Source organism: Vipera berus (assembly GCF_964194415.1).
Source record: "Vipera berus genome assembly, chromosome: 2".
Classification (NCBI taxonomy): domain Eukaryota; kingdom Metazoa; phylum Chordata; class Lepidosauria; order Squamata; family Viperidae; genus Vipera; species Vipera berus.
In genome coordinates, this window is record NC_138203.1 from 276,938,336 (window position 1) to 277,076,632 (window position 138,297).

The window sequence follows — 138,297 nt, forward strand, 5'->3', positions numbered from 1 at the left end:
AAATAATAACCCCCCCCATCCCCACCCTGATGACAACACACACTCATACTAGCCATTTAATGGGCTCCATCCCACTCTGTGTTCCCAGGCCCACTGGCAGAATCATGTGCATAGCGTCTTCCGAAAGAGTATTAGACTCCCGAACCTGGTTACTGGGTTTCTGATGGCCCTGGGCTGCTTTAACCAAGACTGGATGACCCCTGAGAGGGATGTTCCCCACTCAAAGATGTGCCCACTTGTGTACCGAGTTTGACATTAACCAAAATTGAGGGTGGGGAGCTATTCCCATCCAGAAATTTCCCTTGGCTTTCAAAGATTCTGCTCTATAAACAAGTGGAGATGAGATTTTTATTGAAGTTGGGAGCTGGTGGGTGTGTTGCTGCTCCAACATGATACAGTGTCCAATGCACTTCAGGAGTTTGTGGCACCATGGAATAGTCTCAGGTCAAAGATTAGACCAGGGTTGTGTCTTAGGTTTGTTACGATGTCCAATTCTGATATATGAGGATCAGTAGGTATACATTAAGGGACACGGTGGCTCAGTGGGTTAGGACGCTGAGCTTGTCGATCAGAAGGTTGGCAGTTTGGCGGGTCAAATCCCGAGTGCCACGTAACAGAGTGAGCGCCTGTTACTTGTCCCAGCTTCTGCCAACCTAGCAGTTCGAAAGCACGTTTACCTTTTTACCTTTAGGTATACACTTGGAAATGAGTCTTTGCTATAATGTTAGTTTGGAATCTTCATGTTTGCCAACAAAACAGCCAAAATATATTGATGATTCTCCGGCTAAATTTCAGAAGAAAAGGTTTGGTTGTTCCCTTATTCTTACTATCGTTTTCATTTTTCTTTTTCAAGGCTTTAAGGGGCGAGAGAATAAGAATTTCAAGGAGGAATACCAAGAGATCCATTCAAAAGGGGGAAAAGGGAAATTTGCAGATCAGATGCAACGAAAGAGGGATGAAACAAAGCGATCACAGAGTGGAATTGAAAAAAGTTGGCTTCCTAACCATGCAATCATCAATATGGGAGAAAGACCATATAAATGCATGGAGTGTGGAAAGAGGTTTAATAAATCCGATCATCTCATTTCCCATAAAAAGATACATTCAGAAGAGAAACAATTTACCTGCATGGAATCTGGAAAGGCCTTCTCTAACAATTACTCTCTCATCAAAGGAATCACAAAGGAGAAAGACGTTATAAATGCATGGAGTGCGGAAAGACCTTTACTTGTAGGAGTAGTCTTAACACCCACAGGAGGATCCATACAGGAGAGAAGCCATATCAATGCATGGAATGTGGAAAGATCTTCTGTTATAATCACTCTCTTATAATCCATCAAAGGCGTCATTAAGGAGAAAGACCTTATAAATGCATTGAGTGTAGAAAGACTTTTACTTGTAGCAGAAGTCTTAATACCCACATGTTGATCCACAGAGAAGAGAATCCATATCAATGCATGGAGTGTGGAAAGACCTTCTGTTATTCTCATTCTCTTATAATCCATCAAAGGAATCGCAAAGGAGAAAGACCTTATAAATGCATGAAGTGTGGAAAGACCTTTACTTGTAGCAGTAGTCTCAATTCCCACAAGAGGATCCACACAGGAGAGAAACCATATCAATGCATGGAATCTGGAAAGGGTTTTAGGAACAGTAGTAATCTTGCCTCCCACAATAGGATTCACACAGGAGAGAAGCCGCATCAATGCATGGAGTGTGGAAAGACATTTGTTTCTAGCAGCAATCTTAATTCCCACAAGAGGAGCCACACAGAGAAGCTGTATCAATGTAGTGAGTGTGAGAAGAGTTTTACTAGGAGTCAAAGTCTGGCTGTTCATAAAAAGATTCACACAGGAGAGAAACCATATCATCACAGAGTGTGGAAACAACTTTACCAATAGCAGTTGTCTTAATTCCCATAAGAGGAGCTACATGGAAGGGAAGTCATAGGGCTTTAGAAAGCGTTGTGATTTCAGTTCCCCAAATTTTTTGTTGGTAAGCGAGAGAATTATTGAGTTTTGCCCCATTTTTTGACTTCTTGCCACATTTGTTAAGTGAGTCACTCGTCATTAAGTTAGTAACACTGTTATGAATCTGGCTTTCCCATTGGCTTTGCTTGTGAAAAGCTCACAAAAGATAATCACATGACCCAGAGACATTACAACTGTTATGAATCAGTTGCCAAGCATCTGAAGTTTGATCAAGGGACCTTGGGGATGCTGCAACAGTGTGAAGTTTGTGAAAGTGTGAAAAACTGTCATAAGTCATTTTTTCACTGCTGCTGTAACTTTGAACAGTCACTAAATGAACAAATCGAGGCTACCGCTAGTTGTCCAAAATTTCATGTGAGGACCATTTGAGTAATAATCCAAATAAATGTACTGCTGATTTAAATGGTACCCAGTTTGAATGACTTGAGCTCAAAACATTCCATCAAAAGTACTGGATTCTAGACAATTCAAGGTTTCGGTCTCCCGAAAAGGGTTGTGGATATGTTTTATTTTGAAAAAATATCCAGGATACAAAAGAGAAACATACAAAAAATGTGCAATTTCTTTCTGTGTTTCTTTTCTTATACTAAATTGGTCAAGTGTCCGAATAGCAAACCCAAAAGAAGTAGACACGCTCGGTAGCTTTGAAAGTATAACTTTATTGGATACACCATCTCGGTACTGCAGAAGCAAAACTAGCTCTGGTTTTCCTGCGGAAATGGTCACTTAGTTAAACAACAGGTTCCCTTTCTCCCCACCCCTGGGTGATCACATGTTCCAATGATAAAACTCCCTTTTATTATGGGAACAATCCATGTCTCTGTCTAGCACCTGCGGTAGTGACCTTGGGAAGGTTCAGGCTCTCACAATCCGTAGACAAAAGTTTAGCTTTCCATTTCTCCCCTCCCTCCTCTGCTTGAATAGCAAGTTGAAGCGTGATAGAAGCTTAGAAGAAATAGAGCAATTCAATCCTGGCATGCTGACCCCCTGGAAAAAATGGTAGACCTAGACAAATATCAAATACACATTAACATTACTCAAGAACATTACTCTAGCTCTCAATTTCCTCTTTGGACATTTTGGGTATCTTACATGGAACCTTCTGACTAGTTCACCTGTACAAACATGGGCAACAATCCACCCAGCATCAGCTGAGGGATATTCTTTCCACTGCACTAAGTATTGTTTTAATAAGCTATAGTGGAACACTGGATGAACTCGCCTTATTGCCTTTGGCAAGTGTAATTTTACCATGGCTGGGTTTAAAATCCAAATGACCAGGAAAGGCCCTATATCCATGGTGGCGAACCTATGGCACGGGTGGCATGCAGAGCCGTCTCTGTGGGCACGCGCGCCCTCACCCCAGTTCTAGGCCTTCAGCTGGGTTTTATAAAACCTTTTTGCTTTAGGCCTCTGCCGCCGTGTACAAAAAAAAGAGGTTCAATCAATCAATCAGTTTCAACTTCTTGCGGGAAAAAAAAGATCTCGCAAAGTTGGAATTGATTGAACTTTTTAGTCCCACCCAGTCTGCCGTTACCACTGCAGCCACGCCCACCCAATGGGCCACGCCCACCTGGCACCCAATGATACAGAAGTGGGTTTTGGGTTGTAGTTTGGGCACTCGGTCTCTAAAAGGTTCACCGTCACTGCCCTCTATACTTGGGACCCAGCTTCTTACGTGGTTGCCTCAACTTTTAAGTATTTGGTAGATAAACATACTTTATCCCCAATTTTGAATTCCCTCTGGAGGGCTCTCCTCCGCCTGGTTCTTTTGCATCTCTGGCTTTTGCAACATCTCCCCAAGCGGATATTAGGGTGTCCCATCAGTTCAGCTAGTGTTGATGAAGGAGAGCATCAGTACAAACTCAACTGAGACCAGAATCATCCTTTCTTAGATGAATTCTGTGTTTTGCTGTGGATATAAACTCTAAAACCAGTTTTAATATTAAGAATGATGGAATACAAAGGCAGTAGAGGTCAGTAGCTGGTCCTTTTCTCCCAGGAAACCAGGAGGGTGGGGGTGGGGAGGCAGAGGGGATGGCTTCACACATGTGGCCACCTTTGATACTTGTGAACCTTTGCTTTAGAGGAGTTGAGGATTTGATAAATCTCAGCAAGAGGAGGTAAAGAAATGTATCCAGAAGCTTCAATTGGTTCAAATGCTGTGGCCTGCATGGTTTTGTTTGGGCCAAGGTGGGCACATGTGTCATCTCCTGCTGGAGCTGCATTGGCTGCTTATTTGCTTCTGTGTCCAATATTGCGTACTGGTTGTCACCTTTAGAGCCCTACATGACTTTGGACCAGGTTATTTGAAGGACATTCTTCTCCCAGTTACATCTACCCCACCTACCAGAAAGGGTAGGCAAGGAATTCTGTGGGTCCCCTCTCCTAAGGAGGTACATCTAGTGGGACCAAGAGGAAGGACCTTCTCTGTGGTGTCTCCCTCCCTGTGGAACATCATCACTGCAGAAATATGATGGGACGCCCACTTTTGCACTCTTTCACAAGATCCTGAAGACCTGGTTTTGACAATGAGCCTGGGAAGCCCAGAGTGGGATGGAACTCATCAATTAGCTTATTTGATTAACTGAAATTGTTGGGCGGAGTATTGCTTTTTATTGTTTACTATTTGTTTCCTTCTTGTATTTCTGTAAAGCATTGTGAAGCACTATTAGTGCTATTGCTATTGGTATTGCCATTAACAATGGGCAGTATAATTAGTATAAAAATGGTTGTTGTAAAGAAGCAATTTCTCCTCTTGCAGATGGAAACTTGGGGACAAAGAGTGGTTATCTTCTCCTGCTTAGTCATTTCACCTCTTCCTACTGACCCCTACAGCATGGGAAGTAGGCTTCAAAATGCTATGGACATACCCGTCAGATTTTTTTTTTAGGCAGCCAACATGGTGGCAATCGGAGAGATGTCAATCTCAATTTCTTCAAGAACAATGAAAAGGTCCTTCTCCCTTCCACAGCTGTAGTTAAGAATATTAGCCTCCATGGCCGACAGCAGGTCCAGCACAACATCCCAAGTCTTTCTGGGGTTCAAATAATTGCCATGGAGACTGTAACCCAGATGGATGTTGAGAAGGAGTTGGAGATCCTAGTTGATATATTGGACGGCCAAAAGAAAGCAGATGACTTTCCAATACCAGGTGGAGTCTCTTCTGGAGAAGAGAAAGATGGGGATAAGATGCATGATAGGAACAAAAAAAAATCTAATAAAAATATATGTACAAAAAAAGGAACAACATGCATTCATTCTTCATTTAGTCCATATAACATATTTCATGTTACTCTGTATGGTAATCCTTCAGATTCAAGGAAGACACACTGATCTGAAGTTCATCTATGGATACGGAGGTGGCTCTGCAGTCCCAATCTGTAGGTCCAGACCTTAGCACAATGGGGCACTGAAAGTACATGTTGTAGTAGCTGTGGGTGTTTTTCTGTGACGTGCATAGTTTTCTATCAGTTTTTGTTGCCACCTGCCTTCAAGGCTGGTGGAGGTTCATAGCATAGGGCTTGCCAGACGTTCTGTCAGGAGCTGCAGCTTCCAGTTCTATTAAATTCCTAAATTTAGAATTTAAAAAATGATATTTTTTAAGTGTCTAATGAGTCATAACAGTTTTAGCTGACTGTGTGGGCTCCTGCCTGAGGGAATCTACATTATTTAATTTTTTTTATTTTAATCCCATTTATATCCCGCCCTTCTTCCGAAGACTCAGGGCGGCTTACAATTTAAGCACAAACCAATGTGCTTAGCAATAGCCTTCATTCTATGTATATGCCTGCTTATTAGGGCTTTCACACACAGCCCCAAGCGGCATTATTACAAAGTCAGCTTAATTGCCCCCAACAATCTGGGTCCTCATTTTACCTACCTCGGATGGAAGGCTGAGTCAACTTTGAGCCTGGTGGGACTCGAACCTGCACTAATTGCAGGCAGCTGGTGTTACTTAAGGAGGCATTAGCCCACTGCTCCACCAAGGCTCTTTATGATTGGTTGCTAGGTGTAAAGGGGGAGTTTCTCCTTTTTCCCGCCATTTATTCTTCTGTGTGCTTTGTGTGTTGTTCTGAGATTTACCTGATGATTGTAGTGATGTGCCTAACTTATTTGATGTAAATCTAAATGTTATATTTATTTATATAAAACTACGTTTCAGCGCCTCTGATTTCATTTGCTGAGCAAACTGGCTGAGCAATTCCCTGACAGTAGCACAGCTAGGAAAGGGAGGTTGGCCCAGATACCTGGGCCAATATCAGAACAGAAATATTGAGCAACAGCAAGAGGTATCATATAACCTCTAACAAAATTGTGTTTTTGCCTAAACAATATTGTTGTTAGTTGCAAAGTCATGTCTGACCCATTGCGACCCCATGGACAGCGTTCCTCCAGGCCTTCCTTTCCTCTACCATCTTCTGGAGTCCATTTAGGATTAAGGCAAATTTAAAGATGACTGCAGATGTGTACTTTCGGACTTACACTATTCCATTAATACCTTAACCTATTTGGTCATGTTTCCTATCTGGGTTACCTTGGAGGGCTGACAGAATATTGTTAGGCTGTCTTTTCTGTAAATGATTTCAAGCTGGCGTGAGATTTTAACACCACCATACAAGCCCTTCCAAAAATAATCTGACATTCGCAATTGATATTCAACCCAAAGTTTTTTTTTTGAGAGAGATTTTATTAGTTCTTTCTTCCTTACATACATGGTTCTTTCCTCTAGCCCAGTGTTTTTCAACCACTGTTCCGCGGCACACTAGTGTGCCGCGAGATGTTGCCTGGTGTGCCGTGGGAAAAATTGAAAAGTAATTATAAAATACTTTCTTTGTGTTTATTTGATTCCTATTCAAGAGAATTACTTTATATATAGTCAATATAGGCACAGAGTTAAATTTTTTAACATTTTCTAATGGTGGAGTGCCTCGTGATTTTTTTCATGAAACAAGTGTGCCTTTGCCCAAAAAAGGTTGAAAAACACTGCTCTAGCCATTTGTAGAATGACTCCCAGGTTTGGTTGTATTGTTTCTTCTTTATCTTTTCAATCTCACAGTTAATCTGTCCATCTCTGCACATTCCAGTATTTTTTTAATTATTTCTTCCTTCATTTTTCCAGTATTGCGCAAAGGTGATTCTTGCTGCTGTTGTAACGTGTAGAACCAAATATGAACTTTGTTTATTAATCTTTTCTGGTATTATACCTAATAGAAAAAGTTCAGGATTAAATACTACATGTTCTCCTAACATTCTTTTTAACCGTGTATTTTTTTCCAATAAGCCTTTGCTTTACCACATGTCCACCAGATATGATATTACGTGTCTGAATTATGTTCACATTTCCAACATCTATCTGACATATTTTTAAACATTTGTGCTAATCTTGCTGGTGGCAAGTACCATCTATGTTGTTGTTAGTTGCGAAGTCGTGTCCAACCCATCGCGACCCTATGGACAATGTTCCTCCAGGCCTTCCTGTCCTCTACCATCTGCTGGAGTCCATTTAAGCTCACGCCTACTGCTTCAGTGACTCCATCCAGCCACCTCATTCTCTGTCGTCCCCTTCTTCTCTTGCCCTCAACCTTTCCCAGCATTAGGCTCTTCTCCAGTGAGTCCTTCCTCCTCATTAGGTGGCCAAAGTTTTTGAGTTTTAGCTTCAGGATCTGGCCTTCTAAAGAGCAGTCAGGGTTGATCTCCTCTAGGACTGACCGGTTTGATCGCCTTGCAGGCCAAGGGACTCGCAGGAGTCTTCTCCAGCACCAGAGTTCAAAGGCCTTAATTCTTTGGCGCTCAGCCTTTCTTATGGTCCAGCTTTCACTGCCATACATTGCAACTGGGAAGACCATAGCCTTGACTATACACACTTTTGTTGACAGGGTGATGTCTCTGCTTTTCAGTGTGCTGTCTAGATTTGCCGTGGCTTTCCTCCCCAGAAGCAAGCGTCTTTTAATTTCTTGGCTACAGTCCCCATCTGCAGTGAACTTGGAGCCCAGGAAAATAAAATCTGTCACTACCTCCATTTCTTCCCCATCTATTTGCCAGGAATTGAGAGGGCCAGATGCCATGATCTTGGTTTTCTTAATGTTTAGTTTCAACCCAAGTTTTGCACTCTCCTTCTTCACTCGCAACAAGAGACTATGTTCATCTATAAAACATTTTATATAGATTTTCTTTATACGAAGTTGATATTGTCAATTTATAATTTCTCTCCCATAATTTTTGTCATTTTTCTAGTTCTGTATTGTAACCAAAGTTTTTCGCCCACCTTGTCAGCTTCTTTAGTTTGTTTACTTTCCATCTCCAAAATTAACAAAAAATTATACATTTTCTTAATTAGTTTCTCATCAGAGGTTAACAATATCTGATCAAATACAGTTAGTTCTTTATAAAACCCATACAGTTTCACATCTTTTTCATATCTACAGTATTTTGCATTTGTAGCCGTGCCCACCACAACAGGTTAATACCCTGATTTTCCAGTTCTTGTTTCGATGTTAATGTCCCATCAGTATTTAGAATATCTCTATATATCCAATTTTTTTCAAAGTCTACCAAATTTGGATGTGAGAAAGTTCCATCATTGATAGCCACCCTGGAATTTTTACATATATTTTAGTTTTAATTTTTTCCCATACGGTTCTCAAAGCATTTCTAATAGTGATTTTGGAAATACTTATTTTACTTTTGCCGTACCACAAAAAAGTGTGCCACCCCAATTGTAAGTCATGTCCCTCCAAATATTTATTCCTGAGAGGAATAAAATTTTATCCATTCTTTCAACCATGTTAATACAGATGCTTGATAGTACAAAGCCCACACAGGTAGCCCAAAACCTCCATTTTCCTTAGCATCTTGCAACGTTTTCATCTCTGTTCTAGCTTTCTTTCCTTGCCAAACAAACTTCAAAATTAATGAATTTAAATCTTGGAAGAATTTTTTTTCAGGTTTTATCAGAATTGTTTGAAATAAAAATAAAATCTTCAGCAATATATTCATTTTAACTGTAGCAATTCTATTAATACATAAATCTATCTGGTCATGTTTCCTATCTGGATTACCTTGGAGGGCTGACGGAATATTGTTAGGCTGTCTTTTCTGTAAATGATTTCAAGCTGGTGTAAGCTCTTTTGTAAGGTCTTCCAAAAATAACATGATGTTCGCAACTGGATTATTGCCCAAATGATTCTTGCATGAGATTTTAGATGACTATTGGTAGTCCTCGATTTACAGCAGTTCATTTAGTGACCATTCAAAGTTACAAAAGCAAGTAACTTGTGACAGTTGTTCACACTTAAGACCGTTACAGTAACCCCCATGGTCACATGATCAAAATTCACGTGCAACTGACTCATATTTACAAAGGTCGCAGTGTCCCCTGGGTCATGTCAACACCTTTTGTAACCTTACAATAAGCAAAGTCAATGGGAAAGCCCGATTCAATTAACAACTGGGTTACTAACTTAACAACTGCAATGATTCATTTAACAATTGTGGCAACAAGTCATAAAATGGGCAAAACTCATTTAATAGCTGTATTGCTTAGCAACAGAAATTTTGGGATCAATTGCAGTCATAAGCCGAGGACTACCTGTATTTCTATTGAAGCTCTTCCCACATTTCCTGTATATATGTGGCTCTTTCTAGGACAAGTAAGAGTGTAATTTCTCGCAAAGCTCTTTCCACACGCCATGAATTCATTCCTATGGTTTCTTCCCCATACGGATCCTTTTATGGGAAGAAAGATCACAATCTTTCTTAAAGCCTCTTTCCATATTCCACACATTGAGATAGCTTCTCTCCTGTGTGGATCCTCTTGTGGTAATTAAGAGCACAGCTATCAGTAAAGCCCTTCCCACACTCCACGCACTGATATGGCTTCTGTCTTGTGTGGATCCTCTTGTGGGAATTAAGAGTACCGCTAGAATTAAAGGCCTTTCCACACTCCATGCACTGATATGGCCTCTCTCCTGTGTGGATCCTCTTGTGGGAATTAAGAGTACCGCTAGAATTAAAGGCCTTTCCACACTCCATGCACTGATATGGCTTGTCGCCTGTATGGATCCATTTATGACGAATGAGACCCCAGTTCTGACTAAAGCCCTTTCCACACTCCATGCACTGATATGGCTTCTCTCCTGTGTGGACCCTCTTGTGGGAATTAAGATGACTGGTATATGTAAAGGTCTTTCCACACTCCATGCATTGATATGGCCTCTCTCCTGTGTGGATCCTCTTGTGGGAATTAAGATTACCGCTAAAAGTAAAGGCCTTTCCACACTCCTTGCACTGATATGGCTTGTTGCCTGTATGGGTCCTTTTATGAGAAATGAGACCCCAGTTCTGACTAAAGCCCTTTCCACACTCCATGCACTGATATGGCTTCTCTCCTGTGTGGATCCTCTTGTGGTTATTAAGAGTACTGCTACAAGTAAAGCTCTTTCCACATTCCACACATTGATATGGCTTCTCTCCTGTGTGGATCATGTTGTGGGCATTAAGATTACTGCTATGAGTAAAGGTCTTTCCACACTCCATGCATTGATACGGCTTCTCTCCTGTGTGGATCTTCTTGTGGCTATTAAGAGTACCGCTACAAGTAAAGGTCTTTCCACACTCCAAGCACTGATGTGGTTTCTCTCCTGTGTGCATCATGTTGTGGGAAGTAAGTTTACCACCAGAACTAAAGGTCTTTCCACACTCTTTGCACTGATGTGGTTTCTCTCCTGTGTGGACCCTCTTGTGGGAAGTCAGTTTACTGCCATAATTAAAGGTTTTTCCACACTCCATGCATTTATAAGGCCGTTCTCCTGTGTGATTCCTTTCATGAGTTCTAAGACTGTAATTATCATGGAAGGTCTTTCCACATTCCCTGCAGGCATATCGTTTCTCCTCTGAATGTGTCTTTTTATGGGAAATAAGATTAGCAGATTTATTAAAGCTCTTTCCAGACTCCATGCATTTATAAGGTTCTTCTTCCGTATCGGAGCTTCTAGGGTTAGGAAGCAAACTGACCGGAGAAAAGCCTTCTTCAACTCCATTTTGTGATGGCTTTGTTTCATTACTCTTTGGTTGAACTTGATCTGTAAAGCTGTCTTTTCTCTCTCTCAGATGGATCGCTTGGCATTCCTCCTTGCAATTCTTATTCTCTTGCCCGTTAAAGCCTTGAAAAAGAAAAATGAAAACTTATATAAATTTAATAAAAGATAAAAGATAAAGATAAAAACTGTAGCAAGACTAGGGGAATGACCAAATTTTTTCTTTTGAAATTTAGCAAAATATATTTAGGCGGTTTTGCTGGCAAACATGAAGATTCTAAGCCATGCTGTTACCAAAGACGTATTCCTAAGTGGGAGCCCCCCAATTCTCATATATCAAAACTGAATGAAAGTAAGCAAAACCTTGTCCTAAACTTTGACCAACCATGTGTGTCAGCCTGTTCAATGACCTGGGATAATTCCAAGGGGCCACAAACTCCCCAAGTGCTATTGGACACTGATATAATGCTGGGACAGCAAAATACCCACTAACTCCCCAACTTCAGTGAAAAACCTCATCTCCACCTGTCTGTCAAACAGAATCTTTGAACGTCAATAAAATTTCTGGATGGCAAAAGCTCCCCACCCTCAAAAAAGTGATATTTTCCAATCAAAAATAACATCTAAGCCCCCCAGACATTCCTTCTCTACATTTCTGAGCACAGGTGGGGGTTCTTACCCAGAGAAGCCAGATTCCTGGAATTCTCCAGCATGACTTCCTCATGGAGTGCCTTTTGGTCAGGATCCAGCTGAGACCACTCCTCTTCGGAGAAATACACGGCCACTTCCTCCAAAGACACAACATCCTGGACAGGGAAACAAGTTTCCCAATTAACAGATAATCCCAAGGATAATATGACAGTTTTCTTTCACCAATTAATCAGAGAGATCCTATGAGCAAAACGGGCATCTTTCTGCAGTATTCAGAATGAGATCTCACAGCTTTTGGCTGATGGCACAACTGAAGCACATTGGATCAAGTTGGAAGTATTTGGGTATTTGGCACGCCTTTCAGTGTAGCCAACTAAAACAGTTGTGGTTTTTTTGCTCAATTGGTAGTTTGGTATTAAACCCACAACTTCTCACTGGCTCCAATTCTTCCTAGAGTGGGCAGAAGGAAATACAGGGGAAATCCATCTGATTTTTTGCCTATGGACTGCTTTATCAATTGAGGGAACAAACTCTTCCCCCCAACTCCACACCTTCGTTGGAGTGTTGGGAGAGCTTGTAATGGTATTTGAGAATGACCCTGGGAGATAGAAAAGAAGATCTCTGGTCAAGACAACATGTGGACAATGAAATCTGAGCCTGAAGCAGGAGGGCAGAGAAAATTTATCAGAAGGGACAGTTAAGTTAAGCCAAGTGTGAATTTTTAATGACATGATCTAAAATTTGTCTTGCTTGGAAAGAGCAACATTATACATTAGAAACAGCAACATTACACATTGAATATTATACGGAATAAAATTAAACTCATCCAAGGTTCATGGACCTTTCCGATATTTCTCTTCCTACCTGAGGCAGAGGTTCAGCCACTCTTTCAGCTCCACCACAAAGAGAAGGTGGTTCTAAAAACACTAAGGACATCTTTCTATTATCTGTGAGATAGAAAACAGTGGAAGCAGAGATTTCACTCAAGATGAACAAAACTATCACCTGGATGTCCAAACCTCACATCACATGAAAAGAACTTCGGTTACCTAGTGTGGTGTCCTGACTTTGACCTTTCTGGAAGCTCTCCCTGAATAACAGCTCCTGGGAGGATTTGGATGAATCTTTCCACTTCTGGACAAGACGTGACACGAGAAAGAAGGGAAGAGTACAGAGACAGAAATGAATTATCAGGATTGAACACGCAACCTAGCAGACCCCAATGTCCATAGATTAAGCTGAAAAGTGAGAATCCAAGAATTGCCCCAAATGCATCCTCTGGAAGAAGAATACAACAATGGGTCTTAGGAGTTCATAATCCCAGAAAATTCTACCAGAGACACATTGACAAATTCAGAAAGATTCTCTTTGGAACTGACATAATTACATTCTCACACCTGCAACTCTCCTTGCATCTTCTCAGATTCCTGGCTCAGCAAGAAGCCTTCGGCCAGGGCCACTGCCTGGGAACTGGTTTCCACTCCACACTCTCGCACCCATTTCTCCATCTCTGGGGGAAGGACAGCCAGGAATTGCTCCAGGAGCACCAGGTCCAGCATCTGGGCCTTTGTGTGTCTTTCTGGCTGCAGCCACTGACAGCAAAGGCGGTGAAGATGACTGCAAACATCTCGGGGTCCCCTCCCCTCTTGGAACTGCACTATTCTGAAGTGACAGCCTTGGCCATCTGAACTGTTGGCTTCCTCTTCTTGGCTCTTCTGCCCAGGACTTGCCCCATTCTTCCCACAGCTCCAAGGCAGAGCAGCTGCAGGACCTTTTCCAACTCCTGAATCTGCTGGGCTTTCTCCCTCCATGTAATCCAGCACCAAAATGGCCTGATCTCCCCAGCTCTTCCTAATCACAAGGGGTCTGTCCAAATCTCCTAATGCCATTCAGGCCTCTTCCCTCACAAGAGACTTCAGTGTCCAGCGGAACCAGTTTACGTATCTGAAAAGCAAAACACAGGAGGTTGCAACAGGGTGGCAAATTTGAATACTGGGCATCCTCCTCCATAAATAAACAAATCAACAAAAGAAATTCTTATGAACCCACCAATGTCTGGGAAGACGGGGTGAGAATCTTATTACACAGACTCATTTATGATTGGGGAAAGGTCTTAGCACTCTTCTCTTGCTCAACTTCTATCAAGGAATCAAAATATCAGATCAATACATTTAAAATATGTTTTGGGTTTCTGTTTCTGTTAACAGATTATTTATATCAAATCGTTTTTGTTCCTGCCTAGAAAGTACTACCTTTTGCACAATCCAAATTATAAATGTCTCCAGGCAGAAGAAAATTCACCTGAGTGCCTATCTAAATCGATTTAGCTAGAAGGTTAATCAACATTTGAATTTCTAGTAAAACCTAAGGCAGCAGAACCCCATTAACCTCGTGGCCCAAACCCCTGGGTCAGGGGAAGGCAACCTCGGCTCTTTTATGGCTCATAGCTGGCTCAGGAATTCTGGGAGTTGAAGTCCTTGAGTCCTAAAAGAGCCGAGGTTCCCTTCCCCTGTCCTGGGTGAACTCCAGAAGCCAGAATTAACAAACCACCATCCAATGCACCGGCAGAGCCACCAACGGATAGTGAGCAAAGGAGGGAAACGAGGAAACCGAGTTCCAGTCCTTACAACCCTCGCACTCAACTCTTGACACGTGGAACTGCAGCCTTGCGTACAACCCAACCAGAGGAACTCAATGAAGCTTTGCATACTCCACGCCCGCCTCCAGCATCAGAGGAAAGCCCCCTCCTCCCCCTCCACTCACTCTGAGTCACGTCTGGATCGCCCCCCGTGCGGGGATTCCTCACGGCCTCTTGGCCCGCTGGCTCAGCCTAAGGGCCGCAGCGAAGGGGAGCAGAATCGGACACGGGAGAAAAAGCAGAGGCGCTTCCAGCCTTTTCGGCACCTAAAAATCTGCCTTCTGATGGCGGAAGAGCCAGGCGCATGCTCAGTTCCCTCCGGAAGGCGACTGCCCATCCTTTCCAACCGCTGCCGAGGGAGACCCCTGGTGGACGCTCTGCGCTATGCCAGGGGATCCTGCAAGGGCGCCGAAGGGGGCCAGGGATGATGGGCGTGGGATTGGGTCTCTCTAACCTCTTGCCTTTCTAAATATGATGGTGTCATCTATACAGATTGCAGTTTTAGAGCTTCATCTTCTTAATTTATGGGAACTATGTGTGATTTGTAAACACTGAGGAAATCTTTGTTGAAGCTCAAAAGTCGTTTTCCTCAAGAGCAGCCTTAGTTGCTGTGCATGCACCTCAAATGATCAGGAAAGGCCCTATAGCCATGGTGGCGAGCCTATGGCACAGGTGGCATGCAGGGCCGTCTCTGTGGGCACGCGCGCCCTCACCCCAGTCCTAGGCTTTCAGCTGGGTTTTATAAAACCTTTTTGCTTTAGGCCTCGGCCGACGTGTGCAAAAAAAAAAAGGTTCATTCAATCAATTTCAACTTCTCGCGGGGGAAAAAAGATCTCGCAAAGTTGGAATTGATTGAACTTTTTAGTTCCATCCAGTCTGCTGTTACCACTGCGGCCACGCCCATCCAATGGGCCACGCCCACCTGGTACCCAATGATACAGAAGTGGGTTTTGGGTTGTAGTTTGGGCACTCGGTCTCTAAAAGGTTCACCGTCACTGCCCTCTCTACTTGGGACCCAGCTTCTTACGTGGTTGCCTCAACTTTTAAGTATTTGGTAGATAAACATACTTTATCCCCAATTTTGAATTCCCTCTGGAGGGCTCTCCTCCGCCTGGTTCTTTTCCATCTCTGGCTTTATTCAGTGCTTTTGCAACATCTCCCCAAGCGGATATTAGGGTGTCCATCAGTTCAGCTAGTGTTGCTGAAGGAGAGCATCAGTACAAACTCAGCTGAGACCAGAATCATCCTTTCTTAGATGAATTTTGTTTTGCTGTGGATATAAACTCTTAAAGGATTTTTATTAAGACTGATGGAATACAAAGGCAGTAATAATAAACCTTTATTGTCAAAGTACAACATGTGTACATTGAGATTAGCTGGTAGAGGTCAGCAGTAGCTGGTCCTTTTCTCCCAGGAAACGGGGTGGGGGGTGGGGGTGGGGAGGCAGAGGGGATGGCTTCACACAAGTGGCCACCTTTGATACTTGTGAACCTTTGCTTTAGAGGAGTTGAGGATTTGATGATCTCAGCAAGAGGAGGTAAAGAAATGACTGATGGAAAACTATTTTTTTGCCCTCTACATGGGGTTTCTTTGAAAAGTATCCAGAAGCTTCAATTGGTTCAAATGCTGTGGCCTGCATGGTTTTGTTTGGGCCAAGGTGGGCACATGTGCCGTCTGCTGGAGCTGTATTGGCTGCTTATTTGCTTCTGTGTCCAATATTGCGTACTGGTTGTCACCTTTAGAGCCCTACATGACTTTGGACCAGGTTATTTGAAGGACATTCTTCTCCCAGTTACATCTACCCAACCTACCAGAATGGGTAGGCAAGGAATTCTGTGGGTCCCCTCTCCTAAGGAGGTACATCTAGTGGGACCAAGAGGAAGGACCTTCTCTGTGGTGTCTCCCTCCCTGTGGAACATCATCCCTGCAGAAATATGATGGGGCACCCACTTTTGCACTCTTTCACAAGATCCTGAAGACCTGGTTTTGACAATGAGCTATTGCTATTGGTATTGCCATTAACAATGGGCAGTATAATTAGTATAAAGATGGTGGTGGTTGTAAAGTAGCAAGTGATTTCTCCTCTTGCAGATGGAAACTTGGGGACAAAGAGTGGTTATCTTCTCTTGCTTAGTCATTTCACCTCTTCCTACTGACCCCTACAGCATGGGAAGTAGGCTTCAAAATGCTATGGACATACCCGTCAGATTTTTTTTTTAGGCAGCCAACATCGTGGCAATCGGAGAGATGTCAATCTCAATTTCTTCAAGAACAATGAAAAGGTCCTTCTTCCTTCCACAGCTGTAGTTAGGAATATTAGCCTCCATGGCCGACAGCAGGTCCAGCACAACATCCCAAGTCTTTAATTGCCATGGTAACTGTAACCCAGGTGGATGTTGGGAAGGAGTTGGGAGTTCCTAGTTGATATATTGGACGGCCAAAAGAAAGCAGATGACTTTCCAATGGCAGGTGGAGTCTCTTCTGAAGAAGAGAATGATATGGATAAGATGCATGATAGGAACTGTTGTGTAGTGGGTTCTGGCCAGTAGGAAGGACGCCAGGCCGATGAGTACAGCATAACAACTCTGTATTAGGTGGAAGTGACCATACTGGGGAATAGGGGTTACCTGCACTCCTTATATACCTGGCCAGGTACTCAACCATCCATTCAGATTGAACCTGTTTCCCGCTGAAACTGATTCCCGCCAAAACAGTTACAGTTCAACGCCTCCTGGTGGTGACTCTTATCCAAGTGCTTTAAGGTGTTCCTTTAAGCCTAATACAGAAGAGGAACAACATGCATTCTTTCTTCATTTAGTCCATATAACATATTTCATGTTACTCTGTATGGTAATCCTTCAGGTTCAAGGAAGACACACTGACGTGAAGTTCATCTATGGATACGGAGGTGGCTCTGCAGTCCCAATCTGTAGGTCCAGACCTTAGCACAATGGGGCACTGAAAGTACATGTTGTAGTAGCTGTGGGTGTTTTTCTGTGATGTTGTGCATAGTTTTCTATCAGTTTTTGTTGGCACCTGCCTTCAAGGCTGGTGGAGGTTCATAGCATAGGGCTTGCCAGAAGTTCTGTCAGGAGCTGCAGCTTCCAGTTCTATTAAATTAAATTCCTAAATTTAGAATAAAAAAAGTAATATTTTTTTACGTGTATAATGAGCCATAACAGTTTTAGCTGACTGAAGTGTGTGGGCTCCTGCCTGAGGGAATCTACATTATGATTGGTTGCTAGATGTAAAGGGGGAGTTTCCCTTTTCCCGCCCTTTAATCTTCTGTCTGCTTTGTGTGCTGTTCTGAGATTTACCTGATGATTGTAGTGATGTGCCTAACTTATTTGATGTAAATCTAGATGTTATATTTATTTATATAAAACTACGTTTCAGCGCCTCTGATTTCATTTGCTGAGCAAACTGGCTGAGCAATTCCCTGACAGTAGCACAGCTAGGAAAGGGAGGTTGGCCCAGATACCTGGGCCAATATCAGAACAGAAATATTGAGCGACAGCAAGAGGTATCATATAACCTCTAACAAAATTGTGTTTTTGCCTAAACAATATTGTTGTTAGTTGCAAAGTCATTTTATATAGATTTTCTTTATACGAAGTCGATGTTGTCAATTTATAATTTCTTTGCCATTTTTCTAGTTCTGTATTGTAACCAAAGTTTTTCGCCCACCTTGTCAGTTTCTTTGTTTGCTTTCCATCTCCAAAATTAACAAAAAATTATACATTTTCTTAATTAGTTTCTCATCAGAGGTTAACAATATCTTATCAAATACAGTTAGTTCTTTATAAAACCCATAGTTTCACATCTTTTTCATATCTACAGTATTTTGCATTTGTAGCCGTGCCCACCATGACAGGTTAATACCCTGATTTTCCAGTTCTTGTTTCGATTTTAATGTCCCATCAGTATTTAGAATATCTCTATATGTCCAATTTCTTTTTCAAAGTCTACCAAATTTGGATGTGAGAAAGTTCCATCATTGATAGCCACCCTGGAATTTTCACATATATTTTAGTTTTAATTTTTTCCCATACTGTTCTCAAAGCATTTCTAATATAGTGATTTTGGAAATTTATTTTTGCCGTACCACAAAAAAGCGTGCCACCCCAATTGTAAGTCATGTCCCTCCAAATATTTATTCCTGAGAGGAATAAAACTTTATCCATTCTTTCAACCATGTTAATACAGATGCTTGATAGTACAAAGCCCACACAGGTAGCCCAAAACCTCCATTTTCCTTAGCATCTTGCAACGTTTTCATCTCTATTCTAGCTTTCTTTCCTTGCCAAACAAACTTCAAAATTAATGAATTTAAATCTTGGAAGAATTTTTTTTCAGGTTTTATCAGAATTGTTTGAAATAAAAATAAAATCTTTGGCTATATATTCATTTTAACTGTAGTAATTCTATTAATACATTAATCTGCTCAGCTTGTAAGCCTCCCTGAGTCTTCAGAGAAGGGCGGGATATAAATGGAATTAAAATAAAAAATAAAATAAATCTATGTCGCCTGTATGGGTCCATTTATGACGAATGAGACCCTAGTTCTGACTAAAGCCCTTTCCACACTCCATGCACTGATATGGCCTCTCTCCTGTGTGCATCCTCTTGTGGGAATTAAGAGTACCACTAGAATTAAAGGCCTTTCCACAATCCATGCACTGATATGGGTTGTCACCTGCATGGGTCCATTTATGACGAATGAGACCCGAGTTCTGACTAAAGCCCTTTCCTCACTCCGCCCACTGATATGGCTTCTCTCCTGTGTGGATCCTCTTGTGGGAATTAAGATGACTGGTATAAGTAAAGGTCTTTCCACACTCCATGCACTGATATGGCCTCTCTCCTGTGTGGATCCTCTTGTGGGAATTAAGATTACTGCTAGAATTAAAGGCCTTTCCACACTCCATGCACTGATATGGCTTGTCGCCTGTATGGGTCCATTTATGACGAATGAGACCCCAGTTCTGACTAAAGCTCTTTCCACACTCCGTGCACTGATATGGCTTCTCTCCTGTGTGGATCCTCTTGTGGTTATCAAGATTACCGCTAAAAGCAAAGGCCTTTCCACACTCCATGCACTGATATGGCTTGTCGCCTGTATGGGTCCTTTTATGAGAACTGAGACCCCAGTTCTGACTAAAGCCCTTTCCACACTCCATGCACTGATATGGCTTCTCTACTGTGTGGATCCTCTTGTGGTTATTAAGAGTACTTCTACAAGTAAAGCTCTTTCCACATTCCACACATTTATATGGCTTCTTTCCTGTGTGCATCCACTTGTGGGACTTAAGACTACTGCTATAAGAAAAGCTCTTTCCACACTCCATGCACTGATATGGCTTCTCCCCTGTGTGGATCCTCTTGTGGTTATTAAGAGTGCCGCTATAACTAAAGGACTTTCCACACTCCTTGCACTGATGTGGTTTCTCTCCTGTGTGGACCCTCTTGTGGGATTTAAGTTGACTGACATAACCAAAGGTCTTTCCACACTCCATGCATTTATAAGGCCGTTCTCCTGTGTGATTCCTTTCATGAGTTCTGAGACAGTGATTATCACGGAAGATCATTCCACTTTCCTTGCAGGCATATCGTTTCTCTTCTGAATGTGTCTTTTTATGGGAAATAAGATTAGCAGATTTATTAAAGCTCTTTCCAGACTCCATGCATTTATAAGGTTCTTCTTCCGTATCGGTGCTTGTAGGGTTAGGAAGCAAACTGACCGGAGGAAAGCCTTCTTCAACTCCACTTTGTGATGGCTTTGTTTCATTACTCTTTGGTTGCACTTGATCTGTAAAGTTCTCTTTTCTCTCTCTCAGATGGATCGCTTGACATTCCTCCTTGCAATTCTTATTCTCTTGCCCATTAAAGCCTTGAAAAAGAAAAATTAAAACGGTAGCAAGACTACGTAAATGACCAAATCTTTTTTTTTTAAAATTTAGGAAAATATATTTAGGCAGTTCTGCTGGCAAACATGAAGATTCTAAGCCATGCTGTTACCAAAGACGTATTTCTAAGTGGGATCCCTCCAATTCTCATATATCAAAACTGGATGACCTCAGAATGAAAGTAAGCAAAACCTTGTCCTAAACTTTGACCAACCATGTGTGTCAGCCTGTTTAATGACCTGGGACAATTCCATGGGGCCACAAACTCCCCCAAGTGCTACTGGACACTGTTATAATGCTGGGACAGCAACATACCCACCAACTCCCCAACCTCAGTGAAAAACCTCATCTCCACTTCTCTTTCAGACAGAATCTTTGAAAGTCAATAAAATTTCTGGATGGCAAAAGCTCCCCCACCCTCAACTTGGAATGATGCTAAACTCAGAACACAAGTGGGCACACCTCAGTCAGTTTGGTCCAATGGTTAAGGCACCAGACTAGAAACTGGGTGACTGGGAGTTCTAGTTCTGCCTTAAGCGCAAATGCTGGCTGGGTAACTTTGGGCCAGTCTCTCTCGGCTCAACCCATGACACAGCATTATTGTTTGGGGGAAAATAGGAAGGAGGAGGAGGAGTACTGGGTGTGTCTACTGCCGTGAGCAAAAAATAACAAAGGCGGGATATAAATAAAGTGATATTTTCCAATCAAAAATAACATCTAAGCCCCCCACCCATTCCTTCTGTACATTTCTGAGCACAGGTAGGGGTTCTTACCCGGAGAAACCAGATTCCTGGAATTCTCCAGCATGACTTCCCCATGGAGTGCTTTTTGGTCAGGATCCAGCTGAGACCACTCCTCTTCGGAGAAATACACGGCCATGTCCTCCAAAGACACAACATCCTGGACAAGGAAACAAGTTTCCCAATTAGCAGATAATCCCAAGAATAATCTGAGAGTTTTCTTTCACAAATTAAGCAGAGGAATCCTATGAACACAACGGGCATCTTTCTGCAGAATTCAGAATGAGATCTCACAGCTTTTGGCTGATGGCACAACTGAAGCACATTGGATCAAGTTGGAAGTATTTGGCATGCCTTTCAGTGTAGCCAACTAAAACAGTTTTTTTGGTCACTTGGTAGTTGGGTATTAAACCCACTACTTCTCACTGGCTTCAATTCTTCCTAGAGTGGGCAGAAGAAAATACAGGGGAAATCCATCTGCTTTTTGTCCATAGACTGCTTCATCAACCGAGGGGACAAACTCTTCCCTCCCACTCCACACCTTCGTGGGAGTGTTGGGAGAGCTTGTAATGGTATGTGAGAATGACCCTGGGAGATAGCAAAGAAGCAGGAGGGCAGAGAAAATTTATCAGAAGGGACAGTTAAGTTAAGCCAAGTGTGAATTTTCAATGATATGATCTAAAATTTGTCTTGCTTAGGAAGAGCAACATTATACATTAGAAACAGCAATATTACACAGTGAATATTATACAGAATAAAATGAAACCCATCCAAGGTTCATGGACCTTTCCGATATTTCTCCTCCTACCTGAGGCAGAGGTTCAGCCACTCTTTCAGCTCCACCACAAAGAGAAGGTGGTTCTAAAAACACTAAGAACATCTTTCTATTATCTGTGAGATAGAAAACAGCGGAAGCAGAGAGATTTCACTCAAGATGAACAAAACTATCACCTGGATGTCCAAATCTCACATCACATGAAAAGAACTTCGGTTACCTAGTGTGGTGTCCTGACTTTCACCTTTCTGGAAGCTCTTCCTGAATAACAGCTCCTGGGAGGATTTGGATGAATCTTTCCACTTCTGGACAAGACGTGACACGAGAAAGAAGGGAAGAGTACAGAGACACAAATGAATTATCAGGATTGAACACGCAACCTAACAGACCCCAATGTCCATAGATTAAGCTGAAAAGTGAGAGAGGAAGAATTGCCCCAAATGCATCCTCTGGAAGAAGAATAGAACAATGGGTCTTAGGAGATCATAATCCCAGAAAATTCTACCAGAGACACATTGACAAATTCAGAGAGATTCTCCTTGGAACTGACATAATTACATTCTCACACCTGCAACTCTTGAATTTTTTCTTCTTTCTGACTCAGCAAGAAGCCTTCGGCCAGGGCCACTGCCTGGGAACTGGTTTCCACTCCACACTCCCACACCCATTTCTCCATCTCTGGGGGAAGGACAGCCAGGAACTGCTCCAGGAGCACCAGGTCCAGCATCTGGGCCTTTGTGTGTCGTTCTGGCTGCAGCCACTGACAGCAAAGGCGGTGAAGCTGACTGCAAACATCTCGGGGACCCCTCCCCTCCTGGAACTGCACTTTTCTGAAGTGACAGCATTGGACCTCTGAACTGTTGGCTTCCTCTTCTTGGCTCTTCTGCCCAGGAATTGCCCCATTCTTCCCAAAGCTCCAAGGCAGAGCAGCTGCAGGGCCTTTTCCAACTCCTGAATCTGCTGGGCTTTGTCCCTCCATGTAATCCATCACCAAAATGGCCTGATCTCCCCAGGTCTTCCTAATCACAAGGGGTCTGTCCAAATCTCCTAATGCCATTCAGGCCTCTTCCCTCACAAGACACTTCAGTCTCCAGTGGAACCAGCTTAGGTATCTGAAAGGCAAAACACAGGGGTTTGCAACAAGGTGACAAATTTGAATAGTTAGACACAAAAATAGTCACAAATTGAAATTCACTCTGTTTGTGTTACAAATAGAAAAGAAGTTTATTAGACTTCACAACAAAGTCTAAAAAGTAACGGTTTGCAAAGTGTGGGATTCAGGAAGGCAAACAATGTAGCCAAACACTGAACCACACCCCAAATTCCAAAATCCCATATTATACATCCTATCGCGACGCCCCATTCCCTCCCCCATGGCCCCATTAGCTTAGGCTTTTGAGGTTACAATCTATCAAAAGCGCCTAAACAGAATACATTATCTCTGCCCCTGTTTGCTTACATTATACTAATAAGATCCCTCCCCTACTATCCTGTTTCTAGGGAAGAGATGTCTCCCATGTTCTACACCTGGGGGGGGAGGGGTGGTACCAGGCACCAGAAGGTACTTAAAAACAATTCCTAGATGGTGACTCACACTGGGCCCCATGATAACTCCTGTTCTCCCCCTCCCTCCATCTGAGGCTTGTATTTTCCCCCATATTCTCAAAGCATCTACTCAAGCAATTGATTATAAAATGATTATTATAAAATATAAAATAGGATTACATGATAATACTAAAAGCATATATATTTTTATTTTAAAAGTTCCTCACTACTTCCAGTTATTTTCCACAATACTGAGCATCCTTCTCCATAAATAAACAAATCAACAAAAGAAATTCTTATGAAGCCACCAATGTCTGGGAAGATGTGGGTGGGAGGGGAATCTTACTAGACAGACTCATTTATGTTTGGGAAAAGTTCTTAGCACACTTCTCTTCTTGCTCAACTTCTATCAAGGAATCAAAATACCAAGTAAATACATTTAAAATATGTTTTGGGTTTCTGTTTCTGGAAACAGATTATTTATATCAAATCGTTTCTATTGCTGCCTAGAAAGAACTACCCTTTGCACAATCCAAATTATAAATGTCTCCAGGCAGAAGAAAATTCACGTGAGTGCCTATCTAAATCGATTTAGCAAGGAGGTTAATCAACATTTGAATTTCTAGTAAAACCTAAGGCAGCAGAACCCCATTAACCTCGTGGTCCAAACCCCTGGGTCAGGGGAAGGCAACCTCGGCTCTTTTATGGCTCATAGCTGGCTCAGGAATTCTGGGAGTTGAAGTCCTTGAGTCCTAAAAGAGCCGAGGTTCCCTTCCCCTGTCCTGGGTGAACTCCAGAAGCCAGAATTAACAAACCACCATCCAATGCACCGGCAGAGCCACCAACGGATAGTGAGGCAAGGAGGGAAACGAGGAAACCGAGTTCCAGTCCTTACAACCCTCGCACTCAACTCTTGACACGTGGAACTGCAGCCTTGTGTACAACCCAACAAGAGGAACTCAATGAAGCTTTGCATACTCCACGCCCGCCTCCAGCATCAGAGGAAAGCCCCCTCCTCCCCCTCCACTCACTCTGAGTCACGTCTGGATCGCCCCCCGTGCGGGGATTCCCCACGGCCTCTTGGCCCGCTGGCTCAGCCTAAGGGCCGCAGCGAAGGGGAGCAGAATCGGACACGGCAGAAAAAGCAGAGGCGCTTCCAGCCTTTCCGGCAAGTACGAATCTGCCTTCTGATGGCGGAAGAGCCAGGCGCATGCTCAGTTCCCTCCGGAAGGGGACTGCCCGTCCTTTCCAACCGCTGCCGAGGGAGACCCCTGGTGGACGCTCTGCGCTATGCCAGGGGATCCTGCAAGGGCGCCGAAGGGGGCCGGGGATGATGGGCGTGGAATTGGGTCTCTCTAACCTCTTGCCTTTCTAAATATGATGGTGTCATCTATACAGATTGCAGTTTTAGAGCTTCCTCTTATTAATTTCTGGGAACTGCGTGTGATTTGTGAACACTGAGGAAACCTTTGTTGAAGATCAAAAGTCATTTTCCTCAAGAGTTGCCTCAGAAATTAGCAAAACACTTAGTGCACCTCAGGAGATCTCCTCCTCCTCCTGTGTTTAAGAGGATTCAGGCAGGCCATGAATGGGAAACCCTCCCTTTTCCCTCATGTTTAGAATTCTGGGAGGCGAAACTCAAGTCAGGCTTTATTCTCCACTCACTTGGGATGACCAGCCTTCCTTGATCGGTGGCTTGAAATCAGCCTCCCCTCATTCATTCCCTCCCCAATAAAAGAGAAAATGGTATGGGGTTCTTGCTTGTCTTAGGGATGAAGCCTTTTCCTGCCCTTTCTCTGAGCGAGAAGTGGCTCTGATGCTGAGAAAAAGATGCGTTTCTGCCTGGTTTTGAGCCTTTTGCCTTTGAGGCAAATGTGAAAATCACTAGACCACAAAAAACGATAGGCATTTTAAGGGTAAACAACCTTGGCTCTTTTATGACTTGTGGACTGCCTTTCCCCTCAGCATGGCTGGCTCAGGAATTCTGGGAGTTGAAGCCCACAAGTCATAAAAGAGCCAAGGTTGCCCACCCCTGGGCATGGGCAACTATAAATCAGCATGGCCTTATCGCTTGCTGGGCACCTCAGTCTGGTGATTACAGCATTGTGTTAATGAGATGTTGTTCCTTATTCTTGGTGCCCTTCCAGAGCTCAGCTGGTAGAGTGAAGGATGGGGGAAGCACAATTTCAAACACTCTCAGACTGTTGGTTCAGTCCTGGCTGTTGAGAGGGGTTTTTTGACCAAATATCGCCACTGCAACATGTGGGGGGAGGGGCAAAATATAACGTGTATAACCCAATAAGATGAAACTCTGCTAGGATATATAAACCGGACTGGTACAGGTCCAGATAGTCCGCTTCATCCAGGAATTGAGGGAGTTGATACACCACAACACTCTCGACAACCTTCGCTACAAAGCAAAGGTTGGAGACAGGACAGTAGTTATTCAACAAGGCCGGGTCCAGAGCAGGCTTCTTGAGGAGGGGCCTCACCACCGCCTCTTTTAAGGCAGAGGGGAAGACACCCTCCATCAAAGAAGCATTGACAACTGCCTGGAGCCACATTATAATAATGTGGAGATCTGTAATAATATGTATTTGTTTGAAATGGAAATATTGTAACTCGGATACCACGCTGCTTCTTAAAGATATTATTGTAAATATTGGAAAACTAATAAAATATTATAAAAAAAAACCCATCTGAACATCAACTGGAACAAAGGGACCAGGCCCGTCAGCAATTTCTTCTACATTCCCCCCCCCACTTTTGCTAATTGTTCCTCTAAAATTTGCCTCATGGGGGTATACAATGGCTGTGAAGAAGCAGAAGAATTAACCTCTTCATGAGGAGCTGAAGGTTCAATTAAAAGTAACTTCGGAGGAAAAAAAATTATTTGATCATAATTAGGTGGAGGTTTTGTGGTCAATTGTTGTCCTGCCAAAGCATCAGAGCCAATTTTTTCCACTGCTTGACGGCATTGAAACCATAGATGTAATATCTGAACTGGAGCCCGGGGTTCAAGATGTAAAGTATGCCCTATCTTTACCCAGTCCTGTAAACGGAGTGTCCTGTGCTCCGGATACCAAGGACAGTGTTTCCCTATCTCTCCTACGAGCTTCTTTATCTCTGCCACAGGTGCTTCAAGCCCTGACTTTTGTAGCAGGAAAGTTAGTTCCTCTACATGCTGTTGCTGCTGAGATAGATTGCAACCCATACTTACCTCTGAGGGGTCCCGTAGGAGGAAGGTACCTTTGGGGTCTATTCCAGACGAAGGTAAATATGTTGAAAGTTGCTCCCCTGGAGGGAGGTCCTATTCCAAATCTCTTTTTGTTTGTTTTTAAAGATTTATGGTCCCTGTTCAGGGCACCAAATGTGGGATTCAGAGACCAGTCAACCAAGGGTGTCCCAAATATGTCTGTCTGCCTACGCAGAGTTTATTGTATTCATACAGTTTAACAAGCAGGAAATAACGCACAGCAAAAGCGTTGTTTATTGGTGTACACCCCAGTCAATCTTAGAGAACATCCGAAACATCCAAGCCAGGGCAGAGTCTCTTTTATCTAGCTGGTTCTTTGCAGTCCTTGGCAAGGCTAATTGGAATGACCTCATAGTCATGTGGATAACAAGATACTGAGGCAGGCAATTTTCTGCGCATGGTCGTTTCATATCCTTGACCTCCATCTCTACAGCTTCTCTCCTGTGTGGATGCTGTTGTGGGAATTAAGATGACTGCTACAAGTAAAGGCCTTTCCACACTCCATGCACTGATATGGCTTCTTGCGTGTGTGGATCTTTTTATGAGAGGTGAGATCACAATTCCTCCTAAAGCCCTTTCCACATTCCACACATTTATATGGCATCTCTCCTATGTGGATCCTCTTGTGGGAACTAAGATTACTGCTACGACGAAAGGTCTTTCCACACTCCATGCATTGATATGGCTTCTCTCCTGTGTGGATCCTCTTGTGGGAACTAAGATTACTGCTAGAAGTAAAGGCCTTTCCACACTCCATGCATTGATATGGCTTCTCTCCTGTGTGGATCCTCTTGTGGTTATTAAGAGTACTGCTACAAGTAAAGCTCTTTCCACATTCCACACATTGATATGGCTTCTCTCCTGTGTGGATCATGTTGTGGGTATTAAGATTACTGCTACGATGAAAGGTCTTTCCACACTCCATGCACTGATATGGCTTCTCTCCTGTGTGGAGCCTCATGTGGAAAGTAAAATTACTGTCATAACCAAAGGTCTTTCCACACTCCATGCATTTATAAGGCCGTTCTCCTGTGTGATTCCTTTCATGAGTTCTAAGACAGTAATTATCACGGAAGATCTTTCCACATTCCTTGCAGGCATATCGTTTCTCTTTTGAACGTGTCTTTTTAAGGGAAATAAGATTAGCAGATTTATTAAAGCTCTTTCCAGACTCCATGCATTTAATTTGTGATGGCTTTGTTTCATTACTCTTTGGTTGCACTTGATCTGTAAAGTTCTCTTTTCTCTCTCTCAGATGGATCGCTTGGCATTCCTCCTTGCAATTCTTATTCTCTTGCCCATTAAAGCCTTGAAAAAGAAAAATGAAAACTGTAGCAAGACTAGGGGAATGACCAATTTTTTTTAATTTAGGAAAATATATTTAGGCAGTTCTGCTGGCAGACATGAAGATTCTAAGCCATGCTGTTACCAAAGACGTATTCCTAAGTGGGATCCCCCCAATTCTCATATATCAAAACTGGATGACCTCAGAATGAAAGTAAGCAAAACCTTGTCCTAAACTTTGACCAACCGTGTGTTCAATGACCTGGGACAATTCCAAGGGGCCACAAACTCCCCCAAGTGCTATTGACACTGTTATAATGCTGGGACAGCAATATACCCACCAGCTCCCCAACTTCAGTGAAAAACCTCATCTCCACTTCTCTTTCAGACAGAATCTTTGAAAGTCAATAAAATTTCTGGATGGCAAAAGCTCCCCCACCCTCAACTTGGAATGATGCTAAACTCAGAACACAAGTGGGCACATCTCAGTCAGTTTGGTCCAATGGTTAAGGCACCAGTCTAGAAACTGGGTGACTGGGAGTTCTAGTTCTGCCTTAAGCGCAAATGCTGGCTGGGTAACTTTGGGCCAGTCTCTCTCGGCTCAACCCATGACACAGCATTATTGTTTGGGGAAAAATAGGAAGGAGGAGGAGGAGTACTGGGTGTGTCTACTACCCTGAGCAAAAAGTAACAAAGGCGGTATATATATAAAAAGTGATATTTTCCAATCAAAAATAACATCTAAGCCCCCCAGACATTCCTTCTCTACATTTCTGAGCACAGATGGGGGTTCTTACCCAGAGAAGCCAGATTCCTGGAATTCTCCAGCATGACTTCCCCATGGAGTGCTTTTTGGTCAGGATCCAGCTGAGACCACTCCTCTTCGGAGAAATACACGGCCACGTCCTCCAAAGACACAACATCCTGGACAGGGAAACAAGTTTCCCAATTAGCAGATAATCCCAAGAATAATGTGACAGTTTTCTTTCACCAATTAAGCAGAGAGATCCTATGAACAAAACAGGCATCTTTCTGCAGAATTCAGAATGAGATCTCACAGCTTTTGGCTGACGGCACAACTGAAGCACATTGGATCAAGTTGGAAGTATTTGGAATGCCTTTCAGTGTAGCCAACTAAAACAGGTTTTTTGGTCACTTGGTAGTTGGGTATTAAACCCACTGCTTCTCACTGGCTTCAATTCTTCCTAGAGTGGGCAGAAGAAAATACAGGGGAAATCCATCTGCTTTTTGTCCATAGACTGCTTCATCAACCGAGGGAACAAACTCTTCCCTCCCACTCCACACCTTCGTGGGAGTGTTGGGAGAGCTTGTAATGGTATGTGAGAATGACCCTGGGAGATAGCAAAGAAGCAGGAGGGCAGAGAAAATCTATCAGAAGGGACAGTTAAGTTAAGCCAAGTGTGAATTTTCAATGATATGATCTACAATTTGTCTTGCTTAGGAAGAGCAACATTATACATTAGAAACAGCAATATTACACATTGAATATTATACAGAATAAAATTAAACCCATCCAAGGTTCATGGACCTTTCCGATATTTCTCTTCCTACCTGAGGCAGAGGTTCAGCCACTCTTTCAGCTCCACCACAAAGAGAAGGTGGTTCTAAAAACACTAAGGACATCTTTCTATTATCTGTGAGATAGAAAACAGCGGAAGCAGGGATTTCATTCAAGATGAACAAAACAATCACCTGGATGTCCAAATCTCACATCACATGAAAAGAACTTCGGTTACCTAGTGTGGTGTCTTGACTTTCACCTTTCTGGAAGCTCTTCCTGAATAACAGCTCCTGGGAGGATTTGGATGAATCTTTCCACTCCTGGGGATACTCAGTGATAGCTTGCAAGGATTTCTGGACAAGACGTGACACGAGAAAGAAGGGAAGAGTACAGAGACAGAAATGAATTATCAGGATTGAACACGCAACCTAGCAGACCCCAATGTCCATAGATTAAGCTGAAAAGTGAGAGAGGAAGAATTGCCCCAAATGCATCCTCTGGAAGAAGAATAGAACAATGGGTCTTAGGAGTTCATAATCCCAGAAAATTCTACCAGAGACACATTGACAAATTCAGAGAGATTCTCCTTGGTACTGACATAATTACATTCTCACACCTGCAACTCTTCTTGAATTTTTTCTTCCTTCTGACTCAGCAAGAAGCCTTCGGCCAGGGCCACTGCCTGGGAACTGGTTTCCGCTCCACACTCCCGCACCCATTTCTCCATCTCTGGGGGAAGGAAAGCCAGGAACTGCTCCAGGAGCACCAGGTCCAGCATCTGGGCCTTCGTGTGTATTTCTGGCTGCAGCCACTGACAGCAAAGGCGGTGAAGCTGACTGCAAACATCTCGGGGACCCCTCCCCTCCTGGAACTGCACTTTTCTGAAGTGACAGCATTGGACCTCTGAACTGTTGGCTTCCTCTTCTTGGCTCTTCTGCCCAGGAATTGCCCCATTCTTCCCACAGCTCCAAGGCAGAGCAGCTGCAGGGCCTTTTCCAACTCCTGAATCTGCTGGGCTTTGTCCCTCCATGTAATCCAGCACCAAAATGGCCTGATCTCCCCAGCTCTTTCTAATCACAAGGGGTCTGTCCAAATCTCCTAATGCCATTCAGGCTTCTTCCCTCACAAGACACTTCAGTCTCCAGTGGAACCAGCTTAGGTATCTGAAAGGCAAAACACAGGGGTTTGCAACAAGGTGACAAATTTGAATAGTTAGACACAAAAATAGTCACAAATTGAAATTCACTCTGTTTGTGTTACAAATAGAAAAGAAGTTTATTAGACTTCACAACAAAGTCTAAAAAGTAACGGTTTGCAAAGTGTGGTGGATTCAGGAAGGCAAACAATGTAGCCAAACACTGAACCACACCCCAAATTCCAAAATCCCATATTATACATCCTATCGCGACGCCCCATTCCCTCCCCCATGGCCCCATTAGCTTAGGCTTTTGAGGTTACAATCTATCAAAAGCGCCTAAACAGAATACATTATCTCTGCCCCTGTTTGCTTACATTATACTAATAAGATCCCTCCCCTACTATCCTGTTTCTAGGGAAAAGATGTCTCCCATGTTCTACACCTGGGGGGGGGGGTACCAGGCACCAGAAGGTACTTAAAAACAATTCCTAGATGGTGACTCACACTGGGCCCCATGATAACTCCTGTTCTCCCCCTCCCTCCATCTGAGGCTTGTATTTTCCCCCATATTCTCAAAGCATCTACTCAAGCAATTGATTATAAAATGATTATTATAAAATATAAAATAGGATTACATGATAATACTAAAAGCATATATATTTTTATTTTAAAAGTTCCTCACTACTTCCAGTTATTTTCCACAATACTGAGCATCCTTCTCCATAAATAAACAAATCAACAAAAGAAATTCTTATGAAGCCACCAATGTCTGGGAAGATGTGGGTGGGAGGGGAATCTTACTAGACAGACTCATTTATGTTTGGGAAAAGTTCTTAGCACACTTCTCTTCTTGCTCAACTTCTATCAAGGAATCAAAATACCAAGTAAATACATTTAAAATATGTTTTGGGTTTCTGTTTCTGGAAACAGATTATTTATATCAAATAATTTCTATTGCTGCCTAGAAAGAACTACCCTTTGCACAATCCAAATTATAAATGTCTCCAGGCAGAAGAAAATTCACGTGAGTGCCTATCTAAATCGATTTAGCAAGGAGGTTAATCAACATTTGAATTTCTAGTAAAACCTAAGGCAGCAGAACCCCATTAACCTCGTCGTAGCCCAAACCCCTGGGTCAGTGGAAGGCAACCTCGGCTCTTTTATGGCTCATAGCTGGCTCAGGAATTCTGGGAGTTGAAGTCCTTGAGTCCTAAAAGAGCCGAGGTTCCCTTCCCCTGTCCTGGGTGAACTCCAGAAGCCAGAATTAACAAACCACCATCCAATGCACCGTCGCCGGCAGAGCCACCAACGGATAGTGAGGAAAGGAGGGAAACGAGGAAACCGAGTTCCAGTCCTTACAACCCTCGCACTCAACTCTTTACACGTGGAACTGTAGCCTTGTGTACAACCCAACAAGAGGAACTCAATGAAGCTTTGCATACTCCACGCCCGCCTCCAGCATCAGAGGAAAGCCCCCTCCTCCCCCTCCACTCACTCTGAGTCACGTCTGGATCGCCCCCCGTGCGGGGATTCCCCACGGCCTCTTGGCCCGGTGGCTCAGCCTAAGGGACGCAGCGAAGGGGAGCAGAATCGGACACGGCAGAAAAAGCAGAGGCGCTCCCAGCCTTTCCGGCAAGTACGAATCTCCCTTCTGATGGCGGAAGAGTCAGGCGCATGCTCAGTTCCCTCCGGAAGGCGACTGCCCATCCCTTCCAACCGCTGCCGAGGGAGACCCCTGGTGGACGCTCTGCGCTATGCCAGGGGATCCTGCAAGGGCGCCGAAGGGGGCCAGGGATGATGGGCGTGGGATTGGGTCTCTCTAACGTCTTGCCTTTCTAAATATGATTGCAGGTTTAGAGTTTTCTCTTGTTAATTTCTGGGAACTATGTGTGATTTGTGAACGCTGAGGAAAACTTCGTTTGATGCTCAAAAGTCATTTTCCTCGAGCAGCCTCAGAAATTTTGCAAAACCCTTAGTTGCTCAGCATGCACCTCAGGAGATCTCCTCCTCTTCCCGTGTTTAAGGTGATTCAGGGAGGCCATGGAGGGGAAACCCTCGCTCTTCCCTCATGTTCAGAATTCTGGGAGCTGAAACTCGAGTCAGGCTTTATTCTCCACTTGCTTGGGATGACCAGCCTCTCCTTATTCATTTCCTCTCCAATAAAATAGAAAATGGAATGGGGCTCTTGCTAGTCTTAGGGGTGAAGCCTTTTCCTGCCCTTTCTTTGAGCGAGGAGTGGCTCTGATGCTGAGAAAAAGATGCGTTTCTGCCTGGTTTTGAGCCTTTTGGTTGTGAGGCAAATGTGATAACCACTAGACCACAAAAATGATAGGTGTTGTGTATGCCACCATAACACCAGGTGGCATCGGTCAGGGGCCTGATTGGTCAACCTGTCCGGCGGAAAATATACGACACCGGGTTGGGTGTCACCTGGCCGGCGGGAACACAGAGCAACCGGGTTGGCTGACTGCAGGGGGCATCAGTAACATATAAGGGGCACCAGGGGTGGGGGCAAGCCAGTTCCAGCATGTAATCAATAAAGGCATTACGTATTATGCTGTCTCCTCATTGTCTCCATGCGGTCGCCCACGCTATAACAATAGGCATGGGCAGGGGTAAGCAACCTTGGCTCTTTTCAGACTCGTGGACTTCAACTCCCAGAATTCCTGAACCACCATGGCTCAGCTTGGAAACTCTGCCTTTCCCCTCACCATGGCTGGCTCAAGAATTCTGGGAGTTGAAGTCCACAAGTCAGAGAAGAGCCAAGGTTGCCTACCCCTGGGCATGGGCAACTATAAATCAGCATGGCCCTATCGCTTGCCGGCCGCCTCAGGCTGGTGATTACAGAATTGTAAGAGTTAATGAGATGTTGTTCCTTATGCTTGGTGCCTTTCCAGAGCTCAGCTGGTAGAGTGAAGAACGGGGGAAACACAATTTCAGACACTCTCAGACTGTTGGTTCAGTCCTGGGTTTTGAGAGATTTTCTTTGACCAATTGTTGCCACTGCAACATTTGGTGGGGAGGGGCAAAATATAATGTGTTATGTAACCCAATAAGATGAAACTCTGCTAGGATATATAAATGATCTAAAATAGTGGCCAACAGTGGAATGGGGCCATCCTGAGCTATCACAAAGGTGACCTGGATAAGCAAGATAGCCCAGGACTGGTCCCTGGTGTTTTCCTTTGAAAAAGCCACATGCTCACATTTGCATCCTTACACCTACATCCTCCTGAACAGCTAAACTATTGGGAAGGTGCTGTTCAGAGGGTTGGGTTGGCCATCTTTCAAAAAGTTGCTTCTGCAACGGTTTTTCCCAAAACTGCATTGTGAGACGGTCTGTATTTAGGTTGTGCATACAAGTCATGTAAGTCTGTAAATGGAAAAAAAATCCCTGAAGGGACACCTTTCTTACACAGATTTTTGAAACCTTCCAACAGTTGGAAATGTGACACGGTATATAGTGGATGCCAGATAGCAATCATTTTTGATGATTGATTACATTTGCGGTTTTGAGGGTAAGTCAAAACCCATCCCACACAAGCTGCCAGGAGAGGCATGATGCAGGACCCATCAGCCTGACTATTCTGGTTGGTGAGGTCCAGGAGAAGACCCTCCTCTGTTGTTGTTCCTGCCCTCTGAATCATCTTGCCCACCCCCACCCCCATTTGACATGCACCCCAACCCTCCTGACCTTTTGTTAAGGGCCTAAAGATCTGGCTCTGCCGGTTAGCTTGAGGCCCCAATGGGGGAGCATCACAGTGGAGGTGACTGATCAATCCCATCTCTATCCCACCTTCCCAATATGTATCTATAATTACTTTTATGATGGTAAGCCTCCAAGAGTTACCCTGTGATAAGGTGGGCAGCCAATAATTTTTATAAATAAATCAGTCAGTCAGTCAGTGTGACGTCCAGAAGATGACTGACACTGTGGCATCAACCTTCACAAACACATCCACTTCCTGGGACACCCACTGGAGAAGTTGATGGGAAATAAATTGACCCAGAGAATTCCAAGTAGGGTGTACAGCTCCATGTGTCAGATCCCATCTTGGGACAAAATGCAGCAAAGTGCTTGCTTCAAAGAAGACCAGCAGGTGATGCTCAGAGAAAGAGCAGAAGAAGGAAAAGATTCTATGGAGAGTTAACACATCTGGCCATAATGCAAAGTGGATGCAAAGATTTGCCCCCTGGCAGCATCCTGATTATTATTTTTTTCAAATCCAAATTAATCTGTAAAAGGAATTAAACCACTCTTGACAGGACAACTAGAGATCACTATGGGAGAGAATTAGTGCCATTAGTACCGAGATCTAGCATGGAGCCTCAAGAAAAATAACAATGGATTACATAATAAAAGCAGTGCAATCAAAAATTGCGTGTGCCAGAAGACAGGATTCAGAACCCTGGATAGCTCCCAATGCGGGCTGCTCCTGCTTGGATTAATCGTCTCTAAGAAAAACACAATTCCAGTGCTGCTCTGTGGCCAATAAAATCCTCAAGAAAGGCGATGGCCGTTCGCCCCCATTTTTCATTCCAGAGGGTAAAACTCATTCAGATATTTAAATCCTACTGAGAAAAATCCTTGACAGTATGGGAATCGAAGCCCTCAGATGAAGAACCCAATGCAATAACAATCCATCACCTTCACCTCAGGATCATCTCATCAAGGAGGCCGTCCCTGGGTGGGTTCGAACCACCATCCTTCTGGTTAACAGCCAGATGCACTAACCCCTTGCGCCCCAGAGACTTGGCCCAGGGCTTGGCATCAGCCTCCCTCAGTCCAGAGATTCAGGCCACCGAAGCTTGTGTTTGGTTTCTGTAGTGTGGCTCCTTTTCCCCCCGCTAAAAAACAAAAACTGGGATGAGAATTCAGACGGGTGACACTGCCTGCAGATCCCAGAAGGGTAAAAGTTGAAAAAAAGGCATGCGCCAGGCAGGATTCAAACCCAAGTTACAGGATTGGAGACCATGTACGATGTCGCTATACAACTGGCACAGATGCTAAGATTCTGTCTCAAGACATGTAAAATTTATGTTTGAGGTTTCTCTTTTCCCATCTAATAGCAAGAGAAAAACTCCTCTGAAACCCAATATTCAACCAGCAGCCTGAGAATGGAATGTCAAATTGTAAAAAGATTAAACAAAACAAGAAAAGTTATCCCAAAGACGCTCTTTCGCAAGGTAACTGGACTTTATTGTTTTTCTTTGAAGACATTTTGCTTCTCATCCAAGAAGCTTTTTTTTCAGTTTTGTTTATTTGTGTATCAAGCAAACATTAAGTCAATAGCGGTTTACATCACATTGCGAGGAGGCAATAAGGTTGTCCGGTTACATATAAGAAAGCAACCACAAAGAAAGGAAAAATTATTGCATATAACAAGTAATAAAGTTCAATTAACAGCTCTTTTTGACATCCAATTGTACCACTGACTCCAAGACAAATAGTAATCTGTGTCCCCTTGTCCCCTTAACATCATAGTAAGCCGATCTGATTCCGCACAGTTCAATATTCTCTGAATTACTATATTATTATTATTATTATTATTATTATTATTATTATTATTATTATTATTATTATTATTATTATTATTATTAAAGTTGGAAGGGACCTTGGAGGTCATCTAGTCCAACCCCTTGCTAAGGCAGGAAACCCTATACCATTTCATACAAATGGCTGTCCAGTCTCTTCTTAAAAACTTCCAGTGTTGGAGCATTCACCAGTTCTGGAGGCAGGTTGTTCCACTGGTTAGTTGTTCTAACTGTCAGGAAGTTTCTCCTTAGTTCTAGGTTGCTTCTCTCCTTGACTAGTTTCCATCCATTGCTTCTTATCCTGCTTTCAGGTGCTTTGGAGAATAGCTTGGCTCCCTCTTCTTTGTGGCAGCCCCTGAGATATTGGAACACTGCTATCATGTCACCCCTCACCCTTCTCTTCATTAAACTACACATACCCAATTCCAGCAACCGTTCCCTATATGTTTTAGCCTCCAGTCCCCCAATCATCTTTGTTGCTCTTCTCTGTACTCTTTCTAGAGTACTCTGTACTCTTGGTCAGGTGGGCTAACATCCATCTTCCAATATTGGGCCCACGCCAATCTTGCAGCAGTGGTTATATGTAACAACAAGTACCATGCAGTTTTGTTTATATTTTGTGGTCTTATCCCCAATAAAAATACCTCAGGACACAATTGTATATGGTATCCCAACATCTCACTTAGCCATTTCTGAATATTCTTCCAGAAATTCATAGCCTCTCGACAGGTCCACCATTGGTGGAAATATGTGCCTTCTTTGACACCACATTTCCAACAAGTTGGGGATGTTCCCAGAAACATTTTGGCGAGCCTGGCCGGCGGTAAATGCCAACGATATGCCATTTTATATATATTTTCTTTATATGCTATTGACCGTGTTAACTTAATGTTCTTAACCCAAATTTCGCTCCACCTCTCAATATCTATTGAGCAACCTAAGTCTCTCACCCAGGCATGGACCAAGGCCTTCGCGCCCTCCTCAGCTACTTCCATAGCCATAAAAAATTTATAACACTTAGATAAGATCTTATCATCCACTCCCAACAAAATCCTATCCAGAGTATGGAGCTCTCGACAAATTCCAGGCCTCTGCCCGTCCTTCGTGTATTTACTACTAATTTGCAAATAGGTTCACCAATCTAAATTTAACCCCTGTTCCTGAAGCGATGACTTTGCTTTTAAGTTCCCATTTGAATCTGATATCTCTTTGTAAGTCAACTTTTTCTCAAAATTGTATAGAGTCGGAAAAATCACTGCTTACAGGGGTGAGGTCCAAGGTGGCACTTTATTATAGTATATTTTCCTAATTGTGGCTCAGATCTCAATCAAAACTCACGTAAGTAATGCTTAGTAAAATATTCTGGGGGTCTACCTCTTTCCCACCATAGGTGGGCGTGCCACCCCTGCTGGATTACCAGCAAACGTTTACGTGCCACTATGACCAATTCACAAACCCATTCCAGGATCGCCGAATTATAATAGTATTGCCAATTTGGAACCCCAAATCCACCTTGTTCTTTCGGTTTCTGCATCATTTTTAATCTAATTCGGGGTTTCTTGCCCTGCCAAATAAATCTACTGGTACTCCTATCTAAATTCCTAAAAAAAGTTTTATCTAATCTAACCGGGGCCGTCTGAAAAAGCAATACCAATCTAGGCAAGACCTGGGTTTTAATCAAAGCTATCCGACCCATTAGCAAAAGTTGCAGCTTACCCCATTTCTCTAAGTCTTTCTCCAATTGTCCGACTAATTTTAAATGATTATCCGCTTTTATTGAAGAACATCTATCGGACAGCCATATACCCAAATATTTAATTTTACGAACTATCTGGAATCCCAAAGTATTTTGTAGTTCTAATCTCTGTATTCCTGTCATATTTTTAACTATAATATTCATTTTTTCTTTATTTATTCATAATCCATCTACTTCACCAAATTTCTGTATCCTATGAATAAGTCGGGAGCCAGAAGTTAGTGGCTCTTCTAAGACAAAAGCTAGGTCACGGGTCAGCAACCTGCGGCTCCGGAGCCGCATGCGGCTCTTTGAGCCGTCTCCTGCGGCTCCCAGCCACCCGGTGCACACGCACCTCTTTGAACGGGCAGTGGTGCGCGTGCACCTCTCCAAATGGAGAGTGGCACCGCCCATTTGGAGAGGTGCGCGCGCACCTCCCCGAATGGGCGGAGGTGTGCACGCACCTCCCCAAACCTTTGGAGAGGTGCGCGCGTACCTCCGCGCGAATGGGCAGAGGTGCCGCTCTTTGAGGAAGCTGTCGTGGCCCGTCTCCGAAGCTGCCGCTTTCGGCAGCTTTGCAGACGGGCCGCGGCAGCTTCCTCAAAGAGCAGCACCCCTGCCCATTCTGAGAGGTGCGCGCGCACCTCTTCGAACGACCGGAGGTGCGCACGCACCTCCCCAAACCTTTGGAGAGGTGCGCACGTACCTCCGCGCAAACGGGCAGAGATGCCGCTCTTTGAGGAAGCTGTAGCGGCCCGTCTCCGAAGCTGCCGAAAGCGGCAGCTTCGGAGACGGGCCGCTACAGCTTCCTCAAAGAGCAGCGCCCCTGCCCATTCTGAGAGGTGCGCGTGCACCTCTCCGAATGACCGGAGGTGTGCGCGCACCTCCCCAAACCTTTGGAGAGGTGCGCGCGTACCTCCGCGCAAACGGGCAGGGGCGCTGCTCTTTGAGGAAGCTGTAGCGGCCCGTCTGCAAAGCTGCTGAAAGCGGCAGCTTTGCAGACGGGACGTCGCCGTCGGGCAACCGGGAACCGGTTCCATCTCACTTTTAAAAAAAATGGCAACCGCATGCATCCGCGCATGCGCAAAAAATCGTTTTGTGCATGCGCAAAACTTTTTTTGCGCATGCACGTGCATGGACACACGCACGCGGCTCCCACTTTTTTTAATTTGTGATGGAACCGGTTCCCAGTGGCTCTTTTCCTTTTTTAGGTTGCCGACCCCTGAGCTAGGTCGTCTGCAAACACCTGAACTTTGTATTCTGAATTCTCCTGTTTTCTCTATTTTGGCTGTTCCCCGGTTTGTAGTCCAAATCCCTGTCAATTACTGCGTTAAAATCGCCTAATACAGATACATGGTCATATTGTAGATCAATAAACTTTTGATACACCATTTGATAGAAATCAGATTGTCCATTATTTGGGGCATATATTCCCACCAAGAGGACCTGTAATCGACCTATGCGTACCTCCAACATTAAAATTCTTCCCTCATCATCCTTATAGATTAGTTTTGGTTCCAAGTGATTCCTAACATAAAAAATCACGCCTCTCTGCTTCTCATCTGCTAGCACCACAAATAGCTCACCAAGTTGTGGACAATGCAGAACAGATTCATGTTGTTTTTTGATGTGAACTTCCTGGAGACATATAACATCCATATGCAATTTCAATAAGTTCTTAAAAACCCGCTTCCTCTTCACCTGCAACTGTTAAATAATAGGCTGGACAAGTCACTGAAAGGGCAATTAAATGTCCCTAATCTCCACTGATACTCACTTTTCAGGTCTAACCTACTTAGCCAAAAGCACAACAGGATTTGGGATCCACCTTGTTCTGATTTGTACTAGAAAGGCAAATTATACATGCTACCTAACAAGGTCTAGTATTTATTTGGATTATTGCCCAAATCCTCCTTGTATGTGATTTTAGATGACTACTGGTAGTCCTCGACTTACAGCAGTTCATTTAGTGACCAAAGTTACAACAGCACAAAAGCAAGTAACTTGTGACTGTTTTTCACACTTAAGACCGTCAAGTGGTCAAAATTCACGTGTTTGGCAGTGTCCCCTGGGTCTTGTGGGTTAAGACGCGCTGAGCTTGTCGATCAGAAGGTCGGCAGTTTGGCGGGTCGAATCCTGAGTGCCGCGTAGCAGAGTGAGCGCCTGCTACTCGTCCCAGCTGCTGCCAACCTAGCAGTTCGAAAGCATGTAAAAATGCAAGTAGAAAAATAGGGACCACTACGGTGGGAAGGTAACAGCGTTCCGTGCGCCTTTGGCGTCCAGTCATGCCGGCCACATGACCACAGAGACGTCCTCGGACAAGCGCTGGCTCTTCAGCTTGGAAACGGAGATGAGCATCGGCCCCTAGAGTTGGAAACGACTAGCACGCATGTGCAGGGGAACCTTTACCTTTACCTTTACAATAAGCAGAGCCAATGGGACAGCCCGATTCAATTAACAATTGGGTTGACTAACTTACCAACTGCAATGCTTCATTTAACAAATGTGGCAAGAAGTCATGAAATGGGCAAAACTCATTTAACAGCTGTCTTGTTTAGCAATAGAATGTTTGGGATCAATTGCAGTCATAAGCCGAGGACTAACTGTATTTCTATTGAAGCTCTTCCCACATTTCCTGTATTGACATGGCTTCGCCTATATGTGGATCTTTCCATGGCAAGTAAGAGTGTAATTTCTCGCAAAGCTCTTTCCACACCCCATGCATTCATTCATATGGGTTCTTCCCCATATGGATTCTTTTATGGGAAGAAAGGTTACAATTTTTCTTAAAGCCCTTTCCACATTCCACACATTGATATGGCTTCTCTCGTGTGCATCCTCTTGTGCGAATTAAGATTACTGCTACAAGAAAAGGTCTTTCCACACTCCATGCACTGATATGGCTTCTTGCGTGTGTGGATCTTTTTATGAGAGGTGAGATCACAATTCCACCTAAAGCCCTTTCCACATTCCACACATTTATATGGCATGTCTCCTATGTGGATCCTCTTGTGGGAATTAAGATTATTGCTACTATGAAAGCTCTTTCCACATTCCATGAACTGGTATGGCTTCTCTCCTGTGTGAATCATGTTGTGGGTATTAAGATTACTGCTACGATGAAAGGTCTTTCCACACTCCATGCACTGATATGGCTTCTCTCCTGTGTGGAGCCTCATGTGGAAAGTAAAATTACTGCCATAACTAAAGGTCTTTCCACACTGTATGCATTTATAAGGCCGTTCTCCTGTGTGATTCCTTTCATGAGTTCTAAGACAGTAATTATCACGGAAGATCTTTCCACATTCCTTGCAGGCATATCGTTTCTCTTTTGAATGTGTCTTTTTATGGAACATAAGATTAGCAGATTTATTAAAGCTCTTTCCAGACTCCATGCATTTAATTTGTGATGGCTTTGTTTCATTACTCTTTGGTTGCACTTGATCTGTAAAGCTATCTTTCCTCTCTCAGATGGATCGCTTGGCATTCCTCCTTGCAATTCTTATTCTCTTGCCCATTAAAGCCTTGATAAAGAAAAATGAAAACTGTAGTAAGACTAGGGGAATGACCAAATGTTTTTTTTTAAATTTAGCAAAATATATTTAGGCGGCCGTCCGCAGCTCCGGAGGCAGTTCATTCCAGAGGATCGGTGCGCCACAGAGAAGGCTCTCCCCCTGGGGTTCACCAGGCGGCATTGCCTAGCCGACGGCACCCTGAGGAGGCTGACTCTGTGGGAGAGAACCGGGCAATAGGAGGTTGATAATGGCAGCAGGTGGTCTCGCAGGTACCCCGGGCCTGAGCCATGTAGGGCTTTAAAGGTGATTATCAGCACCTTGAATCGCACCTGGAGGGTAACCGGAAGCCAATGCAGCTTGCGCAGGAGTGGTGTAACTTGGGAGTATCGAGATACTCCCATAAGCACCCACGCGGCTGCATTTTGCACCAGTTGAAGCCTCTGGATGCACTTCAAGGGCAGCCCCATGTAAACAGCATTGCAGTAATCCAGGCGAGAAGTGACAAGGGCATGAGTAACCCTGCATAGGGCATCTCGGTCCAAAAAGGGACGCAACTGGCGCACTAGGCGAACCTGTGCAAAGGCCCCCCTGGTCACAGCCATCAGATAATCTTCCAAATTAAGCCGTGAATCCAGGAGGACACCCAAGTTGCGGGCCCTTTCTGAGGGGGACAGAACCTCCCCCCCATCAAAAGAGATGGAACTTGTTGAACCATACGAGATGCCGGTATCCACAGCCACTCGGTCTTGGAGGGGTTCAGCCTGAGCCTGTTCCTTCCCATCCAGACCCGCACCGCCTCCAGGCACTGGGACATCATGTCAAGGGAATCACTGGGTTGGCTAGGGGTGGAGATGAACAACTGGGTATCATCCGCATATTGGTGATACCTCACCCCAAAGCCACGGATGATCACACCCAGCGGCTTCATATAGATGTTGAACAGGAGGGGGGAGAGAACCAACCCCTGAGGCACCCCACAAGTGAGGGGCCTCGGCGTAGATCTCTGTCCCCCTGCCAATACAAACTGCGAGCGGCCCAAGAGGTAGGAGGAGAACCGCCGTAAAACAGTGCCTCCCACTCCCAACCCCTCGAGCTGTCGCAGCAGGATACCATGGTTGATGGTATCAAAAGCCGCTGAGAGGTCAAGTAGGACCAGGACAGAGGAACAGCCCCTGTCCCGGGCCCGCCAGAGTTCATCCACCAGTGTGACCAATGCCGTTTCCGTGCTGTAGCCGGGTCTGAAACCGGACTGGTACAGGTCCAGATAGTCCGCTTCATCCAGGAATTGAGGGAGTTGATACACCACAACACTCTCGACAACCTTCGCTACAAAGCAAAGGTTGGAGACAGGACAGTAGTTATTCAACAAGGCCGGGTCCAGAACAGGCTTCTTGAGGAGGGGCCTCACCAAATGTGGGATTCAGAGACCAGTCAACGCAGGGTGTCCCAAATATGTCTGTCTGCCTACGCAGAGTTTATTGTATTTATACAGTTTAACAAGCAGGAAATAACGCACAGCAAAAGCATTGTTTATTGGTGTACGCCCCAGTCAATCTTAGAGAACATCCGAAACATCCAAGCCAGGGCAGAGTCTCTTTTATCTAGCTGGTTCTTTGCAGTCCTTGGCAAGGCTAATTGGAATGACCTCATAGTCATGTGGATAACAAGATACTGAGGCAGGCAATTTTCTGCGCATGGTCGTTTCATATCCTTGACCTCCATCTCTACAGCTTCTCTCCTGTGTGGATGCCCTTGTGGGAATTAAGATGACTGCTACAAGTAAAGGCCTTTCCACACTCCATGCACTGATATGGCTTCTCGCGTGTGTGGATCTTTTTATGAGAGGTGAGATCACAATTCCACCTAAAGCCCTTTCCACATTCCACACATTTATATGGCATCTCTCCTATGTGGATCCTCTTGTGGGAACTAAGATTACTGCTAAAATGAAAGGTCTTTCCACACTCCATGCATTGATATGGCTTCTCTCCGGTGTGGATCCTCTTGTGGGAACTAAGATTACTGCTAGAAGTAAAGGCCTTTCCACACTCCATGCATTGATATGGCTTCTCTCCTGTGTGGATCCTCTTGTGGGAACTAAGATGACTGCTACAAGTAAAGGCCTTTCCACACTCCATGCACTGAAATGGCTTCTTGCGTGTGTGGATCTTTTTATGAGAGGTGAGATCACAATTCCACCTAAAGCCCTTTCCACATTCCACACATTGATATGGCTTCTCTCCTGTGTGGATCCTCTTGTGGTTATTAAGAGTACTTCTACAAGTAAAGCTCTTTCCACATTCCACACATTGATATGGCTTCTCTCCTGTGTGGATCCTCTTGTGGGAACTAAGATTACTGCTACAATGAAAGGTCTTTCCACACTCCATGCATTGATATGGCTTCTCCCCGGTGTGGATCCTCTTGTGGGAACTAAGATTACTGCTACAAGTAAAGGCCTTTCCACACTCCATGCATTTATAAGGCCGTTCTCCTGTGTGATTCCTTTCATGAGTTCTAAGACAGTGATTATCACGGAAGATCTTTCCACATTCCTTGCAGGCATATCGTTTCTGTCTTGAACGTGTCTTTTTAAGGGAAATAAGATTAGCAGATTTATTAAAGCTCTTTCCAGACTCCATGCATTTAATTTGTGATGGCTTTGTTTCATTACTCTTTGGTTGCACTTGATCTGTAAAGCTATCTTTCCTCTCTCTCAGATGGATCGCTTGGCATTCCTCCTTGCAATTCTTATTCTCTTGCCCATTAAAGCCTTGAAAAAGAAAAATGAAAACTGTAGCAAGACTAGGGGAATGACCAAATCTTTTCTTTTGAAATTTAGCAAAATATATTTAGGCGGTTTTGCTGGCAGACATGAAGATTCTAAATTATGCTGTTACCAAAGACGTATTCCTAAGTGGGATCCCCCCAATTCTCATATATTAAAACTGGATGACCTCCGAATGAAAGTAAGCAAAACCTTGTCCTAACCTTTGACCAACCGTGTGTGTCAGCCTGTTCAATGACCTGGGACAATTCCAAGGGGCCACAAACTCCCCCAAGTGCTATTGACACTGTTATAATGCTGGGACAGCAATATACCCACCAGCTCCCCAACTTCAGTGAAAAACCTCATCTCCACTTCTCTTTCAGACAGAATCTTTGAAAGTCAATAAAATTTCTGGATGGCAAAAGCTCCCCCACCCTCAACTTGGAATGATGCCAAACTCAGAACACAAGTGGGCACATCTCAGTCAGTTTGGTCCAATGGTTAAGGCACCAGTCTAGAAACTGGGTGACTGGGAGTTCTAGTTCTGCCTTAAGCGCAAATGCTGGCTGGGTAACTTTGGGCCAGTCTCTCTCGGCTCAACCCATGACACAGCATTATTGTTTGGGTAAAAATAGGAAGGAGGAGGAGGAGTACTGGGTGTGTCTACTACCCTGAGCAAAAAGTAACAAAGGCGGTATATATATAAAAAGTGATATTTTCCTATCACAAATAACATCTAAGCCCCCCAGACATTCCTTCTCTACATTTCTGAGCACAGATGGGGGTTCTTACCCAGAGAAACCAGATTCCTGGAATTCTCCAGCATGACTTCCCCATGGAGTGCTTTTTGGTCAGGATCCAGCTGAGACCACTCCTCTTCGGAGAAATACACGGCCACGTCCTCCAAAGACACAACATCCTGGACAGGGAAACAAGTTTCCCAATTAGCAGATAATCCCAAGAATAATGTGACAGTTTTCTTTCACCAATTAAGCAGAGAGATCCTATGAACAAAACAGGCATCTTTCTGCAGAATTCAGAATGAGATCTCACAGCTTTTGACTGACGGCACAACTGAAGCACATTGGATCAAATTGGAAGTATTTGGGTATTTGGCACGCCTTTCAGTGTAGCCAACTAAAACAGTTGTGTTTTTTTTTGCTCAATTGGTAGTTGGGTATTAAACCCACAACTTCTCACTGGCTCCAATTCTTCCTAGAGTGGGCAGAAGGAAATACAGGGGAAATCCATCTGATTTTTTGCCTATGGACTGCTTTATCAACTGAGGGAACAAATTCTTCCCCCCAACTCCACACCTTCGTTGGAGTGTTGGGAGAGCTTGTAATGGTATTTGAGAATGACCCTAGGAGATAGAAAAGAAGATCTCTGGTCAAGACAACATGTGGACAATGAAATCTGAGCCTGAAGCAGGAGGGCAGAGAAAATTTATCAGAAGGGACAGTTAAGTTAAGCCAAGTGTGAATTTTTAATGACATGATCTAAAATTTGTCTTGCTTGGAAAGAGCAACATTATACATTAGAAACAGCAACATTACACATTGAATATTATACAGAATAAAATTAAACCCATCCAAGGTTCATGGACCTTTCTGATATTTCTCTTCCTACCTGAGGCAGAGGTTCAGCCACTCTTTCAGCTCCACCACAAAGAGAAGGTGGTTCTAAAAACACTAAGGACAGCTTTCTATTATCTGTGAGATAGAAAACAGCGGAAGCAGAGAGATTTCACTCAAGATGAACAAAACAATCACCTGGATGTCCAAACCTCACATCACATGAAAAGAACTTCGGTTACCTAGTGTGGTGTCCTGACTTTCACCTTTCTGGAAGCTCTCCTTGAATAACAGCTCCTGGGAGGATTTGGATGAATCTTTCCACTTCTGGACAAGACGTGACACGAGAAAGAAGGGAAGAGTACAGAGACACAAATGAATTATCAGGATTGAACACGCAACCTAGCAGACCCCAATGTCCATAGATTAAGCTGAAAAGTGAGAGAGGAAGAATTGCCCCAAATGCATCCTCTGGAAGAAGAATACAACAATGGGTCTTAGGAGTTCATAATCCCAGAAAATTCTACCAGAGACACATTGACAAATTCAGAAAGATTCTCTTTGGAACTGACATAATTACATTCTCACACCTGCAACTCTCCTTGCATCTTCTCAGATTCCTGGCTCAGCAAGAAGCCTTCGGCCAGGGCCACCGCCTGGGAACTGGTTTCCACTCCACACTCTCGCACCCATTTCTCCATCTCTGGGGGAAGGACAGCCAGGAATTGCTCCAGGAGCACCAGGTCCAGCATCTGGGCCTTTGTGTGTCTTTCTGGCTGCAGCCACTGACAGCAAAGGCAGTGAAGATGACTGCAAACATCTCGGGGTCCCCTCCCCTCTTGGAACTGCACTATTCTGAAGTGACAGCCTTGGCCATCTGAACTGTTGGCTTCCTCTTCTTGGCTCTTCTGCGCAGGACTTGCCCCATTCTTCCCACAGCTCCAAGGCAGAGCAGCTGCAGGACCTTTTCCAACTCCTGAATCTGCTGGGCTTTCTCCCTCCATGTAATCCAGCACCAAAATGGACTGATCTCCCCAGCTCTTCCTAATCACAAGGGGTCTGTCCAAATCTCCTAATGCCATTCAGGCCTCTTCCCTCACAAGAGACTTCAGTGTCCAGCGGAACCAGTTTACGTATCTGAAAAGCAAAACACAGGAGGTTGCAACAGGGTGGCAAATTTGAATACTGGGCATCCTCCTCCATAAATAAACAAATCAACAAAAGAAATTCTTATGAACCCACCAATGTCTGGGAAGACGGGGTGAGAATCTTATTACACAGACTCATTTATGATTGGGGAAAGGTCTTAGCACTCTTCTCTTGCTCAACTTCTATCAAGGAATCAAAATATCAGATCAATACATTTAAAATATGTTTTGGGTTTCCGTTTCTGGAAACAGATTATTTATATCAAATCGTTTTTGTTCCTGCCTAGAAAGTACTACCTTTTGCACAATCCAAATTATAAACGTCTCCAGGCAGAAGAAAATTCATGTGAGTGCCTATCTAAATCGATTTAGCAAGGAGGTTAATCAACATTTGAATTTCTAGTAAAACCTAAGGCAGCAGAACCCCATTAACCTCGTCGTAGCCCAAACCCCTGGGTCAGGGGAAGGCAACCTCGGCTCTTTTATGGCTCATAGCTGGCTCAGGAATTCTGGGAGTTGAAGTCCTTGAGTCCTAAAAGAGCCGAGGTTCCCTTCCCCTGTCCTGGGCGAACTCCAGAAGCCAGAATTAACAAACCACCATCCAATGCACCGGCAGAGCCACCAACGGATAGTGAGGCAAGGAGGGAAACGAGGAAACCGAGTTCCAGTCCTTACACACCTCGCACTCAACTCTTGACACGTGGAACTGTAGCCTTGTGTACAACCCAACAAGAGGAACTCAATGAAGCTTTGCATACTCCACGCCCGCCTCCAGCATCAGAGGAAAGCCCCCTCCTCCCCCTCCACTCACTCTGAGTCACGTCTGGATCGCCCCCCGTGCGGGGATTCCTCACGGCCTCTTGGCCCGCTGGCTCAGCCTAAGGGACGCAGCGAAGGGGAGCAGAACCGGACACGGCAGAAAAAGCAGAGGCGCTCCCAGCCTTTCCGGCAAGTACGAATCTGCCTTCTGATGGCGGAAGAGCCAGGCGCATGCTCAGTTCCCTCCGGAAGGGGACTGCCCGTCCTTTCCAACCGCTGCCGAGGGAGACCCCTGGTGGACTCTCTGCGCTATGCCAGGGGATCCTGCAAGGGCGCCGAAGGGGGCCAGGGATGATGGGCGTGGGATTGGGTCTCTCTAACCTCTTGCCTTTCTAAATATGATAGTGTCATCTGTACAGATTGCAGTTTTAGAGCTTCCTCTTATTAATTTCTGGGAACTGCGTGTGATTTGTGAACACTGAGGAAACCTTTGTTGAAGATCAAAAGTCATTTTCCTCAAGAGTTGCCTCAGAAATTAGCAAAACACTTAGTGCACCTCAGGAGATCTCCTCCTCCTCCTGTGTTTAAGGTGATTCAGGCAGGCCATGAATGGGAAACCCTCCCTTTTCCCTCATGTTCAGAATTCTGGGAGCTGAAACTCGAGTCAGGCTTTATTCTCCACTCACTTGGGATGACCAGCATTCCTTGATCGGTGGCTTGAAATCAGCCTCTCCTCATTCATTCCCTCCCCAATAAAAGAGAAAATGGTATGGGGTTCTTGCTTGTCTTAGGGATGAAGCCTTTTCCTGCACTTTCTTTGAGCGAGAAGTGGCTCTGATGCTGAGAAAAAGATGCGTTTCTGCCTGGTTTTCAGCCTTTTGCCTGTGAGGTAAATGTGAAAACCACTAGACCACAAAAAACTGTAGGCATGGGCAGGGATAGGCAACCTTGGCTCTTTTATGACTCATGGACTTCAACTGCCAGAATTCCTGAGCCAGCATGGCTCAGCTTGGAAATTCTCCCTTTCCCCTCAGCATGGCTGGCTCCCGAATTCTGGGAGTTTATTTATTTTATTTTTATTTTAATCCCATTTATATCCCGCCCTTCTCCGAAGACTCAGGGTGTCTTACAATCTAAGCACAAATCAATGTGCTTAGCAATAGCCTTCATTCTATGTACATGCCTGCTTATTAGGGCTTTCACCCCCCCCAAGAGGCATTATTACAAAGTCAGCTTAATTACCCCCAACAATCTGGGTCTTCATTTGATCTACCTCGGAAGGATGGAAGGCTGAGTCAACCTTGAGCCTGGTTGAAGTCCACGGGTCATAAAAGAGGCAAGGTTGTCCACCCCTGGGCATGGGCAACTATAAATCAGCATGGCCTTATCGCTTGCCGGCCACCTCAGTCTGGAGATTACAGCATTGTGTTAATGAGATGTTGTTCCTTATTCTTGGTGCCCTTCCAGAGCTCAGCTGGTAGAGTGAAGGACGGGGGAAGCACAATTTCAACCACTCTCAGACTGTTGGTTCAGTCCTGGCTGTTGAGAGAGTTTTTTTGACCAAATATCGCCACTGCAACATTTGGTGGGGAGGGGCAAAATATAATGTGTTATGTAACCCAATAAGATGAAACTCTGCTAGGATATATAAATGATCTAAAATAGTGGCCACCCACAGTGGAATGGGGCCATCTTGAGCTATCACAAAGGTGAGCTGGATAAGCAAGATAGCGCAGGACTGGTCCCTGATGTTTTCCTTTGAAAAAGCCACATCCTCACATTTACATCCTCCTGAACAGCTAAACCATTGGGAAGGTCCTAGGTTCAGAGGGTTGGGTTAGCCATCTTTCAAAATGTTGCTTCTGCGATGTTTTCTCCCAAAACTGCATTGTGAGAAAGTCTGTATTTAGGATTAGATTTATTAAATTTATATGCCGCCCTTCTCCCTAAGGACTCACGGTGGCTCACAACAAAAATTTAAGAAACATGAAATACAAAATTTTAAAAAAGAATTAAACAATAAATAGAATAAATACATGACAATTTAACTCAGTAAAAGCCAAATTTAAAAAACATATTCAGTCCAGACCTGCTTGTTGGAATAACCAAGTCTTCAGGTCACGGCGGAAGGACCGAAGGTCAGGGGCCGTCCGCAGCTCCGGAGGCAGTTCATTCCAGAGGATCGGTGCGCCACAGAGAAGGCTCTCCCCCTGGGGTTCACCAGACGGCATTGCCTAGCCGACGGCACCCTGAGGAGGCTGACTCTGTGGGAGAGAACCGGGCGATAGGAGGTTGATAATGGCAGCAGGTGGTCTCGCAGGTACCCCGGGCCTAAGCCATGTAGGGCTTTAAAGGTGATTATCAGCACCTTGAATCGCACCTGGAGGGTAACCGGAAGCCAATGCAGCTTGCGCAGGAGTGGTGTAACATGGGAGTATCGAGATACTCCCATAAGCACCCACGCGGCTGCATTTTGCAGCAGTTGAAGCCTCTGGATGCACTTCAAGGGCAGCCCCATGTAAACAGCATTGCAGTAATCCAGGCGAGAAGTGACGAGGGCATGAGTAACCCTGCATAGGGCATCTCGGTCGAAAAAGGGGCGCAACTGGCACACTAGGCGAACCTGTGCAAAGGCCCCCCTGGTCACAGCCATCAGATAATCTTCCAAATTAAGCCGTGAATCCAGGAGGACACCCAAGTTGCGGGCCCTTTCTGAGGGGGACAGAACCTCCCCCCCCATCAAGAGAGATGGAACCTGTTGGACAGTACGAGATGCCGATATCCACAGCCACTCGGTCTTGGAGGGGTTCAGCCTGAGCCTGTTCCTTCCCATCCAGACCCGCACCGCCTCCAGGCACCGGGACATCACGTCAAGGGAATCACAGGGTTGGCTAAGGGTGGAGATGAACAACTGGGTATCATCCGCATATTGGTGATACCTCACCCCAAAGCCACGGATGATCTCACCCAGCGGCTTCATATAGATGTTGAACAGGAGGGGGGAGAGAACCAACCCCTGAGGCACCCCACAAGTGAGGGGCCTCGGCGTAGATCTCTGTCCCCCTGCCAATACAAACTGCGAGCGGCCCAAGAGGTAGGAGGAGAACCGCCGTAAAACAGTGCCTCCCACTCCCAACCCCTCGAGCTGTCGCAGCAGGATACCATGGTTGATGGTATCAAAAGCCACTGAGAGGTCAAGTAGGACCAGAACAGAGGAACAACCCGTCCCGGGCCCGCCAGAGTTCATCCACCAGTGTGACCAATGCCGTTTCCGTGCTGTAGCCGGGTCTGAAACCGGACTGGTACAGGTCCAGATAGTCCGCTTCATCCAGGAATTGAGGGAGTTGATACACCACAACACTCTCGACAACCTTCGCTACAAAGCAAAGGTTGGAGACAGGACAGTAGTTATTCAACAAGGCCGGGTCCAGAGCAGGCTTCTTGAGGAGGGGCCTCACCAAATGTGGGATTCAGAGACCAGTCAACGCAGGGTGTCCCAAATATGTCTGTCTGCCTAAGCAGAGTTTATTGTATTTATACAGTTTAACAAGCAGGAAATAACGCACAGCAAAAGCGTTGTTTATTGGTGTACACCCCAGTCAATCTTAGAGAACATCCGAAACATCCAAGCCAGGGCAGAGTCTCTTTTATCTAGCTGGTTCTTTGCAGTCCTTGGCAAGGCTAATTGGAATGACCTCATAGTCATGTGGATAACTAGATACTGAGGCAGGCAATTTTCTGCGCATGGTCGTTTCATATCCTTGACCTCCATCTCTACAGCTTCTCTCCTGTGTGGATGCCCTTGTGGGAATTAAGATGACTGCTACAAGTAAAGGCCTTTCCACACTCCATGCACTGATATGGCTTCTCGCGTGTGTGGATCTTTTTATGAGAGGTGAGATCACAATTCCACCTAAAGCCCTTTCCACATTCCACACATTTATATGGCATCTCTCCTATGTGGATCCTCTTGTGGGAACTAAGATTACTGCTAAAATGAAAGGTCTTTCCACACTCCATGCATTGATATGGCTTCTCTCCTGTGTGGATCCTCTTGTGGGAACTAAGATTACCGCTAGAAGTAAAGGCCTTTCCACACTCCATGCATTGATATAGCTTCTCTCCTGTGTGGATCCTCTTGTGGGAACTAAGATGACTGCTACAAGTAAAGGCCTTTCCACACTCCATGCACTGATATGGCTTCTTGCGTGTGTGGATCTTTTTATGAGAGGTGAGATCACAATTCCACCTAAAGCCCTTTCCACATTCCACACATTGATATGGCTTCTCTCCTGTGTGGATCCTCTTGTGGGAACTAAGATTACTGTTACAATGAAAGGTCTTTCCACACTCCATGCATTGATATGGCTTATCTCCTGTGTGGATTCTCTTGTGGTTATTAAGAGTACTTCTACAAGTAAAGCTCTTTCCACATTCCACACATTGATATGGCTTCTCTCCTGTGTGGATCATGTTGTGGGCATTAAGATTACTGCTACTATGAAAGGTCTTTCCACACTTCTCTCCTGTGTGGATCCTCTTGTGGGAACTAAGATTACTGCTAAAATGAAAGGTCTTTCCACACTCCATGCATTGATATGGCTTCTCTCCTGTGTGGATCCTCTTGTGGGAACTAAGATTACTGCTAAAAGTAAAGGCCTTTCCACACTCCATGCATTGATATGGCTTCTCTCCTGTGTGGATCCTCTTGTGGGAACTAAGATGACTGCTACAAGTAAAGGCCTTTCCACACTCCATGCATTGGTATGGCTTCTCTCCTGTGTGGATCCTCTTGTGGTTATTAAGAATACCACTACAAGTAAAGGTCTTTCCACACTCCAAGCACTGATATGGTTTCTCTCCTGTGTGGACCCTCTTGTGGGAATTAAGATGACTGCTATAACCAAAGGTCTTTCCACACTCCATGCATTGATATGGCTTATCTCCTGTGTGGATTCTCTTGTGGTTATTAAGAGTACTTCTACAAGTAAAGCTCTTTCCACATTCCACACATTGATATGGCTTCTCTCCTGTGTGGATCATGTTGTGGGCATTAAGATTACTGCTACTATGAAAGGTCTTTCCACACTCCATGCATTGGTATGGCTTCTCTCCTGTGTGGATCCTCTTGTGGTTATTAAGAATACCACTACAAGTAAAGGTCTTTCCACACTCCATGCATTTATAAGGCCGTTCTCCTGTGTGATTCCTTTCATGAGTTCTAAGACAGTGATTATCACGGAAGATCTTTCCACATTCCTTGCAGGCATATCGTTTCTCTTTTGAACGTGTCTTTTTAAGGGAAATAAGATTAGCAGATTTATTAAAGCTCTTTCCAGACTCCATGCATTTAATTTGTGATGGCTTTGTTTCATTACTCTTTGGTTGCACTTGATCTGTAAAGCTATCTTTCCTCTCTCTCAGATGGATCGCTTGGCATTCCTCCTTGCAATTCTTATTCTCTTGCCCATTAAAGCCTTGAAAAAGAAAAATGAAAACTGTAGCAAGACTAGGGGAATGACCAAATCTTTTCTTTTGAAATTTAGCAAAATATATTTAGGCGGTTTTGCTGGCAGACATGAAGATTCTAAATTATGCTGTTACCAAAGACGTATTCCTAAGTGGGATCCCCCCAATTCTCATATATCAAAACTGGATGACCTCCGAATGAAAGTAAGCAAAACCTTGTCCTAAACTTTGACCAACCGTGTGTGTCAGCCTGTTCAATGACCTGGGACAATTCCAAGGGGCCACAAACTCCCCCAAGTGCTATTGACACTGTTATAATGCTGGGACAGCAATATACCCACCAGCTCCCCAACTTCAGTGAAAAACCTCATCTCCACTTCTCTTTCAGACAGAATCTTTGAAAGTCAATAAAATTTCTGGATGGCAAAAGCTCCCCCACCCTCAACTTGGAATGATGCCAAACTCAGAACACAAGTGGGCACATCTCAGTCAGTTTGGTCCAATGGTTAAGGCACCAGTCTAGAAACTGGGTGACTGGGAGTTCTAGTTCTGCCTTAAGCGCAAATGCTGGCTGGGTAACTTTGGGCCAGTCTCTCTCGGCTCAACCCATGACACAGCATTATTGTTTGGGTAAAAATAGGAAGGAGGAGGAGGAGTACTGGGTGTGTCTACTACCCTGAGCAAAAAGTAACAAAGGCGGTATATATATAAAAAGTGATATTTTCCTATCACAAATAACATCTAAGCCCCCCAGACATTCCTTCTCTACATTTCTGAGCACAGATGGGGGTTCTTACCCAGAGAAACCAGATTCCTGGAATTCTCCAGCATGACTTCCCCATGGAGTGCTTTTTGGTCAGGATCCAGCTGAGACCACTCCTCTTCGGAGAAATACACGGCCACGTCCTCCAAAGACACAACATCCTGGACAGGGAAACAAGTTTCCCAATTAGCAGATAATCCCAAGAATAATGTGACAGTTTTCTTTCACCAATTAAGCAGAGAGATCCTATGAACAAAACAGGCATCTTTCTGCAGAATTCAGAATGAGATCTCACAGCTTTTGACTGACGGCACAACTGAAGCACATTGGATCAAATTGGAAGTATTTGGGTATTTGGCACGCCTTTCAGTGTAGCCAACTAAAACAGTTGTGTTTTTTTTTTGCTCAATTGGTAGTTGGGTATTAAACCCACAACTTCTCACTGGCTCCAATTCTTCCTAGAGTGGGCAGAAGGAAATACAGGGGAAATCCATCTGATTTTTTGCCTATGGACTGCTTTATCAACTGAGGGAACAAATTCTTCCCCCCAACTCCACACCTTCGTTGGAGTGTTGGGAGAGCTTGTAATGGTATTTGAGAATGACCCTGGGAGATAGAAAAGAAGATCTCTGGTCAAGACAACATGTGGACAATGAAATCTGAGCCTGAAGCAGGAGGGCAGAGAAAATTTATCAGAAGGGACAGTTAAGTTAAGCCAAGTGTGAATTTTTAATGACATGATCTAAAAATTGTCTTGCTTGGAAAGAGCAACATTATACATTAGAAACAGCAACATTACACATTGAATATTATACAGAATAAAATTAAACCCATCCAAGGTTCATGGACCTTTCTGATATTTCTCTTCCTACCTGAGGCAGAGGTTCAGCCACTCTTTCAGCTCCACCACAAAGAGAAGGTGGTTCTAAAAACACTAAGGACAGCTTTCTATTATCTGTGAGATAGAAAACAGCGGAAGCAGAGAGATTTCACTCAAGATGAACAAAACAATCACCTGGATGTCCAAACCTCACATCACATGAAAAGAACTTCGGTTACCTAGTGTGGTGTCCTGACTTTGACCTTTCTGGAAGCTCTCCCTGAACAACAGCTCCTGGGAGGATTTGGATGAATCTTTCCACTTCTGGACAAGACGTGACACGAGAAAGAAGGGAAGAGTACAGAGACAGAAATGAATTATCAGGATTGAACACGCAACCTAGCAGACCCCAATGTCCATAGATTAAGCTGAAAAGTGAGAATCCAAGAATTGCCCCAAATGCATCCTCTGGAAGAAGAATACAACAATGGGTCTTAGGAGTTCATAATCCCAGAAAATTCTACCAGAGACACATTGACAAATTCAGAAAGATTCTCTTTGGAACTGACATAATTACATTCTCACACCTGCAACTCTCCTTGCATCTTCTCAGATTCCTGGCTCAGCAAGAAGCCTTCGGCCAGGGCCACCGCCTGGGAACTGGTTTCCACTCCACACTCTCGCACCCATTTCTCCATCTCTGGGGGAAGGACAGCCAGGAATTGCTCCAGGAGCACCAGGTCCAGCATCTGGGCCTTTGTGTGTCTTTCTGGCTGCAGCCACTGACAGCAAAGGCAGTGAAGATGACTGCAAACATCTCGGGGTCCCCTCCCCTCTTGGAACTGCACTATTCTGAAGTGACAGCCTTGGCCATCTGAACTGTTGGCTTCCTCTTCTTGGCTCTTCTGCCCAGGACTTGCCCCATTCTTCCCACAGCTCCAAGGCAGAGCAGCTGCAGGACCTTTTCCAACTCCTGAATCTGCTGGGCTTTCTCCCTCCATGTAATCCAGCACCAAAATGGACTGATCTCCCCAGCTCTTCCTAATCACAAGGGGTCTGTCCAAATCTCCTAATGCCATTCAGGCCTCTTCCCTCACAAGAGACTTCAGTGTCCAGCGGAACCAGTTTACGTATCTGAAAAGCAAAACACAGGAGGTTGCAACAGGGTGGCAAATTTGAATACTGGGCATCCTCCTCCATAAATAAACAAATCAACAAAAGAAATTCTTATGAACCCACCAATGTCTGGGAAGACGGGGTGAGAATCTTATTACACAGACTCATTTATGATTGGGGAAAGGTCTTAGCACTCTTCTCTTGCTCAACTTCTATCAAGGAATCAAAATATCAGATCAATACATTTAAAATATGTTTTGGGTTTCCGTTTCTGTTAACAGATTATTTATATCAAATCGTTTTTGTTCCTGCCTAGAAAGTACTACCTTTTGCACAATCCAAATTATAAACGTCTCCAGGCAGAAGAAAATTCACCTGAGTGCCTATCTAAATCGATTTAGCAAGGAGGTTAATCAACATTTGAATTTCTAGTAAAACATAAGGCAGCAGAACCCCATTAACCTCGTGGCCCAAACCCCTGGGTCAGGGGAAGGCAACCTCGGCTCTTTTATGGCTCATAGCTGGCTCAGGAATTCTGGGAGTTGAAGTCCTTGAGTCCTAAAAGAGCCGAGGTTCCCTTCCCCTGTCCTGGGTGAACTCCAGAAGCCAGAATTAACAAACCACCATCCAATGCACCGACAGAGCCACCAACGGATAGTGAGGAAAGGAGGGAAACGAGGAAACCGAGTTCCAGTCCTTACAACCCTCGCACTCAACTCTTGACACGTGGAACTGCAGCCTTGCGTACAACCCAACCAGAGGAACTCAATGAAGCTTTGCATACTCCACGCCCGCCTCCAGCATCAGAGGAAAGCCCCCTCCTCCCCCTCCACTCACTCTGAGTCACGTCTGGATCGCCCCCCGTGCGGGGATTCCTCACGGCCTCTTGGCCCGCTGGCTCAGCCTAAGGGCCGCAGCGAAGGGGAGCAGAATCGGACACGGGAGAAAAAGCAGAGGCGCTTCCAGCCTTTTCGGCACCTAAAAATCTGCCTTCTGATGGCGGAAGAGTCAGGCGCATGCTCAGTTCCCTCCGGAAGGCGACTGCCCATCCCTTCCAACAGCTGCCGAGGGAGACCCCTAGTGGACGCTCTGCGCTATGCCAGGGGATCCTGCAAGGGCGCCGAAGGGGGCCAGGGATGATGGGCGTGGAATTGGGTCTCTCTAACGTCTTGCCTTTCTGAATATGATGGTGTCATCTATACAGATTGCAGTTTTAGAGCTTCATCTTCTTAATTTATGGGAACTATGTGTGATTTGTAAACACTGAGGAAATCTTTGTTGAAGCTCAAAAGTCGTTTTCCTCAAGAGCAGCCTTAGTTGCTGTGCATGCACCTCAAATGATCAGGAAAGGCCCTATAGCCATGGTGGCGAGCCTATGGCACAGGTGGCATGCAGGGCCATCTCTGTGGGCACGCGCGCCCTCACCCCAGTCCTAGGCTTTCAGCTGGGTTTTATAAAACCTTTTTGCTTTAGGCCTCGGCCGACGTGTGCAAAAAAAAAAAGGTTCATTCAATCAATTTCAACTTCTCGCGGGGGAAAAAAAAGATCTCGCAAAGTTGGAATTGATTGAACTTTTTAGTTCCACCCAGTCTGCTGTTACCACTGCGGCCACGCCCATCCAATGGGCCACGCCCACCTGGTACCCAATGATACAGAAGTGGGTTTTGGGTTGTAGTTTGGGTACTCGGTCTCTAAAAGGTTCACCGTCACTGCCCTCTCTACTTGGGACCCAGCTTCTTACGTGGTTGCCTCAACTTTTAAGTATTTGGTAGATAAACATACTTTATCCCCAATTTTGAATTCCCTCTGGAGGGCTCTCCTCCGCCTGGTTCTTTTCCATCTCTGGCTTTATTCAGTGCTTTTGCAACATCTCCCCAAGCGGATATTAGGGTGTCCATCAGTTCAGCTAGTGTTGCTGAAGGAGAGCATCAGTACAAACAGCTGAGACCAGAATCATCCTTTCTTAGATGAATTTTGTTTTGCTGTGGATATAAACTCTTAAAGGATTTTTATTAAGACTGATGGAATACAAAGGCAGTAATAATAAACCTTTATTGTCAAAGTACAACATGTGTACATTGAGATTAGCTGGTAGAGGTCAGCAGTAGCTGGTCCTTTTCTCCCAGGAAACGGGGTGGGGGGTGGGGGTGGGGAGGCAGAGGGGATGGCTTCACACAAGTGGCCACCTTTGATACTTGTGAACCTTTGCTTTAGAGGAGTTGAGGATTTGATGATCTCAGCAAGAGGAGGTAAAAAAATGACTGATGGAAAACTATTTTTTTGCCCTTTACATGGGGTTTCTTTGAAAAGTATCCAGAAGCTTCAATTGGTTCAAATGCTGTGGCCTGCATGGTTTTGTTTGGGCCAAGGTGGGCACATGTGCCGTCTGCTGGAGCTGTATTGGCTGCTTATTTGCTTCTGTGTCCAATATTGCGTACTGGTTGTCACCTTTAGAGCCCTACATGACTTTGGACCAGGTTATTTGAAGGACATTCTTCTCCCAGTTACATCTACCCCACCTACCAGAAAGGGTAGGCAAGGAATTCTGTGGGTCCCCTCTCCTAAGGAGGTACATCTAGTGGGACCAAGAGGAAGGACCTTCTCTGTGGTGTCTCCCTCCCTGTGGAACATCATCCCTGCAGAAATATGATGGGGCACCCACTTTTGCACTCTTTCACAAGATCCTGAAGACCTGGTTTTGACAATGAGCCTGGGAAGCCCACAGTGGGATGGAACTCATCAATTAGCTTATTTGATTAACTGAAATTGTTGGGCGGGGTATTGCTTTTTATTGTTTACTATTTGTTTCCTTCTTGTCTTGCTGTAAAGCATTGTGAAGCACTATTAGTGCGATTGTTATTGGTATTGCCATTAACAATGGGCAGTATAATTAGTATAAAGATGGTGGTGGTTGTAAAGAAGCAAGTGATTTCTCCTCTTGCAGATGGAACCTTGGGGACAAAGAGTGGTTATCTTCTCCTGCTTAGTCATTTCACCTCTTCCTACTGACCCCTACAGCATGGGAAGTAGGCTTCAAAATGCTATGGACATACCCGTCAGATTTTTTTTTTAGGCAGCCAACATCGTGGCAATCGGAGAGATGTCAATCTCAATTTCTTCAAGAACAATGAAAAGGTCCTTCTCCCTTCCACAGCTGTAGTTAGGAATATTAGCCTCCATGGCCGACAGCAGGTCCAGCACAACATCTCAAGTCTTTAATTGCCATGGTAACTGTAACCCAGGTGGATGTTGGGAAGGAGTTGGAGTTCCTAGTTGATATATTGGACGGCCAAAAGAAAGCAGATGACTTTCCAATAGCAGGTGGAGTCTCTTCTGGAGAAGAGAAAGATATGGATAAGATGCATGATAGGAACTGTTGTGTAGTGGGTTCTGGCCAGCAGGAAGTACGCCAGGCCGATGAGTACAGCATAACAACTCTGTATTAGGTGGAAGTGCCCATACTGGGGAATAGGGGTTACCTGCACTCCTTATATACCTGGCCAGGTACTCAACCATCCAATCAGATTGAACCTCTTTCCCGCCGAAACTGATTCCCGCCAAAACAGTTACAGTTCAACGCCTCCTGGTGGTGACTCTTATCCAAGTGCTTTAAGGTGTTCCTTTAAGCCTAATACAGAAGAGGAACAACATGCATTCTTTCTTCATTTAGTCCATATAACATATTTCATGTTACTCTGTATGGTAATCCTTCAGGTTCAAGGAAGACACACTAACGTGAAGTTCATCTATGGATACGGAGGTGGCTCTGCAGTCCCAATCTGTAGGTCCAGACCTTAGCACAATGGGGCACTGAAAGTACATGTTGTAGTAGCTGTGGGTGTTTTTCTGTGATGTTGTGCATAGTTTTCTATCAGTTTTTGTTGGCACCTGCCTTCAAGGCTGGTGGAGGTTCATAGCATAGGGCTTGCCAGAAGTTCTGTCAGGAGCTGCAGCTTCCAGTTCTATTAAATTAAATTCCTAAATTTAGAATAAAAAAAGTAATATTTTTTTACGTGTATAATGAGCCATAACAGTTTTAGCTGACTGAAGTGTGTGGGCTCCTGCCTGAGGGAATCTACATTATGATTGGTTGCTAGATGTAAAGGGGGAGTTTCCCTTTTCCCGCCCTTTAATCTTCTGTCTGCTTTGTGTGCTGTTCTGAGATTTACCTGATGATTGTAGTGATGTGCCTAACTTATTTGATGTAAATCTAGATGTTATATTTATTTATATAAAACTACGTTTCAGCGCCTCTGATTTCATTTGCTGAGCAAACTGGCTGAGCAATTCCCTGACAGTAGCACAGCTAGGAAAGGGAGGTTGGCCCAGATACCTGGGCCAATATCAGAACAGAAATATTGAGCGACAGCAAGAGGTATCATATAACCTCTAACAAAATTGTGTTTTTGCCTAAACAATATTGTTGTTAGTTGCAAAGTCATTTTATATAGATTTTCTTTATACGAAGTTGATGTTGTCAATTTATAATTTCTTTGCCATTTTTCTAGTTCTGTATTGTAACCAAAGTTTTTCGCCCACCTTGTCAGTTTCTTTGTTTGCTTTCCATCTCCAAAATTAACAAAAAATTATACATTTTCTTAATTAGTTTCTCATCAGAGGTTAACAATATCTTATCAAATACAGTTAGTTCTTTATAAAACCCATAGTTTCACATCTTTTTCATATCTACAGTATTTTGCATTTGTAGCCGTGCCCACCATGACAGGTTAATACCCTGATTTTCCAGTTCTTGTTTCGATTTTAATGTCCCATCAGTATTTAGAATATCTCTATATGTCCAATTTCTTTTTCAAAGTCTACCAAATTTGGATGTGAGAAAGTTCCATCATTGATAGCCACCCTGGAATTTTCACATATATTTTAGTTTTAATTTTTTCCCATACTGTTCTCAAAGCATTTCTAATATAGTGATTTTGGAAATTTATTTTTGCCGTACCACAAAAAAGCGTGCCACCCCAATTGTAAGTCATGTCCCTCCAAATATTTATTCCTGAGAGGAATAAAACTTTATCCATTCTTTCAACCATGTTAATACAGATGCTTGATAGTACAAAGCCCACACAGGTAGCCCAAAACCTCCATTTTCCTTAGCATCTTGCAACGTTTTCATCTCTATTCTAGCTTTCTTTCCTTGCCAAACAAACTTCAAAATTAATGAATTTAAATCTTGGAAGAATTTTTTTTCAAGTTTTATCAGAATTGTTTGAAATAAAAATAAAATCTTTGGCTATATATTCATTTTAACTGTAGTAATTCTATTAATACATTAATCTGCTCAGCTTGTAAGCCTCCCTGAGTCTTCAGAGAAGGGCGGGATATAAATGGAATTAAAATAAAAAATAAAATAAATCTATGTCGCCTGTATGGGTCCATTTATGACGAATGAGACCCTAGTTCTGACTAAAGCCCTTTCCACACTCCATGCACTGATATGGCCTCTCTCCTGTGTGCATCCTCTTGTGGGAATTAAGAGTACCACTAGAATTAAAGGCCTTTCCACAATCCATGCACTGATATGGGTTGTCACCTGCATGGGTCCATTTATGACGAATGAGACCCGAGTTCTGACTAAAGCCCTTTCCTCACTCCGCCCACTGATATGGCTTCTCTCCTGTGTGGATCCTCTTGTGGGAATTAAGATGACTGGTATAAGTAAAGGTCTTTCCACACTCCATGCACTGATATGGCCTCTCTCCTGTGTGGATCCTCTTGTGGGAATTAAGATTACTGCTAGAATTAAAGGCCTTTCCACACTCCATGCACTGATATGGCTTGTCGCCTGTATGGGTCCATTTATGACGAATGAGACCCCAGTTCTGACTAAAGCTCTTTCCACACTCCGTGCACTGATATGGCTTCTCTCCTGTGTGGATCCTCTTGTGGTTATCAAGATTACCGCTAAAAGCAAAGGCCTTTCCACACTCCATGCACTGATATGGCTTGTCGCCTGTATGGGTCCTTTTATGAGAACTGAGACCCCAGTTCTGACTAAAGCCCTTTCCACACTCCATGCACTGATATGGCTTCTCTACTGTGTGGATCCTCTTGTGGTTATTAAGAGTACTTCTACAAGTAAAGCTCTTTCCACATTCCACACATTTATATGGCTTCTTTCCTGTGTGCATCCACTTGTGGGACTTAAGACTACTGCTATAAGAAAAGCTCTTTCCACACTCCATGCACTGATATGGCTTCTCCCCTGTGTGGATCCTCTTGTGGTTATTAAGAGTGCCGCTATAACTAAAGGACTTTCCACACTCCTTGCACTGATGTGGTTTCTCTCCTGTGTGGACCCTCTTGTGGGATTTAAGTTGACTGACATAACCAAAGGTCTTTCCACACTCCATGCATTTATAAGGCCGTTCTCCTGTGTGATTCCTTTCATGAGTTCTGAGACAGTGATTATCACGGAAGATCATTCCACTTTCCTTGCAGGCATATCGTTTCTCTTCTGAATGTGTCTTTTTATGGGAAATAAGATTAGCAGATTTATTAAAGCTCTTTCCAGACTCCATGCATTTATAAGGTTCTTCTTCCGTATCGGTGCTTGTAGGGTTAGGAAGCAAACTGACCGGAGGAAAGCCTTCTTCAACTCCACTTTGTGATGGCTTTGTTTCATTACTCTTTGGTTGCACTTGATCTGTAAAGTTCTCTTTTCTCTCTCTCAGATGGATCGCTTGACATTCCTCCTTGCAATTCTTATTCTCTTGCCCATTAAAGCCTTGAAAAAGAAAAATTAAAACGGTAGCAAGACTACGTAAATGACCAAATCTTTTTTTTTTAAAATTTAGGAAAATATATTTAGGCAGTTCTGCTGGCAAACATGAAGATTCTAAGCCATGCTGTTACCAAAGACGTATTTCTAAGTGGGATCCCTCCAATTCTCATATATCAAAACTGGATGACCTCAGAATGAAAGTAAGCAAAACCTTGTCCTAAACTTTGACCAACCATGTGTGTCAGCCTGTTTAATGACCTGGGACAATTCCATGGGGCCACAAACTCCCCCAAGTGCTACTGGACACTGTTATAATGCTGGGACAGCAACATACCCACCAACTCCCCAACCTCAGTGAAAAACCTCATCTCCACTTCTCTTTCAGACAGAATCTTTGAAAGTCAATAAAATTTCTGGATGGCAAAAGCTCCCCCACCCTCAACTTGGAATGATGCTAAACTCAGAACACAAGTGGGCACACCTCAGTCAGTTTGGTCCAATGGTTAAGGCACCAGACTAGAAACTGGGTGACTGGGAGTTCTAGTTCTGCCTTAAGCGCAAATGCTGGCTGGGTAACTTTGGGCCAGTCTCTCTCGGCTCAACCCATGACACAGCATTATTGTTTGGGGGAAAATAGGAAGGAGGAGGAGGAGTACTGGGTGTGTCTACTGCCGTGAGCAAAAAATAACAAAGGCGGGATATAAATAAAGTGATATTTTCCAATCAAAAATAACATCTAAGCCCCCCACCCATTCCTTCTGTACATTTCTGAGCACAGGTAGGGGTTCTTACCCGGAGAAACCAGATTCCTGGAATTCTCCAGCATGACTTCCCCATGGAGTGCTTTTTGGTCAGGATCCAGCTGAGACCACTCCTCTTCGGAGAAATACACGGCCATGTCCTCCAAAGACACAACATCCTGGACAAGGAAACAAGTTTCCCAATTAGCAGATAATCCCAAGAATAATCTGAGAGTTTTCTTTCACAAATTAAGCAGAGGAATCCTATGAACACAACGGGCATCTTTCTGCAGAATTCAGAATGAGATCTCACAGCTTTTGGCTGATGGCACAACTGAAGCACATTGGATCAAGTTGGAAGTATTTGGCATGCCTTTCAGTGTAGCCAACTAAAACAGTTTTTTTGGTCACTTGGTAGTTGGGTATTAAACCCACTACTTCTCACTGGCTTCAATTCTTCCTAGAGTGGGCAGAAGAAAATACAGGGGAAATCCATCTGCTTTTTGTCCATAGACTGCTTCATCAACCGAGGGGACAAACTCTTCCCTCCCACTCCACACCTTCGTGGGAGTGTTGGGAGAGCTTGTAATGGTATGTGAGAATGACCCTGGGAGATAGCAAAGAAGCAGGAGGGCAGAGAAAATTTATCAGAAGGGACAGTTAAGTTAAGCCAAGTGTGAATTTTCAATGATATGATCTAAAATTTGTCTTGCTTAGGAAGAGCAACATTATACATTAGAAACAGCAATATTACACAGTGAATATTATACAGAATAAAATGAAACCCATCCAAGGTTCATGGACCTTTCCGATATTTCTCCTCCTACCTGAGGCAGAGGTTCAGCCACTCTTTCAGCTCCACCACAAAGAGAAGGTGGTTCTAAAAACACTAAGAACATCTTTCTATTATCTGTGAGATAGAAAACAGCGGAAGCAGAGAGATTTCACTCAAGATGAACAAAACTATCACCTGGATGTCCAAATCTCACATCACATGAAAAGAACTTCGGTTACCTAGTGTGGTGTCCTGACTTTCACCTTTCTGGAAGCTCTTCCTGAATAACAGCTCCTGGGAGGATTTGGATGAATCTTTCCACTTCTGGACAAGACGTGACACGAGAAAGAAGGGAAGAGTACAGAGACACAAATGAATTATCAGGATTGAACACGCAACCTAACAGACCCCAATGTCCATAGATTAAGCTGAAAAGTGAGAGAGGAAGAATTGCCCCAAATGCATCCTCTGGAAGAAGAATAGAACAATGGGTCTTAGGAGATCATAATCCCAGAAAATTCTACCAGAGACACATTGACAAATTCAGAGAGATTCTCCTTGGAACTGACATAATTACATTCTCACACCTGCAACTCTTCTTGAATTTTTTCTTCTTTCTGACTCAGCAAGAAGCCTTCGGCCAGGGCCACTGCCTGGGAACTGGTTTCCACTCCACACTCCCACACCCATTTCTCCATCTCTGGGGGAAGGACAGCCAGGAACTGCTCCAGGAGCACCAGGTCCAGCATCTGGGCCTTTGTGTGTCGTTCTGGCTGCAGCCACTGACAGCAAAGGCGGTGAAGCTGACTGCAAACATCTCGGGGACCCCTCCCCTCCTGGAACTGCACTTTTCTGAAGTGACAGCATTGGACCTCTGAACTGTTGGCTTCCTCTTCTTGGCTCTTCTGCCCAGGAATTGCCCCATTCTTCCCAAAGCTCCAAGGCAGAGCAGCTGCAGGGCCTTTTCCAACTCCTGAATCTGCTGGGCTTTGTCCCTCCATGTAATCCATCACCAAAATGGCCTGATCTCCCCAGGTCTTCCTAATCACAAGGGGTCTGTCCAAATCTCCTAATGCCATTCAGGCCTCTTCCCTCACAAGACACTTCAGTCTCCAGTGGAACCAGCTTAGGTATCTGAAAGGCAAAACACAGGGGTTTGCAACAAGGTGACAAATTTGAATAGTTAGACACAAAAATAGTCACAAATTGAAATTCACTCTGTTTGTGTTACAAATAGAAAAGAAGTTTATTAGACTTCACAACAAAGTCTAAAAAGTAACGGTTTGCAAAGTGTGGGATTCAGGAAGGCAAACAATGTAGCCAAACACTGAACCACACCCCAAATTCCAAAATCCCATATTATACATCCTATCGCGACGCCCCATTCCCTCCCCCATGGCCCCATTAGCTTAGGCTTTTGAGGTTACAATCTATCAAAAGCGCCTAAACAGAATACATTATCTCTGCCCCTGTTTGCTTACATTATACTAATAAGATCCCTCCCCTACTATCCTGTTTCTAGGGAAGAGATGTCTCCCATGTTCTACACCTGGGGGGGGAGGGGTGGTACCAGGCACCAGAAGGTACTTAAAAACAATTCCTAGATGGTGACTCACACTGGGCCCCATGATAACTCCTGTTCTCCCCCTCCCTCCATCTGAGGCTTGTATTTTCCCCCATATTCTCAAAGCATCTACTCAAGCAATTGATTATAAAATGATTATTATAAAATATAAAATAGGATTACATGATAATACTAAAAGCATATATATTTTTATTTTAAAAGTTCCTCACTACTTCCAGTTATTTTCCACAATACTGAGCATCCTTCTCCATAAATAAACAAATCAACAAAAGAAATTCTTATGAAGCCACCAATGTCTGGGAAGAGGTGGGTGGGAGGGGAATCTTACTAGACAGACTCATTTATGTTTGGGAAAAGTTCTTAGCACACTTCTCTTCTTGCTCAACTTCTATCAAGGAATCAAAATACCAAGTAAATACATTTAAAATATGTTTTGGGTTTCTGTTTCTGGAAACAGATTATTTATATCAAATCGTTTCTATTGCTGCCTAGAAAGAACTACCCTTTGCACAATCCAAATTATAAATGTCTCCAGGCAGAAGAAAATTCACGTGAGTGCCTATCTAAATCGATTTAGCAAGGAGGTTAATCAACATTTGAATTTCTAGTAAAACCTAAGGCAGCAGAACCCCATTAACCTCGTGGTCCAAACCCCTGGGTCAGGGGAAGGCAACCTCGGCTCTTTTATGGCTCATAGCTGGCTCAGGAATTCTGGGAGTTGAAGTCCTTGAGTCCTAAAAGAGCCGAGGTTCCCTTCCCCTGTCCTGGGTGAACTCCAGAAGCCAGAATTAACAAACCACCATCCAATGCACCGGCAGAGCCACCAACGGATAGTGAGGCAAGGAGGGAAACGAGGAAACCGAGTTCCAGTCCTTACAACCCTCGCACTCAACTCTTGACACGTGGAACTGCAGCCTTGTGTACAACCCAACAAGAGGAACTCAATGAAGCTTTGCATACTCCACGCCCGCCTCCAGCATCAGAGGAAAGCCCCCTCCTCCCCCTCCACTCACTCTGAGTCACGTCTGGATCGCCCCCCGTGCGGGGATTCCTCACGGCCTCTTGGCCCGCTGGCTCAGCCTAAGGGCCGCAGCGAAGGGGAGCAGAATCGGACACGGCAGAAAAAGCAGAGGCGCTTCCAGCCTTTCCGGCAAGTACGAATCTGCCTTCTGATGGCGGAAGAGCCAGGCGCATGCTCAGTTCCCTCCGGAAGGGGACTGCCCGTCCTTTCCAACCGCTGCCGAGGGAGACCCCTGGTGGACGCTCTGCGCTATGCCAGGGGATCCTGCAAGGGCGCCGAAGGGGGCCGGGGATGATGGGCGTGGAATTGGGTCTCTCTAACCTCTTGCCTTTCTAAATATGATGGTGTCATCTATACAGATTGCAGTTTTAGAGCTTCCTCTTATTAATTTCTGGGAACTGCGTGTGATTTGTGAACACTGAGGAAACCTTTGTTGAAGATCAAAAGTCATTTTCCTCAAGAGTTGCCTCAGAAATTAGCAAAACACTTAGTGCACCTCAGGAGATCTCCTCCTCCTCCTGTGTTTAAGAGGATTCAGGCAGGCCATGAATGGGAAACCCTCCCTTTTCCCTCATGTTTAGAATTCTGGGAGGCGAAACTCAAGTCAGGCTTTATTCTCCACTCACTTGGGATGACCAGCCTTCCTTGATCGGTGGCTTGAAATCAGCCTCCCCTCATTCATTCCCTCCCCAATAAAAGAGAAAATGGTATGGGGTTCTTGCTTGTCTTAGGGATGAAGCCTTTTCCTGCCCTTTCTCTGAGCGAGAAGTGGCTCTGATGCTGAGAAAAAGATGCGTTTCTGCCTGGTTTTGAGCCTTTTGCCTTTGAGGCAAATGTGAAAATCACTAGACCACAAAAAACGATAGGCATTTTAAGGGTAAACAACCTTGGCTCTTTTATGACTTGTGGACTGCCTTTCCCCTCAGCATGGCTGGCTCAGGAATTCTGGGAGTTGAAGCCCACAAGTCATAAAAGAGCCAAGGTTGCCCACCCCTGGGCATGGGCAACTATAAATCAGCATGGCCTTATCGCTTGCTGGGCACCTCAGTCTGGTGATTACAGCATTGTGTTAATGAGATGTTGTTCCTTATTCTTGGTGCCCTTCCAGAGCTCAGCTGGTAGAGTGAAGGATGGGGGAAGCACAATTTCAAACACTCTCAGACTGTTGGTTCAGTCCTGGCTGTTGAGAGGGGTTTTTTGACCAAATATCGCCACTGCAACATGTGGGGGGAGGGGCAAAATATAACGTGTATAACCCAATAAGATGAAACTCTGCTAGGATATATAAACCGGACTGGTACAGGTCCAGATAGTCCGCTTCATCCAGGAATTGAGGGAGTTGATACACCACAACACTCTCGACAACCTTCGCTACAAAGCAAAGGTTGGAGACAGGACAGTAGTTATTCAACAAGGCCGGGTCCAGAGCAGGCTTCTTGAGGAGGGGCCTCACCACCGCCTCTTTTAAGGCAGAGGGGAAGACACCCTCCATCAAAGAAGCATTGACAACTGCCTGGAGCCACATTATAATAATGTGGAGATCTGTAATAATATGTATTTGTTTGAAATGGAAATATTGTAACTCGGATACCACGCTGCTTCTTAAATATATTATTGTAAATATTGGAAAACTAATAAAATATTATAAAAAAAAACCCATCTGAACATCAACTGGAACAAAGGGACCAGGCCCGTCAGCAATTTCTTCTACATTCCCCCCCCCACTTTTGCTAATTGTTCCTCTAAAATTTGCCTCATGGGGGTATACAATGGCTGTGAAGAAGCAGAAGAATTAACCTCTTCATGAGGAGCTGAAGGTTCAATTAAAAGTAACTTCGGAGGAAAAAAAATTATTTGATCATAATTAGGTGGAGGTTTTGTGGTCAATTGTTGTCCTGCCAAAGCATCAGAGCCAATTTTTTCCACTGCTTGACGGCATTGAAACCATAGATGTAATATCTGAACTGGAGCCCGGGGTTCAAGATGTAAAGTATGCCCTATCTTTACCCAGTCCTGTAAACGGAGTGTCCCGTGCTCCGGATACCAAGGACAGTGTTTCCCTATCTCTCCTACGAGCTTCTTTATCTCTGCCACAGGTGCTTCAAGCCCTGACTTTTGTAGCAGGAAAGTTAGTTCCTCTACATGCTGTTGCTGCTGAGATAGATTGCAACCCATACTTACCTCTGAGGGGTCCCGTAGGAGGAAGGTACCTTTGGGGTCTATTCCAGACGAAGGTAAATATGTTGAAAGTTGCTCCCCTGGAGGGAGGTCCTATTCCAAATCTCTTTTTGTTTGTTTTTAAAGATTTATGGTCCCTGTTCAGGGCACCAAATGTGGGATTCAGAGACCAGTCAACCAAGGGTGTCCCAAATATGTCTGTCTGCCTACGCAGAGTTTATTGTATTCATACAGTTTAACAAGCAGGAAATAACGCACAGCAAAAGCGTTGTTTATTGGTGTACACCCCAGTCAATCTTAGAGAACATCCGAAACATCCAAGCCAGGGCAGAGTCTCTTTTATCTAGCTGGTTCTTTGCAGTCCTTGGCAAGGCTAATTGGAATGACCTCATAGTCATGTGGATAACAAGATACTGAGGCAGGCAATTTTCTGCGCATGGTCGTTTCATATCCTTGACCTCCATCTCTACAGCTTCTCTCCTGTGTGGATGCTGTTGTGGGAATTAAGATGACTGCTACAAGTAAAGGCCTTTCCACACTCCATGCACTGATATGGCTTCTTGCGTGTGTGGATCTTTTTATGAGAGGTGAGATCACAATTCCTCCTAAAGCCCTTTCCACATTCCACACATTTATATGGCATCTCTCCTATGTGGATCCTCTTGTGGGAACTAAGATTACTGCTACGACGAAAGGTCTTTCCACACTCCATGCATTGATATGGCTTCTCTCCTGTGTGGATCCTCTTGTGGGAACTAAGATTACTGCTAGAAGTAAAGGCCTTTCCACACTCCATGCATTGATATGGCTTCTCTCCTGTGTGGATCCTCTTGTGGTTATTAAGAGTACTGCTACAAGTAAAGCTCTTTCCACATTCCACACATTGATATGGCTTCTCTCCTGTGTGGATCATGTTGTGGGTATTAAGATTACTGCTACGATGAAAGGTCTTTCCACACTCCATGCACTGATATGGCTTCTCTCCTGTGTGGAGCCTCATGTGGAAAGTAAAATTACTGTCATAACCAAAGGTCTTTCCACACTCCATGCATTTATAAGGCCGTTCTCCTGTGTGATTCCTTTCATGAGTTCTAAGACAGTAATTATCACGGAAGATCTTTCCACATTCCTTGCAGGCATATCGTTTCTCTTTTGAACGTGTCTTTTTAAGGGAAATAAGATTAGCAGATTTATTAAAGCTCTTTCCAGACTCCATGCATTTAATTTGTGATGGCTTTGTTTCATTACTCTTTGGTTGCACTTGATCTGTAAAGTTCTCTTTTCTCTCTCTCAGATGGATCGCTTGGCATTCCTCCTTGCAATTCTTATTCTCTTGCCCATTAAAGCCTTGAAAAAGAAAAATGAAAACTGTAGCAAGACTAGGGGAATGACCAATTTTTTTTAATTTAGGAAAATATATTTAGGCAGTTCTGCTGGCAGACATGAAGATTCTAAGCCATGCTGTTACCAAAGACGTATTCCTAAGTGGGATCCCCCCAATTCTCATATATCAAAACTGGATGACCTCAGAATGAAAGTAAGCAAAACCTTGTCCTAAACTTTGACCAACCGTGTGTTCAATGACCTGGGACAATTCCAAGGGGCCACAAACTCCCCCAAGTGCTATTGACACTGTTATAATGCTGGGACAGCAATATACCCACCAGCTCCCCAACTTCAGTGAAAAACCTCATCTCCACTTCTCTTTCAGACAGAATCTTTGAAAGTCAATAAAATTTCTGGATGGCAAAAGCTCCCCCACCCTCAACTTGGAATGATGCTAAACTCAGAACACAAGTGGGCACATCTCAGTCAGTTTGGTCCAATGGTTAAGGCACCAGTCTAGAAACTGGGTGACTGGGAGTTCTAGTTCTGCCTTAAGCGCAAATGCTGGCTGGGTAACTTTGGGCCAGTCTCTCTCGGCTCAACCCATGACACAGCATTATTGTTTGGGGAAAAATAGGAAGGAGGAGGAGGAGTACTGGGTGTGTCTACTACCCTGAGCAAAAAGTAACAAAGGCGGTATATATATAAAAAGTGATATTTTCCAATCAAAAATAACATCTAAGCCCCCCAGACATTCCTTCTCTACATTTCTGAGCACAGATGGGGGTTCTTACCCAGAGAAGCCAGATTCCTGGAATTCTCCAGCATGACTTCCCCATGGAGTGCTTTTTGGTCAGGATCCAGCTGAGACCACTCCTCTTCGGAGAAATACACGGCCACGTCCTCCAAAGACACAACATCCTGGACAGGGAAACAAGTTTCCCAATTAGCAGATAATCCCAAGAATAATGTGACAGTTTTCTTTCACCAATTAAGCAGAGAGATCCTATGAACAAAACAGGCATCTTTCTGCAGAATTCAGAATGAGATCTCACAGCTTTTGGCTGACGGCACAACTGAAGCACATTGGATCAAGTTGGAAGTATTTGGAATGCCTTTCAGTGTAGCCAACTAAAACAGGTTTTTTGGTCACTTGGTAGTTGGGTATTAAACCCACTGCTTCTCACTGGCTTCAATTCTTCCTAGAGTGGGCAGAAGAAAATACAGGGGAAATCCATCTGCTTTTTGTCCATAGACTGCTTCATCAACCGAGGGAACAAACTCTTCCCTCCCACTCCACACCTTCGTGGGAGTGTTGGGAGAGCTTGTAATGGTATGTGAGAATGACCCTGGGAGATAGCAAAGAAGCAGGAGGGCAGAGAAAATCTATCAGAAGGGACAGTTAAGTTAAGCCAAGTGTGAATTTTCAATGATATGATCTACAATTTGTCTTGCTTAGGAAGAGCAACATTATACATTAGAAACAGCAATATTACACATTGAATATTATACAGAATAAAATTAAACCCATCCAAGGTTCATGGACCTTTCCGATATTTCTCTTCCTACCTGAGGCAGAGGTTCAGCCACTCTTTCAGCTCCACCACAAAGAGAAGGTGGTTCTAAAAACACTAAGGACATCTTTCTATTATCTGTGAGATAGAAAACAGCGGAAGCAGGGATTTCATTCAAGATGAACAAAACAATCACCTGGATGTCCAAATCTCACATCACATGAAAAGAACTTCGGTTACCTAGTGTGGTGTCTTGACTTTCACCTTTCTGGAAGCTCTTCCTGAATAACAGCTCCTGGGAGGATTTGGATGAATCTTTCCACTCCTGGGGATACTCAGTGATAGCTTGCAAGGATTTCTGGACAAGACGTGACACGAGAAAGAAGGGAAGAGTACAGAGACAGAAATGAATTATCAGGATTGAACACGCAACCTAGCAGACCCCAATGTCCATAGATTAAGCTGAAAAGTGAGAGAGGAAGAATTGCCCCAAATGCATCCTCTGGAAGAAGAATAGAACAATGGGTCTTAGGAGTTCATAATCCCAGAAAATTCTACCAGAGACACATTGACAAATTCAGAGAGATTCTCCTTGGTACTGACATAATTACATTCTCACACCTGCAACTCTTCTTGAATTTTTTCTTCCTTCTGACTCAGCAAGAAGCCTTCGGCCAGGGCCACTGCCTGGGAACTGGTTTCCGCTCCACACTCCCGCACCCATTTCTCCATCTCTGGGGGAAGGAAAGCCAGGAACTGCTCCAGGAGCACCAGGTCCAGCATCTGGGCCTTCGTGTGTATTTCTGGCTGCAGCCACTGACAGCAAAGGCGGTGAAGCTGACTGCAAACATCTCGGGGACCCCTCCCCTCCTGGAACTGCACTTTTCTGAAGTGACAGCATTGGACCTCTGAACTGTTGGCTTCCTCTTCTTGGCTCTTCTGCCCAGGAATTGCCCCATTCTTCCCACAGCTCCAAGGCAGAGCAGCTGCAGGAGCCTTTTCCAACTCCTGAATCTGCTGGGCTTTGTCCCTCCATGTAATCCAGCACCAAAATGGCCTGATCTCCCCAGCTCTTTCTAATCACAAGGGGTCTGTCCAAATCTCCTAATGCCATTCAGGCTTCTTCCCTCACAAGACACTTCAGTCTCCAGTGGAACCAGCTTAGGTATCTGAAAGGCAAAACACAGGGGTTTGCAACAAGGTGACAAATTTGAATAGTTAGACACAAAAATAGTCACAAATTGAAATTCACTCTGTTTGTGTTACAAATAGAAAAGAAGTTTATTAGACTTCACAACAAAGTCTAAAAAGTAACGGTTTGCAAAGTGTGGTGGATTCAGGAAGGCAAACAATGTAGCCAAACACTGAACCACACCCCAAATTCCAAAATCCCATATTATACATCCTATCGCGACGCCCCATTCCCTCCCCCATGGCCCCATTAGCTTAGGCTTTTGAGGTTACAATCTATCAAAAGCGCCTAAACAGAATACATTATCTCTGCCCCTGTTTGCTTACATTATACTAATAAGATCCCTCCCCTACTATCCTGTTTCTAGGGAAAAGATGTCTCCCATGTTCTACACCTGGGGGGGGGGGTACCAGGCACCAGAAGGTACTTAAAAACAATTCCTAGATGGTGACTCACACTGGGCCCCATGATAACTCCTGTTCTCCCCCTCCCTCCATCTGAGGCTTGTATTTTCCCCCATATTCTCAAAGCATCTACTCAAGCAATTGATTATAAAATGATTATTATAAAATATAAAATAGGATTACATGATAATACTAAAAGCATATATATTTTTATTTTAAAAGTTCCTCACTACTTCCAGTTATTTTCCACAATACTGAGCATCCTTCTCCATAAATAAACAAATCAACAAAAGAAATTCTTATGAAGCCACCAATGTCTGGGAAGATGTGGGTGGGAGGGGAATCTTACTAGACAGACTCATTTATGTTTGGGAAAAGTTCTTAGCACACTTCTCTTCTTGCTCAACTTCTATCAAGGAATCAAAATACCAAGTAAATACATTTAAAATATGTTTTGGGTTTCTGTTTCTGGAAACAGATTATTTATATCAAATAATTTCTATTGCTGCCTAGAAAGAACTACCCTTTGCACAATCCAAATTATAAATGTCTCCAGGCAGAAGAAAATTCACGTGAGTGCCTATCTAAATCGATTTAGCAAGGAGGTTAATCAACATTTGAATTTCTAGTAAAACCTAAGGCAGCAGAACCCCATTAACCTCGTCGTAGCCCAAACCCCTGGGTCAGTGGAAGGCAACCTCGGCTCTTTTATGGCTCATAGCTGGCTCAGGAATTCTGGGAGTTGAAGTCCTTGAGTCCTAAAAGAGCCGAGGTTCCCTTCCCCTGTCCTGGGTGAACTCCAGAAGCCAGAATTAACAAACCACCATCCAATGCACCGTCGCCGGCAGAGCCACCAACGGATAGTGAGGAAAGGAGGGAAACGAGGAAACCGAGTTCCAGTCCTTACAACCCTCGCACTCAACTCTTTACACGTGGAACTGTAGCCTTGTGTACAACCCAACAAGAGGAACTCAATGAAGCTTTGCATACTCCACGCCCGCCTCCAGCATCAGAGGAAAGCCCCCTCCTCCCCCTCCCCTCACTCTGAGTCACGTCTGGATCGCCCCCCGTGCGGGGATTCCCCACGGCCTCTTGGCCCGGTGGCTCAGCCTAAGGGACGCAGCGAAGGGGAGCAGAATCGGACACGGCAGAAAAAGCAGAGGCGCTTCCAGCCTTTCCGGCAAGTACGAATCTCCCTTCTGATGGCGGAAGAGTCAGGCGCATGCTCAGTTCCCTCCGGAAGGCGACTGCCCATCCCTTCCAACCGCTGCCGAGGGAGACCCCTGGTGGACGCTCTGCGCTATGCCAGGGGATCCTGCAAGGGCGCCGAAGGGGGCCAGGGATGATGGGCGTGGGATTGGGTCTCTCTAACGTCTTGCCTTTCTAAATATGATTGCAGGTTTAGAGTTTTCTCTTGTTAATTTCTGGGAACTATGTGTGATTTGTGAACGCTGAGGAAAACTTCGTTTGATGCTCAAAAGTCATTTTCCTCGAGCAGCCTCAGAAATTTTGCAAAACCCTTAGTTGCTCAGCATGCACCTCAGGAGATCTCCTCCTCTTCCCGTGTTTAAGGTGATTCAGGGAGGCCATGGAGGGGAAACCCTCGCTCTTCCCTCATGTTCAGAATTCTGGGAGCTGAAACTCGAGTCAGGCTTTATTCTCCACTTGCTTGGGATGACCAGCCTCTCCTTATTCATTTCCTCTCCAATAAAATAGAAAATGGAATGGGGCTCTTGCTAGTCTTAGGGGTGAAGCCTTTTCCTGCCCTTTCTTTGAGCGAGGAGTGGCTCTGATGCTGAGAAAAAGATGCGTTTCTGCCTGGTTTTGAGCCTTTTGGTTGTGAGGCAAATGTGATAACCACTAGACCACAAAAATGATAGGTGTTGTGTATGCCACCATAACACCAGGTGGCATCGGTCAGGGGCCTGATTGGTCAACCTGTCCGGCGGAAAATATACGACACCGGGTTGGGTGTCACCTGGCCGGCGGGAACACAGAGCAACCGGGTTGGCTGACTGCAGGGGGCATCAGTAACATATAAGGGGCACCAGGGGTGGGGGCAAGCCAGTTCCAGCATGTAATCAATAAAGGCATTACGTATTATGCTGTCTCCTCATTGTCTCCATGCGGTCGCCCACGCTATAACAATAGGCATGGGCAGGGGTAAGCAACCTTGGCTCTTTTCAGACTCGTGGACTTCAACTCCCAGAATTCCTGAACCACCATGGCTCAGCTTGGAAACTCTGCCTTTCCCCTCACCATGGCTGGCTCAAGAATTCTGGGAGTTGAAGTCCACAAGTCAGAGAAGAGCCAAGGTTGCCTACCCCTGGGCATGGGCAACTATAAATCAGCATGGCCCTATCGCTTGCCGGCCGCCTCAGGCTGGTGATTACAGAATTGTAAGAGTTAATGAGATGTTGTTCCTTATGCTTGGTGCCTTTCCAGAGCTCAGCTGGTAGAGTGAAGAACGGGGGAAACACAATTTCAGACACTCTCAGACTGTTGGTTCAGTCCTGGGTTTTGAGAGATTTTCTTTGACCAATTGTTGCCACTGCAACATTTGGTGGGGAGGGGCAAAATATAATGTGTTATGTAACCCAATAAGATGAAACTCTGCTAGGATATATAAATGATCTAAAATAGTGGCCAACAGTGGAATGGGGCCATCCTGAGTTATCACAAAGGTGACCTGGATAAGCAAGATAGCCCAGGACTGGTCCCTGGTGTTTTCCTTTGAAAAAGCCACATGCTCACATTTGCATCCTTACACCTACATCCTCCTGAACAGCTAAACTATTGGGAAGGTGCTGTTCAGAGGGTTGGGTTGGCCATCTTTCAAAAAGTTGCTTCTGCAACGGTTTTTCCCAAAACTGCATTGTGAGACGGTCTGTATTTAGGTTGTGCATACAAGTCATGTAAGTCTGTAAATGGAAAAAAAATCCCTGAAGGGACACCTTTCTTACACAGATTTTTGAAACCTTCCAACAGTTGGAAATGTGACACGGTATATAGTGGATGCCAGATAGCAATCATTTTTGATGATTGATTACATTTGCGGTTTTGAGGGTAAGTCAAAACCCATCCCACACAAGCTGCCAGGAGAGGCATGATGCAGGACCCATCAGCCTGACTATTCTGGTTGGTGAGGTCCAGGAGAAGACCCTCCTCTGTTGTTGTTCCTGCCCTCTGAATCATCTTGCCCACCCCCACCCCCATTTGACATGCACCCCAACCCTCCTGACCTTTTGTTAAGGGCCTAAAGATCTGGCTCTGCCGGTTAGCTTGAGGCCCCAATGGGGGAGCATCACAGTGGAGGTGACTGATCAATCCCATCTCTATCCCACCTTCCCAATATGTATCTATAATTACTTTTATGATGGTAAGCCTCCAAGAGTTACCCTGTGATAAGGTGGGCAGCCAATAATTTTTATAAATAAATCAGTCAGTCAGTCAGTGTGACGTCCAGAAGATGACTGACACTGTGGCATCAACCTTCACAAACACATCCACTTCCTGGGACACCCACTGGAGAAGTTGATGGGAAATAAATTGACCCAGAGAATTCCAAGTAGGGTGTACAGCTCCATGTGTCAGATCCCATCTTGGGACAAAATGCAGCAAAGTGCTTGCTTCAAAGAAGACCAGCAGGTGATGCTCAGAGAAAGAGCAGAAGAAGGAAAAGATTCTATGGAGAGTTAACACATCTGGCCATAATGCAAAGTGGATGCAAAGATTTGCCCCCTGGCAGCATCCTGATTATTATTTTTTTCAAATCCAAATTAATCTGTAAAAGGAATTAAACCACTCTTGACAGGACAACTAGAGATCACTATGGGAGAGAATTAGTGCCATTAGTACCGAGATCTAGCATGGAGCCTCAAGAAAAATAACAATGGATTACATAATAAAAGCAGTGCAATCAAAAATTGCGTGTGCCAGAAGACAGGATTCAGAACCCTGGATAGCTCCCAATGCGGGCTGCTCCTGCTTGGATTAATCGTCTCTAAGAAAAACACAATTCCAGTGCTGCTCTGTGGCCAATAAAATCCTCAAGAAAGGCGATGGCCGTTCGCCCCCATTTTTCATTCCAGAGGGTAAAACTCATTCAGATATTTAAATCCTACTGAGAAAAATCCTTGACAGTATGGGAATCGAAGCCCTCAGATGAAGAACCCAATGCAATAACAATCCATCACCTTCACCTCAGGATCATCTCATCAAGGAGGCCGTCCCTGGGTGGGTTCGAACCACCATCCTTCTGGTTAACAGCCAGATGCACTAACCCCTTGCGCCCCAGAGACTTGGCCCAGGGCTTGGCATCAGCCTCCCTCAGTCCAGAGATTCAGGCCACCGAAGCTTGTGTTTGGTTTCTGTAGTGTGGCTCCTTTTCCCCCCGCTAAAAAACAAAAACTGGGATGAGAATTCAGACGGGTGACACTGCCTGCAGATCCCAGAAGGGTAAAAGTTGAAAAAAAGGCATGCGCCAGGCAGGATTCAAACCCAAGTTACAGGATTGGAGACCATGTACGATGTCGCTATACAACTGGCACAGATGCTAAGATTCGGTCTCAAGAGATGTAAAATTTATGTTTGAGGTTTCTCTTTTCCCATCTAATAGCAAGAGAAAAACTCCTCTGAAACCCAATATTCAACCAGCAGCCTGAGAATGGAATGTCAAATTGTAAAAAGATTAAACAAAACAAGAAAAGTTATCCCAAAGACGCTCTTTCGCAAGGTAACTGGACTTTATTGTTTTTCTTTGAAGACATTTTGCTTCTCATCCAAGAAGCTTTTTTTTCAGTTTTGTTTATTTGTGTATCAAGCAAACATTAAGTCAATAGCGGTTTACATCACATTGCGAGGAGGCAATAAGGTTGTCCGGTTACATATAAGAAAGCAACCACAAAGAAAGGAAAAATTATTGCATATAACAAGTAATAAAGTTCAATTAACAGCTCTTTTTGACATCCAATTGTACCACTGACTCCAAGACAAATAGTAATCTGTGTCCCCTTGTCCCCTTAACATCATAGTAAGCCGATCTGATTCCGCACAGTTCAATATTCTCTGAATTACTATATTATTATTATTATTATTATTATTATTATTATTATTATTATTATTATTATTAAAGTTGGAAGGGACCTTGGAGGTCATCTAGTCCAACCCCTTGCTAAGGCAGGAAACCCTATACCATTTCATACAAATGGCTGTCCAGTCTCTTCTTAAAAACTTCCAGTGTTGGAGCATTCACCAGTTCTGGAGGCAGGTTGTTCCACTGGTTAGTTGTTCTAACTGTCAGGAAGTTTCTCCTTAGTTCTAGGTTGCTTCTCTCCTTGACTAGTTTCCATCCATTGCTTCTTATCCTGCTTTCAGGTGCTTTGGAGAATAGCTTGGCTCCCTCTTCTTTGTGGCAGCCCCTGAGATATTGGAACACTGCTATCATGTCACCCCTCACCCTTCTCTTCATTAAACTACACATACCCAATTCCAGCAACCGTTCCCTATATGTTTTAGCCTCCAGTCCCCCAATCATCTTTGTTGCTCTTCTCTGTACTCTTTCTAGAGTACTCTGTACTCTTGGTCAGGTGGGCTAACATCCATCTTCCAATATTGGGCCCACGCCAATCTTGCAGCAGTGGTTATATGTAACAACAAGTACCATGCAGTTTTGTTTATATTTTGTGGTCTTATCCCCAATAAAAATACCTCAGGACACAATTGTATATGGTATCCCAACATCTCACTTAGCCATTTCTGAATATTCTTCCAGAAATTCATAGCCTCTCGACAGGTCCACCATTGGTGGAAATATGTGCCTTCTTTGACACCACATTTCCAACAAGTTGGGGATGTTCCCAGAAACATTTTGGCGAGCCTGGCCGGCGGTAAATGCCAACGATATGCCATTTTATATATATTTTCTTTATATGCTATTGACCGTGTTAACTTAATGTTCTTAACCCAAATTTCGCTCCACCTCTCAATATCTATTGAGCAACCTAAGTCTCTCACCCAGGCATGGACCAAGGCCTTCGCGCCCTCCTCAGCTACTTCCATAGCCATAAAAAATTTATAACACTTAGATAAGATCTTATCATCCACTCCCAACAAAATCCTATCCAGAGTATGGAGCTCTCGACAAATTCCAGGCCTCTGCCCGTCCTTCGTGTATTTACTACTAATTTGCAAATAGGTTCACCAATCTAAATTTAACCCCTGTTCCTGAAGCGATGACTTTGCTTTTAAGTTCCCATTTGAATCTGATATCTCTTTGTAAGTCAACTTTTTCTCAAAATTGTATAGAGTCGGAAAAATCACTGCTTACAGGGGTGAGGTCCAAGGTGGCACTTTATTATAGTATATTTTCCTAATTGTGGCTCAGATCTCAATCAAAACTCACGTAAGTAATGCTTAGTAAAATATTCTGGGGGTCTACCTCTTTCCCACCATAGGTGGGCGTGCCACCCCTGCTGGATTACCAGCAAACGTTTACGTGCCACTATGACCAATTCACAAACCCATTCCAGGATCGCCGAATTATAATAGTATTGCCAATTTGGAACCCCAAATCCACCTTGTTCTTTCGGTTTCTGCATCATTTTTAATCTAATTCGGGGTTTCTTGCCCTGCCAAATAAATCTACTGGTACTCCTATCTAAATTCCTAAAAAAAGTTTTATCTAATCTAACCGGGGCCGTCTGAAAAAGCAATACCAATCTAGGCAAGACCTGGGTTTTAATCAAAGCTATCCGACCCATTAGCAAAAGTTGCAGCTTACCCCATTTCTCTAAGTCTTTCTCCAATTGTCCGACTAATTTTAAATGATTATCCGCTTTTATTGAAGAACATCTATCGGACAGCCATATACCCAAATATTTAATTTTACGAACTATCTGGAATCCCAAAGTATTTTGTAGTTCTAATCTCTGTATTCCTGTCATATTTTTAACTATAATATTCATTTTTTCTTTATTTATTCATAATCCATCTACTTCACCAAATTTCTGTATCCTATGAATAAGTCGGGAGCCAGAAGTTAGTGGCTCTTCTAAGACAAAAGCTAGGTCACGGGTCAGCAACCTGCGGCTCCGGAGCCGCATGCGGCTCTTTGAGCCGTCTCCTGCGGCTCCCAGCCACCCGGTGCACACGCACCTCTTTGAACGGGCAGTGGTGCGCGTGCACCTCTCCAAATGGAGAGTGGCACCGCCCATTTGGAGAGGTGCGCGCGCACCTCCCCGAATGGGCGGAGGTGTGCACGCACCTCCCCAAACCTTTGGAGAGGTGCGCGCGTACCTCCGCGCGAATGGGCAGAGGTGCCGCTCTTTGAGGAAGCTGTCGTGGCCCGTCTCCGAAGCTGCCGCTTTCGGCAGCTTTGTAGACGGGCCGCGGCAGCTTCCTCAAAGAGCAGCACCCCTGCCCATTCTGAGAGGTGCGCGCGCACCTCTTCGAACGACCGGAGGTGCGCACGCACCTCCCCAAACCTTTGGAGAGGTGCGCACGTACCTCCGCGCAAACGGGCAGAGATGCCGCTCTTTGAGGAAGCTGTAGCGGCCCGTCTCCGAAGCTGCCGAAAGCGGCAGCTTCGGAGACGGGCCGCTACAGCTTCCTCAAAGAGCAGCGCCCCTGCCCATTCTGAGAGGTGCGCGTGCACCTCTCCGAATGACCGGAGGTGTGCGCGCACCTCCCCAAACCTTTGGAGAGGTGCGCGCGTACCTCCGCGCAAACGGGCAGGGGCGCTGCTCTTTGAGGAAGCTGTAGCGGCCCGTCTGCAAAGCTGCTGAAAGCGGCAGCTTTGCAGACGGGACGTCGCCGTCGGGCAACCGGGAACCGGTTCCATCTCACTTTTAAAAAAAATGGCAACCGCATGCATCCGCGCATGCGCAAAAAATCGTTTTGTGCATGCGCAAAACTTTTTTTGCGCATGCACGTGCATGGACACACGCACGCGGCTCCCACTTTTTTTAATTTGTGATGGAACCGGTTCCCAGTGGCTCTTTTCCTTTTTTAGGTTGCCGACCCCTGAGCTAGGTCGTCTGCAAACACCTGAACTTTGTATTCTGAATTCTCCTGTTTTCTCTATTTTGGCTGTTCCCCGGTTTGTAGTCCAAATCCCTGTCAATTACTGCGTTAAAATCGCCTAATACAGATACATGGTCATATTGTAGATCAATAAACTTTTGATACACCATTTGATAGAAATCAGATTGTCCATTATTTGGGGCATATATTCCCACCAAGAGGACCTGTAATCGACCTATGCGTACCTCCAACATTAAAATTCTTCCCTCATCATCCTTATAGATTAGTTTTGGTTCCAAGTGATTCCTAACATAAAAAATCACGCCTCTCTGCTTCTCATCTGCTAGCACCACAAATAGCTCACCAAGTTGTGGACAATGCAGAACAGATTCATGTTGTTTTTTGATGTGAACTTCCTGGAGACATATAACATCCATATGCAATTTCAATAAGTTCTTAAAAACCCGCTTCCTCTTCACCTGCAACTGTTAAATAATAGGCTGGACAAGTCACTGAAAGGGCAATTAAATGTCCCTAATCTCCACTGATACTCACTTTTCAGGTCTAACCTACTTAGCCAAAAGCACAACAGGATTTGGGATCCACCTTGTTCTGATTTGTACTAGAAAGGCAAATTATACATGCTACCTAACAAGGTCTAGTATTTATTTGGATTATTGCCCAAATCCTCCTTGTATGTGATTTTAGATGACTACTGGTAGTCCTCGACTTACAGCAGTTCATTTAGTGACCAAAGTTACAACAGCACAAAAGCAAGTAACTTGTGACTGTTTTTCACACTTAAGACCGTCAAGTGGTCAAAATTCACGTGTTTGGCAGTGTCCCCTGGGTCTTGTGGGTTAAGACGCGCTGAGCTTGTCGATCAGAAGGTCGGCAGTTTGGCGGGTCGAATCCTGAGTGCCGCGTAGCAGAGTGAGCGCCTGCTACTCGTCCCAGCTGCTGCCAACCTAGCAGTTCGAAAGCATGTAAAAATGCAAGTAGAAAAATAGGGACCACTACGGTGGGAAGGTAACAGCGTTCCGTGCGCCTTTGGCGTCCAGTCATGCCGGCCACATGACCACAGAGACGTCCTCGGACAAGCGCTGGCTCTTCAGCTTGGAAACGGAGATGAGCATCGGCCCCTAGAGTTGGAAACGACTAGCACGCATGTGCAGGGGAACCTTTACCTTTACCTTTACAATAAGCAGAGCCAATGGGACAGCCCGATTCAATTAACAATTGGGTTGACTAACTTACCAACTGCAATGCTTCATTTAACAAATGTGGCAAGAAGTCATGAAATGGGCAAAACTCATTTAACAGCTGTCTTGTTTAGCAATAGAATGTTTGGGATCAATTGCAGTCATAAGCCGAGGACTAACTGTATTTCTATTGAAGCTCTTCCCACATTTCCTGTATTGACATGGCTTCGCCTATATGTGGATCTTTCCATGGCAAGTAAGAGTGTAATTTCTCGCAAAGCTCTTTCCACACCCCATGCATTCATTCATATGGGTTCTTCCCCATATGGATTCTTTTATGGGAAGAAAGGTTACAATTTTTCTTAAAGCCCTTTCCACATTCCACACATTGATATGGCTTCTCTCGTGTGCATCCTCTTGTGCGAATTAAGATTACTGCTACAAGAAAAGGTCTTTCCACACTCCATGCACTGATATGGCTTCTTGCGTGTGTGGATCTTTTTATGAGAGGTGAGATCACAATTCCACCTAAAGCCCTTTCCACATTCCACACATTTATATGGCATGTCTCCTATGTGGATCCTCTTGTGGGAATTAAGATTATTGCTACTATGAAAGCTCTTTCCACATTCCATGAACTGGTATGGCTTCTCTCCTGTGTGAATCATGTTGTGGGTATTAAGATTACTGCTACGATGAAAGGTCTTTCCACACTCCATGCACTGATATGGCTTCTCTCCTGTGTGGAGCCTCATGTGGAAAGTAAAATTACTGCCATAACTAAAGGTCTTTCCACACTGTATGCATTTATAAGGCCGTTCTCCTGTGTGATTCCTTTCATGAGTTCTAAGACAGTAATTATCACGGAAGATCTTTCCACATTCCTTGCAGGCATATCGTTTCTCTTTTGAATGTGTCTTTTTATGGAACATAAGATTAGCAGATTTATTAAAGCTCTTTCCAGACTCCATGCATTTAATTTGTGATGGCTTTGTTTCATTACTCTTTGGTTGCACTTGATCTGTAAAGCTATCTTTCCTCTCTCAGATGGATCGCTTGGCATTCCTCCTTGCAATTCTTATTCTCTTGCCCATTAAAGCCTTGATAAAGAAAAATGAAAACTGTAGTAAGACTAGGGGAATGACCAAATGTTTTTTTTTAAATTTAGCAAAATATATTTAGGCGGCCGTCCGCAGCTCCGGAGGCAGTTCATTCCAGAGGATCGGTGCGCCACAGAGAAGGCTCTCCCCCTGGGGTTCACCAGGCGGCATTGCCTAGCCGACGGCACCCTGAGGAGGCTGACTCTGTGGGAGAGAACCGGGCAATAGGAGGTTGATAATGGCAGCAGGTGGTCTCGCAGGTACCCCGGGCCTGAGCCATGTAGGGCTTTAAAGGTGATTATCAGCACCTTGAATCGCACCTGGAGGGTAACCGGAAGCCAATGCAGCTTGCGCAGGAGTGGTGTAACTTGGGAGTATCGAGATACTCCCATAAGCACCCACGCGGCTGCATTTTGCACCAGTTGAAGCCTCTGGATGCACTTCAAGGGCAGCCCCATGTAAACAGCATTGCAGTAATCCAGGCGAGAAGTGACAAGGGCATGAGTAACCCTGCATAGGGCATCTCGGTCCAAAAAGGGACGCAACTGGCGCACTAGGCGAACCTGTGCAAAGGCCCCCCTGGTCACAGCCATCAGATAATCTTCCAAATTAAGCCGTGAATCCAGGAGGACACCCAAGTTGCGGGCCCTTTCTGAGGGGGACAGAACCTCCCCCCCATCAAAAGAGATGGAACTTGTTGAACCATACGAGATGCCGGTATCCACAGCCACTCGGTCTTGGAGGGGTTCAGCCTGAGCCTGTTCCTTCCCATCCAGACCCGCACCGCCTCCAGGCACTGGGACATCATGTCAAGGGAATCACTGGGTTGGCTAGGGGTGGAGATGAACAACTGGGTATCATCCGCATATTGGTGATACCTCACCCCAAAGCCACGGATGATCACACCCAGCGGCTTCATATAGATGTTGAACAGGAGGGGGGAGAGAACCAACCCCTGAGGCACCCCACAAGTGAGGGGCCTCGGCGTAGATCTCTGTCCCCCTGCCAATACAAACTGCGAGCGGCCCAAGAGGTAGGAGGAGAACCGCCGTAAAACAGTGCCTCCCACTCCCAACCCCTCGAGCTGTCGCAGCAGGATACCATGGTTGATGGTATCAAAAGCCGCTGAGAGGTCAAGTAGGACCAGGACAGAGGAACAGCCCCTGTCCCGGGCCCGCCAGAGTTCATCCACCAGTGTGACCAATGCCGTTTCCGTGCTGTAGCCGGGTCTGAAACCGGACTGGTACAGGTCCAGATAGTCCGCTTCATCCAGGAATTGAGGGAGTTGATACACCACAACACTCTCGACAACCTTCGCTACAAAGCAAAGGTTGGAGACAGGACAGTAGTTATTCAACAAGGCCGGGTCCAGAACAGGCTTCTTGAGGAGGGGCCTCACCAAATGTGGGATTCAGAGACCAGTCAACGCAGGGTGTCCCAAATATGTCTGTCTGCCTACGCAGAGTTTATTGTATTTATACAGTTTAACAAGCAGGAAATAACGCACAGCAAAAGCATTGTTTATTGGTGTACGCCCCAGTCAATCTTAGAGAACATCCGAAACATCCAAGCCAGGGCAGAGTCTCTTTTATCTAGCTGGTTCTTTGCAGTCCTTGGCAAGGCTAATTGGAATGACCTCATAGTCATGTGGATAACAAGATACTGAGGCAGGCAATTTTCTGCGCATGGTCGTTTCATATCCTTGACCTCCATCTCTACAGCTTCTCTCCTGTGTGGATGCCCTTGTGGGAATTAAGATGACTGCTACAAGTAAAGGCCTTTCCACACTCCATGCACTGATATGGCTTCTCGCGTGTGTGGATCTTTTTATGAGAGGTGAGATCACAATTCCACCTAAAGCCCTTTCCACATTCCACACATTTATATGGCATCTCTCCTATGTGGATCCTCTTGTGGGAACTAAGATTACTGCTAAAATGAAAGGTCTTTCCACACTCCATGCATTGATATGGCTTCTCTCCGGTGTGGATCCTCTTGTGGGAACTAAGATTACCGCTAGAAGTAAAGGCCTTTCCACACTCCATGCATTGATATGGCTTCTCTCCTGTGTGGATCCTCTTGTGGGAACTAAGATGACTGCTACAAGTAAAGGCCTTTCCACACTCCATGCACTGAAATGGCTTCTTGCGTGTGTGGATCTTTTTATGAGAGGTGAGATCACAATTCCACCTAAAGCCCTTTCCACATTCCACACATTGATATGGCTTCTCTCCTGTGTGGATCCTCTTGTGGGAACTAAGATTACTGTTACAATGAAAGGTCTTTCCACACTCCATGCATTGATATGGCTTATCTCCTGTGTGGATTCTCTTGTGGTTATTAAGAGTACTTCTACAAGTAAAGCTCTTTCCACATTCCACACATTGATATGGCTTCTCTCCTGTGTGGATCATGTTGTGGGCATTAAGATTACTGCTACTATGAAAGGTCTTTCCACACTTCTCTCCTGTGTGGATCCTCTTGTGGGAACTAAGATTACTGCTAAAATGAAAGGTCTTTCCACACTCCATGCATTGATATGGCTTCTCTCCTGTGTGGATCCTCTTGTGGGAACTAAGATTACTGCTAAAAGTAAAGGCCTTTCCACACTCCATGCATTGATATGGCTTCTCTCCTGTGTGGATCCTCTTGTGGGAACTAAGATGACTGCTACAAGTAAAGGCCTTTCCACACTCCATGCATTGGTATGGCTTCTCTCCTGTGTGGATCCTCTTGTGGTTATTAAGAATACCACTACAAGTAAAGGTCTTTCCACACTCCAAGCACTGATATGGTTTCTCTCCTGTGTGGACCCTCTTGTGGGAATTAAGATGACTGCTATAACCAAAGGTCTTTCCACACTCCATGCATTGATATGGCTTATCTCCTGTGTGGATTCTCTTGTGGTTATTAAGAGTACTTCTACAAGTAAAGCTCTTTCCACATTCCACACATTGATATGGCTTCTCTCCTGTGTGGATCATGTTGTGGGCATTAAGATTACTGCTACTATGAAAGGTCTTTCCACACTCCATGCATTGGTATGGCTTCTCTCCTGTGTGGATCCTCTTGTGGTTATTAAGAATACCACTACAAGTAAAGGTCTTTCCACACTCCATGCATTTATAAGGCCGTTCTCCTGTGTGATTCCTTTCATGAGTTCTAAGACAGTGATTATCACGGAAGATCTTTCCACATTCCTTGCAGGCATATCGTTTCTCTTTTGAACGTGTCTTTTTAAGGGAAATAAGATTAGCAGATTTATTAAAGCTCTTTCCAGACTCCATGCATTTAATTTGTGATGGCTTTGTTTCATTACTCTTTGGTTGCACTTGATCTGTAAAGCTATCTTTCCTCTCTCTCAGATGGATCGCTTGGCATTCCTCCTTGCAATTCTTATTCTCTTGCCCATTAAAGCCTTGAAAAAGAAAAATGAAAACTGTAGCAAGACTAGGGGAATGACCAAATCTTTTCTTTTGAAATTTAGCAAAATATATTTAGGCGGTTTTGCTGGCAGACATGAAGATTCTAAATTATGCTGTTACCAAAGACGTATTCCTAAGTGGGATCCCCCCAATTCTCATATATCAAAACTGGATGACCTCCGAATGAAAGTAAGCAAAACCTTGTCCTAAACTTTGACCAACCGTGTGTGTCAGCCTGTTCAATGACCTGGGACAATTCCAAGGGGCCACAAACTCCCCCAAGTGCTATTGACACTGTTATAATGCTGGGACAGCAATATACCCACCAGCTCCCCAACTTCAGTGAAAAACCTCATCTCCACTTCTCTTTCAGACAGAATCTTTGAAAGTCAATAAAATTTCTGGATGGCAAAAGCTCCCCCACCCTCAACTTGGAATGATGCCAAACTCAGAACACAAGTGGGCACATCTCAGTCAGTTTGGTCCAATGGTTAAGGCACCAGTCTAGAAACTGGGTGACTGGGAGTTCTAGTTCTGCCTTAAGCGCAAATGCTGGCTGGGTAACTTTGGGCCAGTCTCTCTCGGCTCAACCCATGACACAGCATTATTGTTTGGGTAAAAATAGGAAGGAGGAGGAGGAGTACTGGGTGTGTCTACTACCCTGAGCAAAAAGTAACAAAGGCGGTGTATATATATAAAAAGTGATATTTTCCTATCACAAATAACATCTAAGCCCCCCAGACATTCCTTCTCTACATTTCTGAGCACAGATGGGGGTTCTTACCCAGAGAAACCAGATTCCTGGAATTCTCCAGCATGACTTCCCCATGGAGTGCTTTTTGGTCAGGATCCAGCTGAGACCACTCCTCTTCGGAGAAATACACGGCCACGTCCTCCAAAGACACAACATCCTGGACAGGGAAACAAGTTTCCCAATTAGCAGATAATCCCAAGAATAATGTGACAGTTTTCTTTCACCAATTAAGCAGAGAGATCCTATGAACAAAACAGGCATCTTTCTGCAGAATTCAGAATGAGATCTCACAGCTTTTGACTGACGGCACAACTGAAGCACATTGGATCAAATTGGAAGTATTTGGGTATTTGGCACGCCTTTCAGTGTAGCCAACTAAAACAGTTGTGTTTTTTTTGCTCAATTGGTAGTTGGGTATTAAACCCACAACTTCTCACTGGCTCCAATTCTTCCTAGAGTGGGCAGAAGGAAATACAGGGGAAATCCATCTGATTTTTTGCCTATGGACTGCTTTATCAACTGAGGGAACAAATTCTTCCCCCCAACTCCACACCTTCGTTGGAGTGTTGGGAGAGCTTGTAATGGTATTTGAGAATGACCCTAGGAGATAGAAAAGAAGATCTCTGGTCAAGACAACATGTGGACAATGAAATCTGAGCCTGAAGCAGGAGGGCAGAGAAAATTTATCAGAAGGGACAGTTAAGTTAAGCCAAGTGTGAATTTTTAATGACATGATCTAAAATTTGTCTTGCTTGGAAAGAGCAACATTATACATTAGAAACAGCAACATTACGCATTGAATATTATACAGAATAAAATTAAACCCATCCAAGGTTCATGGACCTTTCCGATATTTCTCTTCCTACCTGAGGCAGAGGTTCAGCCACTCTTTCAGCTCCACCACAAAGAGAAGGTGGTTCTAAAAACACTAAGGACAGCTTTCTATTATCTGTGAGATAGAAAACAGCGGAAGCAGAGAGATTTCACTCAAGATGAACAAAACAATCACCTGGATGTCCAAACCTCACATCACATGAAAAGAACTTCGGTTACCTAGTGTGGTGTCCTGACTTTGACCTTTCTGGAAGCTCTCCTTGAATAACAGCTCCTGGGAGGATTTGGATGAATCTTTCCACTTCTGGACAAGACGTGACACGAGAAAGAAGGGAAGAGTACAGAGACACAAATGAATTATCAGGATTGAACACGCAACCTAGCAGACCCCAATGTCCATAGATTAAGCTGAAAAGTGAGAGAGGAAGAATTGCCCCAAATGCATCCTCTGGAAGAAGAATACAACAATGGGTCTTAGGAGTTCATAATCCCAGAAAATTCTACCAGAGACACATTGACAAATTCAGAAAGATTCTCTTTGGAACTGACATAATTACATTCTCACACCTGCAACTCTCCTTGCATCTTCTCAGATTCCTGGCTCAGCAAGAAGCCTTCGGCCAGGGCCACCGCCTGGGAACTGGTTTCCACTCCACACTCTCGCACCCATTTCTCCATCTCTGGGGGAAGGACAGCCAGGAATTGCTCCAGGAGCACCAGGTCCAGCATCTGGGCCTTTGTGTGTCTTTCTGGCTGCAGCCACTGACAGCAAAGGCAGTGAAGATGACTGCAAACATCTCGGGGTCCCCTCCCCTCCTGGAACTGCACTATTCTGAAGTGACAGCCTTGGCCATCTGAACTGTTGGCTTCCTCTTCTTGGCTCTTCTGCGCAGGACTTGCCCCATTCTTCCCACAGCTCCAAGGCAGAGCAGCTGCAGGACCTTTTCCAACTCCTGAATCTGCTGGGCTTTCTCCCTCCATGTAATCCAGCACCAAAATGGACTGATCTCCCCAGCTCTTCCTAATCACAAGGGGTCTGTCCAAATCTCCTAATGCCATTCAGGCCTCTTCCCTCACAAGAGACTTCAGTGTCCAGCGGAACCAGTTTACGTATCTGAAAAGCAAAACACAGGAGGTTGCAACAGGGTGGCAAATTTGAATACTGGGCATCCTCCTCCATAAATAAACAAATCAACAAAAGAAATTCTTATGAACCCACCAATGTCTGGGAAGACGGGGTGAGAATCTTATTACACAGACTCATTTATGATTGGGGAAAGGTCTTAGCACTCTTCTCTTGCTCAACTTCTATCAAGGAATCAAAATATCAGATCAATACATTTAAAATATGTTTTGGGTTTCCGTTTCTGGAAACAGATTATTTATATCAAATCGTTTTTGTTCCTGCCTAGAAAGTACTACCTTTTGCACAATCCAAATTATAAACGTCTCCAGGCAGAAGAAAATTCATGTGAGTGCCTATCTAAATCGATTTAGCAAGGAGGTTAATCAACATTTGAATTTCTAGTAAAACCTAAGGCAGCAGAACCCCATTAACCTCGTCGTAGCCCAAACCCCTGGGTCAGGGGAAGGCAACCTCGGCTCTTTTATGGCTCATAGCTGGCTCAGGAATTCTGGGAGTTGAAGTCCTTGAGTCCTAAAAGAGCCGAGGTTCCCTTCCCCTGTCCTGGGCGAACTCCAGAAGCCAGAATTAACAAACCACCATCCAATGCACCGGCAGAGCCACCAACGGATAGTGAGGCAAGGAGGGAAACGAGGAAACCGAGTTCCAGTCCTTACACACCTCGCACTCAACTCTTGACACGTGGAACTGTAGCCTTGTGTACAACCCAACAAGAGGAACTCAATGAAGCTTTGCATACTCCACGCCCGCCTCCAGCATCAGAGGAAAGCCCCCTCCTCCCCCTCCACTCACTCTGAGTCACGTCTGGATCGCCCCCCGTGCGGGGATTCCTCACGGCCTCTTGGCCCGCTGGCTCAGCCTAAGGGCCGCAGCGAAGGGGAGCAGAACCGGACACGGCAGAAAAAGCAGAGGCGCTCCCAGCCTTTCCGGCAAGTACGAATCTGCCTTCTGATGGCGGAAGAGCCAGGCGCATGCTCAGTTCCCTCCGGAAGGGGACTGCCCGTCCTTTCCAACCGCTGCCGAGGGAGACCCCTGGTGGACGCTCTGCGCTATGCCAGGGGATCCTGCAAGGGCGCCGAAGGGGGCCAGGGATGATAGGCGTGGGATTGGGTCTCTCTAACCTCTTGCCTTTCTAAATATGATAGTGTCATCTGTACAGATTGCAGTTTTAGAGCTTCCTCTTATTAATTTCTGGGAACTGCGTGTGATTTGTGAACACTGAGGAAACCTTTGTTGAAGATCAAAAGTCATTTTCCTCAAGAGTTGCCTCAGAAATTAGCAAAACACTTAGTGCACCTCAGGAGATCTCCTCCTCCTCCTGTGTTTAAGGTGATTCAGGCAGGCCATGAATGGGAAACCCTCCCTTTTCCCTCATGTTCAGAATTCTGGGAGCTGAAACTCGAGTCAGGCTTTATTCTCCACTCACTTGGGATGACCAGCATTCTTTGATCCGTGGCTTGAAATCAGCCTCTCCTCATTCATTCCCTCCCCAATAAAATAGAAATTGGAATGGGTTTCTTGCTTGTCTTAGGGATGAAGCCTTTTCCTGCCCTTTCTCTGAGCGAGAAGTGGCTCTGATGCTGAGAAAAAGATGCGTTTCTGCCTGGTTTTGAGCCTTTTGCCTTTGAGGCAAATGTGAAAATCACTAGACCACAAAAAACGATAGGCATTTTAAGGGTAAACAACCTTGGCTCTTTTATGACTTGTGGACTGCCTTTCCACTCAGCATGGCTGGCTCAGGAATTCTGGGAGTTGAAGCCCACAAGTCATAAAAGAGCCAAGGTTGCCCACCCCTGGGCATGGGCAACTATAAATCAGCATGGCCTTATCGCTTGCTGCCCACCTTAGTCTGGTGATTACAGCATTGTGTTAATGAGATGTTGTTTCTTATTCTTGGTGCCCTTCCAGAGCTCAGCTGGTAGAGTGAAGGATGGGGGAAGCACAATTTCAAACACTCTGACTGTTGGTTCAGTCCTGGCTGTTGAGAGGGGTTTTTTGACCAAATATCGCCACTGCAACATGTGGGGGGAGGGGCAAAATATAACGTGTATAACCCAATAAGATGAAACTCTGCTAGGATATATAAACCGGACTGGTACAGGTCCAGATAGTCCGCTTCATCCAGGAATTGAGGGAGTTGATACACCACAACACTCTCGACAACCTTCGCTACAAAGCAAAGGTTGGAGACAGGACAGTAGTTATTCAACAAGGCCGGGTCCAGAGCAGGCGTCTTGAGGAGGGGCCTCACCACCGCCTCTTAAGGCAGAGGGGAAGACACCCTCCATCAAAGAAGCATTGACAACTGCCTGGAGCCACATTATAATAATGTGGAGATCTGTAATAATATGTATTTGTTTGAAATGGAAATATTGTAACTCGGATATCACGCTGTTTCTTAAAGATATTATTGTAAATATTGGAAAACTAATAAAATATTATTTAAAAAACCCCATCTGAACATCAACTGGAACAAAGGGACCAGACCCGTCAGCAATTTCTTCTACATTCCCCCCCCCACTTTTGCTAATTGTTCCTCTAAAATTTGCCTTATGGGGGTATACAATGGCTGTGAAGAAGCAGAAGAATTAACCTCTACATGAGGAGCTGAAAGTTCAATTAAAGGTAACTTCGGAGGAAAAAAAATTATTTGATCATAATTAGGTGGAGGTTTTGTGGTCAATTGTTGTCCTGCCAAAGCATCAGAGCCAAATTTTTCCACTGCTTGACGGCATTGAAACCATAGATGTAATATCTGAACTGGAGCCCGGGGTTCAAGATGTAAAGTATGCCCTATCTTTACCCAGTCCTGTAAACGGAGTGTCCCGTGCTCCGGATACCAAGGACAGTGTTTCCCTATCTCTCCTACGAGCTTCTTTATCTCTGCCACAGGTGCTTCAAGCCCTGACTTTTGTAGCAGGAAAGTTAGTTCCTCTACATGCTGTTGCTGCTGAGATAGATTGCAACCCATACTTACCTCTGAGGGGTCCCGTAGGAGGAAGGTACCTTTGGGGTCTATTCCAGACGAAGGTAAATATGTTGAAAGTTGCTCCCCTGGAGGGAGGTCCTATTCCAAATCTCTTTTTGTTTGTTTTTAAAGATTTATGGTCCCTGTTCAGGGCACCAAATGTGGGATTCAGAGACCAGTCAACGCAGGGTGTCCCAAATATGTCTGTCTGCCTACGCAGAGTTTATTGTATTTATACAGTTTAACAAGCAGGAAATAACGCACAGCAAAAGCGTTGTTTATTGGTGTACACCCCAGTCAATCTTAGAGAACATCCGAAACATCCAAGCCAGGGCAGAGTCTCTTTTATCTAGCTGGTTCTTTGCAGTCCTTGGCAAGGCTAATTGGAATGACCTCATAGTCATGTGGATAACAAGATACTGAGGCAGGCAATTTTCTGCGCATGGTCGTTTCATATCCTTGACCTCCATCTCTACAGCTTCTCTCCTGTGTGGATGCTGTTGTGGGAATTAAGATGACTGCTACAAGTAAAGGCCTTTCCACACTCCATGCACTGATATGGCTTCTTGCGTGTGTGGATCTTTTTATGAGAGGTGAGATCACAATTCCTCCTAAAGCCCTTTCCACATTCCACACATTTATATGGCATCTCTCCTATGTGGATCCTCTTGTGGGAACTAAGATTACTGCTACGACGAAAGGTCTTTCCACACTCCATGCATTGATATGGCTTCTCTCCTGTGTGGATCCTCTTGTGGGAACTAAGATTACTGCTAGAAGTAAAGGCCTTTCCACACTCCATGCATTGATATGGCTTCTCTCCTGTGTGGATCCTCTTGTGGTTATTAAGAGTACTGCTACAAGTAAAGCTCTTTCCACATTCCACACATTGATATGGCTTCTCTCCTGTGTGGATCATGTTGTGGGTATTAAGATTACTGCTACGATGAAAGGTCTTTCCACACTCCATGCACTGATATGGCTTCTCTCCTGTGTGGAGCCTCATGTGGAAAGTAAAATTACTGTCATAACCAAAGGTCTTTCCACACTCCATGCATTTATAAGGCCGTTCTCCTGTGTGATTCCTTTCATGAGTTCTAAGACAGTAATTATCACGGAAGATCTTTCCACATTCCTTGCAGGCATATCGTTTCTCTTTTGAACGTGTCTTTTTAAGGGAAATAAGATTAGCAGATTTATTAAAGCTCTTTCCAGACTCCATGCATTTAATTTGTGATGGCTTTGTTTCATTACTCTTTGGTTGCACTTGATCTGTAAAGTTCTCTTTTCTCTCTCTCAGATGGATCGCTTGGCATTCCTCCTTGCAATTCTTATTCTCTTGCCCATTAAAGCCTTGAAAAAGAAAAATGAAAACTGTAGCAAGACTAGGGGAATGACCAATTTTTTTTAATTTACGAAAATATATTTAGGCAGTTCTGCTGGCAGACATGAAGATTCTAAGCCATGCTGTTACCAAAGACGTATTCCTAAGTGGGATCCCCCCAATTCTCATATATCAAAACTGGATGACCTCCGAATGAAAGTAAGCAAAACCTTGTCCTAAACTTTGACCAACCGTGTGTTCAATGACCTGGGACAATTCCAAGGGGCCACAAACTCCCCCAAGTGCTACTGGACACTGTTATAATGCTGGGACAGCAATATACCCACCAGCTCCCCAACTTCAGTGAAAAACCTCATCTCCACTTCTCTTTCAGACAGAATCTTTGAAAGTCAATAAAATTTCTGGATGGCAAAAGCTCCCCCACCCTCAACTTGGAATGATGCCAAACTCAGAACACAAGTGGGCACATCTCAGTCAGTTTGGTCCAATGGTTAAGGCACCAGTCTAGAAACTGGGTGACTGGGAGTTCTAGTTCTGCCTTAAGCGCAAATGCTGGCTGGGTAACTTTGGGCCAGTCTCTCTCGGCTCAACCCATGACACAGCATTATTGTTTGGGGGAAAATAGGACGGAGGAGGAGGAGTACTGGGTGTGTCTACTACCCTGAGCAAAAAGTAACAAAGGCGGTATATATATAAAAAGTGATATTTTCCAATCAAAAATAACATCTAAGCCCCCCAGACATTCCTTCTCTACATTTCTGAGCACAGATGGGGGTTCTTACCCAGAGAAGCCAGATTCCTGGAATTCTCCAGCATGACTTCCCCATGGAGTGCTTTTTGGTCAGGATCCAGCTGAGACCACTCCTCTTCGGAGAAATACACGGCCACGTCCTCCAAAGACACAACATCCTGGACAGGGAAACAAGTTTCCCAATTAGCAGATAATCCCAAGAATAATGTGAGAGCTTTCTTTCACAAATTAAGCAGAGAGATCCTATGAACAAAACAGGCATCTTTCTGCAGAATTCAGAATGAGATCTCACAGCTTTTGGCTGATGGCACAACTGAAGCACATTGGATCAAGTTGGAAGTATTTGGAATGCCTTTCAGTGTAGCCAACTAAAACAGTTTTTTTGGTCACTTGGTAGTTGGGTATTAAACCCACTACTTCTCACTGGCTTCAATTCTTCCTAGAGTGGGCAGAAGAAAATACAGGGGAAATCCATCTGCTTTTTGTCCATAGACTGCTTCATCAACCGAGGGGACAAACTCTTCCCTCCCACTCCACACCTTCGTGGGAGTGTTGGGAGAGCTTGTAATGGTATGTGAGAATGACCCTGGGAGATAGCAAAGAAGCAGGAGGGCAGAAAAAATTTATCAGAAGGGACAGTTAAGTTAAGCCAAGTGTGAATTTTCAATGATATGATCTACAATTTGTCTTGCTTAGGAAGAGCAACATTATACATTAGAAACAGCAATATTACACATTGAATATTATACAGAATAAAATTAAACCCATCCAAGGTTCATGGACCTTTCCGATATTTCTCCTCCTACCTGAGGCAGAGGTTCAGCCACTCTTTCAGCTCCACCACAAAGAGAAGGTGGTTCTAAAAACACTAAGGACATCTTTCTATTATCTGTGAGATAGAAAACAGCGGAAGCAGGGATTTCATTCAAGATGAACAAAACAATCACCTGGATGTCCAAATCTCACATCACATGAAAAGAACTTCGGTTACCTAGTGTGGTGTCTTGACTTTCACCTTTCTGGAAGCTCTCCCTGAATAACAGCTCCTGGGAGGATTTGGATGAATCTTTCCACTTCTGGACAAGACGTGACACGAGAAAGAAGGGAAGAGTACAGAGACACAAATGAATTATCAGGATTGAACACGCAACCTAGCAGACCCCAATGTCCATAGATTAAGCTGAAAAGTGAGAGAGGAAGAATTGCCCCAAATGTATCCTCTGGAAGAAGAATAGAACAATGGGTCTTAGGAGATCATAATCCCAGAAAATTCTACCAGAGACACATTGACAAATTCAGAGAGATTCTCCTTGGAACTGACATAATTACATTCTCACACCTGCAACTCTTCTTGATTTTTTTCTTCTTTCTGACTCAGCAAGAAGCCTTCGGCCAGGGCCACTGCCTGGGAACTGGTTTCCACTCCACACTCCCGCACCCATTTCTCCATCTCTGGGGGAAGGAAAGCCAGGAACTGCTCCAGGAGCACCAGGTCCAGCATCTGGGCCTTCGTGTGTATTTCTGGCTGCAGCCACTGACAGCAAAGGCGGTGAAGCTGACTGCAAACATCTCGGGGACCCCTCCCCTCCTGGAACTGCACTTTTCTGAAGTGACAGCATTGGACCTCTGAACTGTTGGCTTCTTCTTCTTGGCTCTTCTGCCCAGGACTTGCCCCATTCTTCCCACAGCTCCAAGGCAGAGCAGCTGCAGGGCCTTTTCCAACTCCTGAATCTGCTGGGCTTTGTCCCTCCATGTAATCCATCATCAAAATGGCCTGATCTCCCCAGGTCTTCCTAATCACAAGGGGTCTGTCCAAATCTCCTAATGCCATTCAGGCCTCTTCCCTCACAAGACACTTCAGTCTCCAGCAGAACCAGCTTACTATCTGAAAAGCAAAACACAGGGGGTTGCAACAAGGTGACAAATTTGAATACTGTTAGACACAAAAATAGTCACAAATTGAAATTCACTCTGTTTGTGTTACAAATAGAAAAGAAGTTTATTAGACTTCACAACAAAGTCTAAAAAGTAACTTGCAATGCTGGTGGATTCAGGAAGGCAAACAATGTAGCCAAACACTGAACCACACCCCAAATTCCAAAATCCCATATTATACATCCTATCGCGACACCCCATTCCCTCCCCCATGGCCCCATTGGCTTAGGCTTTTGAGGTTACAACCTATCAGAAGCGCCTAAACAGAATACATTATCTCTGCCCCTGTTTGCTTACATTATACTAATAAGATCCCTCCCCTACTATCCTGTTTCTAGGGAAGAGATGTCTCCCATGTTCTACACCTGCGGGGGGGGGGGGGGGGGAGAGGGGTACCAGGCACCAGAAGGTACTTAAAAACAATTCCTAGATGGTGACTCACACTGGGCCCCATGATAACTCCTGTTCTCCCCCTCCCTCCATCTGAGGCTTGTATTTTCCCCCATATTCTCAAAGCATCTACTCAAGCAATTGATTATAAAATGATTATTATAAAATATAAAATAGGATTACATGATAATACTAAAAGCATATATATTTTTATTTTTAAAGTTCCTCACTGCTTCCAGTTATTTTCCACAATACTGAGCATCCTTCTCCATAAATAAACAAATCAACAAAAGAAATTCTTATGAAGCCACCAATGTGTGGGAAGACGGGGGTGGGTGGGTGGGAGGGGAATCTTACTAGACAGACTCATTTATGTTTGGGGAAAGTTCTTAGCACACTTCTCTTCTTGCTCAACTTCTATCAAGGAATCAAAATACCAAATAAATACATTTAAAATATGTTTTGGGTTTCTGTTTCTGTTAACAGATTATTTATATCAAATAATTTCTATTGCTGCCTAGAAAGAACTACCCTTTGCACAATCCAAATTATAAATGTCTCCAGGCAGAAGAAAATTCACGTGAGTGCCTATCTAAATCGATTTAGCAAGGAGGTTAATCAACATTTGAATTTCTAGTAAAACCTAAGGCAGCAGAACCCCATTAACCTCGTGGCCCAAACCCCTGGGTCAGGGGAAGGCAACCTCGGCTCTTTTATGGCTCATAGCTGGCTCAGGAATTCTGGGAGTTGAAGTCCTTGAGTCCTAAAAGAGCCGAGGTTCCCTTCCCCTGTCCTGGGTGAACTCCAGAAGCCAGAATTAACAAACCACCATCCAATGCACCGCCGCCGGCAGAGCCACCAACGGATAGTGAGGCAAGGAGGGAAACGAGGAAACCGAGTTCCAGTCCTTACAACCCTCGCACTCAACTCTTGACACGTGGAACTGTAGCCTTGTGTACAACCCAACAAGAGGAACTCAATGAAGCTTTGCATACTCCACGCACGCCTCCAGCATCAGAGGAAAGCCCCCTCCTCCCCCTCCACTCACTCTGAGTCACGTCTGGATCGCCCCCCGTGCGGGGATTCCTCACGGCCTCTTGGCCCGCTGGCTCAGCCTAAGGGCCGCAGCGAAGGGGAGCAGAATCGGACACGGCAGAAAAAGCAGAGGCGCTTCCAGCCTTTCCGGCAAGTACGAATCTGCCTTCTGATGGCGGAAGAGCCAGGCGCATGCTCAGTTCCCTCCGGAAGGCGACTGCCCATCCCTTCCAACCGCTGCCGAGGGAGACCCCTGGTGGACGCTCTGCGCTATGCCAGGGGATCCTGCAAGGGCGCCGAAGGGGGCCAGGGATGATGGGTGTGGGATTGGGTCTCTCTAACGTCTTGCCTTTCTAAATATGATGGTGTCATCTATACAGATTGCAGTTTTAGAGCTTCCTCTTATTAATTTCTGGGAACTGCGTGTGATTTGTGAACACTGAGGAAATCTTTGTTGAAGCTCAAAAGTCGTTTTCCTCAAGAGTTGCCTCAGAAATTAGCAAAACACTTAGTGCACCTCAGGAGATCTCCTCCTCCTCCCGTGTTTAAGAGGATTCAGGCAGGCCGTGGATGGGAAACCCTCCCTTTTCCCTCATGTTCAGAATTCTGGGAGGCGAAACTCAAGTCAGGCTTTATTCTCCACTCACTTGGGATGACCAGCCTTCCTTGATCGGTGGCTTGAAATCAGCCTCCCCTCATTCATTCCCTCCCCAATAAAAGAGAAAATGGTATGGGGTTCTTGCTTGTCTTAGGGATGAAGCCTTTTCCTGCACTTTCTTTGAGGGAGAAGTGGCTCTGATGCTGAGAAAAAGATGCGTTTCTGCCTGGTTTTGAGCCTTTTGCCTGTGAGGTAAATGTAGACCACTAGACCACAAAAAACTGTAGGCATGGGCAGGGATAGGCAACCTTGGCTCTTTTATGACTCATGGACTTCAACTGCCAGAATTCCTGAGCCAGCATGGCTCAGCTTGGAAATTCTCCCTTTCCCCTCAGCATGGCTGGCTCCCGAATTCTGGGAGTTTATTTATTTTATTTTTATTTTAATCCCATTTATATCCCGCCCTTCTCCGAAGACTCAGGGTGCCTTACAATCTAAGCACAAATCAATGTGCTTAGCAATAGCCTTCATTCTATGTACATGCCTGCTTATTAGGGCTTTCGCCCCCCCAAGAGGCATTATTACAAAGTCAGCTTAATTACCCCCAACAATCTGGGTCTTCATTTGATCTACCTCGGAAGGATGGAAGGCTGAGTCAACCTTGAGCCTGGTTGAAGTCCACGGGTCATAAAAGAGGCAAGGTTGTCCACCCCTGGGCATGGGCAACTATAAATCAGCATGGCCTTATCGCTTGCTGGGCACCTCAGTCTGGTGATTACAGCATTGTGTTAATGAGATGTTGTTCCTTATTCTTGGTGCCCTTCCAGAGCTCAGCTGGTAGAGTGAAGGATGGGGGAAGCACAATTTCAAACACTCTCAGACTGTTGGTTCAGTCCTGGCTTTTGAGAGGGTTTTTTTGACCAAATATCACCACTGCAACATGTGGGGGGGAGGGGCAAAATATAACATGTATAACCCAATAAGATGAAAGTCTGCTAGGATATATAAATGATCTAAAATAGTGGCCACCCACAGTGGAATGGGGCCATCTTGAGCTATCAGAAAGGTGAGCTGGATAAGCAAGATAGCGCAGGACTGGTCCCTGATGTTTTCCTTTGAAAAAGCCACATCCTCACATTTACATCCTCCTGAACAGCTAAACCATTGGGAAGGTCCTAGGTTCAGAGGGTTGGGTTAGCCATCTTTCAAAATGTTGCTTCTGCGATGTTTTCTCCCAAAACTGCATTGTGAGAAAGTCTGTATTTAGGATTAGATTTATTAAATTTATATGCCGCCCTTTTCCCTAAGGACTCACGGTGGCTCACAACAAAAATTTAAGAAACATGAAATACAAAATTTTAAAAAAGAATTAAACAGTAAATAGAATAAATACATGACAATTTAACTCAGTAAAAGCCAAATTTAAAAAACATATTCAGTCCAGACCTGCTTGTTGGAATAACCAAGTCTTCAGGTCACGGCGGAAGGACCTAAGGTCAGGGGCCGTCCGCAGCTCCGGAGGCAGTTCATTCCAGAGGATCGGTGCGCCACAGAGAAGGCTCTCCCCCTGGGGTTCACCAGACGGCATTGCCTAGCCGACGGCACCCTGAGGTTGATAATGGCAGCAGGTGGTCTCGCAAGTACCCCGGGCCTGAGCCATGTAGGGCTTTAAAGGTGATTATCAGCACCTTGAATCGCACCCAGAGGGCAACCGGAAGCCAATGCAGCTTGCGCAGGAGTGGTGTAACATGGGAGTATCGAGATACTCCCATAAGCACCCACGCGGCCGCATTTTGCACCAGTTGAAGCCTCTGGATGCACTTCAAGGGCAGCCCCATGTAAACAGCATTGCAGTAATCCAGGCGAGAAGTGACAAGGGCATGAGTAACCCTGCATAGGGCATCTCGGTCCAAAAAGGGACGCAACTGGCGCACTAGGCGAACCTGTGCAAAGGCCCCCCTGGTCACGGCCATCAGATAATCTTCCAAATTAAGCCGTGAATCCAGGAGGACACCCAGGTTGCGGGCCCTTTCTGAGGGGGGCAGAACCTCCCCCCCATCAAAAGAGATGGAACTTGTTGAACCATATGAGATGCCGGTATCCACAGCCAGTCGGTCTTGGAGGGGTTCAGCCTGAGCCTGTTCCTTCCCATCCGGACCCGCACCGCCTCCAGGCACCGGGACATCACGTCAAGGGAATCACAGGGTTGGCTAAGGGTGGAGATGAACAACTGGGTATCATCCGCATATTGGTGATACCTCACCCCAAAGCCACGGATGATCTCACCCAGCGGCTTCATATAGATGTTGAACAGGAGGGGGGAGAGAACCAACCCCTGAGGCACCCCACAAGTGAGGGGCCTCGGTGTAGATCTCTGTCCCCCTGCCAATACAAACTGCGAGCGGCCCAAGAGGTAGGAGGAGAACCGCCGTAAAACAGTGCCTCCCACTCCCACTCCTTGAGCTGTCGCAGCAGGATACCATGGTTGATGGTATCAAAAGCCACTGAGAGGTCAAGTAGGACCAGAACAGAGGAACAGCCCGTCCCGGGCCCGCCAGAGTTCATCCACCAGTGTGACCAATGCCGTTTCCGTGCTGTAGCCGGGTCTGAAACCGGACTGGTACAGGTCCAGATAGTCCGCTTCATCCAGGAATTGAGGGAGTTGATACACCACAACACTCTCGACAACCTTCGCTACAAAGCAAAGGTTGGAGACAGGACAGTAGTTATTCAACAAGGCCGGGTCCAGAGCAGGCGTCTTGAGGAGGGGCCTCACCACCGCCTCTTTTAAGGCAGAGGGGAAGACACCCTCCATCAAAGAAGCATTGACAACTGCCTGGAGCCACATTATAATAATGTGGAGATCTGTAATAATATGTATTTGTTTGAAATGGAAATATTGTTAACTCGGATACCACGCTGCTTCTTAAAGATATTATTGTAAATATTGGAAAACTAATAAAATATTATAAAAAAAAACCCATCTGAACATCAACTGGAACAAAGGGACCAGACCCGTCAGCAATTTCTTCTACATCCCCCCCCCACTTTTGCTAATTGTTCCTCTAAAATTTGCCTTATGGGGGTATACAATGGCTGTGAAGAAGCAGAAGAATTAACCTCTACATGAGGAGCTGAAAGTTCAATTAAAGGTAACTTCGGAGGAAAAAAAATTATTTGATCATAATTAGGTGGAGGTTTTGTGGTCAATTGTTGTCCTGCCAAAGCATCAGAGCCAAATTTTTCCACTGCTTGACGGCATTGAAACCATAGATGTAATATCTGAACTGGAGCCCGGGGTTCAAGATGTAAAGTATGCCCTATCTTTACCCAGTCCTGTAAACGGAGTGTCCCGTGCTCCGGATACCAAGGACAATGTTTCCCTATCTCTCCTACGAGCTTCTTTATCTCTGCCACAGGTGCTTTAAGCCCTGACTTTTGTAGCAGGAAAGTTAGTTCCTCTACATGCTGTTGCTGCTGAGATAGATTGCAACCCATACTTACCTCTGAGGGGTCCCGTAGGAGGAAGGTACCTTTGGGGTCTATTCCAGACGAAGGTAAATATGTTGAAAGTTGCTCCCCTGGAGGGAGGTCCTATTCCAAATCTCTTTTTGTTTGTTTTTAAAGATTTATGGTCCCTGTTCAGGGCACCAAATGTGGGATTCAGAGACCAGTCAACCAAGGGTGTCCCAAATATGTCTGTCTGCCTACGCAGAGTTTATTGTATTCATACAGTTTAACAAGCAGGAAATAACGCACAGCAAAAGCGTTGTTTATTGGTGTACACCCCAGTCAATCTTAGAGAACATCCGAAACATCCAAGCCAGGGCAGAGTCTCTTTTATCTAGCTGGTTCTTTGCAGTCCTTGGCAAGGCTAATTGGAATGACCTCATAGTCATGTGGATAACAAGATACTGAGGCAGGCAATTTTCTGCGCATGGTCGTTTCATATCCTTGACCTCCATCTCTACAGCTTCTCTCCTGTGTGGATGCTGTTGTGGGAATTAAGATGACTGCTACAAGTAAAGGCCTTTCCACACTCCATGCACTGATATGGCTTCTTGCGTGTGTGGATCTTTTTATGAGAGGTGAGATCACAATTCCTCCTAAAGCCCTTTCCACATTCCACACATTTATATGGCATCTCTCCTATGTGGATCCTCTTGTGGGAACTAAGATTACTGCTACGACGAAAGGTCTTTCCACACTCCATGCATTGATATGGCTTCTCTCCTGTGTGGATCCTCTTGTGGGAACTAAGATTACTGCTAGAAGTAAAGGCCTTTCCACACTCCATGCATTGATATGGCTTCTCTCCTGTGTGGATCCTCTTGTGGTTATTAAGAGTACTGCTACAAGTAAAGCTCTTTCCACATTCCACACATTGATATGGCTTCTCTCCTGTGTGGATCATGTTGTGGGTATTAAGATTACTGCTACGATGAAAGGTCTTTCCACACTCCATGCACTGATATGGCTTCTCTCCTGTGTGGAGCCTCATGTGGAAAGTAAAATTACTGTCATAACCAAAGGTCTTTCCACACTCCATGCATTTATAAGGCCGTTCTCCTGTGTGATTCCTTTCATGAGTTCTAAGACAGTAATTATCACGGAAGATCTTTCCACATTCCTTGCAGGCATATCGTTTCTCTTTTGAACGTGTCTTTTTAAGGGAAATAAGATTAGCAGATTTATTAAAGCTCTTTCCAGACTCCATGCATTTAATTTGTGATGGCTTTGTTTCATTACTCTTTGGTTGCACTTGATCTGTAAAGTTCTCTTTTCTCTCTCTCAGATGGATCGCTTGGCATTCCTCCTTGCAATTCTTATTCTCTTGCCCATTAAAGCCTTGAAAAAGAAAAATGAAAACTGTAGCAAGACTAGGGGAATGACCAATTTTTTTTAATTTAGGAAAATATATTTAGGCAGTTCTGCTGGCAGACATGAAGATTCTAAGCCATGCTGTTACCAAAGACGTATTCCTAAGTGGGATCCCCCCAATTCTCATATATCAAAACTGGATGACCTCAGAATGAAAGTAAGCAAAACCTTGTCCTAAACTTTGACCAACCGTGTGTTCAATGACCTGGGACAATTCCAAGGGGCCACAAACTCCTCCACGTGCTATTGACACTGTTATAATGCTGGGACAGCAATATACCCACCAGCTCCCCAACTTCAGTGAAAAACCTCATCTCCACTTCTCTTTCAGACAGAATCTTTGAAAGTCAATAAAATTTCTGGATGGCAAAAGCTCCCCCACCCTCAACTTGGAATGATGCTAAACTCAGAACACAAGTGGGCACATCTCAGTCAGTTTGGTCCAATGGTTAAGGCACCAGTCTAGAAACTGGGTGACTGGGAGTTCTAGTTCTGCCTTAAGCGCAAATGCTGGCTGGGTAACTTTGGGCCAGTCTCTCTCGGCTCAACCCATGACACAGCATTATTGTTTGGGGAAAAATAGGAAGGAGGAGGAGGAGTACTGGGTGTGTCTACTACCCTGAGCAAAAAGTAACAAAGGCGGTATATATATAAAAAGTGATATTTTCCAATCAAAAATAACATCTAAGCCCCCCAGACATTCCTTCTCTACATTTCTGAGCACAGATGGGGGTTCTTACCCAGAGAAGCCAGATTCCTGGAATTCTCCAGCATGACTTCCCCATGGAGTGCTTTTTGGTCAGGATCCAGCTGAGACCACTCCTCTTCGGAGAAATACACGGCCACGTCCTCCAAAGACACAACATCCTGGACAGGGAAACAAGTTTCCCAATTAGCAGATAATCCCAAGAATAATGTGACAGTTTTCTTTCACCAATTAAGCAGAGAGATCCTATGAACAAAACAGGCATCTTTCTGCAGAATTCAGAATGAGATCTCACAGCTTTTGGCTGACGGCACAACTGAAGCACATTGGATCAAGTTGGAAGTATTTGGAATGCCTTTCAGTGTAGCCAACTAAAACAGGTTTTTTGGTCACTTGGTAGTTGGGTATTAAACCCACTGCTTCTCACTGGCTTCAATTCTTCCTAGAGTGGGCAGAAGAAAATACAGGGGAAATCCATCTGCTTTTTGTCCATAGACTGCTTCATCAACCGAGGGAACAAACTCTTCCCTCCCACTCCACACCTTCGTGGGAGTGTTGGGAGAGCTTGTAATGGTATGTGAGAATGACCCTGGGAGATAGCAAAGAAGCAGGAGGGCAGAGAAAATCTATCAGAAGGGACAGTTAAGTTAAGCCAAGTGTGAATTTTCAATGATATGATCTACAATTTGTCTTGCTTAGGAAGAGCAACATTATACATTAGAAACAGCAATATTACACATTGAATATTATACAGAATAAAATTAAACCCATCCAAGGTTCATGGACCTTTCCGATATTTCTCTTCCTACCTGAGGCAGAGGTTCAGCCACTCTTTCAGCTCCACCACAAAGAGAAGGTGGTTCTAAAAACACTAAGGACATCTTTCTATTATCTGTGAGACAGAAAACAGCGGAAGCAGGGATTTCATTCAAGATGAACAAAACAATCACCTGGATGTCCAAATCTCACATCACATGAAAAGAACTTCGGTTACCTAGTGTGGTGTCTTGACTTTCACCTTTCTGGAAGCTCTTCCTGAATAACAGCTCCTGGGAGGATTTGGATGAATCTTTCCACTCCTGGGGATACTCAGTGATAGCTTGCAAGGACTTCTGGACAAGACGTGACACGAGAAAGAAGGGAAGAGTACAGAGACAGAAATGAATTATCATGATTGAACACGCAACCTAGCAGACCCCAATGTCCATAGATTAAGCTGAAAAGTGAGAGAGGAAGAATTGCCTCAAATGCATCCTCTGGAAGAAGAATAGAACAATGGGTCTTAGGAGTTCATAATCCCAGAAAATTCTACCAGAGACACATTGACAAATTCAGAGAGATTCTCCTTGGAACTGACATAATTACATTCTCACACCTGCAACTCTTCTTGATTTTTTTCTTCTTTCTGACTCAGCAAGAAGCCTTCGGCCAGGGCCACTGCCTGGGAACTGGTTTCCACTCCACACTCCCGCACCCATTTCTCCATCTCTGGGGGAAGGAAAGCCAGGAACTGCTCCAGGAGCACCAGGTCCAGCATCTGGGCCTTCGTGTGTATTTCTGGCTGCAGCCACTGACAGCAAAGGCGGTGAAGCTGACTGCAAACATCTCGGGGACCCCTCCCCTCCTGGAACTGCACTTTTCTGAAGTGACAGCATTGGACCTCTGAACTGTTGGCTTCTTCTTCTTGGCTCTTCTGCCCAGGACTTGCCCCATTCTTCCCACAGCTCCAAGGCAGAGCAGCTGCAGGGCCTTTTCCAACTCCTGAATCTGCTGGGCTTTGTCCCTCCATGTAATCCATCATCAAAATGGCCTGATCTCCCCAGGTCTTCCTAATCACAAGGGGTCTGTCCAAATCTCCTAATGCCATTCAGGCCTCTTCCCTCACAAGACACTTCAGTCTCCAGCAGAACCAGCTTACTATCTGAAAAGCAAAACACAGGGGGTTGCAACAAGGTGACAAATTTGAATACTGTTAGACACAAAAATAGTCACAAATTGAAATTCACTCTGTTTGTGTTACAAATAGAAAAGAAGTTTATTAGACTTCACAACAAAGTCTAAAAAGTAACTTGCAATGCTGGTGGATTCAGGAAGGCAAACAATGTAGCCAAACACTGAACCACACCCCAAATTCCAAAATCCCATATTATACATCCTATCGCGACACCCCATTCCCTCCCCCATGGCCCCATTGGCTTAGGCTTTTGAGGTTACAACCTATCAGAAGCGCCTAAACAGAATACATTATCTCTGCCCCTGTTTGCTTACATTATACTAATAAGATCCCTCCCCTACTATCCTGTTTCTAGGGAAGAGATGTCTCCCATGTTCTACACCTGCGGGGGGGGGGGGGGAGAGGGGTACCAGGCACCAGAAGGTACTTAAAAACAATTCCTAGATGGTGACTCACACTGGGCCCCATGATAACTCCTGTTCTCCCCCTCCCTCCATCTGAGGCTTGTATTTTCCCCCATATTCTCAAAGCATCTACTCAAGCAATTGATTATAAAATGATTATTATAAAATATAAAATAGGATTACATGATAATACTAAAAGCATATATATTTTTATTTTAAAAGTTCCTCACTGCTTCCAGTTATTTTCCACAATACTGAGCATCCTTCTCCATAAATAAACAAATCAACAAAAGAAATTCTTATGAAGCCACCAATGTGTGGGAAGACGGGGGTGGGTGGGTGGGAGGGGAATCTTACTAGACAGACTCATTTATGTTTGGGGAAAGTTCTTAGCACACTTCTCTTCTTGCTCAACTTCTATCAAGGAATCAAAATACCACATAAATACATTTAAAATATGTTTTGGGTTTCTGTTTCTGTTAACAGATTATTTATATCAAATAATTTCTATTGCTGCCTAGAAAGAACTACCCTTTGCACAATCCAAATTATAAATGTCTCCAGGCAGAAGAAAATTCACGTGAGTGCCTATCTAAATCGATTTAGCAAGGAGGTTAATCAACATTTGAATTTCTAGTAAAACCTAAGGCAGCAGAACCCCATTAACCTCGTGGCCCAAACCCCTGGGTCAGGGGAAGGCAACCTCGGCTCTTTTATGGCTCATAGCTGGCTCAGGAATTCTGGGAGTTGAAGTCCATGAGTCCTAAAAGAGCCGAGGTTCCCTTCCCCTGTCCTGGGTGAACTCCAGAAGCCAGAATTAACAAACCACCATCCAATGCACCGCCGCCGGCAGAGCCACCAACGGATAGTGAGGCAAGGAGGGAAACGAGGAAACCGAGTTCCAGTCCTTACAACCCTCGCACTCAACTCTTTACACGTGGAACTGCAGCCTTGTGTACAACCCAACAAGAGGAACTCAATGAAGCTTTGCATACTCCACGCCCGCCTCCAGCATCAGAGGAAAGCCCCCTCCTCCCCCTCCACTCACTCTGAGTCACGTCTGGATCGCCCCCCGTGCGGGGATTCCTCACGGCCTCTTGGCCCGCTGGCTCAGCCTAAGGGCCGCAGCGAAGGGGAGCAGAATCGGACACGGCAGAAAAAGCAGAGGCGCTTCCAGCCTTTCCGGCAAGTACGAATCTGCCTTCTGATGGCGGAAGAGCCAGGCGCATGCTCAGTTCCCTCCGGAAGGCGACTGCCCATCCCTTCCAACCGCTGCCGAGGGAGACCCCTGGTGGACTCTCTGCGCTATGCCAGGGGATCCTGCAAGGGCGCCGAAGGGGGCCAGGGATGATGGGCGTGGGATTGGGTCTGTCTAACGTCTTGCCTTTCTGAATATGATTGCAGGTTTAGACTTTTCTCTTGTTAATTTCTGGGAACTATGTGTGATTTGTGAACGCTGAGGAAAACTTCGTTTGATGCTCAAAAGTCATTTTCCTCGAGCAGCCTCAGAAATTTTGCAAAACCCTTAGTTGCTCAGCATGCACCTCAGGAGATCTCCTCCTCTTCCCGTGTTTAAGGTGATTCAGGGAGGCCATGGAGGGGAAACCCTCCCTCTTCCCTCATGTTCAGAATTCTGGGAGCTGAAACTCAAGTCAGGCTTTATTCTCCACTTGCTTGGGATGACCAGCCTCTCCTTATTCATTTCCTCTCCAATAAAATAGAAAATGGAATGGGGCTCTTGCTAGTCTTAGGGGTGAAGCCTTTTCCTGCCCTTTCTTTGAGCGAGGAGTGGCTCTGATGCTGAGAGAAAGATGCGTTTCTGCCTGGTTTTGAGCCTTTTGCTTGTGAGGCAAATATGATAACCACTAGACCACAAAAATGATAGGTGTTGTGTATGCCACCATAACACCAGGTGGCATCGGTCAGGGGCCTGATTGGTCAACCTGTCCGGCGGAAAATATAGGACACCGGGTTGGGTGTCACCTGGCCGGCGGGAACACGGAGCAACCGGGTTGGCTGACTGCAGGGGGCATCAGTAATATATAAGGGGCACCAGGGGTGGGGGCAAGCCAGTTCCAGCATGTAATCAATAAAGGCATTACGTATTATGCTGTCTCCTCATTGTCTCCATGCGGTCGCCCACGCTATAACAATAGGCATGGGCAGGGGTAAGCAACCTTGGCTCTTTTCAGACTCGTGGACTTCAACTCCCAGAATTCCTGAACCACCATGGCTCAGCTTGGAAACTCTGCCTTTCCCCTCACCATGGCTGGCTCAAGAATTCTGGGAGTTGAAGTCCACAAGTCAGAGAAGAGCCAAGGTTGCCTACCCCTGGGCATGGGCAACTATAAATCAGCATGGCCCTATCGCTTGCCGGCCGCCTCAGGCTGGTGATTACAGAATTGTAAGAGTTAATGAGATGTTGTTCCTTATGCTTGGTGCCCTTCCAGAGCTCAGTTGGTAGAGTGAAGAACGGGGGAAACACAATTTCAGACACTTTCAGATTGTTGGTTCAGTTCTGGCTTTTGAGAGATTTTCTTTGACCAATTGTTGCCACTGCAACATTTGGTGGGGAGGGGCAAAATATAATGTGTTATTTAACCCAATAAGATGAAACTCTGCTAGGATATATAAATGATCTAAAATAGTGGCCACCCACAGTGGAAGGGGGCCATCCTGAGCTATCACAAAGGTGACCTGGATAAGCAAGATAGCCCAGGACTGGTCCCTGGTGTTTTCCTTTGAAAAAGCCACATCCTCACATTTACATCCTCACACCTACATCCTCCTGAACAGCTAAACCATTGGGAAGGTGCTAAGTTAGAGGGTTGGGTTAGCCATCTTTCAAAATGTTGCTTCTGCTACGTTTTCTCCCAAAACTGCATTGTGAGAAAGTCTGTATTTAGAATGTGCATACAAGTCATGTAAGTCTGTAAATGGAAAAAAAATCCCTGAAGGGACACCTTTCTTACACAGATTTTTGAAACCTTCCAACAGTTGGAAATTTGACACGGTATATAGTGGATCCCAGATAGCAATCATTTTTTGATGATTGATTACATTTGCGGTTTTGAGGGGAAGTCAAAACCCATCCCACACAAGCTGCCAGGAGAGGCATGATGCAGGACCCATCAGCCTGACTATTCTGGTTGGTGAGGTCCAGGAGAAGACCCTCCTCTGTTGTTGTTCCTGCCCTCTGAATCATCTTGCCCACCCCCACCCCCATTTGACATGCACCCCAACCCTCCTGACCTTTTGTTAAGGGCCTAAAGATCTGGCTCTGCCGGTTAGCTTGAGGCCCCAATGGGGGAGCATCACAGTGGAGGTGACTGATCGATCCCATCTCTATCCCACCTTCCCAATATGTATCTATAATTACTTTTATGATGGTAAGCCTCCAAGAGTTACCCTGTGATAAGATGGGCAGCCAATAATTTTTATAAATAAATCAGTCAGTCAGTCAGTGTGACGTCCAGAAGATGACTGACACTGTGGCATCAACCTTCACAAACACATCCACTTCCTGGGACACCCACTGGAGAAGTTGATGGGAAATTAATTGACCCAGAGAATTCCCAGTAGGGTGTACAGCTCCATGTGTCAGATCCCATCTTGGGACAAAATGCAGCAAAGTGCTTGCTTCAAAGAAGACCAGCAGGTGATGCCCAGAGAAAGAGCAGAAGAAGGAAAAGATTCTATGGAGAGTTAACACATCTGGCCATAATGCAAAGTGGATGCAAAGATTTGCCCCCTGGCAGCATCCTGATTATTATTTTTTTCAAATCCAAATTAATCTGTAAAAGGAATTAAACCACTCTTGACAGGACAACTAGAGATCACTATGGGAGAATATTAGTGTCATTAGTACCGAGATCTAGCATGGAGCCTCAACAAAAATAACAATGGATTACATAATAAAAGCACTGCAATCAAAAATTGCATGTGCCAGAAGACAGGATTCAGAACCCTGGATAGCTCCCAATGCGGGCTGCTCCTGCTTGGATTAATCCTCTCTAAGAAAAACACAATTCCAGTGCTGCTCTGTGGCCAATAAAATCCTCAAGAAAGGTGATGGCCGTTCGCCCCCATTTTTCATTCCAGAGGGTAAAACTCATTCAGATATTTAAATCCTACTGAGAAAAATCCTTGACAGTATGGGAATCGAAGCCCTCAGATGAAGAACCCAATGCAATAACAGTCCACCACCTTCACCTTGGTATCATCTCATCAAGGAGGCCGTCCCTGGGTGGGTTCGAACCACCATCCTTCTGGTTAACAGCCAGATGCGCTAACCCCTTGCGCCCCAGACTTGGCACAGGGCTTGGCATCAGCCTCCCTCAGTCCAGAGATTCAGGCCACCGAAGCTTGTGTTTGGTTTCTGTAGTGTGGCTCCTTTCCCCCCCCTGCTAAAAACAAAAACTGGGATGAGAATTCAGACGGGTGACACTGCCTGCACATCCCAGAAGGGTAAAAGTTGAAAAAAAGGCATGCGCCAGGCAGGATTCAAACCCAAGTTACAGGATTGGAGACCATGTACGATGTCGCTATACAACTGGCACAGATGCTAAGATTCGGTCTCAAGAGATGTAAAATTTATGTTGGAGGTTTCTCTTTTCCCATCTAATAGCAAGAGAAAAACTCCTCTGAAACCCAATATTCAACCAGCAGCCTGAGAATGGAATGTCAAATTGTAAAAAGATTAAACAAAAGAAGAAATGTTATCCCAAAGAGGCTTTTTTGCAAGGTAACTGGACTTTATTGTTTTTCTTTGAAGACATTTTGCTTCTCATACAAGAAGCTTTTTTTCCCAATTTTATTTGTGTATGAAGCAAACATTAAGTCAATAGCGGTTTACATCACCTTGTGAGGAGGAAATAAGGTTGTCCCGTTACATATAAGAAAGCAACCACAAAGAAAGGAAAAATTATTGCATATAACAAGTAATAAAGTTCAATTAACAGCTCTTTTTGACATCCAATTGTACCACTGACTCCAAGACAAATAGTAATCTGTGTCTCCTTGTCCCCTTAACATCATAGTAAGCCGATCTGATTCCGCACAGTTCATTATTTTCTGAATTACTATTTGGTCGGGTGGGCTAACATCCATCTTCCAATATTGGGCCCACGCCAATCTTGCAGCAGTGGTTATATGTAACAACAAGTACCATGCAGTTCTGTTTATATTTTGTGGTCTTATCCCCAATAAAAATACCTCAGGACACAATTGTATATGGTATCCCAACATCTCACTTAGCCATTTCTGAATATTCTTCCAGAAATTCATAGCCTCTCGACAGGTCCACCATTGGTGGAAATATGTGCCTTCTTTGACACCACATTTTCAACAAGTTGGGGATGTTCCCAGAAACATTTTGGCGAGCCTGGCCAGCGGTAAATGCCAACGATATGCCATTTTATATATATTTTCTTTATATGCTATTGACCGTGTTAACTTAATGTTCTTAACCCAAATTTCGCTCCACCTCTCAGTATCTATTGAGCAACCTAAGTCTCTCACCCAGGCATGGACCAAGGCCTTCGCGCCCTCCTCAGCTACTTCCACAGCCATAAAAAATTTATAACACTTAGATAAAATCTTATCATCCACTCCCAACAAAATCCTATCCAGAGTATGGAGCTCTCGACAAATTACAGGCCTCTGCCTGTCCTTCGTGTATTTACTACTAATTTGCAAATAGGTCCACCAATCTAAATTTAACTCCTGTTCCTGAAGCGATGACTTTGCTTTTAAGTTCCCATTTGAATCTGATATCTCTTTGTAAGTCAACTTTTTCTCAAAATTGTATAGAGTCGGAAAAATCACTGCTTACAGGGGTGAGGTCCAAGGTGGCACTTTATTATAGTATATTTTCCTAATTGTGGCTCAGATCTCAATCAAAACTCCACGTAAGTAATGCTTAGTAAAATATTCTGGGGGTCTACCTCTTTCCCACCATAGGTGGGCGTGCCACCCCTGCTGGATTACCAACAAACGTTTACGTGCCACTATGACCAATTCACAAACCCATACCAGGATCGCCGAATTATAATAGTATTGCCAATTTGGAACCCCAAATCCACCTTGTTCTTTCGGTTTCTGCATCATTTTTAATCTAATTCGGGGTTTCTTGCCCTGCCAAATAAATCTACTGCTACTCCTATCTAAATTCCTAAAAAAAGTTTTATCTAATCTAACCGGGGCCGTCTGAAAAAGGAATACCAATCTAGGCAAGACCTGGGTTTTAATCAAAGCTATCCGACCCATTAGCAAAAGTTGACCCATTTCTCTAAGTCTTTCTCCAATTGTTCGACCAATTTTAAATGATTATCCGCCTTTATTGAAGAACATCTATCGGACAGCCATATACCCAAATATTTAATTTTACGAACTATCTGGAAGCCCAAAGTATTTTGTAGTTCTAATCTCTGTATTCCTGTCATATTTTTAACTATAATATTCATTTTTTCTTTATTTATTCATAATCCAGCTACTTCACCAAATTTCTGTATCCTATCAATAAGTCGGCAGCCAGAAGTTAGTGGCTCTTCTAAGACAAAAGCTAGGTCACGGGTCAGCAACCTGCGGCTCCGGAGCCGCATGCGGCTCTTTGAGCCGTCTCCTGCGGCTCCCAGCCACCCGGTGCACGCGCACCTCTTTGAACGGGCAGTGGTGCGCGCGCACCTCTCCAAATGGAGAGTGGCACCGCCCGTTTGGAGAGGTGCGCGCGCACCTCCCCGAATGGGCGAAGGTGCGCACGCACCTCCCCAAACCTTTGGAGAGGTGCGCGCGTACCTCCGTGCGAATGGGCAGAGGTGCCGCTCTTTGAGGAAGCTGTCGCGGCCCGTCTCCGAAGCTGCCGCTTTCGGCAGCTTTGCAGACGGGCCGCGGCAGCTTCCTCAAAGAGCAGCGCCCCTGCCCATTCTGAGAGGTGCGCGCGCACCTCTCCGAACGACCGGAGGTGTGCGCGCACCTCCCCAAACCTTTGGAGAGGTGCGCGCGTACCTCCGCGCGAACGGGCAGGGGCGCTGCTCTTTGAGGAAGCTGTAGCGGCCTGTCTGCAAAGCTGCTGAAAGCGGCAGCTTTGCAGACGGGCCGTCGCCGTCGGGCAACCGGGAACCGGTTCCATCTCACTTTTTAAAAAAATGGCAACCGCATGCATCCGCGCATGCGCAAAAAATTGTTTTGTGCATGCGCAAAACTTTTTTTGCGCATGCGCGTGCATGGACACACGCACGCGGCTCCCACTTTTTTTAATTTGTGATGGAACCGGTTCCCAGTGGCTCTTTTCCTTTTTTAGGTTGCCGACCCCTGAGCTAGGTCGTCTGCAAACACCTGAACTTTGTATTCTGAATTCTCCTGTTTTCTCTATTTTGGCTGTTCCCCGGTTTGTAGTCCAAATCCCTGTCAATTACTGCGTTAAAATCGCCTAATACAGATACATGGTCATATTGTAGATCAATAAACTTTTGATACACCATTTGATAGAAATCAGATTGTCCATTATTTGGGGCATATATTCCCACCAAGAGGACCTGTAATCGACCTATGCGTACCTCCAACATTAAAATTCTTCCCTCATCATCCTTATAGATTAGTTTTGGTTCCAAGTGATTCCTAACATAAAAAATCACGCCTCTCTGCTTCTCATCCGCTAGCGCCACAAATAGCTCACCAAGTTCTGGACAATGCAGAACAGATTCATGTTGTTTTTTGATGTGAACTTCCTGGAGACATATTCCATATGCAATTTCAATAAGTTCTTAAAAACCCGCATCCTCTTCACCTGCAACTGTTAAATAATAGCCTGGACAAGTCACTGAAAGGGCAATTAAATGTCCCTAATCAACACTGATACTCACTTTTCAGTTCCAACCTCCTACTTAGCCAAAACCACAACAGGATTTGGGATCCCCTTTTTCTGATTTGCACTAGAAAGGCAAATTATACATGCTACCTAACAAGGTCTAGTATTTATTTGGATTATTGCCCAAATCCACCTTGCATGTGATTTTAGATGACTACTGGTAGTCCTCGATTTACAGCAGTTCATTTAGTGACTATTCAAAGTTACAACAGCACAAAAGCAAGTAACATGTGACTGTTTTTCACACTTAAGACCGTTGCAGTAGCCCCCATGGTCAAGTGGTCAAAATTCACGTGTTTGGCAGTGTCCCCTGGGTCTTGTCAACACTTTTCGTAACCTTACAATAAGCAAAGCCAATGGGATAGCCCGATTCAATTAACAACTGGGTTGACTAACTTACCAACTGCAATGATTCATTTAACAAATGTGGCAAGAAGTCATAAAATGGGCAAAACTCATTTAACAGCTGTCTTGTTTAGCAATAGAACGTTTGGGATCAATTGCAGTCATAAGCCGAGGACTACCTGTATTTCTATTGAAGCTCTTCCCACATTTCCTGTATTGACATGGCTTCGCCTATATGTGGATCTTTCTATGACAAGTAAGAGTGTAATTTCTCGCAAAGCTCTTTCCACACGCCATGCATTCATTCATATGGGTTCTTCCCCATATGGATTCTTTTATGGGAAGAAAGGTTACAATTTTTCTTAAAGCCCTTTCCACATTCCACACATTGATATGGCTTCTCTCTTGTGTGCATCCTCTTGTGCGAATTAAGATTACTGCTACAAGAAAAGGTCTTTCCACACTCCATGCACTGATATGGCTTCTTGCGTGTGTGGATCTTTTTATGAGAGGTGAGATCACAATTCCACCTAAAGCCCTTTCCACATTCCACACATTTATATGGCATGTCTCCTATGTGGATCCTCTTGTGGGAATTAAGATTATTGCTAATATGAAAGCTCTTTCCACATTCCATGCACTGGTATGGCTTCTCTCCTGTGTGAATCATGTTGTGGGTATTAAGATTACTGCTACGATGAAAGGTCTTTCCACACTCCATGCACTGACATGGCTTCTCTCCTGTGTGGAGCCTCATGTGGAAAGTAAAATTACTGCCATAACTAAAGGTCTATCCACACTCCATGCATTTATAAGGCCGTTCTCCTGTGTGATTCCTTTCATGAGTTCTAAGACAGTAATTATCACGGAAGGTCTTTTCACATTCCCTGCAGGCATATCGTTTCTCTTTTGAATGTGTCTTTTTATGGAACATAAGATTAGCAGATTTATTAAAGCTCTTTCCAGACTCCATGCATTTAATTTGTGATGGCTTTGTTTCATTACTCTTTGGTTGCACTTGATCTGTAAAGCTATCTTTCCTCTCTCTCAGATGGATCGCTTGGCATTCCTCCTTGCAATTCTTATTCTCTTGCCCATTAAAGCCTTGAAAAAGAAAAATGAAAACTGTAGTAAGACTAGGGGAATGACCAAATGTTTTTTTTTAAATTTAGCAAAATATATTTAGGCGGCCGTCCGCAGCTCCGGAGGCAGTTCATTCCAGAGGATCGGTGCGCCACAGAGAAGGCTCTCCCCCTGGGGTTCACCAGGCGGCATTGCCTAGCCGACGGCACCCTGAGGAGGCTGACTCTGTGGGAGAGAACCGGGCGATAGGAGGTTGATAATGGCAGCAGGTGGTCTCGCAGGTACCCCGGGCCTGAGCCATGTAGGGCTTTAAAGGTGATTATCAGCACCTTGAATCGCACCTGGAGGGTAACCGGAAGTCAATGCAGCTTGCGCAGGAGTGGTGTAACATGGGAGTATCGAGATACTCCCATAAGCACCCGTGCGGCCGCATTTTGCACCAGTTGAAGCCTCTGGGTGCACTTCAAGGGCAGCCCTATGTAAACAGCATTGCAGTAATCCAGGTGAGAAGTGACAAGGGCATGAGTAACCCTGCATAGGGCATCTCGGTCCAAAAAGGGACGCAACTGGCGCACTAGGCGAACCTGTGCAAAGGCCCCCCTGGTCACGGCCATCAGATAATCTTCCAAATTAAGCCGTGAATCCAGGAGGACACCCAAGTTGCGGGCCCTTTCTGAGGGGGGCAGAACCTCCCCCCCATCAAAAGAGATGGAACTTGTTGAACCATATGAGATGCCGGTATCCACAGCCAGTCGGTCTTGGAGGGGTTCAGCCTGAGCCTGTTCCTTCCCATCCGGACCCGCACCGCCTCCAGGCACCGGGACATCACGTCAAGGGAATCACAGGGTTGGCTAAGGGTGGAGATGAACAACTGGGTATCATCCGCATATTGGTGATACCTCACCCCAAAGCCACGGATGATCTCACCCAGCGGCTTCATATAGATGTTGAACAGGAGGGGGGAGAGAACCAACCCCTGAGGCACCCCACAAGTGAGGGGCCTCGGCGTAGATCTCTGTCCCCCTGCCAATACAAACTGCGAGCGGCCCAAGAGGTAGGAGGAGAACCGCCGTAAAACAGTGCCTCCCACTCCCACTCCTCGAGCTGTCGCAGCAGGATACCATGGTTGATGGTATCAAAAGCCACTGAGAGGTCAAGTAGGACCAGAACAGAGGAACAGCCCGTCCCGGGCCCGCCAGAGTTCATCCACCAGTGTGACCAATGCCGTTTCCGTGCTGTAGCCGGGTCTGAAACCGGACTGGTACAGGTCCAGATAGTCCGCTTCATCCAGGAATTGAGGGAGTTGATACACCACAACACTCTCGACAACCTTCGCTACAAAGCAAAGGTTGGAGACAGGACAGTAGTTATTCAACAAGGCCGGGTCCAGAGCAGGCGTCTTGAGGAGGGGCCTCACCACCGCCTCTTTTAAGGCAGAGGGGAAGACACCCTCCATCAAAGAAGCATTGACAACTGCCTGGAGCCACATTATAATAATGTGGAGATCTGTAATAATATGTATTTGTTTGAAATGGAAATATTGTTAACTCGGATACCACGCTGCTTCTTAAAGATATTATTGTAAATATTGGAAAACTAATAAAATATTATAAAAAAAACCCATCTGAACATCAACTGGAACAAAGGGACCAGACCCGTCAGCAATTTCTTCTACATCCCCCCCCAACTTTTGCTAATTGTTCCTCTAAAATTTGCCTTATGGGGGTATACAATGGCTGTGAAGAAGCAGAAGAATTAACCTCTACATGAGGAGCTGAAAGTTCAATTAAAGGTAACTTCGGAGGAAAAAAAATTATTTGATCATAATTAGGTGGAGGTTTTGTGGTCAATTGTTGTCCTGCCAAAGCATCAGAGCCAAATTTTTCCACTGCTTGACGGCATTGAAACCATAGATGTAATATCTGAACTGGAGCCCGGGGTGCAAAATGTAAAATATGCCCTATCTTTAGCCAGTCCTGTAAACGGAGTGTCCCGTGCTCCGGATACCAAGGACAATGTTTCCCTATCTCTCCTACGAGCTTCTTTATCTCTGCCACAGGTGCTTTAAGCCCTGACTTTTGTAGCAGGAAAGTTAGTTCCTCTACATGCTGTTGCTGCTGAGATAGATTGCAACCCATACTTACCTCTGAGGGGTCCCGTAGGAGGAAGGTACCTTTGGGGTCTATTCCAGACGAAGGTAAATATGTTGAAAGTTGCTCCCCTGGAGGGAGGTCCTATTCCAAATCTCTTTTTGTTTGTTTTTAAAGATTTATGGTCCCTGTTCAGGGCGCCAAATGTGGGATTCAGAGACCAGTCAACGCAGGGTGTCCCAAATATGTCTGTCTGCCTACGCAGAGTTTATTGTATTTATACAGTTTAACAAACAGGAAATAACGCACAGCAAAAGCGTTGTTTATTGGTGTACACCCCAGTCAATCTTAGAGAACATCCGAAACATCCAAGCCAGGGCAGAGTCTCTTTTATCTAGCTGGTTCTTTGCAGTCCTTGGCAAGGCTAATTGGAATGACCTCATAGTCATGTGGATAACAAGATACTGAGGCAGGCAATTTTCTGCGCATGGTCGTTTCATATCCTTGACCTCCATCTCTACAGCTTCTCTCCTGTGTGGATGCCCTTGTGGGAATTAAGATGACTGCTACAAGTAAACGCCTTTCGACACTCCATGCACTGATATGGCTTCTCGCAGGTGTGGATCTTTTTATGAGAGGTGAGATCACAATTCCACCTAAAGCCCTTTCCACATTCCACACATTTATATGGCATCTCTCCTATGTGGATCCTCTTGTGGGAACTAAGATTACTGCTACGACGAAAGGTCTTTCCACACTCCATGCATTGATATGGCTTCTCTCCTGTGTGGATCCTCTTGTGGGAACTAAGACGACTGCTACAAGTAAAGGCCTTTCCACATTCCACACATTGATATGGCTTCTCTCCTGTGTGGATCATGTTGTGGGTATTAAGATTACTGCTACAATGAAAGGTCTTTCCACACTCCTTGCACTGATATGGCTTCTCTCCTGTGTGGATCCTCTTGTGGGAACTAAGATTACTGCTAGAAGTAAAGGCCTTTCCACACTCCATGCATTGATATGGCTTCTCTCCAGTGTGGATTCTCTTGTGGTTATTAAGAGTACTTCTACAAGTAAAGCTCTTTCCACATTCCACACATTGATATGGCTTCTCTCCTGTGTGGATCCTCTTGTGGGAACTAAGATTACTGCTACGATGAAAGGTCTTTCCACACTCCATGCACTGATATGGCTTCTCTCCTGTGTGGTGCCTCATGTGGAAAGTAAAATTACTGTCATAACGAAAGGTCTTTCCACACTCCATGCATTTATAAGGCCGTTCTCCTGTGTGATTCCTTTCATGAGTTCTAAGACAGTAATTATCACGGAAGATCTTTCCACATTCCTTGCAGGCATATCGTTTCTGTCTTGAACGTGTCTTTTTAAGGGAAATAAGATTAGCAGATTTATTAAAGCTCTTTCCAGACTCCATGCATTTAATTTGTGATGGCTTTGTTTCATTACTCTTTGGTTGTACTTGATCTGTAAAGCTGTCTTTTCTCTCTCTCAGATGGATCGCTTGGCATTCCTCCTTGCAATTCTTATTCTCTTGCCCATTAAAGCCTTGAAAAAGAAAAATGAAAACTGTAGCAAGACTAGGGGAATGACCAATTTTTTTTTTAATTTAGGAAAATATATTTAGGCAGTTCTGCTGGCAGACATGAAGATTCTAAGCCATGCTGTTACCAAACACGTATTCCTAAGTGGGATCCCCCCAATTCTCATATATCAAAACTGGATGACCTCAGAATGAAAGTAAGCAAAACCTTGTCCTAAACTTTGACCAACCGTGTGTTCAATGACCTGGGACAATTCCAAGGGGCCACAAACTCCCCCAAGTGCTACTGGACACTGTTATAATGCTGGGACAGCAATATACCCACCAGCTCCCCAACTTCAGTGAAAAACCTCATCTCCACTTCTCTTTCAGACAGAATCTTTGAAAGTCAATAAAATTTCTGGATGGCAAAAGCTCCCCCACCCTCAACTTGGAATGATGCTAAACTCAGAACACAAGTGGGCACATCTCAGTCAGTTTGGTCCAATGGTTAAGGCACCAGTCTAGAAACTGGGTGACTGGGAGTTCTAGTTCTGCCTTAAGCGCAAATGCTGGCTGGGTAACTTTGGGCCAGTCTCTCGGCTCAACCCATGACACAGCATTATTGTTTGGGGGAAAATAGGAAGGAGGAGGAGGAGTACTGGGTGTGTCTACTACCCTGAGCAAAAAGTAACAAAGGCGGTATATATATAAAAAGTGATATTTTCCTATCACAAATAACATCTAAGCCCCCCAGACATTCCTTCTCTACATTTCTGAGCACAGGTGGGGGTTCTTACCCGGAGAAACCAGATTCCTGGAATTCTCCAGCATGACTTCCCCATGGAGTGCTTTTTGGTCAGGATCCAGCTGAGACCACTCCTCTTCGGAGAAATACACGGCCACGTCCTCCAAAGACACAACATCCTGGACAAGGAAACAAGTTTCCCAATTAGCAGATAATCCCAAGAATAATGTGACAGTTTTCTTTCACCAATTAAGCAGAGAGATCCTATGAACAAAACAGGCATCTTTCTGCAGAATTCAGAATGAGATCTCACAGCTTTTGGCTGATGGCACAACTGAAGCACATTGGATCAAGTTGGAAGTATTTGGAATGCCTTTCAGTGTAGCCAACTAAAACAGTTTTTTTGGTCACTTGGTAGTTGGGTATTAAACCCACTACTTCTCACTGGCTTCAATTCTTCCTAGAGTGGGCAGAAGAAAATACAGGGGAAATCCATCTGCTTTTTGTCCATAGACTGCTTCATCAACCGAGGGGACAAACTCTTCCCTCCCACTCCACACCTTCGTGGGAGTGTTGGGAGAGCTTGTAATGGTATGTGAGAATGACCCTGGGAGATAGCAAAGAAGCAGGAGGGCAGAGAAAATTTATCAGAAGGGACAGTTAAGTTAAGCCAAGTGTGAATTTTCAATGATATGATCTAAAATTTGTCTTGCTTAGGAAGAGCAACATTATACATTAGAAACAGCAATATTACACATTGAATATTATACAGAATAAAATTAAACCCATCCAAGGTTCATGGACCTTTCCGATATTTCTCTTCCTACCTGAGGCAGAGGTTCAGCCACTCTTTCAGCTCCACCACAAAGAGAAGGTGGTTCTAAAAACACTAAGGACATCTTTCTATTATCTGTGAGATAGAAAACAGTGGAAGCAGGGATTTCATTCAAGATGAACAAAACAATCACCTGGATGTCCAAATCTCATATCACATGAAAAGAACTTTGGTTACCTAGTGTGGTGTCTTGACTTTCACCTTTCTGGAAGCTCTTCCTGAATAACAGCTCCTGGGAGGATTTGGATGAATCTTTCCACCCCTGGGGATACTCAGTGATAGCTTGCAAGGATTTCTGGACAAGACGTGACACGAGAAAGAAGGGAAGAGTACAGAGACAGAAATGAATTATCAGGATTGAACACGCAACCTAGCAGACCCCAATGTCCATAGATTAAGCTCAAAAGTGAGAGAGGAAGAATTGCCCCAAATGCATCCTCTGGAAGAAGAATAGAACAATGGGTCTTAGGAGTTCATAATCCCAGAAAATTCTACCAGAGACACATTGACAAATTCAGAGAGATTCTCCTTGGTACTGACATAATTACATTCTCACACCTGCAACTCTTCTTGAATTTTTTCTTCCTTCTGACTCAGCAAGAAGCCTTCGGCCAGGGCCACTGCCTGGGAACTGGTTTCCGCTCCACACTCCCGCACCCATTTCTCCATCTCTGGGGGAAGGACAGCCAGGAACTGCTCCAGGAGCACCAGGTCCAGCATCTGGGCCTTTGTGTGTCGTTCTGGCTGCAGCCACTGACAGCAAAGGCGGTGAAGCTGACTGCAAACATCTCGGGGACCCCTCCCCTCCTGGAACTGCACTTTTCTGAAGTGACAGCATTGGACCTCTGAACTGTTGGCTTCTTCTTCTTGGCTCTTCTGCCCAGGAATTGCCCCATTCTTCCCACAGCTCCAAGGCAGAGCAGCTGCAGGGCCTTTTCCAACTCCTGAATCTGCTGGGCTTTGTCCCTCCATGTAATCCATCACCAAAATGGCCTGATCTCCCCAGCTCTTTCTAATCACAAGGGGTCTGTCCAAATCTCCTAATGCCATTCAGGCCTCTTCCCTCACAAGATACTTCAGTCTCCAGCGGAACCAGCTTACCTATCTGAAAAGCAAAACACAGGGGTTTGCAACAAGGTGACAAATTTGAATACTGTTAGACACAAAAATAGTCACAAATTGAAATTCACTCTGTTTGTGTTACAAATAGAAAAGAAGTTTATTAGACTTCACAACAAAGTCTAAAAAGTAACAGTTTGCAAAGTGTGGTGGATTCAGGAAGGCAAACAATGTAGCCAAACACTGAACCACACCCCAAATTCCAAAATCCCATATTATACATCCTATCGGGACACCCCATTCCCTCCCCCATGGCCCCATTGGCTTAGGCTTTTGAGGTTACAATCTATCAGAAGCGCCTAAACAGAATACATTATCTCTGCCCCTGTTTGCTTACATTATACTAATAAGATCCCTCCCCTACTATCCTGTTTCTAGGGAAGAGATGTCTCCCATGTTCTACACCTGGGGGGGGAGGGGTGGTACCAGGCACCAGAAGGTACTTAAAAACAATTCCTAGATGGTGACTCACACTGGGCCCCATGATAACTCCTGTTCTCCCCCTCCCTCCATCTGAGGCTTGTATTTTCCCCCATATTCTCAAAGCATCTACTCAAGCAATTGATTATAAAATGATTATTATAAAATATAAAATAGGATTACATGATAATACTAAAAGCATATATATTTTTATTTTTAAATTTCCTCACTGCTTCCAGTTATTTTCCACAATACTGAGCATCTTTCTCCATAAATAAATCAACAAAAGAAATTCTTATGAAGCCACCAATGTGTGGGAAGACGGGGTGGGTGGGTGGGAGGGGAATCTTACTAGACAGACTCATTTATGTTTGGGGAAAGTTCTTAGCACACTTCTCTTCTTGCTCAACTTCTATCAAGGAATTAAAATACCAAATAAATACATTTAAAATATGTTTTGGGTTTCTGTTTCTGGAAACAGATTATTTATATCAAATCGTTTCTATTGCTGCCTAGAAAGAACTACCCTTTGCACAATCCAAATTATAAACGTCTCCAGGCAGAAGAAAATTCACGTGAGTGCCTATCTAAATCGATTTAGCAAGGAGGTTAATCAACATTTGAATTTCTAGTAAAACCTAAGGCAGCAGAACCCCATTAACCTCGTGGCCCAAACTCCTGGGTCAGGGGAAGGCAACCTCGGCTCTTTTATGGCTCATAGCTGGCTCAGGAATTCTGGGAGTTGAAGTCCATGAGTCCTAAAAGAGCCGAGGTTCCCTTCCCCTGTCCTGGGTGAACTCCAGAAGCCAGAATTAACAAACCACCATCCAATGCACCGCCGCCGGCAGAGCCACCAACGGATAGTGAGGCAAGGAGGGAAACGAGGAAACCGAGTTCCAGTCCTTACACACCTCGCACTCAACTCTTGACACGTGGAACTGTAGCCTTGCGTACAACCCAACAAGAGGAACTCAATGAAGCTTTGCATACTCCACGCACGCCTCCAGCATCAGAGGAAAGCCCCCTCCTCCCCCTCCACTCACTCTGAGTCACGTCTGGATCGCCCCCCGTGCGGGGATTCCTCACGGCCTCTTGGCCCGCTGGCTCAGCCTAAGGGCCGCAGCGAAGGGGAGCAGAATCGGACACGGCAGAAAAAGCAGAGGCGCTCCCAGCCTTTCCGGCACCTAAAAAATCTGCCTTCTGATGGCGGAAGAGCCAGGCGCATGCTCAGTTCCCTCCGGAAGGCGACTGCCCATCCCTTCCAACCGCTGCCGAGGGAGACCCCTGGTGGACGCTCTGCGCTATGCCAGGGGATCCTGCAAGGGCGCCGAAGGGGGCCGGGGATGATGGGCGTGGGATTGGGTCTCTCTAAGTCTTGCCTTTCTAAATATCATGGTGTCATCTATACAGATTGCAGTTTTAGAGCTTCGTCTTCTTAATTTCTGGGAACTGCGTGTGATTTGTGAACACTGAGGAAATCTTTGTTGAAGCTCAAAAGTCACTTTCCTCAAGAGCAGCCTCAGTAATTAGCAAAATCCTTAGTTGCTCTGCATGCACCTCAGGAGATCCCCTCCTCCTCCCATGTTTAAGGGTATTCAGGCAGGCCATGAATGGGAAACCCTCCTTTTCCCTCATGTTCAGAATTCTGGGAGCTGAAACTCGAGTGAGGCTTTATTCTCCACTCGCTTGGGATGACCAGCTTCTCCTCATTCATTCCCTCTCCAATAAAATAGAAATTGGAATGGGTTTCTTGCTTCTCTTAGGGATGAAGCCTTTTCCTGCCCTTTCTTTGAGCGAGGAGTGGCTCTGATGCTGAGAAAAAGATGCGTTTCTGCCTGGTTTCGAGCCTTTTGCCTTTGAGGCAAATGTGAAAATCACTAGACCACAAAAACGATAGGCATTTTAAGGGTAAACAACCTTGGCTCTTTTATGACTTGTGGAATGCCTTTCCCCTCAGCATGGCTGGCTCAGGAATTCTGGGAGTTGAAGCCCACGAGTCATAAAAGAGCCAAGGTTGCCCACCCCTGGGCATGGGCAACTATAAATCAGCATGGCCTTAGCTTGCTGGGCACCTCAGTCTGGTGATGACAGCATCGTGTTAATGAGATGTTGTTCCTTATTCTTGGTGCCCTTCCAGAGCTCAGCTGGTAGAGTGAAGGATGGGGGAAGCACAATTTCAAACACTCTCAGACTGTTGGTTCAGTCCTGGCTGTTAAGAGGTTTTCTTTGACCAAATATCCCCACTACAACGTTTGGGGGAGAGGGGCAAAATATAATGTGTTATGTAACCCAATAAGATGAAAGTCTGCTAGGATATATAAATGATCTAAAATAGTGGCCACCCACAGTGGAATGGGGCCATCTTGAGCTATCACAAAGGTGAGCTGGATAAGCAAGATAGCGCAGGACTGGTCCCTGATGTTTTCCTTTGAAAAAGCCACATCCTCACATTTACATCCTCCTGAACAGCTAAACCATTGGGAAGGTCCTAAGTTTTCTCCCAAAACTGCATTGTGAGAAAGTCTGTATTTAGGATTAGATTTATTAAATTTATATGCCGCCCTTCTCCCTAAGGACTCACGGCGGCTCACAACAAAAATGTAAGAAACATGAAATACAAAATTTTTAAAAAGAATTAAACAGTAAATATAATAGATACATGACAATTTAACTCAGTAAAAGCCAAATTTAAAAAACATATTCAGTCCAGACCTGCTTGTTGGAATAACCAAGTCTTCAGGTCACGGCGGAAGGACCGAAGGTCAGGGGCCGTCCGCAGCTCCGGAGGCAGTTCATTCCAGAGGATTGGTGCGCCACAGAGAAGGCTCTCCCCCTGGGGTTCACCAGGCGGCATTGCCTGGCCGACGGCACCCTGAGGAGGCTGACTCTGTGGGAGAGAACCGGGCGATAAGAGGTTGATAATGGCAGCACGTGGTCTCGCAGGTACCCCGGGCCTGAGCCATGTAGGGCTTTAAAGGTGATTATCAGCACCTTGAATCGCACCTGGAGGGTAACCGGAAGCCAATGCAGCTTGCGCAGGAGTGGTGTAACATGTGAGTATCGAGATACTCCCATAAGCACCCGTGCGGCCGCATTTTGCACCAGTTGAAGCCTCTGGGTGCACTTCAAGGGCAGCCCCATGTAAACAGCATTGCAGTAATCCAGGCGAGAAGTGACGAGGGCATGAGTAACCCTGCATAGGGCATCTCGGTCCAAAAAGGGGTGCAACTGGCGCACTAGGCGAACCTGTGCAAAGGCCCCCCCTGGTCACGGCCATTAGATAATCTTCCAAATTAAGCCGTGAATCCAGGAGGACACCCAAGTTGCGGGCCCTTTCTGAGGGGGGCAGAACCTCCCCCCCCATCAAAAGAGATGGAACTTGTTGAACCATATGAGATGCCAGTATCCACAGCCAGTCGGTCTTGGAGGGGTTCAGCCTGAGCCTGTTTCTTACCATCCAGACCCGCACCGCCTCCAGGCACCGGGACATCACGTCAAGGGAATCACTGGGTTGGCTAGGGGTGGAGATGAACAACTGGGTATCATCCGCATATTGGTGATACCTCACCCCACAGCCACGGATGATCTCACCCAGCGGCTTCATATAGATGTTGAACAGGAGGGGGGAGAGAACCAACCCCTGAGGCACCCCACAAGTGAGGGGCCTCGGCGTAGATCTCTGTCCCCCTGCCAATACAAACTGCGAGCGGCCCAAGAGGTAGGAGGAGAACCGCCGTAAAACAGTGCCTCCCACTCCCACTCCTCGAGCTGTCGCAGCAGGATACCATGGTTGATGGTATCAAAAGCCACTGAGAGGTCAAGTAGGACCAGAACAGAGGAACAGCCCGTCCCGGGCCCGCCAGAGTTCATCCACCAGTGTGACCAATGCCGTTTCCGTGCTGTAGCCGGGTCTGAAACCGGACTGGTACAGGTCCAGATAGTCCGCTTCATCCAGGAATTGAGGGAGTTGATACACCACAACACTCTCGACAACCTTCGCTACAAAGCAAAGGTTGGAGACAGGACAGTAGTTATTCAACAAGGCCGGGTCCAGAGCAGGCTTCTTGAGGAGGGGCCTCACCAAATGTGGGATTCAGAGACCAGTCAACGCAGGGTGTCCCAAATATGTCTGTCTGCCTACGCAGAGTTTATTGTATTTATACAGTTTAACAAGCAGGAAATAACGCACAGCAAAAGCGTTGTTTATTGGTGTACACCCCAGTCAATCTTAGAGAACATCCGAAACATCCAAGCCAGGGCAGAGTCTCTTTTATCTAGCTGGTTCTTTGCAGTCCTTGGCAAGGCTAATTGGAATGACCTCATAGTCATGTGGATAACTAGATACTGAGGCAGGCAATTTTCTGCGCATGGTCGTTTCATATCCTTGACCTCCATCTCTACAGCTTCTCTCCTGTGTGGATGCCCTTGTGGGAATTAAGATGACTGCTACAAGTAAAGGCCTTTCCACACTCCATGCACTGATATGGCTTCTCGCGTGTGTGGATCTTTTTATGAGAGGTGAGATCACAATTCCACCTAAAGCCCTTTCCACATTCCACACATTTATATGGCATCTCTCCTATGTGGATCCTCTTGTGGGAACTAAGATTACTGCTAAAATGAAAGGTCTTTCCACACTCCATGCATTGATATGGCTTCTCTCCTGTGTGGATCCTCTTGTGGGAACTAAGATTACTGCTAGAAGTAAAGGCCTTTCCACACTCCATGCATTGATATAGCTTCTCTCCTGTGTGGATCCTCTTGTGGGAACTAAGATGACTGCTAGAAGTAAAGGCCTTTCCACACTCCATGCACTGATATGGCTTCTTGCGTGTGTGGATCTTTTTATGAGAGGTGAGATCACAATTCCACCTAAAGCCCTTTCCACATTCCACACATTGATATGGCTTCTCTCCTGTGTGGATCCTCTTGTGGGAACTAAGATTACTGCTACAATGAAAGGTCTTTCCACACTCCATGCATTGATATGGCTTATCTCCTGTGTGGATTCTCTTGTGGTTATTAAGAGTACTTCTACAAGTAAAGCTCTTTCCACATTCCACACATTGATATGGCTTCTCTCCTGTGTGGATTCTCTTGTGGTTATTAAGAGTACTTCTACAAGTAAAGCTCTTTCCACATTCCACACATTGATATGGCTTCTCTCCTGTGTGGATCATGTTGTGGGCATTAAGATTACTGCTACTATGAAAGGTCTTTCCACACTTCTCTCCTGTGTGGATCCTCTTGTGGGAACTAAGATTACTGCTAAAATGAAAGGTCTTTCCACACTCCATGCATTGATATGGCTTCTCTCCTGTGTGGATCCTCTTGTGGGAACTAAGATTACTGCTACAATGAAAGGTCTTTCCACACTCCATGCATTGATATGGCTTATCTCCTGTGTGGATTCTCTTGTGGTTATTAAGAGTACTTCTACAAGTAAAGCCCTTTCCACATTCCACACATTGATATGGCTTCTCTCCTGTGTGGATCCTCTTGTGGGAACTAAGATTACTGCTACAATGAAAGGTCTTTCCACACTCCATGCATTGATATGGCTTATCTCCTGTGTGGATTCTCTTGTGGTTATTAAGAGTACTTCTACAAGTAAAGCTCTTTCCACATTCCACACATTGATATGGCTTCTCTCCTGTGTGGATCATGTTGTGGGCATTAAGATTACTGCTACTATGAAAGGTCTTTCCACACTCCATGCATTGGTATGGCTTCTCTCCTGTGTGGATCCTCTTGTGGTTATTAAGAATACCACTACAAGTAAAGGTCTTTCCACACTCCATGCATTTATAAGGCCGTTCTCTTGTGTGATTCCTTTCATGAGTTCTAAGACAGTAATTATCACGGAAGATCTTTCCACATTCCTTGCAGGCATATCGTTTCTCTTTTGAACGTGTCTTTTTAAGGGAAATAAGATTAGCAGATTTATTAAAGCTCTTTCCAGACTCCATGCATTTAATTTGTGATGGCTTTGTTTCATTACTCTTTGGTTGCACTTGATCTGTAAAGTTCTCTTTTCTCTCTCTCAGATGGATCGCTTGGCATTCCTCCTTGCAATTCTTATTCTCTTGCCCATTAAAGCCTTGAAAAAGAAAAATGAAAACTGTAGCAAGACTAGGGGAATGACCAATTTTTTTTAATTTAGGAAAATATATTTAGGCAGTTCTGCTGGCAGACATGAAGATTCTAAGCCATGCTGTTACCAAAGACGTATTCCTAAGTGGGATCCCCCCAATTCTCATATATCAAAACTGGATGACCTCCGAATGAAAGTAAGCAAAACCTTGTCCTAAACTTTGACCAACCGTGTGTTCAATGACCTGGGACAATTCCAAGAGGCCACAAACTCCCCCAAGTGCTATTGACACTGTTATAATGCTGGGACAGCAATATACCCACCAGCTCCCCAACTTCAGTGAAAAACCTCATCTCCACTTCTCTTTCAGACAGAATCTTTGAAAGTCAATAAAATATCTGGATGGCAAAAGCTCCCCCACCCTCAACTTGGAATGATGCCAAACTCAGAAGACAAGTGGGCACATCTCAGTCAGTTTGGTCCAATGGTTAAGGCACCAGTCTAGAAACTGGGTGACTGGGAGTTCTAGTTCTGCCTTAAGCGCAAATGCTGGCTGGGTAACTTTGGGCCAGTCTCTCTCGGCTCAACCCATGACACAGCATTATTGTTTGGGGAAAAATAGGAAGGAGGAGGAGAAGTACTGGGTGTGTCTACTACCCTGAGCAAAAAGTAACAAAGGCGGTATATATATAAAAAGTGATATTTTCCTATCACAAATAACATCTAAGCCCCCCAGACATTCCTTCTCTACATTTCTGAGCACAGATGGGGGTTCTTACCCAGAGAAACCAGATTCCTGGAATTCTCCAGCATGACTTCCCCATGGAGTGCTTTTTGGTCAGGATCCAGCTGAGACCACTCCTCTTCGGAGAAATACACGGCCACGTCCTCCAAAGACACAACATCCTGGACAAGGAAACAAGTTTCCCAATTAGCAGATAATCCCAAGAATAATGTGACAGTTTTCTTTCACCAATTAAGCAGAGAGATCCTATGAACAAAACAGGCATCTTTCTGCAGAATTCAGAATGAGATCTCACAGCTTTTGGCTGACGGCACAACTGAAGCACATTGGATCAAGTTGGAAGTATTTGGAATGCCTTTCAGTGTAGCCAACTAAAACAGGTTTTTTGGTCACTTGGTAGTTGGGTATTAAACCCACTGCTTCTCACTGGCTTCAATTCTTCCTAGAGTGGGCAGAAGAAAATACAGGGGAAATCCATCTGCTTTTTGTCCATAGACTGCTTCATCAACCGAGGGAACAAACTCTTCCCTCCCACTCCACACGTTCGTGGGAGTGTTGGGAGAGCTTGTAATGGTATGTGAGAATGACCCTGGGAGATAGCAAAGAAGCAGGAGGGCAGAAAAAATTTATCAGAAGGGACAGTTAAGTTAAGCCAAGTGTGAATTTTCAATGATATGATCTACAATTTGTCTTGCTTAGGAAGAGCAACATTATACATTAGAAACAGCAATATTACACAGTGAATATTATACAGAATAAAATGAAACCCATCCAAGGTTCATGGACCTTTCCGATATTTCTCCTCCTACCTGAGGCAGAGGTTCAGCCACTCTTTCAGCTCCACCACAAAGAGAAGGTGGTTCTAAAAACACTAAGGACATCTTTCTATTATCTGTGAGATAGAAAACAGCGGAAGCAGGGATTTCATTCAAGATGAACAAAACAATCACCTGGATGTCCAAATCTCACATCACATGAAAAGAACTTCGGTTACCTAGTGTGGTGTCTTGACTTTCACCTTTCTGGAAGCTCTCCCTGAATAACAGCTCCTGGGAGGATTTGGATGAATCTTTCCACTTCTGGACAAGACGTGACACGAGAAAGAAGGGAAGAGTACAGAGACACAAATGAATTATCAGGATTGAACACGCAACCTAGCAGACCCCAATGTCCATAGATTAAGCTGAAAAGTGAGAGAGGAAGAATTGCCCCAAATGTATCCTCTGGAAGAAGAATAGAACAATGGGTCTTAGGAGATCATAATCCCAGAAAATTCTACCAGAGACACATTGACAAATTCAGAGAGATTCTCCTTGGAACTGACATAATTACATTCTCACACCTGCAACTCTTCTTGAATTTTTTCTTCTTTCTGACTCAGCAAGAAGCCTTCGGCCAGGGCCACTGCCTGGGAACTGGTTTCCACTCCACACTCCCGCACCCATTTCTCCATCTCTGGGGGAAGGACAGCCAGGAACTGCTCCAGGAGCACCAGGTCCAGCATCTGGGCCTTTGTGTGTCGTTCTGGCTGCAGCCACTGACAGCAAAGGCGGTGAAGCTGACTGCAAACATCTCGGGGACCCCTCCCCTCCTGGAACTGCACTTTTCTGAAGTGACAGCATTGGACCTCTGAACTGTTGGCTTCTTCTTCTTGGCTCTTCTGCCCAGGAATTGCCCCATTCTTCCCAGAGCTCCAAGGCAGAGCAGCTGGAGGGCCTTTTCCAACTCCTGAATCTGCTGGGCTTTGTCCCTCCATGTAATCCATCACCAAAATGGCCTGATCTCCCCAGGTCTTCCTAATCACAAGGGGTCTGTCCAAATCTCCAAATGCCATTCAGGCTTCTTCCCTCACAAGATACTTCAGTCTCCAGCGGAACCAGCTTACGTATCTGAAAAGCAAAACACAGGGGGTTGCAACAAGGTGACAAATTTGAATACTGTTAGACACAAAAATAGTCACAAATTGAAATTCACTCTGTTTGTGTTACAAATAGAAAAGAAGTTTATTAGACTTCACAACAAAGTCTAAAAAGTAACTTGCAATGCTGGTGGATTCAGGAAGGCAAACAATGTAGCCAAACACTGAACCACACCCCAAATTCCAAAATCCCATATTATACATCCTATCGCGACACCCCATTCCCTCCCCCATGGCCCCATTGGCTTAGGCTTTTGAGGTTACAACCTATCAGAAGCGCCTAAACAGAATACATTATCTCTGCCCCTGTTTGCTTACATTATACTAATAAGATCCCTCCCCTACTATCCTGTTTCTAGGGAAGAGATGTCTCCCATGTTCTACACCTGCGGGGGGGGGGGGGGGGGGGGAGAGGGGTACCAGGCACCAGAAGGTACTTAAAAACAATTCCTAGATGGTGACTCACACTGGGCCCCATGATAACTCCTGTTCTCCCCCTCCCTCCATCTGAGGCTTGTATTTTCCCCCATATTCTCAAAGCATCTACTCAAGCAATTGATTATAAAATGATTATTATAAAATATAAAATAGGATTACATGATAATACTAAAAGCATATATATTTTTATTTTTAAAGTTCCTCACTGCTTCCAGTTATTTTCCACAATACTGAGCATCCTTCTCCATAAATAAACAAATCAACAAAAGAAATTCTTATGAAGCCACCAATGTCTGGGAAGATGTGGGTGGGAGGGGAATCTTACTAGACAGACTCATTTATGTTTGGGGAAAGTTCTTAGCACACTTCTCTTCTTGCTCAACTTCTATCAAGGAATCAAAATACCACATAAATACATTTAAAATATGTTTTGGGTTTCTGTTTCTGTTAACAGATTATTTATATCAAATAATTTCTATTGCTGCCTAGAAAGAACTACCCTTTGCACAATCCAAATTATAAATGTCTCCAGGCAGAAGAAAATTCACGTGAGTGCCTATCTAAATCGATTTAGCAAGGAGGTTAATCAACATTTGAATTTCTAGTAAAACCTAAGGCAGCAGAACCCCATTAACCTCGTGGCCCAAACCCCTGGGTCAGGGGAAGGCAACCTCGGCTCTTTTATGGCTCATAGCTGGCTCAGGAATTCTGGGAGTTGAAGTCCTTGAGTCCTAAAAGAGCCGAGGTTCCCTTCCCCTGTCCTGGGTGAACTCCAGAAGCCAGAATTAACAAACCACCATCCAATACACCACCGACGGCAGAGCCACCAACGGATAGTGAGGCAAGGAGGGAAACGAGGAAACCGAGTTCCAGTCCTTACAACCCTCGCACTCAACTCTTTACACGTGGAACTGTAGCCTTGTGTACAACCCAACAAGAGGAACTCAATGAAGCTTTGCATACTCCACGCCCGCCTCCAGCATCAGAGGAAAGCCCCCTCCTCCCCCTCCACTCACTCTGAGTCACGTCTGGATCGCCCCCCGTGCGGGGATTCCCCACGGCCTCTTGGCCCGCTGGCTCAGCCTAAGGGCCGCAGCGAAGGGGAGCAGAATCGGACACGGCAGAAAAAGCAGAGGCGCTTCCAGCCTTTCCGGCAAGTACGAATCTGCCTTCTGATGGCGGAAGAGCCAGGCGCATGCTCAGTTCCCTCCGGAAGGCGACTGCCCATCCCTTCCAACCGCTGCCGAGGGAGACCCCTGGTGGACTCTCTGCGCTATGCCAGGGGATCCTGCAAGGGCGCCGAAGGGGGCCAGGGATGATGGGCGTGGGATTGGGTCTGTCTAACGTCTTGCCTTTCTGAATATGATTGCAGGTTTAGACTTTTCTCTTGTTAATTTCTGGGAACTATGTGTGATTTGTGAACGCTGAGGAAAACTTCGTTTGATGCTCAAAAGTCATTTTCCTCGAGCAGCCTCAGAAATTTTGCAAAACCCTTAGTTGCTCAGCATGCACCTCAGGAGATCTCCTCCTCTTCCCGTGTTTAAGGTGATTCAGGGAGGCCATGGAGGGGAAACCCTCCCTCTTCCCTCATGTTCAGAATTCTGGGAGCTGAAACTCAAGTCAGGCTTTATTCTCCACTTGCTTGGGATGACCAGCCTCTCCTTATTCATTTCCTCTCCAATAAAATAGAAAATGGAATGGGGCTCTTGCTAGTCTTAGGGGTGAAGCCTTTTCCTGCCCTTTCTTTGAGCGAGGAGTGGCTCTGATGCTGAGAGAAAGATGCGTTTCTGCCTGGTTTTGAGCCTTTTGCTTGTGAGGCAAATATGATAACCACTAGACCACAAAAATGATAGGTGTTGTGTATGCCACCATAACACCAGGTGGCATCGGTCAGGGGCCTGATTGGTCAACCTGTCCGGCGGAAAATATAGGACACCGGGTTGGGTGTCACCTGGCCGGCGGGAACACGGAGCAACCGGGTTGGCTGACTGCAGGGGGCATCAGTAATATATAAGGGGCACCAGGGGTGGGGGCAAGCCAGTTCCAGCATGTAATCAATAAAGGCATTACGTATTATGCTGTCTCCTCATTGTCTCCATGCGGTCGCCCACGCTATAACAATAGGCATGGGCAGGGGTAAGCAACCTTGGCTCTTTTCAGACTCGTGGACTTCAACTCCCAGAATTCCTGAACCACCATGGCTCAGCTTGGAAACTCTGCCTTTCCCCTCACCATGGCTGGCTCAAGAATTCTGGGAGTTGAAGTCCACAAGTCAGAGAAGAGCCAAGGTTGCCTACCCCTGGGCATGGGCAACTATAAATCAGCATGGCCCTATCGCTTGCCGGCCGCCTCAGGCTGGTGATTACAGAATTGTAAGAGTTAATGAGATGTTGTTCCTTATGCTTGGTGCCCTTCCAGAGCTCAGTTGGTAGAGTGAAGAACGGGGGAAACACAATTTCAGACACTTTCAGATTGTTGGTTCAGTTCTGGCTTTTGAGAGATTTTCTTTGACCAATTGTTGCCACTGCAACATTTGGTGGGGAGGGGCAAAATATAATGTGTTATTTAACCCAATAAGATGAAACTCTGCTAGGATATATAAATGATCTAAAATAGTGGCCACCCACAGTGGAAGGGGGCCATCCTGAGCTATCACAAAGGTGACCTGGATAAGCAAGATAGCCCAGGACTGGTCCCTGGTGTTTTCCTTTAAAAAAGCCACATCCTCACATTTACATCCTCACACCTACATCCTCCTGAACAGCTAAACCATTGGGAAGGTGCTAAGTTAGAGGGTTGGGTTAGCCATCTTTCAAAATGTTGCTTCTGCTACGTTTTCTCCCAAAACTGCATTGTGAGAAAGTCTGTATTTAGAATGTGCATACAAGTCATGTAAGTCTGTAAATGGAAAAAAAATCCCTGAAGGGACACCTTTCTTACACAGATTTTTGAAACCTTCCAACAGTTGGAAATTTGACACGGTATATAGTGGATCCCAGATAGCAATCATTTTTTGATGATTGATTACATTTGCGGTTTTGAGGGGAAGTCAAAACCCATCCCACACAAGCTGCCAGGAGAGGCATGATGCAGGACCCATCAGCCTGACTATTCTGGTTGGTGAGGTCCAGGAGAAGACCCTCCTCTGTTGTTGTTCCTGCCCTCTGAATCATCTTGCCCACCCCCACCCCCATTTGACATGCACCCCAACCCTCCTGACCTTTTGTTAAGGGCCTAAAGATCTGGCTCTGCCGGTTAGCTTGAGGCCCCAATGGGGGAGCATCACAGTGGAGGTGACTGATCGATCCCATCTCTATCCCACCTTCCCAATATGTATCTATAATTACTTTTATGATGGTAAGCCTCCAAGAGTTACCCTGTGATAAGGTGGGCAGCCAATAATTTTTATAAATAAATCAGTCAGTCAGTCAGTGTGACGTCCAGAAGATGACTGACACTGTGGCATCAACCTTCACAAACACATCCACTTCCTGGGACACCCACTGGAGAAGTTGATGGGAAATTAATTGACCCAGAGAATTCCAAGTAGGGTGTACAGCTCCATGTGTCAGATCCCATCTTGGGACAAAATGCAGCAAAGTGCTTGCTTCAAAGAAGACCAGCAGGTGATGCCCAGAGAAAGAGCAGAAGAAGGAAAAGATTCTATGGAGAGTTAACACATCTGGCCATAATGCAAAGTGGATGCAAAGATTTGCCCCCTGGCAGCATCCTGATTATTATTTTTTTCAAATCCAAATTAATCTGTAAAAGGAATTAAACCACTCTTGACAGGACAACTAGAGATCACTATGGGAGAGAATTAGTGTCATTAGTACCGAGATCTAGCATGGAGCCTCAACAAAAATAACAATGGATTACATAATAAAAGCACTGCAATCAAAAATTGCATGTGCCAGAAGACAGGATTCAGAACCCTGGATAGCTCCCAATGCGGGCTGCTCCTGCTTGGATTAATCGTCTCTAAGAAAAACACAATTCCAGTGCTGCTCTGTGGCCAATAAAATCCTCAAGAAAGGTGATGGCCGTTCGCCCCCATTTTTCATTCCAGAGGGTAAAACTCATTCAGATATTTAAATCCTACTGAGAAAAATCCTTGACAGTATGGGAATCGAAGCCCTCAGATGAAGAACCCAATGCAATAACAGTCCACCACCTTCACCTCGGAATCATCTCATCAAGGAGGCCGTCCCTGGGTGGGTTCGAACCACCATCCTTCTGGTTAACAGCCAGATGCGCTAACCCCTTGCGCCCCAGAGACTTGGCACAGGGCTTGGCATCAGCCTCCCTCAGTCCAGAGATTCAGGCCACCGAAGCTTGTGTTTGGTTTCTGTAGTGTGGCTCCTTTCCCCCCCCCCCTGCTAAAAACAAAAACTGGGATGAGAATTCAGACGGGTGACACTGCCTGCACATCCCAGAAGGGTAAAAGTTGAAAAAAGGCATGCGCCAGGCAGGATTCAAACCCAAGTTACAGGATTGGAGACCATGTACGATGTCGCTATACAACTGGCACAGATGCTAAGATTCGGTCTCAAGAGATGTAAAATTTATGTTTGAGGTTTCTCTTTTCCCATCTAATAGCAAGAGAAAAATTCCTCTGAAACCCAATATTCAACCAGCAGCCTGAGAATGGAATGTCAAATTGTAAAAAGATTAAACAAAACAAGAAAAGTTATCCCAAAGACGCTTTTTCGCAAGGTAACTGGACTTTATTGTTTTTCTTTGAAGACATTTTGCTTCTCATCCAAGAAGCTTTTTTTTCAATTTTATTTATTTGTGTATGAAGCAAACATTAAGTCAATAGCAGTTTACATCACATTGCGAGGAGGAAATAAGGTTGTCCCGTTACATATAAGAAAGCAACCACAAAGAAAGGAAAAATTATTGCATATAACAAGTAATAAAGTTCAATTAACAGCTCTTTTTGACATCCAATTGTACCACTAACTCCAAGACAAATAGTAATCTGTGTCCCCTTGTCCCCTTAACATCATAGTAAGCTGATCTGATTCTGCACAGTTCAATATTCTCTGAATTACTATTTGGTCGGGTGGGCTAACATCCATCTTCCAATATTGGGCCCACGCCAATCTTGCAGCAGTGGTTATATGTAACAACAAGTACCATGCAGTTCTGTTTATATTTTGTGGTCTTATCCCCAATAAAAATACCTCAGGACACAATTGTATATGGTATCCCAACATCTCACTTAGCCATTTCTGAATATTCTTCCAGAAATTCATAGCCTCTCGACAGGTCCACCATTGGTAGAAATATGTGCCTTCTTTGACACCACATTTTCAACAAGTTGGGGATGTTCCCGGAAACATTTTGGCGAGCCTGGCCGGCGGTAAATGCCAACGATATGCCATTTTATATATATTTTCTTTATATGCTATTGACCGTGTTAACTTAATGTTCTTAACCCAAATTTCGCTCCACCTCTCAGTATCTATTGAGCAACCTAAGTCTCTCACCCAGGCATGGACCAAGGCCTTCGCGCCCTCCTCAGCTACTTCCATAGCCATAAAAAATTTATAACACTTAGATAAGATCTTATCATCCACTCCAAACAAAATCCTATCCAGAGTATGGAGCTCTCGACAAATTCCAGGCCTCTGCCCGTCCTTCGTGTATTTACTACTAATTTGCAAATAGGTCCACCAATCTAAATTTAACCCCTGTTCCTGAAGTGATGACTTTGCTTTTAAGTTCCCATTTGAATCTGATATCTCTTTGTAAGTCAACTTTTTCTCAAAATTGTATAGAGTCGGAAAAATCACTGCTTACAGGGGTGAGGTCCAAGGTGGCACTTTATTATAGTATATTTTCCTAATTGTGGCTCAGATCTCAATCAAAACTCTACGTAAGTAATGCTTAGTAAAATATTCTGGGGTCTACCTCTTTCCCACCATAGGTGGGCGTGCCACCCCTGCTGGAGATCGTGGCCTTCAATTACCAACAAACGTTTACGTGCCACTATGACCAATTCACAAACCCATACCAGGATCGCCGAATTATAATAGTATTGCCAATTTGGAACCCCGAATCCACCTTGTTCTTTCGGTTTCTGCATCATTTTTAATCTAATTCGGGGTTTCTTGCCCTGCCAAATAAATATACTGGTACTTCTATCTAAATTCCTAAAAAAGGTTTTATCTAATCTAACCGGAGCCGTGTGAAAAAGGAATACCAATCTAGGCAAGACCTGGGTTTTAATCAAAGCTATCCGACCCATTAGCGAAAGTTGTAGCTTACCCCATTTCTCTAAGTCTTTCTCCAATTGTCCGACTAATTTTAAATGATTATCCGCCTTTATTGAAGAACATCTATCGGACAGCCATATACCCAAATATTTAATTTTACGAACTATCTGGAAGCCCAAAGTATTTTGTAGTTCTAATCTCTGTATTCCTGTCATATTTTT

The 138,297-nt window shown here is 44.9% G+C and overlaps 11 protein-coding genes across 24 annotated transcripts; all 11 read right to left on the minus strand.

Annotated features, from left to right (window-relative positions):
* Window positions 1-8,654: 8,654 nt before the first annotated feature.
* LOC308664079 (zinc finger protein 202-like) lies at window positions 8,655-47,604 on the minus strand. 4 transcript variants are annotated; one of them, XM_081321049.1, is made up of 6 exons: window positions 47,573-47,604; window positions 46,204-46,750; window positions 45,856-45,940; window positions 45,669-45,751; window positions 11,709-11,835; window positions 8,655-11,155 (listed from the first exon to the last, which is right to left on the minus strand). In XM_081321049.1, exons 2-6 carry the CDS (start codon window positions 46,693-46,695, stop codon window positions 9,750-9,752), a joined length of 2,193 nt encoding a protein of 730 aa, XP_081177175.1. In that variant the 5' UTR covers window positions 46,696-46,750; window positions 47,573-47,604; the 3' UTR covers window positions 8,655-9,749. The 4 variants fall into 4 exon arrangements, with proteins under 4 accessions (XP_081177175.1, XP_081177176.1, XP_081177178.1 ...); XM_081321050.1 differs by lacking the exon at window positions 47,573-47,604 and adding an exon at window positions 47,441-47,544; XM_081321052.1 differs by lacking the exons at window positions 8,655-11,155; window positions 11,709-11,835 and adding exons at window positions 30,476-30,509; window positions 44,832-44,958.
* On the minus strand, window positions 17,061-22,281 carry LOC308664093 (uncharacterized protein). 2 transcript variants are annotated; one of them, XM_081321089.1, is made up of 5 exons: window positions 21,960-22,281; window positions 21,773-21,855; window positions 20,998-21,124; window positions 20,060-20,208; window positions 17,061-17,444 (listed from the first exon to the last, which is right to left on the minus strand). In XM_081321089.1, exons 2-5 carry the CDS (start codon window positions 21,842-21,844, stop codon window positions 17,361-17,363), a joined length of 432 nt encoding a protein of 143 aa, XP_081177215.1. In that variant the 5' UTR covers window positions 21,845-21,855; window positions 21,960-22,281; the 3' UTR covers window positions 17,061-17,360. The 2 variants fall into 2 exon arrangements, with proteins under 2 accessions (XP_081177215.1, XP_081177214.1); XM_081321088.1 differs by lacking the exon at window positions 17,061-17,444 and having other exon boundaries at window positions 17,965-20,208.
* On the minus strand, window positions 26,686-31,906 carry LOC308664090 (uncharacterized protein). Its single transcript, XM_081321084.1, has 5 exons — window positions 29,963-31,906; window positions 29,582-29,699; window positions 29,397-29,479; window positions 28,622-28,748; window positions 26,686-27,848 (listed from the first exon to the last, which is right to left on the minus strand). The coding sequence occupies exons 1-5, from the start codon at window positions 30,452-30,454 to the stop codon at window positions 26,968-26,970; spliced, it is 1,701 nt and encodes a 566-aa protein (XP_081177210.1). The 5' UTR covers window positions 30,455-31,906; the 3' UTR covers window positions 26,686-26,967.
* Window positions 47,605-51,014: 3,410 nt separating the features above from the next.
* Window positions 51,015-56,655, minus strand: LOC308664073 (uncharacterized protein). The gene is made up of 6 exons (XM_081321033.1): window positions 56,526-56,655; window positions 55,160-55,706; window positions 54,812-54,896; window positions 54,625-54,707; window positions 53,787-53,913; window positions 51,015-52,997 (listed from the first exon to the last, which is right to left on the minus strand). The coding sequence occupies exons 2-6, from the start codon at window positions 55,649-55,651 to the stop codon at window positions 51,295-51,297; spliced, it is 2,490 nt and encodes an 829-aa protein (XP_081177159.1). The 5' UTR covers window positions 55,652-55,706; window positions 56,526-56,655; the 3' UTR covers window positions 51,015-51,294.
* Window positions 56,656-59,271: 2,616 nt separating this feature from the next.
* On the minus strand, window positions 59,272-68,854 carry LOC308664085 (zinc finger protein 215-like). 3 transcript variants are annotated; one of them, XM_081321065.1, is made up of 6 exons: window positions 66,541-66,691; window positions 64,530-65,076; window positions 64,182-64,266; window positions 63,995-64,077; window positions 63,220-63,346; window positions 59,272-59,666 (listed from the first exon to the last, which is right to left on the minus strand). In XM_081321065.1, exons 2-6 carry the CDS (start codon window positions 65,019-65,021, stop codon window positions 59,659-59,661), a joined length of 795 nt encoding a protein of 264 aa, XP_081177191.1. In that variant the 5' UTR covers window positions 65,022-65,076; window positions 66,541-66,691; the 3' UTR covers window positions 59,272-59,658. The 3 variants fall into 3 exon arrangements, with proteins under 3 accessions (XP_081177191.1, XP_081177190.1, XP_081177189.1); XM_081321064.1 differs by lacking the exons at window positions 59,272-59,666; window positions 66,541-66,691 and adding exons at window positions 60,157-62,430; window positions 68,730-68,854; XM_081321063.1 differs by lacking the exon at window positions 59,272-59,666 and adding an exon at window positions 60,157-62,430.
* A 56-nt stretch (window positions 68,855-68,910) lies between these two features.
* On the minus strand, window positions 68,911-74,268 carry LOC308664091 (uncharacterized protein). 2 transcript variants are annotated; one of them, XM_081321086.1, is made up of 6 exons: window positions 74,086-74,268; window positions 72,188-72,735; window positions 71,807-71,924; window positions 71,622-71,704; window positions 70,847-70,973; window positions 68,911-70,073 (listed from the first exon to the last, which is right to left on the minus strand). In XM_081321086.1, the coding sequence occupies exons 2-6, from the start codon at window positions 72,347-72,349 to the stop codon at window positions 69,193-69,195; spliced, it is 1,371 nt and encodes a 456-aa protein (XP_081177212.1). In that variant the 5' UTR covers window positions 72,350-72,735; window positions 74,086-74,268; the 3' UTR covers window positions 68,911-69,192. The 2 variants fall into 2 exon arrangements, with proteins under 2 accessions (XP_081177212.1, XP_081177211.1); XM_081321085.1 differs by having other exon boundaries at window positions 72,188-74,268.
* A 10,653-nt stretch (window positions 74,269-84,921) lies between these two features.
* On the minus strand, window positions 84,922-92,778 carry LOC308664072 (uncharacterized protein). 2 transcript variants are annotated; one of them, XM_081321032.1, is made up of 6 exons: window positions 92,621-92,778; window positions 89,067-89,613; window positions 88,719-88,803; window positions 88,532-88,614; window positions 87,696-87,822; window positions 84,922-86,904 (listed from the first exon to the last, which is right to left on the minus strand). In XM_081321032.1, exons 2-6 carry the CDS (start codon window positions 89,556-89,558, stop codon window positions 85,202-85,204), a joined length of 2,490 nt encoding a protein of 829 aa, XP_081177158.1. In that variant the 5' UTR covers window positions 89,559-89,613; window positions 92,621-92,778; the 3' UTR covers window positions 84,922-85,201. The 2 variants fall into 2 exon arrangements, with proteins under 2 accessions (XP_081177158.1, XP_081177157.1); XM_081321031.1 differs by lacking the exon at window positions 92,621-92,778 and adding an exon at window positions 90,436-90,534.
* A 25-nt stretch (window positions 92,779-92,803) lies between these two features.
* Window positions 92,804-95,856, minus strand: LOC308664098 (uncharacterized protein). The gene is made up of 4 exons (XM_081321098.1): window positions 95,699-95,856; window positions 95,514-95,596; window positions 94,739-94,865; window positions 92,804-93,964 (listed from the first exon to the last, which is right to left on the minus strand). Exons 2-4 carry the CDS (start codon window positions 95,583-95,585, stop codon window positions 93,084-93,086), a joined length of 1,080 nt encoding a protein of 359 aa, XP_081177224.1. The 5' UTR covers window positions 95,586-95,596; window positions 95,699-95,856; the 3' UTR covers window positions 92,804-93,083.
* Window positions 95,857-102,350: 6,494 nt separating this feature from the next.
* LOC308662486 (uncharacterized protein) lies at window positions 102,351-106,173 on the minus strand. Of its 2 annotated transcripts, none has more exons than XM_081318352.1 (5): window positions 105,628-106,173; window positions 105,247-105,361; window positions 105,062-105,144; window positions 104,287-104,413; window positions 102,351-103,513 (listed from the first exon to the last, which is right to left on the minus strand). In XM_081318352.1, exons 1-5 carry the CDS (start codon window positions 106,117-106,119, stop codon window positions 102,633-102,635), a joined length of 1,698 nt encoding a protein of 565 aa, XP_081174478.1. In that variant the 5' UTR covers window positions 106,120-106,173; the 3' UTR covers window positions 102,351-102,632. The 2 variants fall into 2 exon arrangements, with proteins under 2 accessions (XP_081174478.1, XP_081174477.1); XM_081318351.1 differs by having other exon boundaries at window positions 105,247-105,364.
* A 12,059-nt stretch (window positions 106,174-118,232) lies between these two features.
* LOC308662485 (uncharacterized protein) lies at window positions 118,233-125,501 on the minus strand. Of its 3 annotated transcripts, none has more exons than XM_081318348.1 (6): window positions 125,370-125,501; window positions 121,677-122,223; window positions 121,296-121,413; window positions 121,111-121,193; window positions 120,336-120,462; window positions 118,233-119,561 (listed from the first exon to the last, which is right to left on the minus strand). In XM_081318348.1, the coding sequence occupies exons 2-6, from the start codon at window positions 122,166-122,168 to the stop codon at window positions 118,513-118,515; spliced, it is 1,869 nt and encodes a 622-aa protein (XP_081174474.1). In that variant the 5' UTR covers window positions 122,169-122,223; window positions 125,370-125,501; the 3' UTR covers window positions 118,233-118,512. The 3 variants fall into 3 exon arrangements, with proteins under 3 accessions (XP_081174474.1, XP_081174475.1, XP_081174476.1); XM_081318349.1 differs by lacking the exon at window positions 125,370-125,501 and adding an exon at window positions 123,701-123,842; XM_081318350.1 differs by lacking the exon at window positions 125,370-125,501 and having other exon boundaries at window positions 121,677-122,778.
* Window positions 125,378-131,328, minus strand: LOC308662484 (zinc finger protein 202-like). 3 transcript variants are annotated; one of them, XM_081318347.1, is made up of 5 exons: window positions 130,839-131,328; window positions 130,491-130,575; window positions 130,306-130,388; window positions 129,531-129,657; window positions 125,378-125,544 (listed from the first exon to the last, which is right to left on the minus strand). In XM_081318347.1, exons 1-5 carry the CDS (start codon window positions 131,259-131,261, stop codon window positions 125,498-125,500), a joined length of 765 nt encoding a protein of 254 aa, XP_081174473.1. In that variant the 5' UTR covers window positions 131,262-131,328; the 3' UTR covers window positions 125,378-125,497. The 3 variants fall into 3 exon arrangements, with proteins under 3 accessions (XP_081174473.1, XP_081174471.1, XP_081174472.1); XM_081318345.1 differs by lacking the exon at window positions 125,378-125,544 and adding an exon at window positions 127,053-128,757; XM_081318346.1 differs by lacking the exons at window positions 125,378-125,544; window positions 130,306-130,388; window positions 130,491-130,575; window positions 130,839-131,328 and adding exons at window positions 127,053-128,757; window positions 129,792-130,059.
* Between the last annotated feature and the right edge of the window lie 6,969 nt (window positions 131,329-138,297).

Excerpts from the sequence above, each read along its gene's own strand:
- LOC308664093 (XM_081321088.1), bottom strand. The coding sequence starts at position 21,844 with ATGTTCTTAGTGTTTTTAGAACCACCTTCTCTTTGTGGTGGAGCTGAA. Across the intron at positions 21,125-21,772 it reads TGGCTGAACCTCTGCCTCAG|GATGTTGTGTCTTTGGAGGA; the intron begins GTAGGAGGAGAA and ends TTCCTTGTCCAG. Across the intron at positions 20,209-20,997 it reads CAGGAATCTGGTTTCTCCGG|GCTTTAATGGGCAAGAGAAT; the intron begins GTAAGAACCCCT and ends TTCTTTTTCAAG.
- LOC308664090 (XM_081321084.1), bottom strand. The coding sequence starts at position 30,454 with ATGGCATTAGGAGATTTGGACAGACCCCTTGTGATTAGAAAGAGCTGG. Across the intron at positions 29,480-29,581 it reads AAGTCAAGACACCACACTAG|ATAATAGAAAGATGTCCTTA; the intron begins GTAACCGAAGTT and ends TCTATCTCACAG. Across the intron at positions 28,749-29,396 it reads TGGCTGAACCTCTGCCTCAG|GATGTTGTGTCTTTGGAGGA; the intron begins GTAGGAAGAGAA and ends TTCCCTGTCCAG.
- LOC308664079 (XM_081321049.1), bottom strand. The coding sequence starts at position 46,695 with ATGGCATTAGGAGATTTGGACAGACCCCTTGTGATTAGGAAGAGCTGG. Across the intron at positions 45,941-46,203 it reads AGATGCAAGGAGAGTTGCAG|AAGTGGAAAGATTCATCCAA; the intron begins GTGTGAGAATGT and ends CGTCTTGTCCAG. Across the intron at positions 11,836-45,668 it reads TGGCTGAACCTCTGCCTCAG|GATGTTGTGTCTTTGGAGGA; the intron begins GTAGGAAGAGAA and ends TTCCCTGTCCAG.
- LOC308664073 (XM_081321033.1), bottom strand. The coding sequence starts at position 55,651 with ATGGCATTAGGAGATTTGGACAGACCCCTTGTGATTAGGAAGAGCTGG. Across the intron at positions 54,897-55,159 it reads AGATGCAAGGAGAGTTGCAG|AAGTGGAAAGATTCATCCAA; the intron begins GTGTGAGAATGT and ends CGTCTTGTCCAG. Across the intron at positions 54,708-54,811 it reads AAGTCAGGACACCACACTAG|ATAATAGAAAGCTGTCCTTA; the intron begins GTAACCGAAGTT and ends TCTATCTCACAG.
- LOC308664085 (XM_081321064.1), bottom strand. The coding sequence starts at position 65,021 with ATGGCATTAGGAGATTTGGACAGACCCCTTGTGATTAGGAAGACCTGG. Across the intron at positions 64,078-64,181 it reads AAGTCAGGACACCACACTAG|ATAATAGAAAGATGTTCTTA; the intron begins GTAACCGAAGTT and ends TCTATCTCACAG. Across the intron at positions 63,347-63,994 it reads TGGCTGAACCTCTGCCTCAG|GATGTTGTGTCTTTGGAGGA; the intron begins GTAGGAGGAGAA and ends TTCCTTGTCCAG.
- LOC308664091 (XM_081321086.1), bottom strand. The coding sequence starts at position 72,349 with ATGCTGGACCTGGTGCTCCTGGAGCAGTTCCTGGCTTTCCTTCCCCCA. Across the intron at positions 70,974-71,621 it reads TGGCTGAACCTCTGCCTCAG|GATGTTGTGTCTTTGGAGGA; the intron begins GTAGGAAGAGAA and ends TTCCCTGTCCAG. Across the intron at positions 70,074-70,846 it reads CAGGAATCTGGCTTCTCTGG|GCTTTAATGGGCAAGAGAAT; the intron begins GTAAGAACCCCC and ends TTCTTTTTCAAG.
- LOC308664072 (XM_081321032.1), bottom strand. The coding sequence starts at position 89,558 with ATGGCATTAGGAGATTTGGACAGACCCCTTGTGATTAGGAAGAGCTGG. Across the intron at positions 87,823-88,531 it reads TGGCTGAACCTCTGCCTCAG|GATGTTGTGTCTTTGGAGGA; the intron begins GTAGGAAGAGAA and ends TTCCCTGTCCAG. Across the intron at positions 86,905-87,695 it reads CAGGAATCTGGTTTCTCTGG|GCTTTAATGGGCAAGAGAAT; the intron begins GTAAGAACCCCC and ends TTCTTTTTCAAG.
- LOC308664098 (XM_081321098.1), bottom strand. The coding sequence starts at position 95,585 with ATGTCCTTAGTGTTTTTAGAACCACCTTCTCTTTGTGGTGGAGCTGAA. Across the intron at positions 94,866-95,513 it reads TGGCTGAACCTCTGCCTCAG|GATGTTGTGTCTTTGGAGGA; the intron begins GTAGGAGGAGAA and ends TTCCCTGTCCAG. Across the intron at positions 93,965-94,738 it reads CAGGAATCTGGCTTCTCTGG|GCTTTAATGGGCAAGAGAAT; the intron begins GTAAGAACCCCC and ends TTCTTTTTCAAG.
- LOC308662486 (XM_081318351.1), bottom strand. The coding sequence starts at position 106,119 with ATGGCATTAGGAGATTTGGACAGACCCCTTGTGATTAGGAAGACCTGG. Across the intron at positions 105,145-105,246 it reads AAGTCAAGACACCACACTAG|ATAATAGAAAGATGTCCTTA; the intron begins GTAACCGAAGTT and ends TCTGTCTCACAG. Across the intron at positions 103,514-104,286 it reads CAGGAATCTGGCTTCTCTGG|GCTTTAATGGGCAAGAGAAT; the intron begins GTAAGAACCCCC and ends TTCTTTTTCAAG.
- LOC308662485 (XM_081318348.1), bottom strand. The coding sequence starts at position 122,168 with ATGGCATTAGGAGATTTGGACAGACCCCTTGTGATTAGAAAGAGCTGG. Across the intron at positions 121,194-121,295 it reads AAGTCAAGACACCACACTAG|ATAATAGAAAGATGTCCTTA; the intron begins GTAACCAAAGTT and ends TCTATCTCACAG. Across the intron at positions 119,562-120,335 it reads CAGGAATCTGGTTTCTCCGG|GCTTTAATGGGCAAGAGAAT; the intron begins GTAAGAACCCCC and ends TTCTTTTTCAAG.
- LOC308662484 (XM_081318345.1), bottom strand. The coding sequence starts at position 131,261 with ATGGATTACATGGAGGGACAAAGCCCAGCAGATTCAGGAGTTGGAAAA. Across the intron at positions 130,576-130,838 it reads AAATTCAAGAAGAGTTGCAG|AAGTGGAAAGATTCATCCAA; the intron begins GTGTGAGAATGT and ends CGTCTTGTCCAG. Across the intron at positions 129,658-130,305 it reads TGGCTGAACCTCTGCCTCAG|GATGTTGTGTCTTTGGAGGA; the intron begins GTAGGAGGAGAA and ends TTCCTTGTCCAG.